The following is a 132269-nucleotide window of genomic DNA, read 5'->3' as shown; positions in this document are numbered from 1 at the left end:
TTTCACTTTGACAATATCTGAGGAAACAAAAAAGTATCACCTCAATGTCCATTTTCATTTACAACTGATGACTTCATATGTTAACACAGGAAGCACGTCACTGAAATTACTTTCCTGACTGTTGCTATCAGCACGTTAACCTACACCCCATAAAACAACTTCTATTAAAACATGAAGGGGCAAGATTGAGACTAGCGGTGATGGAAAACTATCAACAAGCTGGTTTAACAACACAGATGAATCACATTATTACAGTTATTACTACGACTGTTATAGATCTTTGATGGTGTGTGTAAGATTGTCCAATGGCCACTGTGTACTTAAAGCCAGGAGATACTGTACCATGCATCTGACAAGTATGATACTTGAAGCAGTGGATTCTGGATGGAAAAGAGACTGTGGCCCTACTCTGTCACTGAAGTGACAATACTTCCAGCAAAGCCACCACAACACTGATCCATCTCTATACAAACCTTCCTCTGTTACATCTGCCATTAAATGAGAAGCTTCATTGTGACAGAAAACCATCAGCACCCTGAATGTCTGTCCCACCAGAGGAAAACCCCACAAACTACATATGGCTTAACTTTGTTGCTCTGTTTTCTTACATGATTCTCAACATTGTCATTCTTCTGCCATTTATCTCAGCAAACTATTCCATTTTCCAAGTTTTGTTCACATCCTGTAAATGAACTGTAACTCAGCTTGGCAAGATCACCGCTACTGTTCAATTGACATCAAATGTATACAGGCCTGGACGAGTGAACGAAAGCCATTAGGACAGTGAAGCAACCGAAATGCGCGAGATGCGTTTGCCATCAGGCCACTCTACTCTTGAGCAGACAATCACAGTGTAGCAGCCTTTGCTACCTAATGAGACTATCAGGGAGGGAGAAACACTTGACTGGTATCTTGACTTACAAAATTGTGATCAGAAAAATAAATCCTTGGACCTGTGAAGAGTAAAACTGGTGTTAAACCCCCCCCCCCAAAAAAAAATCAAAATAAAAAGGTAATTCAGCTTAACATTCCTTTAGGCACATAAGTCTTAATGGATCCCACATGCGTGGTGGTCAGGAATGCTTTTCACACAATAACCAAAACAAAAAGGTGAGGATGCCTTGTATGCAAATTTGGAGGAATTAACCTATAGTGCTGTTTTTAAAATACTTGTGGTCGGTGGCTTCAGATGAAACAGTGAGAAATCCACACGACTCTGAACTGCATGCCTGACCAGGATGACGGGACAGAAGATTTCCCACGCACATCTTCAGACTCATCCACCCAAACTGTGACCTCCATTACTTACAAATCCAAATTTACTGATCAGTTTTCAACTGTTGGTCTAATTTTTTTTTTCTTTTGTTAAAAGTTTGTGTCAACACTAAATCACAATCTAGCCTTGAATATTGCTCAGCAGCTATTTACAGAGTTGCAAAACAAACAATCTGACTGATCTACACACAATATCTCACATTGTCCCGTGTTTATTTTTAGTGGTCCTCTTCAAAAATAAATGTTCTACAAAGTGTAAACCTGGGAAAAAGAAGATTCTGTATAATGTGACTCGTTTTGTCTTCCCACCATGCCATAGAACCTTATCTGCAAACTACAATAACCTTAATGAGTGTTTTTCTAATTCAGGGACCCATTATACGGCTCCAGTTTAGTGCAGATCTGCTGTGCAGTAATAGGACCTTTTTAACCATTTCAAGTAAAGCCCGTTAATGTCCTGTTTTTTTTTCTTCCATTCTGCGATCCTTTTTGTTCAAAAGAGAGCCGTCCTCCATCGGTCTGTCTTGTGGCCCTCTGCCTCAGCTTGCTCTTGTTGTTGGGTTTCTCAGCACGCAGGTGCAAACACTCTCACACACAACCAGCCCCTTCTTTGAGTGAGTACAATGTTAAACAAAGGCAAATGACATTAAAAGAAAAAAAAAAAAAAAAAACTTTTCACTCACATAGCCTTCCATGTTTGCAATCAACACTGAGATGTCAGGCCCCAACATTTAAGTTAAATTTCTTCATTTTTTGAACACACAGCAGAATAAACAATGTTTGGAAGCAAGGTCTCCTGGTGGCAAGTCAAATGTTCAGAGGTCTTTTCTTTTTTGTTGTTTGTTTGTATTTTTCTTGCCGTTCTCCACAGCTTAGTCCTGCTTTGCCAGGAGCTTCTGCTTCCAGGCCTCGTTCAAGTAAACCAGTCGCTTGTAGTTTAGAATAAAGAGAATGAAGTTCAGCACATATGTGGTGATGCAGATGATGCAGAAGTCCTTTAGGACAAAGTAGAGGATGTAGCCCAGGTAGAGCGAACCCACCACCGACAAGATGGATGTCGTCATGAGAATAAGGGCGGCCATTGCACTGACAGTCATTCCTATGGCAAGAAACAAAGACTAAGGCTTAGGCAAGTGACCGAGAGGGAAAAAAAACATAACCTTTTATCAAACATGCAACCTGATGAGTCTGCTCTTGTCACAAAGCTTTCCCCCTCACAGTTCTCTATTTATATGATGAGCCTCCTCGTGATGACATTCAGCTCAACCACTGAATAGACTGGTCAGTCTATTCAACTCTGTTGTCACATGAGGTGCAGTCATATTTCTAAAGCTGAGTCTCCTTGGAGTTTGTGCTTGTGATAGAAGCACAGATGAGGATTCTCTCTTGCTCCCACAATTATTTAAATTACCTACTCTTTAGACACGCATTATTGTGTTCTTGATTTAATACAAATCAATCTAATCAATGTTTACATATTGTCCATGTTGTTGATTATAAATGATAGATATTCAAATCCTGATGAATTGATGTGTGATCTACAACAAAATTAATCTGCAACTATTTTGATAATCAATTATTTAAAATATTCTTAACGAAAAGAAAAAAGTGAATACTTCCTGGTATCTTTGCTCCTCTCATAACGGTTAAGGAAATATATTTACTCTATGGAACAAACATAGATTTGAGGAGGCCATCTTGGCGTTCAGTAAACACATTTACCATTACTTGACATTTTATGGACCAAAAAGACCAATAGCTTAATCAAAAAAATAATCTACAGATTAATCAATAATGACAATAGCTGTTGGTTGCTTACCTACAAGACATACAATGGAGCAGGATCCAGAAGTGTAAAACAACTACTGAATAGTTTTTAAAACTGTAGTGTGGGACAATTAAAAATTAATGATTGTTACAGTTGAGCCCTCTCCAGATTAGTCCAAACAATGTTGATTTAGCCTGTCAGTGCCAGGTATATCTCTGTGTGGCGAACCATACTGCACCGTAAACTGCAATGATTGTTGCTGAAAAAAGGTGCAAAATTAGCAATGGAGATAGAGGAAGCAGTTTACAACTGAGGAAAGCAAAATTTGCCACTGATGTGTTGACTGCTTACAGAAGAGAGGGAACCGAGGTCAGGCCAAGTTGTCGCCCTATTTGGAATAAGCTAGGTAACATTTATATTTACTGTACCTGAATAATTATTGTATAGGAACTGTGAAGATTTCTCTGTATTCCAAAGTGTCCTCACTACCAGAGAAGGGAGACAAAGGCTTTGCAGTTTGCACTGCAGGTTTAAGTTAGATTTTTCAGCTAACTCGAAAAGTACAAGTTAACCGGATAATTATACTAAGGTAGAGGAAAAGATGTATTTACTTTGGTTACTTGTAATGTTGCAAATTCAGATTAAAACAAAGTACAATCCATTAACATCTAACAAATTACTACTAAATTAACTACCAAGCAGCATAAAGCATTGCGTTTACCAGCTACAGAATTTAAGTGATTACTTAATTCATCAATAATTATAATCAATTGTACTTTTGTCAAAAGCATTTTTATTTTTACTCAAGAGATTTTGAGTGCAGGGCTTTTAAAAGTAAACTTAAAAGATCTCCAACCACGAACGATATCAATTACTATAAATAGTGCTGTACTGCCTTTTAACATGAGAAATACCAAGAAAACTTTCTGACCATAGATCCCATAAAGAGAAACTAATTTATCCATTGTGACAGATGTTGATATCCTATTTATATTAATGAGTGTATTAGACCATTGTGGGTCTAATTCAATGCCTTATGGACCTATATTTGTATTTCTACAAATGTAATTTGATAGTGATTTAATTTGCTGGATTATCCAAAAAGACTATTGTTAGACGCAGCAAAGTCTTGGTAAAGGTCACAATTATAGCATTCATTTCACGTGAATGTGAAATGTAAATATTAGTTCTTAGCTGTACAATGGCACTGAACAGAACTTAAACTGTTGGTTATACAGATCTTTGAGTCGTGCCTACTTACAAATACTGGTAAATGCAAGGCTGTCAGAGTACTCCAAGATCTGAAACTGATTGGCCATGATTTTAATATTGAAATCTTGACACGCTGTAGCCGTTTGACTTAACTGGGCTGCTGTTGTCTGGCAAATGAGTGCTAACTACTGTGGCTAAAAGGACATCTTGTTCTTTGCCAGGGCCAGGTGGCCACACAAGTCTACAGACCCTTCAGCAGGCGGACATGTCAAACCAGCATGACTGAGTCAGCAATACCCCCATTGACGAGGGCAAATGGATGTAATCTAAGTGGGGAAACCCACAAATATTACATAAGCAGACAAATGTATCATGACTATTCACTGTCAGGACAAAATTTGACTGACACCAATAAATAATTATTAGAACCCCACAACTGCCATCACCTGACTCAATGTTACGGTTACTTCACTAATATGTTACAGTTGCAGTCTTAGGAGAAATTCAGTGAGTGTGCTTCAATGCATCAGCCTCTAACTTAAGCATTTCATGTATGTATACACGGCCACTTACAGCCATGTCAGTGTCATGTGGTTTGGGTTTAGTCAAATTAAGCCATGTCAGTGGAAGGCAAAGTACTGAGTCAGCATTAGATGCAATGCAACAGAACAGGACATTTTTTTCCCAAGTTAAATAAGAATGGCATGTTACCTAGTAGGAGCTGAAAGGCATAAAAGGCAAGCCCATAGACACTATTGGGTTGGTTCAGTGCACTGTCATTTCCAAAAATTGAGCCCAAGAGTCCAAATCCTCGACCCCACCTAAAAGAAGGAAAAGAAAGCAGTAAAGCTTTATTTTAGGAATTTAGAAGAAAACTTCAGCAATTTAGAAAGAATGGATGAGATTAGAGTACTATTAAAACCCAATGAGTCACACTTAATGGAAATAAGATTTACAAAAAGACAATGTACGAAAAAAGATTCCAGTGAAAGAAGTGATGAAATTCTTGCTATGAATACCCCCAAAAAATTCACTATTTCAGTCAGACTACAAGATCAGATATGTCTGAAACAGTCTCTGTCCTCTATAGTGCTCCAAGCTGAGTTTCATCACTTGCACAGCAACTATGTCTTGGATAAACGATCAATGAACAAGCTTCACAATAGTAGAAAATTGAAAATACACCATCTACTAGGCTAGGGTATATCACTTCTTATATACCAATTTTTTGCATATTATATACTTTTCTAATCTAATGCTTTTGTGAACACTGGAGTTAATTCAGCACGTTTCATTTGAGGCTGTAAAGCAGGGAAACAAAAGTAACTAAACTCATTTACCAAGAAAAAATGTCCAATTTTGTAACTTCACTAAGCACCACAGTAGACTTCTAAATGATATTCTGTCAAATGTGTGTGCAGAGGAATTTTTTAATCTTAATAAAAAAGATGCATGTAATAGTCTTATTGTACAATATAATTAGTAGTGTCATTTAATTATCACCTTGTTGGAAGCTTCCAATTCATTTCACTGGGGCGGGCATTAAGGTTTGTGTTTTTAGGCTTTATCTTACACTGATTACCATTTGAGGAGACATACACAACTAATACAATAAACTGTATAATCAAACAGATAGTATTACTTTTATCTAATCCTTGTAGTAACAGAGATTAGACTGCTGGAAACTAAGACTCTTTGGACTTAAAGGTCCAGTGCGTAAGATTTTGGTGAAAGGGATCCATTGGCAGAAATCTAATATAAAATAATCCTAGGAAATTATCACTTTCAATTCATGAAATACATGAAAAATTGAAACTGATGTAGTTTATTGTTGGTGTCAATGGTGAGACTGTCCCCAACTGTCAGACAGAGATTTTGCAAACTCACTTAACAAGAATGTAATGAGTCACAGACAGGTGACATTCCAGGTATGTTGTCGTTACGATTCCAAAGCCTGCACAGACTCTCATTCATTGAGATTAAAGATATTTCACTTGACTCATCAATGGTTGCATGTCCACGGTTAAGCCAGTGTGGCAACTAATCAGGATTGGTTTTGAGCATGTATCATCTTTACAATTTAAAGAGATGTTCATTTAAATCAGTGATTGCTTACTGAGTAAACTAACTTTGCAAACCATCAGACACAAACCAAAGCAATACTAAATCTGTGCAACTGTGGCTTGTTATCTAACAGCAATGAAACTTTTGGGTGGCCAACAATGCTACAGTTCCCCCTGGCCTTTAAAGCATCTACAGTATGTAAACTGTCCCTGGAGGTAGCCAAAGTTTAGTTTTAAACCCTGGTAGTGACATTAGCATGACAGCTAATGACAGCAGCACTACAGCTACCCTGAACATAGCCAGCAGGTTAGAAAGTTACGTTAGCCAAAGCTATCAACAGTAAGACGGCTAAAACCTGGGAACCATACATAGAGTTAGGTAGACTTGAATGAAAATGTCCCCCGGCAACAACACAGAAAGATCATCACGTTATTCAGAACAAGATATTGACATAATTTGTAATTAAGTGGGTTTTACATATGTATTATCCTTTCATACACAGGCGTGGCCCTGCGTGCTGTAAACAGTAGCAATTAGCCATTCATCAATTTATAATTAAATGATGCTGAGGGCTCTCTGCTGACAGCTAACTGGCTAGGAAGTATGACATGGGTTTCGTTAGCTAACGCTTTGCTAAAGTTAGCTTCGCCGGGCTAACTAGGTAGCAATTGATGTGCTTATTAAATGAAACAGTTCCCTTATTTCAGACACTAACATTCAGCCCGCAGCATGCTAGCAGGTAAGCTACGCTGCTAGCCCCAGTGTAAGCCGGGTGCATTTGACAGTTTGAACCGCAGAGCCCTTCCCCAGACTGTACAATAGCAGCCAGGCACCTCTATTGAGCGCCACTGTGTGTCGGCGCTCTTTGCTGAATTCAAATTACCTTGAGCTGAACACTTTGGAGCAGCTGATGGAGCTGCTGACATCGCACATCGCCGTGTAGCCCGGGTCCCGAGCCTTTTCCCTCTCGACGTGGAAGGCGTACAGAGACAGCAGAATGCCCAGCAGGCACACGAGGAGCCGGGCTATTCTCTCCCACCGAGGGGTGGACACTCTCAGGACGGGCGCCGCCATCACTCTCTGGCCTAGCTGGAGACACGCATACATACGCAGAGAGCTTGTCTGTGAAACGGAGCGGCGACGTGGAAAAGCGTCAGGACGCGCTACACCGTGAGGGGCGGGCCGCCGAGCAGCGGAGGACCGGGGAGGACTCGAGCCCTCTGCGGAAACACTGCAAACTAATCATGGAGGTTTATAGTGGGTGTGTGTCTGTGTGTGTGGGTGGGTGTACGTGCGTGCGTGTACTGTTCAAATCCACGCTGTCCCTTTATTAATCACCAATTTTCTTTAGGGGAAATGTGTATAAAATGTAGCGCTGAAAAGCTATTAAGATTGAGAAGATGAGACAATTTACTGTGGCAGCTTGCTCCTATCCAAGCTCAATATATAATATAGAGTGCATGTAATTAAACAAGTATTAAGGTTAAATGAATAAAGGGGAAATATAAATAAAAGTTTATTATAAGTCAAACATATAAAGTGTAGAGGGTGTAAATGCAGACACCAGTGTATATGACACCAGTGTCATAACACTATGATAATAAAATAAGTAAGTTATGTGAGACAGGTTTGTTCTGGCAAAATGTGGTCATGGAGACACCTACTGGACTGGGAACAACCTGCCTGTCTGCCTGCCTCTCTGTCTGCCTGTCTGTCTGACTGTCCGTCTGTCTGCCTGTCTGTCTGTCTGAAGCCTGACCTTTCTGTCTGACTGTCCGTCTGTCTGTTTGTCTGTTTGTCTGTCTGTCTTTCTGTTTGTCTGTCTGCCTGCCTGTCTGTCTGTCGGTCTGCCTGTCGGTCTGCCTGTAAGTTTTTTGCTAACACTATAAAACAATACAGGATTGATATTACTAACTATACATATGCCCACATGAATGTACTTTGCTTATCCTGTCATATAAGTCAGTCTGTCTGTCTGTCATGAGACTTTATAAGTGTATGTGTTTGAGATCTAAATGAAGGCTAAGTTTAAAGATGGGTGTGGACCGACCACAGTACTGGTGAGGGGCACTGTTGCAAAGAGCACATTGAGGAGGGATCACATGTTGAAGTTCACATCCATGAGCTCTCACAAGTTATATCTACATGATATGAGTGCTCAGTAGTCTTAACTAGTCATATCCTCAGTAATATTGCAGCATAACATGCAATGTCATATAAAAATGTCATAAATTAAATACACATAACAAGAGTGCGAATATTGACAACACATGAAATACTGAAAAGATGTAAAATGACATGGAACAAGCTTTGAATGAAAATGTCACAATAACATACACACTTTATTATTGAAGCATAAAGTTTATGTCGCCACTTCCGCAGTCTGTGGCACAGCCGCGGTCACGTGACTGTGTGTATATAAACACGGTGTGACATCATCTGTTTACAGTTTTCTGAGACTCCGCTGAGAAACTCCGCTGAGAAACTCCTCCGCTACCAAATGGCGACAGACATGGAAAGATTCGTCTCTTTCGAGGAGACGTATTACGATCAGTACGACTATTACAACATGATGGAATACTCCTGCCATGCCTGTGGCAAAGGCCGATCCAAGAGGGAGATCGAGCTGAACACAAACCGCCATTCCCCCTCAGGACACGAGAGGAAGATAGCGGAGAAATTTCACAACAGCGAGATTAAGCGCCGGATCACGAAGAGCCCGTCGTCTTGATGGCCTGATTATCGACGTTTACAGGTAACCCGGTCCCTCTGTGGTCTGAATGCGGTATTTCTTTGTTGTGGAATTTTCCAGTGTTTATTCAACCATAGGCCTCTGAGAGAAAAAATAGCATGAGCTGCTGTTGACATAAACGAGATCCAGCCTGCAAGGCACCTCCCATTACTGTGGAGTGAATAACAACTACTTTTTTGAGGCCCATTGTAGGATATGCTTTGCTCTATTTACTAGGACAATCCATTGGATCCGTTATTTCCTTTCAAAAAAATGTTTACCCACATATTGTTTGTATAATCATATAATCAATAGCTATGCTCCCTTTGTTTGGCAAGCCTGAATAACTGCAGATATAATTCCATCTTATACACCTTAAAATTTGTCTTAAAATTGGATAACATGACATGACATTTAATTTAGCTGACGCTTTTATACAAATAGACTTACAATAAGTGCATTCAACCATGAGGGTACAAACCCAGAACAACAAGAATCAAGAAAGTACAATTTCTTCATCTTTTGTGTATTAAAAATTTAAATGGGACTGTTGGACAGACAAAATAAACAGGTGCAACACATCAAAATGCGTTGTGAAACAGTGATGGATATATTTCACAATTTTCCCTTCACAGATCATTCACTTCATAGACCCATTCAAATAATCTGCAGAGAAATTGATGATGAAAATAACTTTAAGCTGCATTTTGTTTGTGCTTTTTAGTGATCATTTAATTCTGAATCCCCACAGATCCGGACTGAAATTGGATTTCTGATGTTGACCGTGACCAAGTGTCTGCCTCTCCTGTCCCAGTGAATGGAGCTCGATGACAATGGGAACCTTCCCAGTAATGAGTCACGAGACTGGCCTCCATTCCATACTGTACCCTGTAACATTACGTGCTACAGTCACGTTACAGCTTCGCGAGAATAGTTTGTGGTGAGCTATATAGGTCAGTGGTGTGTGTGCTTGATAAATGTATATGAATAGATATGGTCGCTTCTGTGGCTTCAGAGGTCATGTACTGTATTTTCAATCATTAATACAATAAAAGTGATGTTATCTAAACCAGCTTGAGTTGTTTTATTTCTGTTGCTCACACATGGTATCTATAGTTGATTTAATTCATCATGTGTAAATCTGTTATGTGCCACTCTTTTGCATTATTAGTGATGTGTTAAAGTAGTGTTGATCCCTCCACCCGTCTGTTTTTGTATCGCAAAGGTTAGGCATGCAGACCCAGACAGGCCAGGGCATAAAAATGCTTAAGGATATTTATTACATGTAGCCTAGAAAGATATATTTGTTTGTATTTCTGGTATCTATGCTCATGAATACTGATATGAGATATTTAGGTTGTCACTCTGATTGTCTGCACATGGGCAGTGTATCAACAGCAGGATGAGGCGGTGGACTAGTGGCAGAAACTTGGACTATTGGCAGAAAAGGTCTCTGCTTCGTCTCTGGTTCGACTCCACGGAGAGACAACAAAAGACTAACCTGGATTTATCTGTCCAAAAATCCAAGAGGATTCTCCCTGCCCTGTCTAGTGTCCCTGAGCAAGGCACCTTACTGCCCCAACATCTGCTCCCCAGTCGCCGTACATGGTCGCTCACTGCTCTGTGTGTCCTCCACCAGATGGGTCAAAAGCAGAGGTTAAATTTCCCTACCTGCATGAGTGTGCCTGTGCATGTCTGTGCATGTGTTTGGGACTTATAAATGCACCTTAATATTTAATCTTAATCTTAAAGCGACAAAGAATTCGAATTATATGTAACTGGAGGATATGGAAAACCATACTCACTAAAAAGTTAAAGAAAATATAGATTACTAAAATAGTTTCTTGTGGTCCAATTGAAACAGAGGCTCCCCAGTTCTTTTCAGAGTTTGGATGTTGTCATTGTTGCACGACTTCCTGTATGAGCCGAAGCTAGGTGAATTACCAGCTTTTATTTTGAAAAAGAGGCTAGCCTACCGGAACTGAAATCACTCATTTCCTGTTCTTAAAGTGAATTGACGTGTAGTTAGCGGTATCAAATCGACCGATTCTTTCGACATTTATTTTCATTTCATAGTTACCAGGATGCAGATATGCAGCGTGTGCAGCGAACAGACACCGAAATACAGATGTCCAGCCTGCAAAATAAGATAGTAAGTAACGTAAGCTTCCTGTCTGCAAGCTAGCGAATCTCCAGTTAAGATATTCGTATAACTGTTCTACACGTTCTATGTCAAAAGTTAAAACTGTCACTTTATTTAGAAAATTGTTCTGTTACTGAGATGAGTATATTAGCTTGTTGTAACTCTTGAAAAATACAAAACATCTGTAACAACGTAACAGTGCTCTAATGCTAGTTTGTAGCCTGTAGCATTGCGGTTCCCAGATAATCAAAACACGTGGATGTATCATATTAAGTTTTAGGAGAAGCTAGAGCGTCTCTTATTTTTTTGTCCTGGTTCGTAACAATTCCCTTAAAATCTCACATGAAAACAACATAGATGTCTCTACCGCATGTTACGGCATCGCTGACGGGACAAAAAGCTTCTCGTTCTCTCTCGAGTTCATGTTATTGTCACAGGCCTCTGACCCCTCTGTTGACTTAACAACATTGTCGGACCTTTTGATTGATCATTTATTTATATCTAAATTAACCCCGTTGTTTTCCCTCCTGCAGTTGCTCCCTTGGCTGTTATAAGCTACATAAAGGTAAAGGGCTTGATCACCGTCTTTTATTGTGTTGTTGACACCCTCATAGGATTTACTTAACATAATTAATCTGATTTATTTTCTCCATAGACACTTGCCTCCCTGTTACACAGCCTACACCCACTGATCCTGAAGTGAGGGACACTTTCACCTCAGGTATGGCGCAATAATCATTATCCCTGCCAATGTCCATGTCTACCAGCAAGGACACATATTATCAGATTAATGACATTTGTTGGCAACATGGGCATAACTAGAAACCTAATAGGAAACGTGCATGAAGTCGTATTCACATTAAATCGAGATAAACGTAACATTTCTGAATTTTTATAATCTAATTCTCTTTTCAATTTCAGTGAAATACCATATATAGTCAGGCGTTTGAATTTTGCGGCAAATTAACAAATATACTACTGTGGTGACTGGTGTAACTGAGTTAGACTTTTGTAGGGGTGAAAGTCTATTTGTTAAAGATCTGAGATATAAAATCCCAGTAAAGGGATTCAGCGAGTTTAATCTTCCTTGTAAAGCATCTTTGTCTTCACTGTCTGCACAGAGACTTGGACTGTTGATGATCTTCTGCACGAGGAGGACATCATTGATAAAGTGCCTCTCCAGAGACTCCAGGTGTTAGGTAGTATTTTAACATTACCTAATCCCGACCCTTTATTGTTTATCTTATATGTTCAGGTGGACAGCAGTGTTCCGATATTAACATGATTAAGACAATAGCCTGCACAAGACACTGTGTAAATAGCAGAATATGAACTAATCAAATTAAGTCATGGAGTATTCTGACCTCAGTCACATTGTGTAGACATGTGTCCAAATCACACATTAACATCATGTAGGACATCATATAGCAGTTATCAACAGTTTGACATCATTATCAGATAGTGCTCTGCAAAATGAATGGAATATTCTATTACAAACTATTTTGACAATCAAATTTTTATATTTAGAATAAGGTCAATAGCTGGAACATTGCATCAACGTCAATTCTTTTTTACACTTCTGTTGACCTCAAATAAAATAAAAAATAAGTCAGATGTTTTATTTGTTTCTAATTTCCTCAACAGGTGAGTCTAAAGAGCTGCGAGATCTCCTCTGCAACCCTCACCTGAGAGAGTTGCTACACTCTATTGACAGCGCAGACAGCAAAGACGACGCAATGAAGTCTGCGATGCAGGAGCCGCTGTTTGTTGAGTTTTCAGATCGATGTTTGCAAATTGTAGATAATGAAGACAAATGAACGTTAAATGAAGCTGGTGATTTCTGAAATTGTGTATGGACTACCTAGTGTCCATATTGTTCCCTTTTTTTGTATAAAATTCATGCCTTGTGATGCAACACTGTACACTATACAGCGTTTAACTAAATAAAAAAACTACTTTCCTGAGTCAACGCTTTGTGACATGAAATTTTGTAAGAATAGTACTTTATAACACTGATATTTATTTCATCAAAACATTAATTTAGATCAACAATTTAAGTTTTGTACATGGATCCCTGACAAACAGTTTGAACAGAACATAGTGACCCACATGTACATTTACATGGATCCACAGCAGGCCATTATTCAGAAAGCTTGTTTGAATCGAAAGAGCTGAACATGTGCGTGATGTGTTGGATCAAAAGTTCGAGGATGAACATCGTTAAGATTCTAGCGTCATGTCTAGTTGCATAGCAAAAAAGGTTTTCTATGATTAAACTGAATAATATAAAACGACCATGTTTGTTCCCACACAAACTTTAGTGTACAAAGACTGATAAATCATACAGTACGCTCATTGCTTTGGGATGCCGCTGATAAACAAATGATGTGCATATTATAAAGATTATTTATCAAACAGCAGCAATATGAATAAACCTGGGTTCATCCTTTCTCAGTCTCAGTTATGTTTTGCTTGTTCATGTTTTTCTTTGTCAGTATATGAGCATGTGTGTGGTTTAAATGTACAATATGTGCAAATTCCTGTGCAATACCACGGTATTTACCATCTACTTCAGCACCAGCTACTGTCAAACGAGTGCTGGAAGTCAACATCTGCGATCATCAATAGTGCAGCTGCATCACCACTGCTCTTAAACCATTACAAAATCTATAAAATCCCATAAATAATCACCTTTAAATAAATAGATATACTAACAGCACTTTAATCATTTGAGTGTAGATTTAGAAAAAAGGCACTTGTCCAAGGTTCAATACTTTGATCACTAATCAGATGTTCTAAAGATGCATAATAAGACTGCAGTCCCGTTCTTAAATGTGCTGCGATTGTGATCTTGAGACTTTACGAATATAAAAAATGTTTGTTTTCAATATGTGGGACACATGCCAACAGAGTTTAACATTATTTTAACCTGCCTCATCTCAAATGTAGCAGAGGGCAGTGTTCATCGACTGACTGAGATGTTTAACATTCAAGGGTCTAAAAGTGTCAATATTCATTATTCAAAAGGTGCTGATCTCTCCACCCTTGTATTCCACTAAGGAAGCTTTACTTTGGCAGTCTTCAAAGTCCTACCCTTTTCAGTTACAAAAACATGCAAAAGGCAGCATAAAATACCAGGTTTGATTCCACTGTGCCAGGTAATGCATGAAATCCGGCTTTAGTGTTCTGCAAAGAGGAAACTCTTATAACGTTTTCTCCAGCAGGATCTCGTTGAACCCTGTCACGTCACACTTCAGGTCTGGGGGCCTGTCAGCGTAGAGAAGTGGAGATCGACGAAAGTGCAGCTTTACAGATCCCTGTGTAGATAAGGGATATTCATCTCACGAGTACAATCTGAGAAATCTCGCAGGTGAGTAAACTTTATAAAAGATTTAGGCTACATCCATAATACTACCTTTGTGTTTGAAAACAGCGTTTTCAGACTAAATTGATCTCTGTCCACACAAGCGTTTTTGCTCTGCATCAGTTTTAATCTATGTCTATATTAGCACACTTAAAAAAAAGTATTACATGTAGGTTGTTTTCTTCCAGAAGGAGGTGCTGTGATGGGAGCCTGCTAATCAGTGAAGTCTTCGTCGGTACCGAAAATTATTTTTTAGTGGAGTGTCAACATCAGGATTTCTAAAAGTCTCCACTTCGGCTTGTCCAGACTAAAACATCGGCACACAGTTTTCAAGCTAAAATGGGGCCTGCAGCATATTCAAACTTTTAAGTTTCAGCTGCTATAAAAGTCTGGTAGTGTGGACACCAGGCATATCCATAGCAGAATTTATGCGTTTTCATATGAAAACATAGTATTGTGGATGAAGCCTTATAAGAAATTGTGTGGATGTTCCCTCACCTTGGGTTGAGCCCGTATGGAGGCAAGCCCCTGCGTGTACTGGTTGGTCTCCACTTTGTATTCCCCTCTTTTGGAGGGCAGGTTGAGAGAAGCGTATTCCCCTCTTTTGGAGGGCAGGTTGAGAGAAGCCATCAACGATATCATCTTCTGGAAGCCTGTGGCGGTCATAGATAAAGTGATGGATGGGGCTGAAGCCAGAGCCAGGCCCATGGGCCACCCTCGCACTATGACAGGCTCTTGGATGGTAGAAAGCTGCACTGAGCCCCTTTGGCTGATAACAGGGTTCAATGTTGGCACATCCTCTTCGACAAAGTCCTCAGCGTCATCAAGTTCTGCCTCAGCCAAGGCTGTTAACATATCCTGCCACAAGAGCCAAACACAGTCAATTATTATCAACAACTACACATGAAGAATGAGCTAAAAAAACATTACAACATACTATTTTATATAGTTTATTCTTTAAAAGCTCACCCTCCACTTCCTCCATGTGTTCTGGATGACTGCAGCTGCTCTGTTCCACCTCTGGACCTGCCTCCTGACCAGCCAGGACCGCACCGCTGAAGAAAATATAGTGAACATTCAATCATCCAACATCCTAATATTCTGCAAAGTATGTCTCACTGTGGAAGTGTTTACATACAACCATTCAGAGGGCCGAATCAAAAGAACATATGTCATTAACCTTCTGCAGCCTCTGAAAGGATAACGGAGTTGGCCTGTTAACACTGTATTGACTGCCAGCTGGTCAGGCACTCGAAGTGGCAGTAGGGCCAAGGTATTAAAGGAGTTTACCTGCTTGGATCAGAGTAGCAGACGTTCGACAGGCGTGGCGTCTGCGTCGCTGGTACCGCAGCCAGCAGCACTGAATGGAGAAGGCGCACAGAGACAGGATCTTCTTCCTCTGACCTTCTAGCCAATCTAGCTGTGAGACGGGCAGACAGGTCAGTACTCCCAAAAAAGAGCAGAACGCAAACCTGATTTACTGTCCATTAACTCAACATCTCAATCACCCAATAAGGACAAGATAACCAGGCGGAAATTCTTGTAATTAGGGCCCGAGCATCGAACGGTGGGAGGCCCTATTGAAATTGTAATTATTAAGTAAATTTGAATAGAATTTCCCATGCAAAGTTAAACATACCCCGTAGGTTGTTTGTGAGAATGCCTGTGAACAATAATTACTGACCATGTACTGGGTGAGAAAAACTTTAGTCCTTCCACAGTGCACCCATGAATAGGGTTTTTCGCTGTCAAAGCAGAGTGAGGGGTCTAAAGCCTGGAGCTGTGACACCACCCTGAGGAGCTTCTCCACCTCTTGATGAATCATGTCACTGTTGTCAGCGTCCAAATCTGAGACAGAAAAAAACACATATTAGACAGATGTAATGTCTGAGCAGTAGTCACTCTCAGATTTAGATTTCCCACATAGTTGAGTTCTTCACTGGTCCATATGAATATCTGCTTGAACCCGAAAAAAGACACAGAAATGTTCTAGCTGAAAGTATCATTTATCATGAGACCTGGACCCGTGGAGAATCAAGAAACAGACCCGAACCTGGCGGGAGGACACAAATCAGCACCCATTTCACAGCTAATTTCTTTAACAAGTCAAAGTTAATGCACAAGGTGTCTTAATGTACCATTAAACATAATGTAACGTTAGCAGCCTTTTCCTTTTTGCCTGACCGTGATGCATATGATCCATCCTCTAAGAAAGTTGGTAAAATAAATCTCTCACAGATTGAAATGGCAGCATGGCTAACTTAATCCCCTTAAATGAATTGTCACAGTGACATATGACAAACGCGACTGGTTTATAATCAGCTTTGAAGATTGGTTGCAGTATAAAAAAGATTGCTTGGCTTACTGGGTCTCCTCAGGGATACTCGGTTATTACACATTATGTTAATCCCCGAACCAGGATACGTGGTAATAGAAGGAGACCCAACCCAGACCCAACAGACTTTATAAAACGGGGATTCAAACCCGTACTGGTCCCGGATCGGGCCTTAGGACCCACGGTTCAGGTGGACCCATGAAGATCTCTACCATATAGCATTTGTTTAACATTGTATTAGTCAGTGAGGTATATAAAAAGTGTTAAGTGGATAAAGCTTGTGAGCACAAAGAAATACATGAGAATCAAAAGCACAGCTTCCATAGACACTGAAAATATTAATGTGGATATAATATATTTCACACCTGATAACTTGAGTTATCAGGTGAAGACAGAGAGAGGAGAGATGTGACGAGTTAACTGAGGTTTTAACAGCATTCAGATTTAGTTATTTAAAAATATTTGCACAAAAAAAAAACACAGAAGGTGCAGTGAGATGAGGCAAACAGGCCCGAATGACACTAAATAGCATTAAAGAACAAGCAGAGCAAGGTCAGATAGTCAGAGGCACATGCATTTACCTTCAGCGTTCTAAAGGAGATGTACATTTTGTTCAAAAGTCCTGTTTTTATAGACCAAACTGAAAAGTCCCAAGGAGAGTAGAGAACTGAGGGTCAAATTTACTAAAAGAGCTAGTGAAGGAAAAGGAGAATAACCCAGCAGCCCTAAAGAGAGGAAATTAAATCAATCTTCTGTCCGAGTCAACATGCCAACTTTAACCATAGAGGTAACCAGCAACCAACTCTACTCACCAATACAACAACTCTCTGAGGGGAACCTCGAATACTTTGCAATTAGCCCGTAACGCTGGATGAAGCTGTTGAAAGGAATTCTGCACAACAGAAACCACAAGTCAACCCAAATCCAAAAGAAACCAAGCAATGAGTAAAGATGATGAGCTGAACAAAGAAAAAAAATATTTGACCTTATTGGAAAGCCGGCAGCACTGATGTGTATGGTCTCCACAATCCCACAGGCTTCCAGCTGCATGACAACCTGACGGGAGACGAGGAAAAATTCATGAAGACCTTGAAGCACAGCATGTCACTGTTGTCATCCTGTTACTGCTGAAATATACTATAGCATCAAATGTTTGAAAAACATCAACCTCCTCCTTCTGGAAGGTCAGCGGCTTGCAGTCCGGGTTCGGTTTGATGCAGCGGGTGTAATGAGGAGTTGTGCTGTGGAGGATCTTCATTAAACTCTCCAGAGAATTCTACGATCACACATTAACAATAATTAGAGCTTCATCCACATCCGCTCAGCATAAATTCTGACAGGGCATAACAGGTAAACATGACCATGATAATAAAGACATAAGCACCCACCTTGAACTTGGAAACCACCGTTACATTACTGAGCCCCTTTTTCGTCAGGTTCTCAGTTTCGTCATCAGTGAACATTTGCTGAAGCAGGGAGTTACCAGACTTCTGAAGCAGGCCGACGAGCTCTGGTGGCACTGGGTCCTAAAACGAAATAATCCAGTAGGACACGAGAGGAATAGATCTGTTGGTTTCAACTTGTCCGGGGAGAGCGTGGCCTAGGGGATAGAGCGGGTGTTCTGCAACAAGAAGGTTGCCGATTCGAATCCCACTCTTTCCCATCTGCATGCCTAAGTGTCCTTGGCAAGCTAAATGACATGAAATGTAATGTAATGTAATGTCCGGAAGCAGTTTCTTACCTTGTTTTTATCCACCATGCCCTGGATCTGGTAGTCGACTTTGCCAGCGTAATGGGCCACAGTGAAGTGCGGCACCTCGCTGAACTTGTCCCAGCTGATGTTGACGTTATCAGAGAGCTCCTTCTCCAAACGAACCCTAAATGTCTTGGCGTCTGAGGTTCGATTAAGACGACTCGCCTAAGGAACAGGTATGTTAAAAAGCTGTATGACATCACTGACTACAGATACATTTATACTGTACATTAAATGATAAATGACTCAACATTTGCCAAGAAAAATAATTGCACTCTCTTGAATTTAAACTAAGTAAATTGTGCTTTTGTTCGTCGCTTTAAAAGACTTTACAACTTGCTTCAATGCAGAGAGACAAATCTTTACTTGAAGAATATTTTTTTTTAAAAACTACTTTTATATTGTCAATTTTTTCATTTAACAATGAAAATTATAGGAAAAGCAGCATGTTACCTCGTTCAGAAGAGAGAAAACACTGACTGGACTCCCCTCTATAAGGTCCAGGCAGCTCTGGTTGTCTTGGTATTTGACAAAGGACCACTGCAGCCCCTCTGACACATATTCCTCCTTTCATGTTTAAATACGAAAAAAAAAAAAATCACATTACACACAAGGGACAAAAAGTTTTGTCTTCAATAAAACTCCTTAGAAGACTGAAGAGGCCATCAGAGAATCTGCAGCCCTGCTCAGATCTCTCGACATGGAAACAGAAAAGTTAAACTATCTCTACCTGTTGAGCTCTGAGATAATGGGCCACAAAGTGCTGCTGCAGTTTCTCATTGGCGTAGTTGATGCACAGCTGCTCCAGGTTATTGACCTGGAAACACTCAAACCCATAGACATCTAGGACCCCTGTGGATTACAAACAGGAGAGGAAAGGACTGAGCGAAAGAAAAGAAACTGGAGGGATTAATTTGTTGTTGTCAAAAAATGTTCTCACCTATGAAGTTGCACCATGTGGATTTGTCCGCACATATGCTGTTGTTGATGAGTGTAACCAGCCACTCGAATAAACTGTTGGGGGAAAAAGTTTCACATTTAATCCTATCATATAAAAAGTTGATATAAGACGTATTCCTCACTGTTTATTATAAATAAAAAGGCTGATGATGATTTTACAAGTATTACATTTTACAAGTATTAAAATGACAACAGGGATTTCACAGGATGAAAACAAGCTTCTGCAGGACCAGATGTTACCACAGCACACCCCAGTCTGTCAAATTGCAGTGGGATTTAATGATCAAATGTTCATTCTTACTGGGCGTAGGTGACCTTGGCCAGGCAGTCTCTCCTCATGCTGCACTCTGCCTGGGAACAAGGCTTGAGCACACTCTGCTTCCCCGCCTTCAGAGTCCTCACTCTTAAACACATCTGAAGCTCCTCAGCAGGGACACACAGCAGCTCAGCAGCCCTCTGCAGGAAGTCTACAACACAAACAGGCGGGGGATAGGATGGTAACTATGTGTCCACTATCAAAATGTCTGTCAATAGTTAGAGACAGAAAGATGGGCGACGTCAAGGAATTTGTTCTTATTAATCAGCTCTTAGACACAAAAAGTACAACCTGACATAAATCTTTTAAAAAATAAAGGCCTGTTAAAAATATACTCTTTGGATTTTTATCAGCCTTAAATGTCTAAATTATAGAGATTTTAAGCATTCAGACATTGCACGTTTTGATGAGCATTGATTATATATAATATCCCAAACAAAATATAGCCAATACCTTGAGACTGCTCTTCTATGTCACAAGGTTGTGATTCATCGGTTGAAGATGAGAAATTCACATTCCCCAGCTGCAGAAGCCCTGCTAAAATCTGTAAACCATTATAATGAACACAAATTATTCATCCTGTGCTTACAGAGAGATAAATATAATTACAAACAATTACATTGAAAGTAGAGGATGAACATCTTACCCCGAATATTTGTCTCTGTCTTTCTTTATTAATGCCCAGGTGAACCATTGCCTCAACAGTCTCATTGAAACAATCCTCTATAAAACATTAAATAAAAGGCATTTATTTGTAAATATTGATTCAAATATGCGGGGGAAAAAACTGAAAAATCATGTAAGTTCACAAAATACTTTAAGACCAACCCTCAACAATTTTTTCAGCCTTTGGCAGCCACACAAATCTTTGGCCATCTGGCATCTTCCACTCCTTTCTCTGTTCATCTGTGGCCCCTTTCATCATCTGAAACAAGAACACATCACTGTATATGCACGGATCTGTACTAATTTATTGATGTCAATATAAAATACCATGTGAGTGTATGACCTGTAGTGCAGGTCATAATCACCTGGTAAAAGATGTGGAAGTTCCTCTCATTGGCCGGTTGACAGGCCACCCTGGTCTTCTCCAGCAAGTATGTTTGCACAGACGCCCCCACTAACAGCTGACACCTTCATATAAAATATGACATGTTGGACAGATGAAATAAACTGTCGAGATGACGTTGAGCAAATGAGATGATGCCATGTGGACAAAGATGAAAATACAGCATGTACCTGTCTAGCTGGAGCTGGATGTATTTCCCAAAGCGGCTGCTGTTGTTGTTCCGTAACGTGCAGGCATTGCCTAATAAAGAGCACTATGTTGATGACTGACAGTTGATAATAGTGATTTTCAGCATCCACAAGATCAGTGATCTATCTTCTCACCAAATGCTTCCATAATGGGGTTGGAGTCCAGCACCCTCCTCTCTATCCTCTCCACTGTGTTCTGACTCTTCACCACCGAGGAGGAGGCCGCCACAGTGGCATAGTATTTCATTAGGCAACGAGATGTCCACGTCTGTCAAGAAACAACTCATTCAGAGACCAGCAGACAAAACAAGTCATCAGTCAACTTAAGATTTGTTAAGCGACTTAAAATCCCAGCGCCCCCTGGTGGCAACAGGAAATGTCGTTTTTTTTCCCAACATCTTACACTTTGATGTACTCCTACTCATCCATTGACAACAACCATGTCAAACTTTGTCAGAAGGGCCTCAAGACATTGATGATATGGTCATATGTCACTGTGACACGAAATTACTGTTACTTCAGTGTACCTGGTTCAATCTACCTCAAACTACATGTGTTTAACAACAGTATCTCCCCCCTGAAGACATTCATATGGTTTTAGGAATGTGCCTGGCAATATAGCTGAATAGCGCCCCCTAAAGAGCAGCCCTAGCACCATTATTGACCCTAATCGTTAGTGACATGTGTTATTTCATTACGAACAAAAACCCCTCTTGGGTAGATATGAGTGTCATCTCAACTCTATCGAGATTTAAATTTACTTTAAAAAATTGGGTACGTCATACAGTGTGACCGTGGTGTGGCGTCAAAGTTTGATGATTACCAAAAATTATTTTTTGATTAACTGCTCCTGGCTGATTTACAATATACAACTCAAATGACACATGACAAGTCATAAGAATATGGTCAAAATTGTGACATTTCCTCAAACCATGTGAACATTTAGTTGCGGCGAAGGTTGATTGTTCCCCAATGGAAACGAAGTTGTCCTAACTCCACTGTGCACTCTCCAATCAGCACCAATATTCTGTCACATGATCCGTGTCCCGGCCTGAACAGATCCATATGTCAATATTAACACAGGCTCGTATTAGAATCTACTAATTTGTCATGAATCAGAAAGTATTTTTCAACTCCACTGTGCATTGTCCAATAAGAACCATAAATTCCCCAAAATGTGCATTTGTTTATAGAGTAAGAAAGGAAAAAGCTAAATGATGATTTGTGGTAATCAAAAACAAGATATCTAATTTACTTTGAATATTAAATGACAAATATGTATCAAAGAAACGTTTGTTTTCGCATCATGTTTTTATCTATTCCACCATCTGAGATCCACTATTACAGCACTTACAAATCAAATTGCTGCTCAGGCCAACTGCCTTCTTCATTGATTAACTACCTGATTAATAATAAGTCTTTAAATGTGAACAAAATGAGTAATTCCAAACAGATGCTACTGTATGCTGAAGTACTTTTTTTCTAAATTGACTACAGCACCTTTGAATAAGCAGTTATACGAGTTATTGTCCGAAGGTTAAACCGGCCAAGTTTTTGTTTATATAAAACAAACGTCGTTTGTATCGTTTAAAGACCTTAACAGCAGCACATCCCTCACTTTAAGTGGGTTTGAGTGGCAACACAAACAAACACCAAAACTGCCTAAAAGATCTAAGACAAAAATTAAAATTAGTAAAAATTATTTTCAAATTAGTCACAGGACATGAATCACACAAGGATTACAATTCTTATAACAAGCATCTTACAAAACTTGACTTCTATAAACTGGCCAATATCAAAACTTATTAATTTGATTCTGTGAGGCAGCAAGTTAATAACTTAATATTCCGAACTAACTGTTATGTTTATGTTTGGTATGACACAGTGAGCGCTGGTTTACCTTTCCAGCACCGCTCTCACCGCTGACCACCAAGGATTGGTTTACTGGCTCCAGCTGACCCTGAACGTTCCTGTAGGCTTCTTCTGCCACAATAAAAATGTGTGGTTTGAACTCCTGTTGACAAGAATATACAGACTTATTAAGATGCTTAAGATCCACAGGGGATTAGAGCTTAATGAGTTTGGTGTGGAAGCTGCTCAAAAAGAGGGAGACGAGGAAGTGCAATATTTGTGTTTTAAGTGGTGGTTTAAAGTCACCATGAAACAGGATTAGTGAACGACAGTTCATAAATTATCCAATTATTTTAAACAGCTCTTTGGTAAGAACGAGGGAAACCTTTCTTTTTATAATTGTTCCCAAATTTTGCTCACATGAAATGTGGGAACATAACATTTCTCACAACAGTCCAGAAATGCAAGAAGTAATTGATGGGATGTCTAAGATTGATGTGCATCATACCATATCATATCCTAGTGATTATTTCACACATAAACCCCCCACTCAGTTTTTTGAAGCCAGGACATCCAGCTCAATTTATAGAGCCAAATTCCCATCACTACACAAGGGGGTTGGAGTTTATTGCACTTATGCTATGCTGAAATGTCGGTTTTTGATACACTCATGGTACCTGTTTAGTAATTTTTTAAGGTCTGTATTGGTGTGTGATATAATTTAGGAAACATCTAGGGAATAACCCTGTTGAAAAACCCAGGCTCTGACCTTCACCACCCATATTTGCCTAACACAATTAAAATTCCTACAGAAGAAAACATACATATGAATAGCATCTAGAGACTTGTGTGATGTACATACCTGAGGCTGAGAAGCAGAATGATACTCCTTCATCACGTCCAGAGAGTAGAGGTCTGGGATTGGCTGGAAGGGATTCAGAGCCACCAATGTACAGCCAGCATTTGTGTAGAACACCTTCACTCTGTACCTGGCACGAAGGCATTTCAGCACTGGCAGGACAAATATTACATATTAGTAGATATAAACAGAAAAGCTAATATTTCACAGATGACAATCACCAGAGGTGGAAATAAGACAAATCCAGAGAGGAGAGCAACGTTAAGAAGTCAAGTATAAGTTTACTTATTGTACATTATTTAGCTATATAAAGTAACGTGATTCATATAACATGTGCTGCACAATTAGTGCAAGAGCCTTAAAAGTAAATATCCTACAGTAGTCCCCTGCTGTTAACATGACCTCTGCTGTTAATAAGCTGTTGTGTTTTCTTTATTGAGCTAGAATAAAACTACTTTGAAATATAAATCAAATGAATATGAATACATCTTTGCAGAGTTCCAATGACACATATTATATTTTCTTACTTAACCTTCTGACAGTGTACAAATAATTGAGATTTCATAAGACAAATATTTATAAATAGCCCTACATGTATAAGGAATTTCAGAGTCATTCCCTTGGTTCTGTCACTTAAGTGAATCTTGTTCATGCTACACCAATCACTCATGCATTATTATTTTTTTCCGTCATCTCTGCAGATTATATCTTGATGTGGGTAAATAATACTGGGTGAATGTTGCAGTCCAAGGTGACATGAGGTGGAAAGGACACATCATATCAAGTACTTTAGATACTATAGAGGAGACTTGTTTACGAGTTACTACCTGTTTTAGGGGTCACAGGATTGACTTTAGTGAGGTCGTCATAAGTGTGGAGTTGATCTTCATCAGTGAGGAAAGCCTGAATTTCTCCCTCAAGTGAATCATTTAGGGATGGATGCCGAGAACAGTCTTTGTGGACAAATCCTTTAACCTATGTGTAGAAGGCAGAATGTGACGTAAACACAGACAGAAGGAATAAGATACACAAAAAATAACATTTGTCATTACTACAAATCAGATCAAGCATATCTACAAGGACATTTAAAAATAACCAGGGTTGACCAAAGTGCTGTACAATAAAAAATACAAATAGAATAAGAGAAGTTAAAAAAAAGTAATAGAACAGTAAGTCCAATAAATAAGCTTTGAATGAGTGTACAAGTCAAACCATTTGGCATACAAATAGACTAAAACAAGTGCGTATATAAATAAGGAAATAAGATTATTCAAGGGCAGATAAAAACCTGAGAGAACTGGTGGGTCTTCAGTCTAGTTTTAAAAGTATCAACAGAGGTCTTTTGTCAAATTGAGAGGAGATCAGGGCTACAATACAGTAAAAATCCATTTTATCTTTGAATCAAAATGTCAAATCATCTGTGCACCCATTAAATCTGACCATCTTTTTCCGGGGTAATGAAGCTTTGTTAATAATTCACCTGACTGCAACTAAATGTGCAAGCATTCTTGGGAATCAAACCTTAATGTTTGTCTATAGTCCTACAGAGGTAATGGAGATATATATATATATGTATATATATATATACTTTTACAGAAGCACTTACTGGTCACTGTGACATGCTAAATCCTTCAGTATCCTAACCTGCAGCCTGCCTGAGGACAGTCAACAGACTGACGTACTAAATTTGTACAGACACATTTAATCCAATTACTAGCATTTAACCTACATTTCATCACTCTACGAGGTTAATGTAAATAGTCTCAACGAATGACATAAATTCAATAACTGACACTGTAGGGATACTTTGCAGACTACACTAGTAAACATGATGACATTCAGGGGTATGTTGTAGCAGTATGTTGTGGACCTTAAAGCTAACCTGTAGCCTCCTCCTTGACTGACTCAAAACCAAGCCCCAGGCAAAACTTTACCAATTCTGTGAACGTTGTCCTGTACGCAAGTAAACTGTCAAATACAACCAAATAAAAGGTATAATCTGTAGATTAAACGTCACACCACCGTGTGTTCGCCATGTCTTTATGCTGAAATACACTGAAAAGCTGTTTATGTGAGTAAAAACGAATTGACAGTGTTTCTTCACGTTCCTCTGTGTTTTCTCTGAAGTTTGGCGTCTCATACTTGGGACTATTTTATCCGGCGTTTTCAACGTTGGATTGAGTTATTGTCATTACAGATTATATAAGGGGATACTAGGGGTGACTTTAACATTGTCATTACATTGATATTGTTCAAATGAATTAAAAAGAACTCTAAAACGTGTTAATAGACGAGTTTCCTAACTCACCGCACCACCTCCATTTCTGTGTCCAGCTCCAGCGTTACGCCGCTCCTCCGCAGAACTCATTGAATTCTACCTTTGCCCTCGTGTCAGACCCGAAAACTTTGACGTGAACTAGACTCATGAACTAAGTCGAGCTGCGGTCATTTTCCTCTGTGTTGCTGAACCTCAACATTTTCCATGACTGTCAGAAATCCCTGAGCAACTTCCCGACCTCTCCTCCAGCTCCTCCTGCTGCGGTGTGAATGTGTCCGTCCTTACCGCTTCATTTCCCGCCCTCCTCCTCCTCCTCATGTTCCCCCGGCCCAGCTGTGTACAACACCACCGGTTGCGACCATATTATTCTGACTTTAAACTATTTTAGTTGCTTACTCTCTTTCATTCACCGCACGATTCAAAACACTGTATTATAATTACAAACATTTATAAATTACACAATAGATAGACACACTCGCAGTGATCACAAACGCATAAACAAAGGCAATACAAATGTCCATCTTATGACAGGGGAAAGACAACTGCAGACATAATAAATGAGCAAAGGCACGAAAACCATACACAAGGAGAAAGATTTAAAAGTTCACACGTATAAATACTTCGCTCCAAAACACTCTGACCTGACCTCCAAACAGGGGGACTTGAATAAAAGATACATCCTCATAATATATTGTAATGTAAGTACCACAGGGGAAGTACTAGTGCTATTTAATTTTTTCAGAATATTTATATTATGTCCCGGTTAGGTCAGAAGTTACCAAAATCCGACTTATCCTGAACGCGTCATGGGACTGAACCCGGAAGTAGTGAAATAGCTCACGCAGGCTACACACTGCGACAAACTGTAGACACTGCATCTCCTGTTAAACAGGTACTTTGTGAACCTGTATTTCCAACTTATAAGCGACAGAACCCTCAGTAAGTACACACACACACATACACAATTCTGATATCTATTCTTTTATGTCATTCAATCTGTAAATATAACAATATCCCTGTACATTTAACATGGGTTCTGTCATAGTGTCTTAGCCAGTGACAGATCTAGGATTTTTCTATTTCAGGGGCCATAAAGAGGCCAAAATTTACACAGAGGGACCAATTATATGTCCATGCACAGTTCCTAATTCAGTAAGGTGAACATTTAAGTCATTCTTATTTACTGCTAGCTCTATAGCTTGGAGAAAAGCCACACATCATCGAATATATTTTGAAAATCGTTCCTTTTTCAAGCACATTGTTTAAAAGAAAAAAGAAGCTTCTAAAAGAAAAAACAAACAAATTGTCATATTTTGTTATTATTTATGTGAGAAAGCAAATGGCAGAGTCAGAGGCTCCTGAATTTCACCGGAGTTCCTCCTGCCAGCCCCTTAGTGTCCTAGGTCCGAGTGACCTTGTGTGAGAATACAGCAGGAGCTTTTCTGAGGAATCACTGCGTTCGAGTTTGCTTGTTGATAATGTCTCTAATACACGACAGATGCGAAAACTGAAAATAAAAGAATACAATATGTCAGGATAAAAAAGTGGTGGCATACACGGAGAAGACAGCGACAAATATGTCAAGAGATAGATAAAACAAAGATGACAGAAGACAAGATACTGGAGCTTTCGGTGATAAGGGCCAATGTGAATGTGGCTGATCATAGAATCTCCTGCTGGGGTTTTCATGTGTGAAAGGCAAACTACGGAGTAAGTCTTGACCCGACTGTGGGGACATTCTGTTTAGTTCATCTCTGAAAGCAGCTTTGGTCAGAGATTAGTTTATTAAAAAAAGATGCCAGTGCCCCCTTGGACACGCCCCTGTATCCGCCCCTTCTATTAGCATATTCTGATTTACAGTTTCTAATATTGAAAATTGTGTTATTGTTTGCAGATCATGTCTCAGAGGGAACTGAAGGAGGCGTTTGTCAGTAATCTCAATGGGACCAGTCTGCAGGAGGTGTCTCTTGGCTCATTTCTCGCACCCTTGTGTCTCATCAACAGAGGTCTGATTCTGATCCTCTACCATCAGGCCAGAAGGACCCTCCCACTGCCACTGCCACTCTTCTCTCACCTGCTTCTAGACTTTTCTGTGCTAATTCTTCCCCTCGTCCTGTCATGCACCATCCTGAGCGACGTTCTTCACCTGGTCATCGGGGGCATTTTGTTTGTTTCAGTTTGTGTGCTTTGCTACATCTATTGCACCAAGAGTCACGCTTCCAATCGGCAACCGAAGACCACTGTCAGCACCTTCCTGCAGCGTCATGTTCAGTTCAACCAGGTTCCTTTTGTGACCATCTTTAGAGTGTTTGTAAATGCGAAAACAGCCATCAGCATTCTCGCTGTAGACTTTAGCGTCTTCCCAAGGCGCTATGCTAAAACAGAAACCTATGGGACAGGGGTTATGGACTTTGGTGTCGGAGCGTATGTCTTTGCAAATGCCCTCGTCTGTCCAGAGGCACGGGGAAAGACCATCTCTGGATCCAAGATCAATCATGTCACAAAGCAGCTCATATCCGTCTGGCCCCTGGTTGCTCTTGGTATGGGAAGGCTGGTAAGCTTGAAAATGAGCAGCTACCAAGAGCATGTGACAGAATACGGTGTCCACTGGAATTTCTTCTTCACACTTGCCATCGTCAGAGTTTTGGCTTCTATGATTTTGGCCGTTTTACCAGTCAGTCAGTCGTTTCTGTTTTCCCTTCTGATCAGCGGACTTTATCAGCTCATTCTGGAGACATCAGGGCTGAAAGCGTTCATTATCCACAACAATGACAGAGAGAAGGACTTTCTGTATGCCAACAAGGAGGGCATATTCTCTGTGGTGGGCTATGTAGCCATCTACATGGCAGGGGTTCAAGTTGGACGTTATGTGATGCAGCCGAGATCCCAAGTTAAAGAGTGGCTCAAAGCCCTTTTAAACCTCTCATTTGGTAGTGTTTTGCTGTACACTGCTTTGTACACATGTCAGTCACTCTTGGAGCCAGTGTCTCGTCGCATAGCTAATTTACCGTTTTATCTCTGGAGTGTTGCACAGTCTTTGTTCTTTATGTCCTGCCTCGGTTTTGCCGATCTGGTTTTGCTGTTTTCCAAAAGCATATCAGGCTGTCACTTTCTACCTTCATCATGGAATTTGCATAAAAAACAATCCGATTCAGCCTCTGACAAACACAGTGGTGAAATTGAAAGATTTTGCATTGTTCAAGCCATCAGCAGGAATCAGTTGCTATTTTTCTTGATTGCAAACATCATGACAGGACTGACCAACTCGCTAGTGGACACACTTACCTGTAGCAGTTCATTTTCAGTGTGTGTTTTGTTGATGTACATGTTCACGAATTGCTTTGTCATATATGTTTTACATCACCGTGGAATAACGGTGAAATTCTGGTAAAATCACATTTGCAAAATGAAATGGTTCATTTGTAAGTTTTGATGATATTATTTGCAACGCTGAAGATACTGTTGTGCATTATCTGTCTATCTATACAAATATGTTTTTGATCAAATCTGAATAAGTGATGATTTGAAACCAGTTCCAAAATGATTTGTTGATGTATAGTAAAAAGTTGAGTAATTGCTCCCTCAAATAAGAGCGATGGCTAAAATATATGAGATAATATACTGCAACTGAAAAGTGGGAAATGTTAAAGATTATGTATTAATTTCAAACAAACATATTTGCATTTAAAACTGAGATGTGACACATTACAGAAATGATTATGCCTATTCTGTTGTTACAACTGTTTGTCAGCTGGTCAAAAATGTAAATGTTGGCACAGCTTGTTTTGCTCTGCATGCTCTGCCATGGGTTGTCGTAGGGATCATGGTAGTGGACCTTGTAACCCAGGCCAGTGACCCAGCCCTTATCCTAACCCCCAGCTACTGTCCCAGATCCCCATTTTCCTTGATTCCTACTGATGTAGGCCGCACTGTCTTAAATCACAATTTTTTATGAAATTTGTGTATCATAAAATGTTATATTCATGGTGTAAACCATACTTGCCTATACAACAGTCTTTTTGTGTGTGCGTGCGCGTGTGCGTGCGTTTGTTTGAATATCATCCTGTGCTAATGAAGTACGTTTCTCTGCCAGTAATATTTCTCTCTGTGGTAAAAGGTTATTATTATGTACAGTCTCTACATCTTTATTGGATGTTATATATTTTTTCAATTGCCCTTTGATTCTCTTTTCTGTCTCAGTCTCACAATCTGTTGCAGTTAGCATGTGAATTTATCTTATCGTGTTTGTATCTTACTATTTGTCTCTGTCAAGGACGTCTCAAGAATAAAGCAAGATGTTGTTGAAACCAAAAAACTGTTGTCCTTGTATAAATGACTAAATGATAATTTCCTACACGCGCCCCCTGGCGGTTGCCTCTATGAAAACGTCAGCTAGTACGTCGGGGGGCAAAGGTCAAATCCGTCATGAATATTCCGCCACCGCAGCAGCTCCACTCACTGTCGCACTTGTTTATTTTCCAGGGGAACTTTTAGGAGCTGGTGAGTACGAACACTAGCGGGTAGGAGTAGGATGTCTGTGTACGTTGTCACGGTGACAGCTCGTGTTTTAAACTGCAGTTAGAGAAGCCGTTGAAAGCAGCTGTCGCTAAGTGGCCAGCCACCTACTTTAACTTTATATTAGCCGTATCCAAGCTCGCTAACGTTAGCTGTGTACGGTAGCTAAGCTAACTAGTAAGTTAGCCAAGTTGGCGTCAGGGCGTAGAATAACTTTATGAGCGTTGCAACGTGGTAGTTATTTGTAAAGGCGGAATAAACTCCTGTGAACAACGTAGGCTAATCGCTTTAGGATATACTGCTTCGAATACAGCGACCGGCTTCCTCTGTTCGTAAACCCGTGCTGCCATAGGAAATAAGCTAGCATGCTAACCTGAGTAGCCACTGGTCACTATTTTATCATATCGACCCCATCACTAGATGTTAGCGTAATTAAACTAGTCTTCATAACTTAAATAGTTTTAGAAGTGCATACAGGTTTTCCACACCCTCAGCCCTCCCCCGTGTTAGCTTTCGTTTCCCTTGTTGTTCAGCTAACTTAGCTGCTTAAATCTGGGTCAAGGAACATCGGAAAGATCGGCATCGGCTTTAGCGACGTTTAATGAAATGTTCTCGACCTCAACAACAACTTGATATGCTGCGACGTGTTTCAGTGGCACGTCGTTTGAACGGCATGTTCTACTGAGATAAGGTGATGTTATAGCTAGCCCTGCAATGACCTGCAGTCGTTAGCATTAGCTCGGTGTAGCTCTGTGCTGGTCTGAGCTGGTCAGTCATTATCCTGTGTGTCCCCTGCAGGCGAGCTGCACCACAACCCACGCTGGAAGAAGTCATGGCTCGTCTGGTGGCAGTGTGCAGGGAAGGAGAAGAGGACTACCCGTTCCTCGCCAGACAAATCCCCCTGTATATCGATGAGACTCTCACGGTAAGCCAGCTCTATCATATGTATGGCCACAAGGAGAATGGCTGCTAAGATCACAACTGGGATTTGGCAAACGCAGCCATCTCTCTTTTAGGGTCAGATGTATGCATCCCATATCCTTTCACAAACATTTGGTCTCACGAAGCAAAGGTGCAGTTGTTCCATGAAGAAGGCCAAGCCTGTTTGAAGGACAAACAATTTTTTTTTTTTTAACTTTGATGCACAAATAATCATACAAGCGTAACAATAAAATTAAAGGTGTAGTTAAGTAAGCACATTCTTATGGATGTGTAGGGATGATGGATGAGAAAATGTATAAGCTGCCAGAGGTTATTGAGCCACCTTGACCCTTTTAACATGTTGTGGAACAGGTGCAATATCGCTAATGACAAAGTAAAACCATATATCTTTAATATTACATGACATATATTACAGTCATACACCCAATGTATGTCTCAGAGGGTATTATCCTACTATTGTAGATTAAAAAAGAAAAGAAAACAATGACCAACTTCCAGCTACTAAAAGTCAAGAATTGGTTTTATTGTACAAACGTTAACAACCAAGGGAAGCTTGATTGGAGTTTTATCATTGGCATGTGATACTCTCACCAAAAACATGATATATTAGCAGTCTGTTCTGTGACACGATCCTGATGAGACATGATGTTTATTAACTATTGTGTTTCATCTCATGTTGCCAGATGGTGATGGAATTTTCTGATTGTATCGTGGATGTTGACAGCCACGAAATAAACATTTCTCAATGGAAACAATTTTCTGAGGTGAGTTGTTTAATTTTACACACAGTTACCTCACCTTAAATCAATGAGCGCTTATCAAGTCCTGTTTAAATGCACCCTACCATGGGTGTGGTGCCAAAAGCTTGACACCACGTCCTTGTGTTAATGAGTGTGTAGTTGGTCTTCATGTGACTTCTCAGCAAAGTGGTGAGAGTTGTTGTTGTTTCTTTGGTCTTACAGTATCACTCCAAGCTGAAGCAACAGGACTTGAATATCGCCATGATGGTGACATCCAGAGAGGTCTACAGTGCATTATCTCAGCTGGTGCCATGCGTGGGGTGCAGACGAAGTGTGGAGCGCCTCTTCTCACATCTGGTGGAATCAGGGAACCCGGCTCTGGAGCCTCTCACAGTGAAACCCACAGGCATGCTCTCTGTCACCAAGGCCTGTTTAGCAGATGTGAAGAAGCTTCACACCCTCTTCTATGTTCACGGGTAAGATATAGTGAAATGTGGGGGGGTTTTGTTTGTTTTTTTCCCCTGCATATTGAGTTGAACTGTGTTTCTTCATTCAACACAAACTTCATATCAATATGAAAACAGTTGTTGTTAGCATGAAATTAGTAAGTGAGGATATAATGCTGTACCCAATTATAACACTCCTATCCTCTTTAGTAGGCGTCAGGTGTACATTTTTGTTATTTATGTCAAGTCTTTTGACACTTGGATTTAAAGGGGGGGAATTAATGACTAAAAATAACAAAGAATGATGATGCTGTATTTATATTAACTCGAACCATATTGTTTTTTTTTTACTCAAATTTTTTCCTTCTTACAGGTCAAAGTTAAATGACATGATTGATGCAATTCCAAAAAGTAAAAAGAACAAGAGGTGCCAGTTACACTCCTTAGACACACACAAGCCTAAGCCCTTGGGGTGAGTAAAAGACTTGTTCCCGTCTATTTTTCTAGTTGTGCAAATTTATTCCTGAGAATGTATTGTTCAGAGGCTGCATTTGAGAAGTGGACTATTCACTCTTCCCAGCAGACAGGACCAGTGTGTTTAAGTTGTCCTCTAGCAAAGTGAGAGAGGGACAAAGAGTGGTAGGTTTTGTGAATTTCACTGGAAGATGACACAGTATGTGTCTTTGAGCAACTTGAGTCCATAAGTACGGGTAGGCACAAGTTAAAAAGAACAGTTTAGCTCTTTCTCTAGCCTAATTAAAAAAAAAATATTATCAGTATTATGAAAATAGTTCTGCAGCTCTAAATTAATCTTTATGATCATTTGGGTGTTTTCTGTTAAATTGGTGAAAATCTGCATTTTTTTGGTACCATTCTATGGAAATGATTGGGTTATATAAATACTAAAGCTCTTTCAGTAGATTACTGTTTTGTTGAACTTGAACAGTCAAGTTAATCCTCAACTGAAATGTATAGTTTAATTTAAACAAGGTCATTGATTACACATGTGCCATTTGTCACACCCACTGTAATTTTTTTTTTCTGCGGCTTCCAAGTGGCTTAATAATCAGCATTTTTACGTGATTATACATTATGATGGCATTGCTATAATAATGGGATGTTTGCTTACAGGGGGAGCTGGATGGATATATGGGAGCTTATGTCTCAGGAGTGCAGGGATGAGGTGGTCCTCATTGATAGTGCCTGTCTCCTAGAGACGCTGGAGACATACTTGCGTAAACACAGGTAATACACGGCTTTCATACTATAGCAGAATTTCCCAAATTCCTAACAATAATTTGATAATCGTTGAAAAAAAAAATGGATTAATGCAACTTTGTTCTGCACAGGTTCTGCACCGACTGTAAGAATAAGGTGCTGAGAGCGTACAACATCCTGGTGGGGGAGTTGGACTGCACTAAAGAGAAGGGCTACTGTGCTGCCTTGTATGAAGGACTATGCTGTTGTCCTCATGAGCGCCACATCCATGTGTGCTGCGAAACAGACTTCATCGCTCACCTGCTTGGCCGGGCAGAGCCCGAGTTTGCAGGCGGTTATGAGTAAGTCAAGGTTCATACAATGACGATCACCAGTGAAGAGGTCTGTTTCATTTGAGACAGTTTCTGTCATACCTTGTTTCTTTCAATATATTTATATATCATTTTGATTTTCCTTTTTAAAGACGCAGAGAGAGACATGCCAAGACCATTGATATTGCACAAGAGGAGGTCTTGACTTGTCTGGGCATACATCTCTATGAGCGTCTGCACAGGATCTGGCAGAAACTACGAGCTGAGGAGCAGACATGGCAGTTATTGTTCCATTTGGGAATTGATGCATTACGCAGAAGTTTTGAGGTGAGCAAAATCCAAGCCAGTGTGTGTATGATATGATTGTTATATACTTGTCAAATAATGGATTATAGCTGAGTGACATATCTATTATTGTGCCCCCCAGATGGCCGTGGAGAAGATGCAGGGGATCAGTCGGCTCGAGCAGTTCGTCGAGGAGCTGTCTGAAGAGGAGAGAGCCAAAGAGCTGAAGCAGGAGAAAAAGAGGCAAAAGAAAAAAAATCGCCGCAAAAACAAGTGTGGTGAACAGGAGTCAGAGGACAAGGACCAAAATCTGGATGAGGTAAACCCACTCATAAAGAGTCTGAGACACAAAGCAACTCATCTATACAACTGTATATAGTGTACAGTACACTACATGTACTGTAGAGCTACATGTTTGATCGCCTGTAATTCAGTCCACTCATTTGGTGTTTTGCAGGTTTCTATTGAGGCTGTGAAAGACAGTTGCAAAGTCTGTGGTAGCCACGGTGAGGAGGAGGTGACAACCAGGTGTGAAGAGGGCAAAGCTGCCAGTGGAAGTACTTCCTGTAGCTGCTCAGATGAAACCAAACAAGGTAAAGATGCCCTTTGAATGTTTGCCTTGATAATGCATTAACCTCTTAGACACCTGTAAAGCAAATGTTTTTCCACATTCCCCAGATTTGTCAACCCACAGCAATGCCAGTGACTGCGGCTACTCTTCAAGCATGGAGGGCAGTGATATAGGATCACGAGAAGGCTCAGACGTAGCCTGTTCCGAGGGGATGTGCAACCATCACGAAGCAGGTCAGGCCGAGTAGCTCTGAGCTGCTCAAGACTATGAACTCAACCATTTCATGGAAAAATACAAAAAATTGTAGTTTAGTCAACTTCCTCACAGTGTTTTTGTTTACCCTCTAAAGGAGAAGAGCCTACTGTCCATCACTGTGCTGAAGACAAGGAGGAGGATGGGATAGACAGTTGTCTGGAATGCTGGCAGCACTCTGAGGGAAACGCTCAATGCAAGAGTAAAAAAAAGAAAAGGAAAGGAAAGGGTTTATGCAATGATCAGGTGAGGAAATGCGTTTGAGAAGTCACATGCTGTTTACGGAATGTACCAAGCTGCATATTTTTTATGAAAGTATGCACCTTTCTACAGGGACTAAAATGTGAAGGCTGTGTGTCAGCTGGGAACACAACCGGCCACAGTCCACCATCATCTCACACTTTCCGAACCAAAGAAATCCTCTCCTCCTTATGTGGCAGTACATGTTCCAGCATTGCACTACGGTTACCATGGGCAGTACATCAAAAGAGCCTCAGCCCTCACACAAGTCTTGTGGAACTTCTGGTTAGTGAGAAGTTTTTAAATAAAATGTTTGTCACAGCTGACAATCTGCTGTCTAGTTCTGTTACTTAATTAATTTTCTCCTGTCGTGTTTTTTATTCAGGATGAGTCAGAGGTGAGTTCAAATGAAGAGAACTGTCTGACACAGGACGAGATCAAGGCATTTCTAGAAAGAAACCAATCCTTCTACAACAACCGCCACCAGTACCGTCAGCTTCTGAAAGAGAAATTCACCAACTACTGCCTCGTCACTGAGCGAAGTAAGCCAGTGTGTGGAAAGTGGTTTGCCACCACCACCAGTGTCACCTAACTGCACTACTGACATCTTCCCCTGGGAGAAACACGACCACTGCTGCAACACATTTAGAAAAGTTAAAATCTTGACTTATATTTGGTGTCTTGTTCACTCATTTTCCTTCAGAGTAAATGTAATTCTTACTTTCTGTTGGGCACCTCTCTCTTTTTTACACTTGTACACCAACACACCTTGCAGTTAATTTCTCGGCCGCTCTCATCTGTAATTGTTTTCACTTTGACCAAGCCTAGCTGTTTGTTGTTGGTCTCCTGTAGGGTTGTGGGGTAAGAGCTCAGTGGAATCTGTAATCATGCTTTGCAAGCTGTGAAATTGGGAATACGTTTTTTGGGAGTCTTGTGTTTTTTCTTTCTTTGTTTCTTTTTCTGTTTTCTATCATTTTTCTTTGGTGACACTTCAGTGTAGTGGTAAAGGTTGTACCATTTAATGTGTACAGAAATTCTAAATTTAAAGATTTTACAGAGAATAAACATCCGTTTGTAATAAGGAATTGGGTGTGATGTTAAGAGCGCAATGTTCAAAATTTACTAAATAAAGAATATTTATTAGTATGCATATAAACATTTTTTCGTTATTTACTTGACCTCACAAGTCCTTAACTCTGTTTTGATCTGAGATTGTTTGTCACTTTTTCGGTGAATCCTGGCCTTTAACATTTAAACACTATGCACACAGGACCAGTTTATCAGACGGGTTATAAGCCAGGTTTTTAAGTTGAAAAATGTATTCATTCAACATCTCTATTGAAGTTAATCACAATCAGGGAACTGGACATCTGGAGGAATATTCCAGTGTCAGCAAATCTAAAACAATACAAGTTAAACATGACTATTTTGCATATTCAGTATGAATTAAACCAAGTAGTATGTAGCTTTTTATCTTCTGCAAATACTGCAAGGCTTTCCTGCTAAACTGATAATATTTACCATTGATCATTTCTTTCCCACATTTCAGTTTTTATTTAAATGGATAGTTCACTGAAAATGTAAGTCAACCAAATTCATGAATGAATTCCTCACACAGTACCTGGAGCTGGGTTCAGTGAGTGCATGGTGATTTCACTGCATTTCCTTTTCAATAGGAAATTAGACTATTCTCAGTTAAGATGCAGCCAGAACGGTATTAAATATATCTCTACATTTATGAATTATCTGATACAGTTGTTTCTTTCCTAAATAGCCTTAAAGACTGATTTAATACCACTTGTTGACATTGCCATTGCTTTATGTCTTCAGTTGCCACATGCATATGTTCCATGACATTATCAGCTGTGTCACAGCAGGAGCATATATGTAGGGGGTTGATTTCTAGAAAAACTAAAATGGGATGGCTAATAACGTGATCTTGAGTGAAACAAAGGTGTCTAAAAGCTTTGATTACAGGAAAACGTGAAGGCAACAGTCATGGCTAGTTGAATCCACTAGATGGCGATAGATGACCACGCAATGAGCAAACTCGGGGCTCGTGGGCTGAAAAACGGAGTGGGAGGTGACGTGAACCAAACATTTGTGCACACTGCCTCTCTTCATATTTCATCCAGCGGAGCGCATGGATCCTGGCTTCAGGTCCACTGGCTGCCGCCGTCCTGGATGCTGCAGACTCAGGCAGGAGCTCGTAGCTGCCGCGTCCCCTCGTGTAACTATATCGCTTGTTTGAAACCACTGCGACAGTGATCTGAGCAGACGGGACATTACAGCAGTAGCGGTGCTTTGGTGCTCGGAGAGCCCGCTCAGGCAGGCAGGAGAGATGGAGCGCTGGAAAGGCAGAGTGGCCCTGGTGACCGGAGCCTCGGTGGGAATTGGAGCGGCCACAGCCCGGGCACTGGTCCAGCAAGGCATGCGGGTCGTCGGCTGTGCCAGGAACGTCGACAAAATAGAGGTGGGTGATTTAGTTTAGTGTCGTTGGCCGTTAAGTGTTTCCGACACGCACAGGGGAAGCTAGCTTTACGACATCAAAACTAGCCCCCTTACCTTAACCGCTAGCTTACGTTAGCTTCACAACTTCAGCTACGAAGCCCCAGTGGTGGACAGTAGCTAGTCAAGTAACCTATTTAATTCAAGAAGAGAAGCTTCATTCATCTGAATAGTGTTAATAATAAAACAAAGTGAACTTATGTTACATCAGTCAATAACTAAACCTTGTGTAAACAGTGGGATCACCAGAGGTGTAAACCAAAGCTAAATCACGTCAAGCTAGTGTTTACAACTTTACAGGGACGTAATTGTATCGTAGCTTGATGGTCCACTTAACTTATGTGATGTCTCACAGTGCCCCTGTACAATAAAGCACCACTGCGCTCCCTGCAGCTCCTATCACTACATATCCCACAAACCCTTGCTCTTCATGCATCTCTGTTTGCTGTTGGGGAGGGTAAAACATTTATCTTAAGGTTGACCTGCCCCAGAGAGGTCACAGGTCAGGAGACCAGCATCAGCAGAGCGTCTGTGTTAAATGACCCTTAAAACGAGCATGATACCTGCTAACAACTGACCATTGTGCAGGACAGACAAATAGTAGGTCATCATCTCAAATCCCTAATTCAACCACTCCCAGTCTTTAGTAATAAACTTGTTCTGGTAGTGTCAAGTTTCCTCACTACACTTTCTGGACAGTGGATGTATCAACCAATAACCTTAATAAAATAAATCGTCCTGCATACAGTTCCTCGTTGTGTATGGTATTTGTCTTCTAGAGATCAATTACCAATACCAACAATTACCAATACCAACAATCCAAGCTGTTTTATATGAACGCACCGTTCCACTGATAATCTCCTTTTTTTCCCATCTATATTTTGAGCAACACTATTTATCTCTGCTCGAGGTTTGGGATAAACATGATCCGATACATGTATCACATTTTGACGTGGTTGCTCTGTTGTCTTGTCACGAGAGCTTAAGACACGCCCTCTGTGATAAGGAAAGACAAGTCAGAACATTATTCAGGTCCCGCTCTCATCGTGACTCAGAGATTAAAAGGTTCCAGTAGCGATACGTTTTTAAGTGCGTGTAAATTTGTTATCTGTGTATTGAACTCAGTGAATTTTTAGGGGGTTTAACTAAAAACATGAATTGATTATGAAGGCGAACATGGGAGGCTGATTTTCAGAATAGTCACAGTTTTTTTTATTTAACTCCTGTGACCAAAGTTCAGCATGCCTTGCATTGTTCACATCACTGTCACATTTTAATATGTAGGTGTTGTACAGAGTGTCATCTACTGCGAGTCATATAACACATTGGCATTATACGGCAGCAGTCACATGAATTATCCCTCTGATGTAGTTAGATTTATGTAATTTAATTAAGTTTATTTAATTAATATGAATTGTAACTTGTTAAAGCTAATTTGAACTATCCTGGTAGAGATCTAGGCTAAAGAGATGAATAAGGTACTGTACATCTTACTGTTCTTCACCGTTGATGTGAAGAGATGCGGCGAAGGCAGCTCCTTCCAGTTCAGTCAGCTCTTAACCGGGGGCCATCAATGTGATATTGTGTTGCATATAAACACGATGACCTCTGATATTCCAGTGTCAAGCTCTTTACAAAAGACAGACACAAGCAAGGGACAGGATTTAGTTAGAATAGTTGGTCATCATGTGTCAATCTTTTCTCTCAATAGTGCATTGTTGCATTATTCTGTACTACAGTGAAAGCTAACTATTTTCATTATTAATTATTCAGACATTTATATAATGTCCAATATTAGTGAAAAATACCCCCCAAGCTTCCTAAAGCACAAGATATGACTTCAAATGTGTTGTAATCCTCATAATGAAATTATTTTTCTTTCTCTGACTTTTTTAATACAAAAACGTTTGAAACAGTTTCGCGATCATCATAGTTGTTACTGTGTTTTTTTTTTAATCTATCCACAAATCAATTTCCATTCTGCAACAAGGTAGCTGCAATACAGACACACAGGCACGTACTGCACTAAGTAAATTTTTTCCTCATGTTTCAATAATGTCTTGTTTTGGACATGCAAGCATTTTTCCCACCTTGGCTACACACACACACACATACACACACTCATGCCCATACACGCATACAGTGAGGGTGAATTGCGCAATAGAAAACCTCCCTCCATTCATACTCTGGTCACATGCTCCCTCCTGTCAATAGTTAACTGCCACAGCTTGTGTCAGCCCTCTTATATTACTTGTGCAAGACAACAACAAGGTCATAACATTTGAAATCTTTATGGTGCCTTTTTTTTTATGTCTGTCGGCAGCATTAACGTGACTGCAGCTCATCCAGAGCAGTCTCAGTTATTCTAAATATGGATACAACACATGAAACCAAGATTCCATAAACTGAATATTTGCCCGAAAGACCGGAAGATGTGAGTTTGTATAGACTGACAGATTTCTGCTCCCTCCACGAGAGTCTGTACAAGACTTTTAGAGAGATGTCTGTGTGAGTTGAGGGACAAAGCCAGTATTGTGCCCTCTCTGCTATGTAAACTGGGTTCTTGCTGTAGTCCTGCCAAACCTGGCATGCTGCTAGTGGGGGATGCAAGTGTCTATCACCAAGTAATTGTTCTTGACTTCCATATTGGTGTTTATTTCTTTACTTGAGGAGATTAAACGTTTTTACAGCAGTATTTTCCCCTCAGAGTAGACCAGATAAAATGATGGCCAGATGTATTTAAATGTAATAGGTTTTTGTTTTTGTCTGTAAACAAACCATGGTTAGAGGGGAGTGGAGAGTTGTGGCAGCAGTATTGTTTTGCTGTCTCTGTGAGACTATGCACTAGGCAGTGGGGGAGCAGCGAGCTGGAGGGCGACGTGTGGTCACCATGGACTCTGAGCAGGAATGGAAGCAACAGTACGCATCCAAGTAGCAGCAACACAGCTTCTCATTAATGCTTGTGAAACTGACCAACGTCCAGCGGAAGAACTGCAGCATCTGCTTTGAGTGTTGAGGAGCAACACCATAAAAGTGGAGGAGTGTCCAAAGACTATATGCATGTTTTTGAGACTGCTGCCATATTAGAAGGTGTATCTGAGCTCACAGCTGACTCAGAGGAAGAAGAGGACAGCTAGTTACTGACTGAATAGACCGCTAAGGCCCTCCAGCCCACATAGCCCATATCTGTGGTTTGGATGTACCTGCTTACCAAGCACAATGTGATGCAGTAGTAAATACACAGTTATGGGAGAATGAACTCTTGTTGCTAATTCCCACAAATCAAACTAGAAAGGCACCCAGTAGGGCTTAATCCTCCACCTCATTCAGATAATCCTGAATATTGGATTCTTTTACATCAAGATCCTAACATAATTTACTGAGAAGTACTGAAAAAAGGGCCTTATTTTGCCATGTTAAGTAAAACAACTTTAAATATCACTTTTCTTCCCAATAAAATCAAAGAAGATGTTTAATTATAAACAGGTGAACAGGTTTAAAATATGAAAATAAAAGAATTTATAAAAAACGAATCAGTGGAGAAAGTAAAAAGCAATAAAACCTCAAACATAATTCATATTTGAGAATAAGAATATTGCGCAATAGCAGATGAAATCAAGGTATCAAACTCAACATGGAAAGAAAAATAGTGAGAGGAGGCGAGTCTTAAGCAGTGACATAAATGTGACTCGGGTCTAAACCGGTTAAGATGTTCCAGAGATTAGAGGCAGCCTCTGGATCTGGATCTGCACAAAAATGTCAACGGCTCTTCACCTGCACTTTCCAAGTTTGATATAAGTTGCTTCAGTACTTTTGTTTAATCCTGCTGTCGATTAAACAAACCTCATGCCTACAGTCTCTAATGTAAGATAAGCCTGTTGCAATCGTTTTCTGCAGAGGCAAAGGGTGGGATGGGGAGGGGTTTGTCACATATTCGATGATTCAAATGATTGATTGTGCATCTAGAAATTATAGTTTGTGTTCCTGTTTCTGCAAAATAAATCCAAACCCGATTCATCACACTCGTTAGAAACAAGTCACAATTAAATGAACATGGATTTTTATCAGGGCCTGAATGACGGCCCACAAAACCAGAGAAATTGTTGCTTTACTGCTTAATGAATTTATTTATCAGCCGTTATGTTATGTACGGATTTTTCTATAGTCACACTTGTTACTCTGACTGAATACAGAAATGGAATCGCCATCTAGATAACAAATCTGTTGGTACTGCCAGTCCATTTAAAACTGGTACGGTGAAACTGACATCACGTTTCTGATGCGTTGAGGCTTCGCACTGTACAGAAATCTGTCAAAATGTAAAAGCCTTGACTGCTACAATTTTAGATCAGATAAAATAGGCAAACAGAATAATTTTTTCGTGCTCAACCTTTTGTGGTTGGCCTACAATGAGCTTGTGTTAGTATTCCTACTGCTTTTTTTCAATGCTGAATACAAGGAGTATAAAATTGCTTTCAGACATGCACTGACCGCCGGATAATCAACAATGTGAGAATGCAGACATCTCAGTCAGTTGCTGCAGAGTTTCTCCTTCCAGACACATAGTCGAACTTCAGCATAATGCCAGAGTGAGTGTCCAGGCCCTTTCCTCTGCCTAAAACCGCGACTTTTGGAAAGGCCTCATTTTTGTTTGCAAAACTTCAGGGATGCATTTATCTGCATTCACTTCCTTATGGCTCTTATCAAGTCACGACTCAGCTATCTGGGGTGAAGGCACAACGTGTAAACTCTTTGTCAGTAGCGGTTCTCCCTCCAAGAGAAGAAATCCTTGTTCTTACATTTCACAAATGCTGTTGCCAGTTCAAAGTATTTTCTCTAACCAAGGGATAAAATGGACAATTTGCTTCCTGCTTTATGGGCAAAAAATAGCACATCTGTACAGCTTTTATTTTGTATTTAGTATAAACTTTAAGTAGCATGGATATAGTCTCTCTCTGCCTGTTTAAAGACTTTGAGACAATTGACCAACATGTTATTCACTGGGCTAATAGGCCCAATCTAACAGGCTCCTGATTGGCTGCCTGTGTATGCAGCTCTGGATAAAGTAGAATCCTCTGGACTTCTTAGCCAGCCTAAGCATTTATTCTTTGAGCGAGTAAATCCTAAATTAAAACTCAAAGCCCTCTGCAGGTAAGCCAGGAGGTCAATTTCAGACCACGGTTGACCAGCTTTGATTTGGTGCCCATTCTGAAGGAGCCAAGAAATGCTCAGTCATGCTTCAAAAGCTGAGGTGACACAACAAAAGTCAATCAGTGTCCTGCTGTCTCCACTACCTCCTCTGGGTTGTTTCTGTACACGTTGAAACACAGTGATTCGATTTCACCCGAGAACGGGTTGGAAGTGGGCCAGGTCAGAACGATTAACTCTCTTTGTCTCATTCCCTCTTCATCACTTTGTGCCCTGATTCTTCTTTTTATATTTTGTCTATTCCCTATTAATCATTAAAATATATTGATAGGTGTGATGTGTAAATGCACAGTTGGATCGTTGTTTAAACATATCCCTAAAACGTCTTTGGGTATTAAATATAGTCTCTATGAATAGTTCAATCCCTAGGTTTTAAGATTGTTCCTTTTGGTGTATCAGCTTTGCTGTCTAGTCCTGTGCAGTTATTTGACTTCCCATGACATTTCTCTCCTGAACCCAGAGAGTTGCCTCATGGCCTCTACAGCTCTCAAAATTCGGTCTAACCCATGCAGAAAGCTTTCCCACTGAGCTGTGAGCTGACAGAGGCTCTAACTGATAATCCATCATGTGTCCATGGATTCTGCTCCCGAGAGAAGAAACATTCACACCACAACACATAACATTTCCTCATGTATGAACCCTCCCAAAGCAGCAGTTCAGAATGTGAGGTTATTAATGACATACAGTTATGTAGACGAAGGGCTGGGCAATGAGACGATATCTATAAATGAATCACAAAAAAGAAAATACCATGATTTGAAAAGGATAACCCGCTGAAAACATTTCAATAAATGTCTTCTTGTTTTAGATCAACCCTCACAACCACTTTTATCACTTTTCACTATTAGGCGACAGCAGTAGGCTTACGAATCTGACAAGAGTAAACAAAAAAGTAAAACATGAAAATGTGAAAGCAGAGGCAAATGGCTGACGATGAAATTCAGTAAAAGAGAGGTCACACCGCATCAGTGATATGGAAGTGGTTCAGATTTCTTAAGCTGGAGAGAAATATCCGATGCAGGTTATGCGGGCGACCCGTGCTGACAAAGAGTGGATATGCAATGAACTTTTTTGACCACCCAGGAGCCGTCCCCTCGAGGTTCACTGAAAACACTCAAATTGCTTTCACTGTCAACCAGGCTCTATTACCAGCTCCCCCAGGACTAGTGGCTGAGTCTGCGTTTCAGTCATTTTCCCACATGACAAGAGCCCTGAAGTATGGATTAATTTAGGAATACGTGTCAGAAAAAGGTTATTTGATCAAAGTTATTGATTAAAAATAATTAACAGTTTACAACTATAACAAAACTCAACTGATTCAAACTGAATGTAGCTCTTGAGCCTCAAATTAAATGGTGTCCTGTGGAGGGCCCTTGTTAAAAAAGGCTATATTTACATTCACTGCCCCTCGAAAAAAATCACACTGTACGTCTGACAGACATGTTGAGTGCATTCTTTATTAATGTATTAAATATATGTTGTGTGAGTTATTGATATGATTTAAAAATGTATAGCAGATTTATGATTCAAGAGTAGGTGATGCTATTGTTGATGAGAAGCCAGTTTATTTTACCATCACAGTCCCACAAGACCAGCCTCAACAGTAAATTTCCAATTTAAATGTTCATCTTTACCATAATGTCAGGCTTTTTACTTTAGTATACCTGAATGAGTAAGAACCATAGTTCAGACTAATGGATTAATACGCCCTGTAAGAGTCTATGAAATCGGATATTAAGATTTTGTGTTTGTAGTCTCAACTCAAAATCTGGTGAGATACTCTTCTCTGAAACTCAATCCTTTTTGTAAATGTGTATCTTTGCAGCAATTCACTGTTACCAGTACTGCGTATAAATGAAATAAATACAATCTTTACATCTGTTACATTTTTCAAGTATTTTAATCACCCATTATGCTGGTTCAACTGGTCTTAATACAATTACCTGATTTGACTAGACAGCTCCGTGACTCCTATGAGCCACTCTCCCTACACCACAACAGTGCTGATCTCTCTGTGCCTATCTTTAACATTTACTGGCATTGACATCCACTCTCTGGGCCTCCTGCTCTGATAGGTAGGGTGTTTCCTGTCCTATTCTGTCACACACTTGCTGAAAAGCTCCTCTCTGTGTGTATTTTGTCTGTGTGTATTTGAGGGAGGCCTATTGTACAATGGAAGAACATGTCATGGAACTGCTATGTGCAACTGTTGCAGCAGGCTGGTACTTGGAACGTGCTTATTCGTGCAATAGGCATGCAATTACCATATGTGGCAGCGGTGTAGTGCGTACAGTCATGCAGATACAGCTCAGGAGCTCCAGTTAATGTTCACATCAAACATCAGAAGACCTGCAACTGTTTTCAGAGAAAAGCAACAACCCTACCCAGTATTACTTTGGTGTTCCTCAGTGGGTGAATGTTGTAGCAGCGACAGCAGAGTGAGAAAGAAAGGATTGTATGAGTATACAGCACAAAGACAACTTGAGTTCACCAAGTTCTATATTACCATTCAGCATTGGGGGGGCTTGACAGAGAAAATGCTAATTTTATAGTTTTTGGCTTTGACATAAGCCAAATTGGATTTGTTGCCGGGTGTTTGTTTGATATTGGAAACATTTTATGGCCACTCTGAGCTCACACTCTGTAGGCCCAACCCAGGCTGGCCCGGATTGAAAGGGTTTCATTTTTGGACTGTGTCAGATCACCACTGTCTCCATGCCTCTCTCCCATGTCTGTTTTTGTTGCCTGCTCAGGGTTTAAGTTATCACAAACGCAGCATGCATTACAATGCGGTATCAGAGTCGGGCGTAGGCTTTTGCAGTGAGAGCAAAAGTTGTTGTAACGATCGCCAGCATCAGGGGCAGAAAAAAAAAGGTCTTGCATGAGAGAGAGGAGGCACATGATTCGTCAAGAGGGAAACTTCATCCCACAGCATGTTTCAACTACAAACAACCGAAATTTAGTAATTTTTGTAATCATCTGACGGCCATGTGAATCCAGGAATAAAGGCGGCACTCTGTAGAAATGTCATCCTTTGACAGTTTCTTCTCTTATTTAGAAGAAATATCAGCCTCTTCCTGAATTATATATCTTTGGTTGGAGGACAATAATCCGACTGCACTGTTTACACCGGTCTGTTACACAGCACCTGGCTGCCTGCTCTCTGTCTCCCCTGACAGGGTTATAAAAGCCTTCTCATTTGATCCAGATACTCATACCAAACATATGCTGTCGTTGACTCATCACCCAGCAGCACTGTGTTAGGACTTAAACTTATTCCCGCCTGCACAGTCGCTGATCCTTGTGACCTTATTTCAGAGTGCTGATACAGGTTTTCCAAACTGACCCATGTTCATGCAATGCCTGGCACTCTCCGGAAAAGCCTAAGTCTGTCAATGAGTGTAGTTTCTAACAAAGAGTGTAATAAATGTTCTTATCGCCCTGACTTGATAAGATAACCCTAAGGGAGGTGGTGTAAAACCGCCCCGTTCAACCTTTAGACCTCTTATAGTGGCCGTCTTTCATTGTGCGAAGACAAGATAATTGCAAAACCATCCTTTCCACCCTGCTGCAATCAGCCTGATGTCTCCTTTGACCCCCACACTCAGCATGACTGATCAAAAACTTGGAAAGTGTTTATTTGTATTGTCACACAGCAGCAGTATAGCTGGATAAGGAGTGGAATAAATAAACTAGATGTGTTCCTCAGACACCAAATGGAAGGTTTGTTTAATTAAATACTGGCACTAAATTAGTCACATGCGATGCGAGCTCATGTAATTAGTGGATATTTCCATGAAGCTCTACTTGTAAGATCGTCCTACAAAAATCCTACTGAAATCTGAATGATCCAGTTTAATGCCGTATGTATCTTCATCTTTTATTTTCTCTCTCCCTCCTTTTCACGACTTTGTCTGCCAACCCCTCCCCATCCTCCTCCATTTCCTCCCTCCTTTTCCACACTTTGTGTGATCACTGGACAACAGTCTCGTTAATGAGGATGAAAATCCATAATGACACGAAAAACAGTTTTGTGTGTCACAGGTACTTAAGAGACAGGACAGGAAGGATGAAGAGGGGAGGGGTTAGTGGCTGATTTACATCTTTTTTAATTTTTTTAATAACCCACCATCAGTCTTTTCAGAGAATAAGAGGAGATGCAGCTTCCCTTAAACATAAGCCCACTTTTGTGTTGAAGAACTAGACAGTCAACATGAGACAAATATAATTTCCCTGCTAATAGCTCTTGCCTTGTGCTATCGATCGTCTCCTCTCATGAAGCTTATCTGCCCTCAGCACTTTGGCATCTTTTATTTTTATCTCCTGCCCCCTCTCCTGTGAGTTGTTTTGCTGTTGCATTTACACCAGTCCCAAGTGAGTGGGTGAATGATTGAACATGGCGCGGGACAGTGATGCCCAATGCAGTGTAGACCAATGATTCTCAAATGGGGGTACGCGTACCCCTGGGGGTACTTGAAGGTACTCCAGGGGGTACTTGAGATTTTTTTTTAATATATTTAAAATTAGCATCCATTCAAAAATCTTTGAAAAATTGTTATTTAACAAATATTCAATAAAATATAAGTGTAAGTTCATGAACTAAATTGTATATTCAGTAGGCTCTGGGACTCTGGGTTTTTTAATTATCCTAAAAAAACAGAGTCTCCCCCATACCGATGGTTTGACCCAACCTGGCACACACCACTTGTCATCGCCTGTCATCAGTAATCACCTGCCTTGAAAACTTCAACAATGGAGTCGAGTTGAAGTGCAGCAGCAATGCTGCTGAAACACGGAGGGACAAGTACCAAAGAAGGCGAAACCAGAGCAGAGAGCCTTCCCTAAACAACACCGTGAGAGCTTGTGCCTCTTCGGAGGGGCGCTAAAACGTAAAAGTTTTCCGTTGTGAAGTTAATGATTCAGAACAAGAAGTCTGCGACTCTACCGGTACCCTTTCAAAATAAAAGCATGTAATACAAAAGCGGAAACGAAATTGTATGACCTTAAAGCGAGCAAATATTTCACAATAAAATAACAGCTGGACACTTCAATAATATTAACAATAACATAGATTGGGTTATTTACACTTTTTGTTTTTTCTGTGGGGAGAGATTAGCCAACAGTGGCATTAAGCCACCACATCTTCAGCGGTATCTCCAGACAAAACATGAAATTCATGTTGGTAAGCCACCTGAGTTTTTTAAGAGGAAACTTTCTGAATTCAGGTCATCTCAAGACACAATGCGAAAAGCCTCCCTAAAGCAAACGGAAACAAGCTACCTGTCAGTATTCTTTTCGATCTTTAAAGAAGATATTTTAAGATGATAAATATTAAAAAAATATGTTTGGAGCTAATCTTTTATTTAAAACTAAGTTAATGATTTATTTTTTGTGAAGAAGTGTTTAGCTATAATTAAGTTCATGAGTTCAGTTTGAGAACATTTCTTTATTATGATCCCAAAAGAGGTCACTTTAAGTTGATAATTATTTTGAGGTGCACAAATCTTTATTTATATTGAGATAATAATTAAAGTCTTTAGTTATTTTTATATCTTTTTTATTTTGAAATAGTTCAAGAGAGACCACTACAACTGAGCAATGTTATGGACATTGATGGAGTTTTAAATTTGAATGTGTCTAGTTACAAGGACTAATAAATCACATTACATCTTTCTTTCAACCAAAAATGCTTTGCGCTGGTTAGGGGGTACTCGGCAGAATTTTTTCTTCGAAGGGGGTACGTCACTGAAAAAAGGTTGAGAACCACTGGTGTAGACCTTAACAGCCCCCCTGCAGGTGTTAATGTCAATTTGTAGGCATGTACACATATGACTAAGTGCTGTGGGGGTGTATGTATGTCCATTACTGTGACATGTACAGGCTTTATGACCTGTTGTAACACTATTTGTCTTCTGAGCTGTAAGAGTGTCTGCAATTTTTCATAAGCACACGATTCCAAACCATATAAATATACGTGATAATACAGATGATGTTCAAATAGGTTTGTGCATGTTTTTATGTTGTTTTTTTTTATGTGGACGAATGTAGAAATGTAGAAACAAGGTAGTTCAGAACATGAATGCTTTTAGAGGAAAATGGTTGCATAATGCTATTAGTTGCGTCTATTTTGGTTTATTGGATTCCGATGTTGCATTTGATTGATTTAGAAGTGCACCTTCAATTCACCCTGCCCGCAAACATAGCATCAGTTTATTTTGAAAGTCTGCTTAGCCACATTGCTGTGTCTGCCTTAGAAAAACGAGTATGGTTGTCAAACAGGTTTATTAATACTTTTAAAGGGTGTGAACATGCAAAACCTTTTCGATCTTTTGTTTTATTTTTGATGAGCTCTACGTAGAATCAATTCGTGAACAATGCAATTGCTCCATTTTTCGGAGTGGCTGTTTATCTGTGGGACTGCAGTGCCATGTCTGTAGGCACAGCCAGTCTGAAGGCTGGAACTGACCACAGCAGTCAAGCTGGTGCCAGAACACACACTCTCTCACACACATCTACACACATTCACAGGCTGCTACTTCCTGTAGTTGGAACAAGATCACAGCCAGTTTGCCCTGCTGCTCCCACTTAAGTGTAATTCTCTCCCAGGAACAAAAGATGGGCCTTACTTCCCCTTTACGTTAACCTCCTTTCTGAATAAAGACGAGCTTCTCCATTCATGGGCCAGAGATCTCCTTCCCGCCTGAAAGCCTTTCCCTCCAGACAACTGTGCATGCTAGAGCCACAGTCTAAAGACAGCTCAGATGCTTTGCATTGAGGCGTTACTGCAGCTGAACTGCACCAGGCTCAAAAGTTCACCTTTCTACAAGGTGGTCAAAAGAGTCAGTTTGAGTCTTCACAGATGAGACAAGTGTTTTCAGTGATGTTGTATTTTGACAGATTTGCTCGGGTTATGCTTCCCCTCTGGTAAATCCAAGTTAAATGGTTTAGAGGAAGAGCAGGGAAATCGACACACTCCTAAGTGTGAGATAGGGTGCATCAACTCTATTACGCCTTCTGTTAGAAAACAGCCAGAGTGATCCCTTCATCCAATTTCATCCTGATTATAAAAAGCAGGCCTCACAAGTATACTTAGTGTCTTCACGGAGCTGCAGTGGCTGCTGCGATCTGCGAGCAGCCATCTCCACCTGTCAGACAATTAACACAAAATCCCACAGCATTTATTCGCACGACAACATGTGTTGATGTCCAACTTTCTGCTTATGCTTTCTTAATTTACATTCTGGATGTAAGTGGCCTTGTAATTTCAGGTTCAGATCGTGCTGCCTCTACTCTGGCTTTATTTTTATGCCTGTCAGTGAGCGGTAAACATGGACTTTCTATCTTCACAATTTATATTTTATTTATATTTTAATGGTTTGAATCTGTAATAATAGAGAAGTGGTTTAAAAATCCAGTCTCTGATGCTCCCGGTAACACAGGTATAGATGCAAACATCACGAAAAGTGTAAATGTTCAAAATCAGTTGTGCAGTGTGCAGAGGCAGGATCTATCTTATAACTTCTGCTGCTGAGATCACGCGTATTTGTTTAGCAAAGGTTTCACATATAGTGGACCGCTTTTTTATTTTTGCATCAGTTGTGTGTTAGAAATCGCATCATCACGGCGACTCTATCATGAATCTCCCGCTGTGTTATCATCATGTGGGCTCATTCGGCCATTCTCTGGATTTTTTACAGGGGCGCTTACCAAAGAAACTCCAGAGAATGTCTAGAGCCTCTCACTCGGACATTGGTGCTCTCACATACTGCCCCTCTGGAGAGTTATGAAATGAAAGCTTTATATGCTTTAAAGCTGGATATATCTGAATGAAACTGCATGCTCATGTATTAAATAAAACCAAGATAACAAATATGCCTCCATTAGAAATGTAATCCTCTCGTCTCCACACCCGCATAGAGTGTTACAGTGCTGCACATCATCTCTGTCTGTCACCAGCCCCGCCCTTATTATCCATGCCCCTGCTGTCTGACTGGCACCCAGAGTGAGACATCAGGTGACCGGTGCAGCTGTGCCTAGCGAAGGATGGGGGTTGATGATGTGTGACAGTTAGTTTCAAACCTCACAGTTGTGGACAGCCAGCTGACCTGTTTGGAGCGTAGCCTGCCCGGCCCGCTGAAGGCTCAGGCGAGCTGTATCCTCGAGAAAGAAGCAGCAGCGCAAAGCTCCTCTTTCAGACATGATTTGGATTTTGGCCGACATTTAATTTAAATGCTTTATTATCGGGGAAAAAAACATAATAAGGCAGGTGTGGTTTTGTCCACACTTGTGTCAAATCTGCCCTCTTGATGTGGCGTTGATCTAATGGCTGCACGCTCTCTCTGCCTTAGAGTCGAAGTCGGTAGGGTGCAGGGTGGAACCCTTATCTTAGTTATGATTCTGCAGGTTAATTATTTCTAGCTGTTAACTAACCGTGTCTCAGTCCTGTAAATCAATATATGGCAATTTACAGTGGTTTTTTTTCACTCTGATACAGGGCTTAAATTTGGGTCTGACTTTGTGTTTTGCAGAAGCTGGCAGCAGAATGTCAAAGTGCTGGCTACAGTGGCACACTGATCCCCTACAAGTGTGACCTGTCCAACGAGGAGGAGATCCTGTCCATGTTTTCAGCGATAAAGACGCTGCACAAAGGCGTGGACGTGTGCATCAACAACGCTGGACTGGCCCACAGCGAGCCACTGCTCAGCGGAAAGACAGAGGGCTGGAGGAACATGATCGATGTGGGTTGATCACAGACACACAAATATTCATGCCTAGGCAGTAACAAGCTCAAATGAAAACTTTTAATTGTAAAGGGTATAGTTATGTGTGTGTTTTGCAAATGTTTGTTTACTCCGATGGAGTTAGGGGAACTCTTGTGTTTGTATAGTAAAGAGTAAACACATTCTTGTTTGTATATGTACACACACGCTAATCCTGATGTCCCCCCCACCCACCCACCAAGGCAGTTTCTGTGGAGGCAGAGCAGAGGCCCACTATTGAAAAGAGCCCAATTTATCTTGTTGGAACTTTACTTTCTGATTCATTGAGCTCTTGACCACCGAAAACCCCCCACTCTAAAGCCACTGTATCCAACGTCCTGCATTTGTAACGCTCGTCCATCTGTTGTCATGGCACCCTACATAAATCTGTACTAGAGTTTATTTTTAGCTGGAGTTTAATCTTTACCCTGACCTTGTTTAGTCACCTCCCTATCTTCCCACCACATTGGCTTTAAACATACCGTCTATGAGTATCACTACAATAGCAGATTAGAGGCCACAACCTGAAAAACATGAACAGCAAGTTCAGATCGAACACACTGACCCAGTGAGCAGCACTCAGCTACACTGCTAGTGTTATTACGTGACATTAAAAACATTTCATTTAACAATACAGTAGGATTCTGCAAATGACACATGAAGTTTCTGTCTTCGCCCCGTCTGCAGGTGAATGTCTTAGCCTTGTCTATCTGCACCCGGGAGGCATACAAATCAATGAAGGAAAGGAATGTGGACGATGGCCACATTATTAATATTAACAGGTAAGATATGAATCTTCCAATCTCACGAATGTAAAGATCGATATGAATATTCGTCTGCCAGTTTTTTCGAGGGGATTTTAATAAGTTAAAGTTTCAATGTGGAAGATTGAGGTGAAAGGGAACTATTGAACAGAAGATAATCCTAGTGATTTTTTCACTTGTGTGTAATCACCTACATTTTACGAGGCCTATATATTTAAATACTTAATATTTACATCAGGAGTGGGTCCTCTTGACAGAGGTCGCATGGCTTTTACAGTAGCCCAGAATGGACAAACCAAACACCTTTTGAGTCTTTATTACAATTGAATGCTTCGCCACTAGACTCAACCACTAGATGTCACTAAATTATACAAACTGAACCTTTATGTAAAGCCAACTGGGGACCCACCTGACCCCTGGTGGTGGAAGTCAGCTAATATTGACTTCTTTTGTTATTGAAATGCTAGTAAGACACTCTATTAATAATTAACCATAAAGAAGAGGAATTGAACATAACATGACCAGTAAATCAGACGCTATAGAGTTTAAAGATTCTTTCATTTAATTTGGACTTGACTCAAATGTTTCTAATTAGGTCATGTCCGTCTCTTCTGTCTTCTGTAGTATGAGTGGACACCGAGTGGTGCCAAGTGCTGAGGTGCATTTCTACAGTGCCACTAAATACGCTGTGACTGCTCTGACTGAGGGGATACGACAAGAGCTCAGAGAAGCAAATACACACATCAGAGCCACAGTAAGTTAGTTGTCACCCCCAGTGTTCAGATCCTTCTCTCCTCACTGGATCACTTAAATCACTGTACAGTTGGTTCACAACTCATGCATGTTCTCCCTCTACAGTGTATATCCCCTGGAATAGTGGAGACTGAGTTTGCCTTCCGGCACCATGACAGTGATCCAGAGAAAGCAGCTGCTGTGTACGAGAGTATCAAAGTAAGAGCCGACAGAGGTATTTCAATAAAGTGGGAAAAAAACAGGAGCGCTGCTGCATCAATAATACTCTTATCTCCATTACTCAGTGTTTGAAAGCAGAAGACATAGCCAGCGCGGTCACATTTGTCCTCGGTGCCCCTCCTCATGTCCAGGTATCTCCTTCTCTCTCTTTATCTTGCTTTTATATCATCAAGTACACAGTTCGGCTTCAATATTGATCTCCCTTGCTCTTTTCCTTGTCCTTAGATTGGAGACATTCAGATGAGGCCGGTCGAACAGGTGTCGTAGCAGTCAAACAGGAAGCTGCAGGAGGAGCACGGCGGCCATCGTGACCCATTAGCGACCTCTGCTGGGCAAGGGAGGGAGGGGGGGATAAAACAAATCAACTACAGCTGTTTTGGATCTGCTCGGATGTGGATGAGGAGATCTGGAGCCTAATGGAGGCTGTGCGAGGAAATGAGGGGCGTAGACTTTGCAAACCACTATGAAAATACTACTGAACGCAGCAACCTAGTGTTTTATGAATTGCGGAGCCCGGCCCTGAACCGGGCTGACTCCAGACTGCAGTAGGAACAAATGATAAGGGAGAGTGCTGCTGCTGTGCTACATGGTCATCTGCGTGACCATCACTTCAGAGGGAAGACTATGCCATTGATTGCACATTTTTTATTTTTTTTGTTTTTGTTTTTGTAGGTCATATGACATCTTTTTGAAATGAAAGAGTTTAAGTTTAAGTATAATTGCCATTAATAAGTTTTAGAAATATTTTAACTTTTGATCATAAATAGATGTGGTCTCATACTCACTAAATATAGACAATACAATGTCCTGTACTCCAGTAACTAACCATGAACTGACTTGCATCCTGCCACCTGTAGTCACCATAAGTGAAACACATTCAGTTACCTTTCTATACAGTTTTCCGCCCTGTACAAGGAATCGAGGACGACCAAGGCCATTGTCTTTTGAGTACATGAATTTCGAATCCACCTTTAATTTGCCTGTATAATTTCATTTCTTCTGCACTTTTGATTCATTTGTGGGGAGTTTTAACAAGTAAACACTGGCAACTTATGTAGGGGAGGAAGCTAACTCATTGCACAGTTATACCCTTGAGATGTGTACCTTCAATTTCTCATTAAAAAAAATGATTGCCCCGAAGGAAGTCGTGATGTGTTCAACAGACTGCAGGCGTCAGCTTGTCATTGCAGAAATGCAACGATCTTTGGACGTTGTGACATGTTTTTATTAGACATCATGACATGACATGAGAGCTCCATGACCCATGTAATCATCTGTTAAGCAGCAGCGTAATCTCTTATCCGCAGTGCTCTGTTGCATTTGACCTAATAAATGAGTCAGCCACAATTAATTCTACAGTGCAATATGATCAAAGGGAACTGGTTCTTACAGCTGAAGCTTGGTATTGAACTATGGATGTTAAATAGTTTAATGTTATTAGCTAAAAACTAGATACTGAACTATGGATGTTAAATAGTTTAATGTTATTAGCTAAAAACTAGATACTGAATTCAATAACGGCCCCTGATCACAGATTTGTCAAGATCTGCATTAATATATGCGGCCAAGAGATGGCACCCTCAGCAAAGTCAAGTCCACAAGAGACCAGTCTGGTTTGTGTATATGTCAAGTCTTGAGTTCCCTCCTTTGTCCTTTAGAGCTCTCACGCTAGAGGAAATGCAGGCCAGATGTTGAGGGTGCCTCAGCAATAACCGATTCTTAACACGTATCTGTCCACAAAATCATATAAACAAACAAAACAGTCACGGGACGTTCGACAAATCTCAAATTAAATTCACATGCTTAAAAAAATGTCCATTTAAAATAATCTACATGCAGCAACAAGTTTCCACAATCATGCAATAGTTTAAGTGGCATAAATATGCTTATTTCTTTCCCGGAAGCTTGTTCAAGATTTAAGACTAATACCAAAACACTTCCAGATGAATTTAAACCTGCAGATGATGGTGGCAATGTGAACATCATGAGGTATCAGAGGTTTGTCTGAATGTGAGATTTTTCAGTCACAAGAGAGTTGGAGCTGATTACAGCCATGACTGGATATGCATCGTTTCCTCCCCTCTCATCAAAGGCCTTTTTGGACTTCTCATCCAGGCTGTGCGGTTTGATCGAGAGCTTCAGTTTCTGTTGGATAAAATGAATCAGAGACATTAACCCACAGCTTGACGTGGTAACACACTCACATGAGTTTTTAATGCAGAGCCTTGAGCAGAGAACAGGTTCATAGTACACATAGCTCACCTGCATGAATGAGCCAGGCAGCACCCACAACGTGTGAACTGCGCCCAGGGGAATCCAGATGATGGAAGCCATGGCAATGACCCACCCGACGCCCTGAGCCCAGGGAGGGAAGACATAGTCCTCGTAGCGGGCTGGTTTGAATTGTATGATGGAGAAAATGAGGAGGACCTGCAGAGAGAAACACTCAAAGTTCAGTAGTGACACTTCAGGATTTATCTCTAACTTGCATTTTGGGGGAAACTAAGTCCTGGGGTTCCTGCCTACTTACAGCGATCAGTGTAGGAGCAACTATCAGCCAGCACAGTCTGAAGAAGATATTAGCTCTCTTCCCTGTCATCTCTTCCAAGTTGTCAGAAAGTCGCTTCACACCTGGGAATGGAAAACTACTTTAGTAAAATGTTCCGCTGTTATCAGTCTGTTTTATGTTGTTGCTGATAGACTTTGTGGCGTGGCAAGTCACATACAAAATTGAAGCTTAAAATTGATGAGATGCATCCATGTTTGGTTTAAAGTGTATCATCACATTAACTGGCCACTTAAATTTGAATTAGAGCCGAACATCTTTTTCTTACCATAGCACCAACAGATTGCTACAACCTCAAAGAATGCAAGAAACATGATGGACACGATCGCAGTGTAATGGTCCATCAGCTGAAAAACAAAGATTCCCACCTGGACACAGACACAAGCAGTGTTTAGGACAACAGGTGCGAGACTGAAGATCTTACAGTTTGGTTATAGCTCGGTGAAACATCAACCAGTGATGAAGTAGAGTTTGTACCTGCATGACACAAGGAATTCCTAAAATACTGGCTGCACCACAGACAGCGAGAACAAACAGCTCCTGCCTCTTAAAAAATCCTATCAGCTGCTGATAGTATTGATCCATCAGACTGGTCACCATCACTTCAACCATCGCAAACTGACAAAAAAAGAAATAAGATGAAATTATAAGAGGTTATACGGAATCTCACTAGGACAGATATAACGATGGCCTTTCCCTGACTTTACCTCACTGTCCAGTCCGAGGCAGAGCAGCATGAAGAAGAACAACACAGCCCAGAGCTGAGGCACAGGCATGTTGGCAAAGGCTTGTGGGTAAACGACAAAAACCAGTCCTGGGCCTGGATACACAAGAAATATATATATATGGCAACGCAGAGTAAAAACTCAATCATGAAGATACTTCTATGAACAAACTGTGACATGTGATAACAAAAAGCTATTAGGGGAATGATCAACATGAACAGAATGAATCTGTTCCCTATACACTCCTTCATGGAGACAATAAACACACACTTGAAGAGCTAAAATACTGTGTATTGTTCATAAAACTTTCACACTGCTACAGCAGTGTGTTATAATGAATGCAGATGATTAACATTTACACACATCATGTCAGTTCAAGCACTTGGATATTTCATGCACATCTTTAGTTAAAGAAATGTTTCTTGTCTCTTATTCTATCATTTTACAATTTATTCTTATTGAAGTTTTTTTATCCACCTTTTCTCTCGCAAGAAAACCATTCGCACCCACACACAGGTAAAATGCCTTCTTTTACTGTAAGTGAATTAATTTAAATTGTAAATAAAACACAAATATTATTCTCATAACCAGGTATAAAAATGGGTCAGAATTTATGAAAAAGTCTTATCAGAATTTAGAATTGTTATGATTTGATATGAGACTATGGTTTTGTTCTCTTACCGTCCACAGCCAGATCGCTGACAGGAATGCCCTGAAGATAAGACATGTATCCAAAGGCGGAGAAAATGACGAAGCCTGCCAGGATACTGGTAAGGGAGTTGATGATACTTATAGTCAGGGTGTCCCTGTTGGGAAGAGAAGATGTTCTTTATATCACTTTCTACTTCTGCTGAGGGAGAAAGAATAAGAAGATTTCTGTCTTATTACTTCATAATATTGTTGTTGAAGGAATTGTAGCTCGACATGGCCATGAGGGAGCCGAAACCAATCCCAATGGAGTTAAAGATCTGAGCTGCAGCGTTCACCCACACCTTCAACACAGAGGGGATGTTCATCCGTTACTATTGATTGTCACTGCCAAAACCTATCAACAATGCCTGTGTCAATGTTAACAAAATAAATAGTTGGCTGACTACCCTCCTGTGTCAGTCAGGTCATCCAGAACCATTTCTTTATTTATCTCCACCTCATGCAATCCTCTTGCTTTTTTCTTACCTCCACTGAGAGCAGCTTGTCCCATTTTGGCACAATGAAGAAGGTTATTCCATCTATTGCGCCAGGAAGCTGCACATTATTGATGAGCAGGGCAATCAGGATGACGTACGGGAACAGAGCCGTGAAGTACACCACCTACGCACAGAAACAAACAAGGTAAGCGATTCGCCATCAGTCCGTCAAACTCTCTCTTTGGCTCAGTCTATTCTCGCTCACTCCCTCACCTTGCCTGTTGATTTCACTCCCTTGAAGATACAAAGGTAAATGAGGATCCAAGCCAGAATGAGGATGAGGAGAAGCTCCCAGCGTATCTCTCCTGCCTCCTCTACTCCATTAGTCTGCTCAAGCATCTTAATTCTTCAAAAAAGAGAAGAGAGAAGTCTCCAAGATTAGTACATTCTGCAATAATCCGGACATTATGCCTTGTACCCTAGTATAGTATAACAAAACAATCAGTCCAATTATTTTGTGATAAAGTCATTTTACTCTGATGGTCATTGGGCAGGGAAGTATTTATATGAGGTGAATCAAAGGGTTCCATTTGGGGTCCGTTCATTTTTCTGCACTCTAATGGTTACGGTGTTGTTCTTATCTCTCAACCTTTGATCGCTGACCAATTTTTATCAACCAAACTATTATATTGTGCCCTGCAAGTGTCTCTCACTCAGTAAGCATCAACCATGGACATCGTCCCTAAAGGATGAATCTTCCAGACTTTGAATGTGAGCCTCTAACTTTTCCTCATCTGAGACCGACCCATTTATGGATTAGGGTGAAACATCATGCAACCTGGTGCAGATATCCCTGATCCATGCAGAGCAGCATGAAGAAGAACAACACAGCCCAGAGCTGAGGCAAAGGCATGTGGCAAAGGCTTATGGGTAAATTACCATTGTTTTGTGTTCAATTTTTTTAATTTGGGTCTCATGAAGCCCTTTGTAAATGTGATTTGAAATGAGCTTTGTAAATAAGGTTTACCACTCATCCACTAACAGCAATTTAACAATTTCATGAGTAAACCAATTTTAAAAAGACAGGTTTCACACCACTGACTCAACAGGACGCTGTTCGCAATAAACATTGTTGGTTCTTTCAAAAGATCTTCAACATGGGCTCACTGCATACTAGAAAATAATTCCCAACTTCATCGTTTGCACGATGATGTATTACCTTTTTACTTTCCTTTAGTTGTACCATTACACCTGTAAAGCACTTTAGTCAATGTGATATATGATTAAAATTGACATTGACATTGACATTTATCTAAGAAGCAGAGCGGGTTTCTCCCACACAGTAAGACGTACTTGAAGAACTCCTGGCTGGCTGTGGAGGAGTAGCTGCTGTTGGTGGCATGGTTGGTGCAGTTAGGTGTGTTCCAGGTGTTGTTGCAGCTCTGCCAGGGCAGCGGTGACTGGAAGGAGCTGAAGAGATAGTAAAGAGCCCAGGTGATGACAATGTTGTAGTAGGTGCACATTATGAAGGAGATTGCCACTGATGCCACACCCACGCCTGAGGACAGACAAAAATGACGTTAATATCATGTTTTCAAAGTCAGACAAATAGACGTGTTTTACCCATCAGTTACCTTTCAGCAGTGGGCAGACATTAATCAGAGCATGGACAGGCCCTCTCCTTGTGTACTGGCCCACAGTCAGCTCCATGTGGAGCAGAGGGATTCCCAACACCACCAGCATGAACAGGTATGGCACCAGAAAGGCACCTGGCAGTTAAATAATGGTCAAATATCACATCAGTCACATGTTCCTAGCAAAGGAGCTCCCACTGGTGCTATTTTTATGGCATCCTCTAATGTTTAACTATTGTAAAAGTGATCCTGCTCCTGCGTTTCCCTTTTACCTGTGTTGGTTCATTTTTACTGTTTTACAATTATAAACCAATGTTCTTGTAAGTGCAGAATTTCTCTATTTAGTTTAAGCTTTTAAACAGGAATCAGCCACAAAGTTCACTGCAACTATTTTCATGATCAAAATAATAGTTTGACATTTTTTTTAACATAATCATTACAAGCTAATGCAGGGCTCACTAACATAACATTATCTTAACCTGTGGAGAGGGCGGTCTTTTTAAAAAAGAATTCTCACCTCCTCCACTCCTGTAGCAGAGATAGGGGAACCTCCACACGTTGCCAAGCCCCACAGCAGCGCCAATGCCGGCCAGAGTGAACTCTATCTGCCTGCTCCATGTCGGTCGCGTGAGGTGTTGATCCATGTTCTGCTCCCTGTGTCACCACTGTCGCTCAAACTACAGGGATGGTTGGCTAGAATTCAAGTAGCCCTGCGTGATATAACCTTCCTTTTTATTATCTTTAATGATTAGCTTAGCAAGACAGCCTACAGCAGGCCGTGGCACTGCAGCTCATAAAGGGGGGGAGGTTTGTCTTACTTAACAGGTTTTCATAACAATTATACAATAGGTTGTTTTGAATATGAAATGTATTTTGAAAAGGTTTTCAACACAGTGATTCAGACAGGTGCAAAAGCTGAAATTTTATATTTTCAGAAGTATGTTTTTATCAGTTTCTATCAGTATCTATCTATCTATCTATCTATCTTAACCTGAAATGAAGAATCGTCCTGTTCAAACTCTTCATATCCACATTGAAGCAGGTTCTCATCCACAGAGATTTGCCCTGTTGCAGCGTCATGTTATCACAGAGGCCCAGGGGCCCTGTTCGAAGCTGGGTTTGTGCTTATCGGGGTAAACTGGTAACTTAGTTAGATGAACAGCTAACCTGCTCCACAGCAGGTTAAGTTGGAGATAAGAGATTAAGCTGTATAAAAGCTCCGTCCACAAAGACCTTGTTTAATACTCCTTCCCTATCTTTAAAAAGGTTTATCCTTCGAAGTTAAACATTTATTTGGAAGTGGGGGAAGATAGTTTACAGATTTACCTTACCCCTATCCCCCCCTCTCTCTCTCTGAGACATGGTGCAGAGAAATAGGTCCATATGTTTCTATTGACTAGTAATTGCAAACGTTTCCACCACAGTGTGTCCTCAGAGTCAGTACAGAGAGTGTGTGTTAAACTTCAGCCCACTATAGAGTCTACATCATGTGACTAAGTCAAATGTTTCATCTCTCATCCAAAAGGCTTTTTCAGTTCAGTTTCACAGGTCTTGTTAGTAAAGAGCAGATTCATATCTCGGGGCCCCAAGTTATTTATCTCTTTCCCACACGTGAAGTTCAGCTGGATCGCGAAAGAGATCCTGGTTATGTTGAACTCCCTCTGTAGTACAGACTCCAGGATGGACTAAAACACAATACTGGCATGAAAGAAGGCTGCACTGACCATTAGATTTCACTAAATCCTAAAAACTGGTACTTTGATGGTTCAAGTAGCTATAACTCTTGTCACTGGAGGTGAAAAGACAAATTTTTAACAATAATTGTTTAGTAAGTGGGGAGATTCAGAATTTTCCATTGACAATGCAAACAAATTAAAAAACGTCTACAACGTGTTGTGCATATACCACTATAGTTATATACATACATATATTTAATATATATCATATTACAATATATTTGTCAAATATTATCAAAGTATATATGGGTTAACAATACTTATCTATGGAGCTATAAAGCTCAAGTAAAGATAAACTTACTAAATCTAAACCTTTCTACATTTTTTTTTACAAAAATTGATATAATTCTTATAGACCTAATTGTAGACTTCACCTCTCTGCTCCTCTGTAACATATCCACCAAGTTCTTTAGAAAGCCGAGAATTCTAAATATCTTCACTGAAGACACAGGGAGACCGAGCTGTTTTTTTTAACACTTTAATGATCAGTTTGCAGCACAAGAATGTCCGGAAAGTTTACATGATTTGTTCTTATCCACAAGTTATGTAGTGCAGGTTTCAAGTGGAGTCATCTTGTTTAAACAGACCACATTCCTGTGGGGATAATCTTTACCATGCTTTTTAAATGCGTAACCTTTAAGAAAAGACAACAACAAAAAGCCACACAGCACCTTTTTATAGAGCATGAATAGCATGAATAGAGCACGTTGGATATTGGATATTTATTTATTTCCTGCATCGTCCCATATCATTCATAACAGAACATGTTTATCATTTATTCTCTTGGGGAATGGGGGGATAAACATTATTAGGTGAACGCCCTCAAAATAAACATTTCACAACTTGCAACTCACAACAGAAGGGGCTGCAGGCAGTCATTTATTCATGGGAAGTCATCTTTCTGGATATTAGATGTAAATTCTGATGACACCAGTATCAAACTGCCTCGCTGGACTTTACTAGGTAAGATGGGTGGGTATATTTACTGAAGGAAGCTGGAAAGAAACCAGTATGGGTCAAAGACGAAACACAGCCGACCATGAAAAGAGAAGGCTGCAGCAGTGGGGGAGACAGACACACCTCCAGTCTCCAGTACAGCACTGGGGCTGTGGGATGAGGCAGACATGAGACTGGAGCCTTGTCTCTGCATGGTGGAAATGTCATAATCCACTTCCTGTTATGATGAGTTTTAGCATGACAATTTTGCACCCAATTTATGTTGCAAAACAAACCTCAAACCATCGCCGTCAGCAGCAGATAAAGTGAACTGTTTCTGAGGAGCACCGTCGGTTATCAAACAGCTGCAGACCAGGTCCACTAAACCAACCAACCAGCCAGCCAGATAAAGATAGTGTGTTTTGCTATGTGCTCTACTGAATGCTACTCAAATTGTCTCTGCAAAGAGTAGGAGCCTTAGGGCCTTGTGGGGCGAGCCACCCCCACTCCAGGGTTTATCAGCTGGTTCACCATGCATAAAACATGCATATAGAGACAATTGCAATGCCAGTCTCTCAGGTTTTCGGTTTGGAGTCGCCTCCTACATCAGTGCTTCTTAACCTCTTGCACGTCAAGAATCCCTTAACCGACCGAAATTAAACAGCGTAACCCCAATTTGACAAGTTTTGGGGATTTAAGATGTTTTATTAAAGGACGTGTAGCAGTCGGACATAATGACACGTTATTAAATTATCCTTTTTTAGCCGGAGAGCCCCTGGAACACCTGTGGTGTGGGGATACATCACAGCAACCCATGCGCGTTTCATTGATAACATATGGGACTCATGTTACAGGAACATTACTACTGCTCTCAGGAATAGGGACTGCTTGCGTGAGTGGACATTTAAACAACCACGCCTTTATTTTTATTATGAAATGGTATCCTGCTCTGTGGAGGAGGGGGTCTGATCGGCTGGGTTAAGCGACGGAAAAAAATAGACGGAAGTTTTTTATAGTACCTTCAAAATAAAACACTAAAGGATATTTTAACCAACTGAAGTTTTATGTTGAAAGTGCTAAGCGGAAGCGGGCTGTTGGTTCATTGGTTAACTGGACAAATTCGTCGTACGACTCCATTTTGAAAAAAGAGAAACATCGATAGGGGCGTGGAGCGAGTGTGCTGGAAAAAAGCGTCCACGGTTTGATAAAAAACAGGAGAAATCGAGTTTATTTACTTGAATTGTTTTAGTGTGCGAGCAGTCGGTGTGAATACGAGCTATTTTTCTGTCGATAAAATGGGAAACTGTCATACCGTTGGACCAAACGAAGCCCTTGTAGTTTCAGGTAACGTTTTTTTTTTCTCTCTATACTACGTATTTTCGCTCCATGGGCCCCTGTCTATTACCGGGAACTGACGGGGGTGTAACGGAGAAACCCCAGAAGAATGGCGAAAACATAGTCCTAGCCTTTTATTTCAACAGTATCTCACGTACAAATGGGTTAAAACAGGCGGAATGTACGTGTAATACAACAACAACCCGCTTGTGGTTTGTGTTGAGTGTTGAACCCACCCCCACATGAGCAGGCACAGATTGCCATGTTAACAACTGATTTGTCTGTTAATAACAACGGAGAGACAAACCGCCATGTACACCGCTCCACTCACCTGGTTGTGGGATATGGTTATTCTAAAAAGCTAATCTACATTAATAAAATTAAGAGGGTTAAACTCGTGTTTTAGCACACACATCGCTACCCAGGAATTTTCTTAATCCCAGGGGCCCCTTGAATAAAGACTCGGGGGGCCTCCTCTTTTATGTCAAAGTTTCGCTCACGCAGACTGACACTGGATTTTCCTTCAATCAGAATTCTGTTTTTACATCTGAGGATCTAGTTATTGAGTCAGTCATTTCTGTGTTATCAGGTGACAATAGAAACTAAACTAAACGACATCTTGCTGCTTTCTCCATTGATTTATAATATGGAATGACTATTACGAATACCTGACCTTTAAACACTGTGGGAAAAAAGAAGTTGCGTGTCAGTTTATAAATGTGGTTTGGCACTCCATTGCACAAATGATTGCTAGCACAGCCCCCGTAACGGAATCTGTCACGGTGGTTTCCTGTCTATCCACTTTTGAGAAAACACAAAGCAGAAACCTCGTTGGGATTTTTCCATTGTGTGCAAATGTCAGTCACCACCTAGAGGAACATAGACTGTGACAAAGCATAATTTAGTGGTGAAATTGTGAAATATGTGAAAAAACACCACTTCACTAGTGGGTTGTGTCTATGTGACTTTTCAAGAACCAACACTGCAATCCCAAAAGTGATATGGAAGATGGGTTTTACTTTATCTGCTTGTAAAAAATGTCATTCATTTGCTTGGAGCCCCTCCCCCCACCGTGCACTGCATGCTGTCAGGAATCTCAGCAATGCCAATGGTAGACCAGAACAACTGAGACTAAAGTGGTGTGTAGCTCTGAGTCCATAGCACGTCTGCCTACAACTTTAGTTGGCAATGGCATTTGGCAGGAGCGATTTTAACTTTGATGGTAAAAGCCTGCCCCACCCTCAATCCGTCATTGAAATACCCATTTTAATCTCTGCATTAGATTATATCATAAGAGAATGTACCCAAAACATATCTTTTAATAGTATGCATCCTGCGCATGGTCAGTCCCTGGTCCAACTGTCAAGAAGGAGTCAAGAAGGCAGAGTTAAATCATTCATTTGAAATAATTTCTGTTCATGTTTAAATTTCACAATATTTTTATTTTCTGTCTGTTTTTGATAATATTCCTGTTGATGAGAAAGCTTCTGTGTGTCCTGCTGTAATGTTTGGTTATAGGGGTGTATGTGTTAGTAAAGCTAGCCCAGCTCCCCGCTCCTCCGTCCGTCCGTTTATTTGTGACAGCTGGGAATGTCACACTTAACACTCCTAATCAAGCTATCAGAGCAAGGCCACTGAACATGACTGATATATGTTGCTTAACCTAACATGCATCTCATCAGTAGATATTATCATCTATGAGGAAAAGCGATTGTTTGATTTCTTTCTACTTCAAAGTCGAGCAGAACGTTAAATCCGAGTGGGTCGAGACAGACCAAGCATTTACATTAAAAATAATGCACAAGGGTTACATGCTTCTAAACCTGCTTGGTTTGAGAAAACTAAATACTGTCTGCCTGCCAATGAATGGCAGAGAAGTACTATTATCAAGGATCAAAAGTGGCACCAGAAAGCAGAGATAAGTGACATGCTCCTAATGTGACACCACTGGAACAAACGCTGACTGCGTTAATAGACACCAATATTTCAATATTAACCCGATTGAGACATTACACTGGATAAAACACATCCCTGTAACCTTATTTTACAGTTACTCTAACCTGAGCAAGGTTATACCCGTAACCACCTTATGTACATGTGTGTGTTTTTATCCCATTATAACGTCTGTTGGACTGTTCACAACATTTTGGGAAATTTACACTTGCAGTTACAAATGCTTGACAACACATGACCTGGGAGTAAAGAAGATGGGAAAATAAAAAAAGATTAGTAGCTTTTGCGAAAACTATAAGAAAACACACAAAATGGTTTTAAATAACATTGCACATATAAGTAATTTAGGTGGGTTTTTAAAACTGAATGGCAGAACAACGTTGGATGTAATGGAGATGGGGGACGATATGATCTGAACCCTTGCAGAACCTGGAAAGTGGGTCAGGGTCTCAGTGTAGATGTTTCTTTTTACTCCTACACTACTATGAGCTTGAAATTTAACCTACTGGTCAATTACTGATCAATGTATTGATGTATTATTACAAAAGTATTCCTTCACATGCCCTGTGAATATGAATGCATCATGTGTGAATGTTTTAAATTGACTGCATGCTCAATGTTGTTTTTCAGCTGTTTAAAGTCTTTTATGATTGGCATTTATTTTATTCAAACTATTAAAAACTGAGACTTATCCTGTTGCCATGTGACATCTGTTTCCTCTGTTTTGTTTTAAAGGTGGCTGCTGTGGCTCAGATAATAAGACGTATGTCGTTGGAGGCTGGGCATGGGCCTGGTGGCTCATATCTGACATCCAGAGGTAAGACATGTCTGCTCTAGCTTCAAGTCATAGACATTGTTAGAGTGTCCCTTAGAGCTATGAAGTCTTAAATGGCACAGTGCGCACAATCTCAGTCAGGAAGAGGGTTTCTGCAGCTCTTAACCACAGATTTGAAATAACTAACCCATACCCTACTTTCCACCATTCAGTTACCATGCATTTCTCCGCAAACACTAGGCTAAAATGTAATTTGTGCCTTTGTTGAGAGAGTTAATGCTCTTCAACAGTGGTTGTATTTCCATTTTCTTTCTGAGTTTTTATAAGCATCAGCCTTAGGGCATGTGTCAACTAAACATCAGCACAAGATATTATATAATTTTATTATTTATAAAGGAGAAACATTTTTAAGATATGGGTGACTGGTGATCTTTTTTTTTCTTATTGTCAACAAATCCAATGAAAAGAGCACGCCCACAACAAATTCATCTCTAAAGTACCCGAAACCTGCTATGTGTGTTTCATAGCTCTAAGGGGTAGAGTGGTGGTTCTCCAACCAATAGGTTGGTGGTTCAATCCTGTTCCCCATCTGCATGCCGAAGTCTCCTTGGGCAAGATACTGAATGCCTAAATGTTCCCTCATAGATGTTGAATTCTCGAAATGTAAGTCGCTTTGGATAAGCATCATGACATGTAGTGTAATGTAATCAGGCATTCAGATTTACACTCTCCTGGTTCTGTAAATACACAGTTGTGCAGAAAATGTTTCCTAACAAATGCACTATTTAATTTTGTGACTCGATATTTGCTAAAAACAGAATGGCTTGATATTTCCGTGAGTAGAGGTAATCAATTATTCACTTGAGACCTATTTAAAAAAAAAAAAAAGAAAAGCTTTACTTTTTTTAAATTGGTGGCATAACAGGTTTGAGTGCTGCAGGCAAATGTGAAATTCACAAAACCATTGTAATGTTAATTTTCATTGATCTACATTTTATAAAAATGTGGATGTCCTAATTTTGATTTTATATGCATTTACCCTGTGTGTATTGAGAAGGATGGATGGTTGTTCTCTCGTTCTGGTCCTTATACAGTCAGTCCATTGAGGAATAACAAAGTTAAGGTGACTCAAGATAAACAACATCAATATTAAAAGCTAATGTTAAACAGATATGCAAACACAGCGGCTCCTCAGTGTCTTCTGGTTTTAAATGCAGAACCAACCGGCCAGCTACAGAGTTACCACTGGAAAAATAGGTAGATGATACATAACAGCAAGGTCAGGATTACCTTCTAGTATGTTGAACTACCATCTGATTTACAGACACAGCAAAAAGATAATCAAATGGTAAACAAACTGGAAAGAAGTTGCGTATTTTTCATTTGCCCAAAAAACCCCACCAAATTGAATGTATGTATCACTTTCTCAGAGCCTGTTACCAAAAAAGCAAACCTTTTTGTCTGATTTTTAATCAAGTCTAAATTACAAACAACAATAACACAGAAACTACAGCGGCTGCACTGACCCTTTTTGACTAGCTCTGTGTTTGACCTTTAAGCCTCAGTGAAGCATTAAACTACTTTCTCTAAAATTTGCTATCTTTGATTAGTGACCCAAGTTGCTGATTGAATTTCAGTGAAGCGGATTTTTACAGACTGTGGCCTGTCTTTGAACAGCTTGAAGTGAAATATTTTCATGTCTGACTAATTACACATTTAAACAAAAAGGGTCCAAATGATGTGGCATGGAACACGAGGGCTCTTAGAGCTAATCTCGGATTATTCTGATTTAACAAGCCAAAGATAATATTTGCCAGTAAATTTAGTACACATTTGGAGCCTCCACACAGCGTCATAGTTAAGTCAACATTACATTATAATTTTAACTTGCAAGTTTACTTAAAAACATTAACTGAGAGGCTATCCCGATATTTTTTTGGGGAGAGGTGAAGTGAAATATCAACACTTTCTATTTTAAGTGTAAATATTTTCCACACAAGCCATAATTGGCTGAGGGCTTTTTTTAAACCTAGCTTTTCTCACTAAACCAACTTGAACATTTATGAAAATGACCTAATCAGTGATGATAATCCTTGTCTCTGGCGTGGCTTTTTCTTATTTTTTTCACTGTACTTTTTGCCTGCCCCTTTGTTTCTTCTTTGCTAACCTGCTTAGCTCTGTCTGGTGTCAGTCTCACCTTTTCCTAGCTCTAGTGTGTCTCATTCAGGATACAGATTTCCCATTAAGCTAGTTTAGTTGCTAGGAAACGTAATGGTAGACCTTAACAACCAAATCAACTTGACGCCTGTTTAGATTCTAAAAAACCCATTCAGTGACAAGCTGACCCAAGAAGCCCCTCTTGCCTATTTTTATTTTGTTGATGTTTAGTTTGATCATTATTTCAGATGTTTTCCTGGATGATGAACAGAGAAGAGATGCTCTCGCTTCTCCTCAGAGCAGTAACCATTCAAGCTAAAAGGCCTGTGTGCATAAGCCAGTAGTAGCTGTGCGGCATCGTAAAGACAGGAGGAAGGAGCATAGCTTCCCGCTCATGCTGCAGTAATCATGTTAATGTCCAGGCCTCTGACTCATTGATCCAATTCTTGAGAAGGAAGGGGGAGGTGGAGCTTTTAACCAGAGAGCTTTCTCTCCAACTGTTGCTGCTGTCCCATATCTGTGACACTGACTGAGACAATTCATGTTTTATTATGAAGGGACAGCTCTGGCTGTTTTATCAGCTGTGAAACAGAACCTTACATAAACAATCCAGCCAGTCCAGTATTGAAGCTGGGGGTATGATAGTTTGTAAAGCACATTCCTCGGTAATCTCAATACAAATGTAATCTTGGAGAGTCTCTGGGATCAAGAATCCTGTCAACACTGATCTGAGTTTTTATCTGTGGATCTTGCCCTTTGTCCTAGTTTATTTAAACATCTTTTAACAAGAGGCAAGATTAGCTCAGCTGTACCTTTGACAGCTCTGGCTTTCTGAGACAGGTTGCCAGCAGCGCGTCCAAACATGAAACAACCTTCAAGGCCAAAAAAACAGCCAAAGCACAAGGCCAGGTTGTGTCCTTCACCCCCTCTCTCTTTCTTCTTCCTCTTGACCATGGTTACTGACATTCCTAACAGCTGTTGTTCAACTTACTGTTTTGCCTCTGCTATTCCTGCTGCCTGCCTGCCTACGTAGAATGTCTCTGGAGGTTATGACCATCCTCTGTCGCTGTGAGAATATCGAAACCTCGGAGGGTGTTCCCCTGGATGTGACAGGGGTGGCTCAGGTAATGCATTTCAAAAGACCCTGAAAAAAAACAAGTGGCTAGTGCTCAGGACCAAAGGACGACCCAGGAAAATGGTTCCACTAACAATCTAACGCTGTCTGTCTGTGTGTGTGTTTGTTTTTCTCATCACCATTGCTTTTTCTTCTGCAGTCAAAAGGAGACAATCAACTGTCACAATCTTGGTCTTCACCATAAAGCTGAACTCTTAGTCACCCATGGCAGCAGGGGCACTAAATGGATGCTATCTATATAAATGGCAGTAAAAAGGTTTAGGAAAACCAATGCAAAATGCAGGTTGCATTTTAGAAACAAAAATCTGACACAAACCTAAACTCTACAAGATTTGTCTTGTGGACAGCATCTCATTTTGCTCTCCGCTGTTAGTGATCTGGAGTCCTTGGGTGAATGGTTTCACTTTGTCCTGTTTTTTTCCTTATGTTCTGGCCCTTCCCTTCATTTGCTTTCCCTCCGAACATGTCAATTTTTATTTTATATTTTTCCACATTCTTCACAGGATAACGCTTGAGATTATGACCCTGCAGCCCAAGTGTGAGGATGTAGAGACAGCGGAGGGTGTAGCTATTACTGTCACTGGGGTGGCTCAGGTAAATCACCACTCTTTTCTGAGAATGCCAGTTCAGACTCCACTAACCCTATCACCCATTTCCTTTTTTCTGGCATCTCCCCTTGGCATCACAGCAGAGGTGGTTCTTCATACACGGGAGTCAATTTAAGATGTACACCTGCATTTTGATCTAGGGACATGTAGATTTACACACAGATTTCGAAACGGATTGTTTTCTGCATGATTAATTCTAACATCCCAGCAGAACAACACCTAATTAAACTTACCTGACCACGTTGCACTCAGACTGACATTAGCACTGTGTCAGAAAAACACACACAATCTTATTAATCATGTTATTTTCAGTGGTTCAGTGAACTTTGTCCCAATTTGACAGGAACGGGTTATTTCTAGAGCTGGAAAAATAAACTCTGTTCATTTGACAAATTGTAATGTTGAAGGGAAAATCCACGAGAGAATAAAATTCCTCATACAATTTATCTACTTCACATCTTACAAAGAGTGCTCAAACATTGAAGTTAGAAGCATAAATTAACCTACTTCCTCTGTCTCCGCTCTCTATCCCGGAGATTGAAAGATAGTAAACATCAATTAGACAAGGAGAACTTTTCTATCGTCACTCTATAACAATGTCAGAGAAAGAAAGTAAACACACTACAACTACTGTAATTACATCAGTTTTACATGTCATTGAGCAACATCAGTCATGGATACACAGTCTGGACTTGGATCTTAAGGAAATGTGCTCATGTCTGTAAGAGATTCTAAACTAGTGTAATGAAATGAAAAGAAAATTACCAATCTATGGTGGATTTTCTCTCTGATAACTTGTACGATAAAATACCACTATTTTTCAGCCTTTCCATTTCAAATGATATCCTGTTGTTATATATTTCCCTTTTTTGTCTGCATGTCAGTTTTTCGTTTCTGCGTTTCAAAGCCTGATGTCTCATTATCAGTTCTGTATTTTAGCCACAGTCATGCCGATGTTCCTTTCCTCTGTGTTCTCCTAAATGCATGCTGACAATGAGTCCCCTGTTTGGAGCCAAACAGCCCCTCACTCTCCCACAGTTCACTTCAAAGAGAGGCACATCATGCCTCTGTTCCATTGGTCCAACCTAAGCAACAGCCACTGTGGAGTGTGTCCAATGGCAACAGGGGTTTTGTATCCATCTTAGATTTAAAAGACACCAAAGGTTTAGGATCAGATGGAGGGATCCAGCAGCAAAATGTTAATTGAGGATATTGCTTTTACTTTATTTTGCCATTAAATCATATTCTTCCATGTAACTTTGAGAAGGATTATTTTTTTCTACCAATTTTCAGTAGAATCACATAAATTGAAGGAAAGTCTTCCACCATTAAATTTATTTTCTGGCCTTTGAGGAACAGCACAAAATGAGGAAAAGGTGGTCAAGATTTTCTCTTTCTTATTCAGTCACATTTGTTTTGATCAGTTTTGTTTCTTTAAGGAACTGTGAGATTGGCGGAGTCAGGGAGTAGAGTGGTGTCACGAGTTGGATGATTGGGGTTGTGGGGTAGAAGGTCAGGGAGTGAGGGGCAAGAAAAAACCATAACACAAATCCTAATTCCAGTCACAGCACGGCGCCCCCTGCTGTCTGTCTGAGCTGGCCTTTGATGGTTGTTTGGCTTAGTTGTAGCCTTTTCTCTTTACCAACATTGGAATGATGTTCACCCTCCCTGACATTGTGTTGCCCTCATCCCCGTTATGAGTGCATGTTCGAATTTAAACCATGTGCAGACCTCTCGCCTAAGGACCCAGCTCATTCTCTCTCTTCTTACAGCTCCAGTGGAGTACATCATCCAAGACCCTCTGTCTTAAACACACTTTTTGATTTCCTGATTGTTTAAGTGACCTCTGACTGACTCCCCTTATGTTTATCTTTTAAGCCTCCTGCCATTGCATTGATTTTTTTCCTCCTTTAATTCCTTCAAATTTAAAAGGTTCCTGACTTAATAACAGGACCGGCAGTAGATTTTGTTTTCTCACTGCATTGCCATGAATCCAGCTTTAATGTTGTATTTTCTTCAATGTAATTTTTACTCAGATGTAGATCTTAACCGGAACAATATATTTGCTTTGCTTAAATGCTTTGCTAATATCTTAAGAAAGAATAGGTTTGTCAGATTTATGTCTGCATCCACTGACATTGATCACCAATGTAAAGATTTATAAGAACAAAGATATTAAAAAAGCACTACCCAAAAATATCCTAAAATGAAGTCAAAATGTATTTGTAATTTATCTGGCCATGTAGACTGAGCTCCATGTATCGGCCACTCCTGTTTCTTGAGGCATACTGTCTATATCCAAGATAACAATTACAGTGATCACTGCTGCAGCCTTTCTTCTCCAATACCAGCCATGCAACAGCTGCTTTAATAATGTGTTTGGAGTCATGTTTTCTGGATAATAATTAAAGCAGTTTATCACAGTCTATGATTATATTTGGCATATCAATAGCAGTGATGCACGAAAATAAGTGTAAGGCATTTGCTCTTCAAAACAAACAAGGATTAATGCATTTTATCACTAGAGCATTGTAGACTAATGATCTATTTGTATGTTCTATTATGTTATATATACTTTCAGTTGTTTTCTGTATCTTACTGATGGTGTGTGATAAGTGCTAATGTTGTCATGTTATGTGTGCCACACCTATGCATGCCTGTATTTGTGCTTGTGTTGTGCCTGTGCCTGTGTTTGTGTGTATACAGCTGACGATCTCTGTCCATGTTGGCACTAGGTGAAGGTGATGACAGAGAACGAACTGCTGGGTTATGCCTGCGAACAGTTCCTGGGGAAGTCAGTCGTGGAGATCAAAAGTGTCATCCTGCAGACCCTTGAGGGTCACCTGCGCGCCATCCTGGGTGGGTATCCTCCATTAGCTGCATGGCCTTGCTTGTTTGTGTGGTTGTCTACTACTTGTCTACTAAATGTAGGGGAAGGATGCGTATTGGTCAGGGAAGAATTTATTTAATTTTGGTGCGTTCTCAGTCACTTACAAGTATATATGTTTTTTTTAATCAATTAGCTTTAGTAATCAGAATGAAAAACCTAGATTGAATAAAGTTTTCCTTTAAAACGGCATCAGTTTTACTTGTCCAGGTGAAGGGATACAGAATGGCACTTAAAATATATATATATATACATTTTTTAAATTACACATGTGTCCTGCTGCCGTTTAAGATAAACTTATTATGCAAACAAAATGTTCAACATCATCCACAGAGCAGCTTGGTAGTTAAGTTATTTGTAGAGAATAACAAAGTGATAATTTTCCATACATCCAGTTCAACCTGGTATGCACGTCCTGAGTGATTTGATCACAAGTGGACAGAGGTAACTACAGGTCTGATCACACCCAAATTCGTAAAGTCTTTCATCATAGCTGTGTGCATTGATTCAGTCAGTCTCGACTGACAGCACATGCTCAACACACACTGACATTAGAGCCGGTTAAAGTTAAAAAAACTAAAACAAAAAAAGAACAATGTAAGGAGATTACTATGACCAAATTACTTAAAGGAACATTTGTACACAAACGATTCTGTCCTACGCTTTTTGGTCTGATCAGGGCCTATATGACAATGTCATGGTTGTCATTTTTCTCTCATGACATACACAGGATCTTATCCAGTGTCCTCCCTTTGACTTAGATGAAAGTGATGGGAGAAGGAACAGTTGGGACTGGAAGGCACTAACAAATATTTCCGTCTTTTAGGTACCCTAACTGTTGAGCAGATTTACCAAGACAGAGACAGATTTGCCACCCTTGTGCGAGAGGTGGCATCACCTGATGTCGGCCGTATGGGCATCGAGATCCTCAGCTTCACCATCAAGGTATGAGAATTACAAAGATTAAGTTTGCTTCATTATATATTTATCACTGAAATATACCTGTTTCCAGTTTCCATGTAAATTATAAGAGTTTAAACTATACCATATCTCCACATGTAATCATCTCCCTGACAGGATGTGTATGATAAAGTGGAGTACCTGAGCTCCCTGGGTAAATCTCAGACAGCTGCAGTACAGAGGGATGCAGACATCGGAGTGGCAGAGGCTGAGAGAGACGCTGGCATCAGGGTAAGACAAGCTTTTAGAGGAAAGTCAAACTACAAACAGGAGCAATTAAAGAACATAATTTCTCTCTCTTGCAGAGATTTAATAGCTATCACATTAGCAAACCAACAAATTGCTCTGAATCTGTCGCCCTGTCATCACTGTGTGCACACTGTCTTTTACAGGAAGCTGAGTGCAAGAAGGAGATGATGGATGTTAAGTTCTTAGCTGACACAAAAATGGCCGACTCCAAAAGAGAGCTGGAAATGCAGAAAGCTTCCTTTAACCAGGAAGTGAACACAAAGGTAATAGATAGGTCTGAATATCCTCTAGCGTCCATCATCAAACATGACAGTAGCGTATTAGTAAAACCTCCTGCCTCTTCTAGAAAGCAGAGGCACAGCTGGCATATGAGCTGCAGGCAGCCAAAGAGCAGCAGAAGATCCGTTTGGAGGAGATAGAGATCGAGGTGGTGCAGAGGAAGAAGCTGATCACGATTGAGGAGAAGGAGATCGAAAGAACTGAGAAGGAACTCATCGGCACTGTAAAGAGACCAGCTGAGGCTGAAGCCTACAGGATGCAGACGATTGCAGAGGGACATAAGTGAGTGGAGATCCACACAGTTAGCCCTTCTCAGTACATTCCACAGAAAATCACCCATTATCCATTTACTCGCAATGTAAGATGAAGATGTCAAGAGAGTGACAATGGTGTCGGGATGCCGTCAACACTGTGATCTCTGCAGCAGAACTCATATTTCTTCCTGCCTCTTGTCCACTGCATCCGGCTGCTCCAACTCTCATCTGAATAATGCAGAGGATTTGTTGCTGTTGTGAACTCGTCTGTGCAGACAATCTCCTGCTGCGTTGTGCGTTATCTAGGTTGTCTAGCAATGAGCTACGACTCCGTTAACAGAACACACACCTTTCGACAGAAATGTGATAAGATAGATGCTTCTAGCCTCCATTGTCCTGACTGCCAAGACCACGGACGTGGCGGCTGGTTCAGTCATCTGGGACTAAATTGTGAGACATGCAGCAAGTCTTCTTAATGCTTTTAGTTTAAATAGAAACCTATGTGAAGTTTTTATGGTCAAAAATGTATACCAGACTAATGATAATTTGTTGACTAATATAACAAATTAGCACACACCACATATAACAGAATTCAACTGTCTGCTAACATAAGTAAAGAACAGTAATTCCTTATGACGCTTCTCTCATCCCCCTCCAGGATAAAGAAGGTGCTCACGGCGCAGGCTGAGGCTGAGAAGATCCGCTGCATCGGTGAGGCCGAGGCCGCCTCCATTGAAGCGATTGGAAAAGCAGAGGCTGAGAAGATGAGGTTGAAAGCTGAGGCTTATCTGCAGTATGGAGATGCTGCTAAAACTGCTCTGGTCCTGGAGGCTCTGCCCAAGGTCTGTGTTGTACATGTACATGTAGCCACCGCTGGCCCTAGAGCAAATATCCAATATGTGGGAAGTTTGGTTTATTATACATTGTCCTCCCCACCAGAGGATTGGCACCAAAGTAATCTATGAACAGCTTATTCTAAATTAAACAGAAAGTGTGATATCTTGTGTGAAAGTGTGAAATATTTTCTTAGACTAACATATCTTGTGAAAGTGTGAAACATTTCCTAATGTTTCCTTAACATGCTTGGCCGTGTATGTTTATCACTGTAGATAAACATACATGCTGTTACATATGCCTTATGTGCAAATTGTCTCACATTTATGTTCAGCCCTAACAATGTGTTTATGCAAACTAGTGCACCAGTTAAAATCCGTCAGAGATGTCTTCAGTACCAATATATGAGTCGCACTCAGTTATGGTCAATCCTCAGATGTACGGATGATGTGCGTTTTTTTACCATTGAATTAACAAACATAATTACTGTCATTTTTCTATCAGATTGCCAGTAAAGTGGCTGCACCTCTTGCTAGGACCAAAGAGATTGTCATCCTGAGTGGAGAGGGAAGCCGTGTGACGGGAGAGGTGAACCGTTTATTAGCTGAACTCCCTGTCTCCGTCAACGCCCTCACTGGAGTGGATCTCTCTAAGGTGAGACTGAAATTGATCTGCGCAGTTAGTTAATGTATATCATCAGAACCCTCGACCTTGAAATTGTTGTTATTAATCTTAACATAATTTTGGTTAATTAATCGTAACATTTAATTATGAGTTGCGGCTGCATCTGAATTTAGTCAACACATGGTGATTCTGCTGAAATGTGTTAATGCCCCGCCCTGGTTAGCTATTATTGACCATGAGAGGGCGCTTGCTCCTCAAAAATCCCTTGCAGTACTTTACTAGAGCTATGTAATGAAAGATGAGTTTAAAAATCATCATACTTTTTTTAACTTTGCAGAAATCACCTGCATTTTCTTCAGAAAAATTTAAATATTTCAGATTTCATTCCGAAATGGAGGAAGTACTGTGACAGATAATACACAGGGTTTCTGTACTCAAAAAAATGTCATGTAAAAAATATTATGTTCTAGGTCTGCTGTTAGTTCTCAATTATGTTAACGTTATTTTAATGCAACCTCCATTAAATTTAAAATTATGTCTTTAGGATAATTCTTTTAGTGGCATGTTTAGTTTGCAATGTCACCATGTGGTGTAGTTCTTTCTCAGTGACCCAGACGCTGTTATGAAACTACAATCAAAGACCAACATGGAACTGATAACTGACCCATATCAGATTTTATAATAGTAAACTGAACAAAGGCTTTAAATTTCATTCATTATGGTCTTAAAAAGTTTTTAAAAAGACTAAAGTTTAGCTTGTTGAAATTTGCTGGAACCCTGATTAAAATATATAGCTGTGGTTTATGAATATGTGACAGCACAGACTAGACTCGACAGACATCTTCATCAATCTCTGTTAAAACTAACGAATCCCTCTCTCCTCAGATCCCTTTGCTGCAGCAGATGATCAGCCAACAGTGCTAATCGGCCATCTGATGAATCAGGCCAGAGACTAATTTCTCTGAATCCTTCAACATATATCTGCCTCAAGCATGATAACTGATTTTCACGAGTTTGACCCCCTTATGCAACTGCCTTTGACCAGAACTTCTTGACACCAACCAAGACAGTTCATGCATTTTCGATTTTCTGAAGGAAATTAAGCTGGGGCCTTACTTCCAAAGGACCAGACCGGTCGGTTCTCCTGTTGTTTTTAAGTTCCTGTTTTTTAACACTATGATTTTTTTTTTTCACACTGCACTAGTTAGCCAGGATTATATGCTGCAGTTCTGTTCAGTACTACCAGTCATCCAAAGTAGAGTTGGTCCTTTTTAATCTGGTAGCATTCAATGTCATTTACAGTAGGTGCTGTAAAGAGTCTAAACTTAAGTCCACAGAGGCCAAACACCAGCTGTAACACCTGTCAACATGTTGACGTTCACACCCAATGAGTACGCATTAGTTTTAACTGTATTGTTAGATGATTAAGTACATCAACATCTGCCAAAGTGCTCAGAACAACCTCTGAAGTAGTTCTTGCAACAATACTCCAGGACCACAGTTTGCCATTATGGATGTTTGACTCCACTCCTGATTTCTCTCTCTAGTTCGCGTCAGTTATGACAATTTGGTTGTGTGCTCCAGAGTCTTCATCATACTGGGATTTATCTGATGCTCAGTTGATAAAGTTGTTTTCAGTTGACTGAGCACCGTGTGGAATCTGAACCTTTTACTTTTAAAACAGTTTCCTATAGTTTTATAGTTTACCTCTAACTCAGAGTGTTGGAAAACCAAACCGCTTTTACATACAAATTTATAGTAGATCAGATTATCAGATTTATTTGTAAGATAACCCTGACCTCGTGGTATATCATCATGTTTCCCGTCTTCTCGTTCTGATGTGCAGTGCCTGTTCATCACTCAAGTGCCCAAACCTTTAGGAAAGTGGTTTGGCTTTAGTTGGATTTTTTGTCCAAGTGTATCCACTGTGTCATACAGATAGGAGATGTTTAAGTGTCGCTCACAGTTCTCATATCATCTGCTTATACTAACAAGTGTTTACTTTTCACCTTTGTCGCGTTTGGACACAAAGGCAGATTTAGACGCTAACACAAAGCCATACTTAAAAAAAAGATTAGCCTTAATGGAGACCCTGGATGCCTGCCAGGCTTACTGAACATTTCCCTTTTACCTCGAGTAGCACATGGTGGATGCAGGGTCTTTGCTTTAACTCATTTGTTACTCCTCTCTCCTCCACCCGAAATTAATCGTCAGTCCTACTCACCTGTGGTTGTGTGTTTCTCAGATGTCATTTGAAATTTTACAGATTGTGTGCATATTTTGTAGCTATGAAGAGAAATGCCCACACTAAAATGTTCTATGGCAGAACAGTGATAGTGACCTCTGACCCCTGCAACCACATCCCATGTGTGACGTGAAAGCAGCTGGAGTCAGTGAGAAGATGAAAGAGGAAGCATGTGATCAGTTGGTAAACACTGTACATAGTGTTTGTTTGAGTGGACTAGCATAGATGGACGAATTGAGCAAATGGACGTTAGAGCAACACTGACCTCATTGTGTAAATTCAGGTGAAGACTGAACTTTTTATTTGGTGAGGAGTTCATTAAATCAGCCTCAATATTAAAATCTGATTTTAATGTTTTGACTTATCAATTTAAAGTTTCTCAATATCTGGTTAAAGATGACAGCAATTTTTTAGTGTCATGATAGCAAACTTCCGATCTTAACCCATTTTAACTGAATGAGCCTTTTTGTTGTTGCCTGTTACATACCTAAACTTCTTTTTTTTTCCTTGTTTTACCGCGCTACCTAACCCATGAACACAGTTGGGTACCGCCACCCCCCTTTTTTTTTTCACACTTTTTGTCTGTTAAATCACATTGTGAATGTCCATTAACCACTTGTTAGAGTCTGTGACCTGTACATATTTTTGTTTCAGTGACTATTATAAAGTTATTACCATAATCACATCATTCTCTTATTTCCCTGAAATAAACACATAACTTGTGGGTTCTCTGGTCTGTGCAAATTTCATCTCCTTGTTGAAGTTGAAACTAATTTTCTAACGTGGTTTCTGCTGCATCTATTTTCTATGCTCTAAATGTGAGTGAAACATTGCCTGGCTTTTTGAAAACTAATGAGATAAATCACCAAGTTTCCTCAGCATAACAAGAAACGGCCAGTATTTTTCAAAGATGTGATTATTAGAAAAGCTAATGTCAGTCATTATTCACTGTAACCTGACACTGCCCTGGTTCTTTTCCACTCTGTGATGGTTCGCCGCAGCCAGGCAGTCTCCAGTGTGTCACTTCACTGGTGCGGCTGTGGTTGAGAGAGACTCACACCAATGCTACTTTACAGTCAGCTGCACTGTAGATGATTGACAGATCTCCTCCTCGATGCGACACCAACATGAAACCTTCACACACCCGGTTGAACGGCAGCACCGCTTTCTAGTAGCTCACTACAGTGGCTCGTCCGGAATAAAAAACCTCAATGTTATATCTTGCAATGTTACTCGTGAGAAGCAGATACACAGTGCCTTTGTTGAATAGTATCACTGATACTTTAATGTGCAGTTTGCTAACTATCAATCAAACATGGGGGATGTTCTATCAGGAATTTACTGCAGGACATAGACTTACTTTTAGAATATGTGAAATTTATACATATATAGCTTTCAACTGTGAGTTGTTCTCTTCTATTTTTCTTTTCTTTAACATTCAGTACAAGGGAACATACACGCAGTACATATGCATATATACATATATATATATAGTTATATGATAAATCTAAATGTAGCAGAAAGTAGCTTTTGACAGCTGTCCCTGTACAACCTGTACATGTTGAACGATGACTTCTCGTTCATGATGCCTTTCTACTGTGTTCCGTTAAGATCCACTCTTTTTCATCTGCATTGTTTTTAACCAGGATCACGGCAACTTCTTGTTTCTCCAAGTTGCATTTGAGAAGCGAATGTGTGGTAAAGACCAAAACTTCCAGATCTCCACCACAACTCTGCATCTGTCCTGCTTTTTATCTTAGAAATAATATGTAGTCTCCATTAACCTATACTGTGTTTCTCTTGTAAAACTGACCCAGCATGGCTTGTGTTCATGTTTTTCTGTGTTGTGTGTAGCCCCGCAATAAAAAGCTATACCACCTGCTGTCTGCCTCACTGTCGTTGTTACACTACTCCATTAGGAAGGCTTGATTTGGCTTCTCAAACCTTGTCAACCATCTCATCCGCCTCCACGTGAGGAGTTACATTACAATATATATTTGACATGTCAAACCCTAATTATAGCAAATGGTTCTCATGCAAAACGAGTTTAAGAGGACAACATCACACACAGTGTAGCTGACTATATATTTGGAGGTTTAATCATATGAGGATAAGCACCACTTTGTGTGTTTGTGTGTGTGTTGGCAACATGACAGGGCTGCAGATGAAGGCAGAGACTCAGAAAAGCTGCAGACGTGTGTCCTCTGGTCGTTGACCTCCACTCGGCTGGAGACTCACTATGAGAGGTCAGAGGTCTGCATGCTGGTGAAGCAATTCTGGTGAAGCAGTGAAAACAATCTTCAAAATGTTCCTATGTTTAAATCACAGAAACTTCTATGACTTATATAATAGTTTCTATGTGAATAAATAAATATCTGAATTGATGCTGCATCCTCATCCCGTCACCATTGTGTTATTAGATATTAAGAAGATATCTTAGATCTTCCTCTCAGCTGTAGAAGCAGAACTGTTCCTAAATGCAACCATCATTTCTTACTTGTATCATGAGTTGTACAACCTGTACGTCTGTTGGTTTTCTGTGCACGAGCAGGATCTCAAAATGTTAGAAAGAAAACCCTGACATGTCTGGACAGTGAGACTTAAACACATGAAGTGTGTCGTCATCATCTGTCCTTCACCACATGGTCTCTCTTACAGGCCCCTCGTATGTTTCATCCGATGTCCATTCACTCTGTGTCACTTACATCCTTGTGATTTGTCATCACAGCTCACATGGTTAATGTGTTAACATCACTATTTTTCAAAGTTTCAAACTATTTCCAGTTGCATTTGATCAACTCTGCAGTTCTTGGTTGGTTCCATATTATTGGTGTCTGATTGCAACTTGTAAGTGAGAAATGCAAAATGTGCTTTGAATTTGAATAGTGGATGTTATTATTATATCATTTCAATAATCCTTTCTGGTCCACACTATTTATCTGTTGTATCTGATGACTGATTCCTAACCCATCTTACTGTGCTGTGCATGGGGGACATGACTGGACAGAAACTGACCCAGAGACAGTTCATGCTCAACCTGAAGAGGGCGTCACAGTCACCTCACAAAGACTGATACTCAGTGAACCATAAAACACTACTACTGATGTGTGGTGTCATGTCTGTTGGTGTTGGAGGTATTATTGTTCTCCGTCTGATAACTGCTGTGTTGCATATGATGAATTTCCAGAGCTATTATCTCTCTCTCTCTCTCTCTCTCTCTCTCTCTCTCTCTCTCTCTCTCTCTCTCTCTCTCTCTCTCTCTCTCTCTCTCTCTCTCCTCAGTCGTTTGTTTGATTGTTTGTTGGTTCATTGGTTAGTTTGTTAGCAGGAGTACACAAAAACTACTGAAATGATTTCCATGAAACTTGGTGAAAGGATGTGGTTTGGGTCAGGAAAGAACCAGCAACATTTTAAAGAAATAAATGTGAAATGAGGTTTTTTATTTAACATCCTGGTGCATACACGTACACAACCTTCAGAGACTTGGCAGCTGTTGTGCCAGTTAATACAAACTCATGTGCAGCCATGTTTGTAGTTCTCCCACAGGACACAATCTAAATTCTAATAAAAATAAATGATGTGGTTCAAATTACGCCCAGCCAGATGTTTCATACTTCTACAACCGTGGTATGAACACTCATTTAATGGCAGATGGATGAACAGTAAAAGGTTTGAATAGAAGAGGAAAGATGTCTCTTCCGACTGATGCTGCCTCAGAGGAAGAGCATTAGGTCTCTTAATTAGTCGGATTCTATAAAATATATTTATACATAGTTCTGTTGCTCTGTAAAACTTCTGTTGTATAAGAAGATTATAGGACAAGATGTTGAATATCCCTTGTACGTTTGAAGATGTTCTGCACACTTTAGGTTAACATCTACCAGTAGGTGTTGGCAGGTGTCAGTGGCGACCAACGGATGTTAGGGACATAACTTTGCACCCTAGCGTCATTAAGTGTTTTGGGCTTGTAATCAATGATACAGGCCGGACTTAAGAGATCACCGAGGCTAAAGGTAAATCCGACTACTGGCTTGTGTGGCAGTACTAAAGCCATGTGGCCGCTCAGTAGATCAGACATCATTACATCTTTGCCTTTTTTTTAACTAAACACTTCCCAAGATGGAGAATATCCCTTGTACCTTCCACACACTAATTAATGGCTACCACCAGTTGATGTTATAGGATGTTGGTGACGGCCAGCGGATGTTAGGGACTCATCTTGCTGCCTCTTCCTGACACCGGATTTCCAGGACTACCAATTTTTTCTGTGCTCTGAAGGAGTTGCTTTGTTCCACAGGGGTCTACTCTGACCTGGGCCTAAACCTCCTCTTCCCTGTTGAACGATGCCCACAATGTCAGAACGCTGGTAGTGCTGCTTTTTGCTTGTCTCTGGACTGAGAGGGTCATCTCCAGCCTTGTCTGGTGCATTTAAACTCCTCTACATGACTCGTGTAAAGCAGCTATAGGATGCCGTGTCCATACAGGCTTGTGTCGCTCAGACATCTTGGGACTCCTGACCACGTTCTCACATCGGAGCTGATCGTTCTCTCCGTGTTCTCAGCTTTTGCGATAGGAACGTCAACTATTGTAAGAGGCCACATCGGTCGCAGTAGCAGGCCAAACTGTAAGTCTGTACAAAACTTATCTTTGAACGCAAGTGGACATTTTTTGAAGAAGCTGAAGCGTTTGTTCTGCAGATAACAAGTTGGAGGGCAACCAAACCACCCAGATAGACCCACCTTCATCTTTATCTGTGTCTACAGGAGGACCTCTCTCACCCCAACCAGACCCCACCCCCTGACCAGGGAGAGGCTCACCATGGCAACTGCAGTGTCCCACCTCACCCCGGCCCTCCTGAAGATCATGTCACTGTTTTGCTTAACGACATCCATTCCTTAAGATAGATACTGTGTGAGGAAGGAAAATATTAAAATAGTGTTGTCAAAATTAAATTTCATATCTTTAGCCCTTCATGTATACATGTGTAAATATCATAAATTAGCAGTCAATATTGAGCGGAACTCTCTGCTATGCTTTTAAAGACATTTTCGGGTTTAAATTTAGGGAATCCAGTTCTTAAGGAAAAAAAAAAAAGGAATACATAAAAAATACAATGTAAGACTCTTCATAAAGTCTGTTCTTAATGGCTGTAGACAAACCATCAGGGATTAAAAAGATAAAACCACAGCCTCTAACCTGCTTTATCACAGCCCAGCTGCAATTTGACATGCATCGTTTCTGTATATGTGTGACACATATAATAAAACAGTAGATCCCTCCTCGGCATACCCTGGAATCTTTCTGGGCACATAAGAAATCCTCATAATGTAATATGTCAGATAACATGTCATCAGTTGACATATTGCAGTATTAAATTCCAATCCATGAAAGCATCGCGCATTAATCCAAGGGGATGTGACACTCAGAGGATGGCGAACCTTCGATTTATGATGACGGTGTGAGATAAAGCTCAGAGAGTTTTTTTTAATAGACAGGAGAGAAGACATGTTTTGGTTTACTGCTGAGTTCTTTTAAATACTGTGTAAAGGTCAAAACTCCCAACAGAAGTCTGTGAAGTGGCTTTGGACAGGAACAATTGGGCTAAATAAGAAACTGCTTACTCAACTTGAGTGGGAAAAGATACAAACCACTGTAAATGGAAAATGAGTGAACTTTTCCTATGAAATTCATTAATACTAATATTACTGATAAATAATACCATTAATAAAATGTTTCAAGAAAAAGCTGTGAGTCCATCTGGATGTTATATGGGCGTGGACCATCAGTGGACAGAGGCAGTCAGGTTTGGACCAGATAAGAGAAAAGGTTCAGCCTGTGAAGTCTGGTCCACCCCAGATGTCATCACGGTATGCTAATGAGCCAGGGGGCCTTTAAGTGCAGGGCCCCGGCCCCACAGGAGAACAGTTAGGAGTTTGTGAACCTGACGTGGACGAGACGCAGCTTTAAAACATGCGGAGAAAAGTGTCAGTGAGCAACAGAAGATGCAACAATAGGTGAGTACACAACAGAGAGGACGCTAAGGCCGTGTAATGATACACTTTAATTAAAACAGTGGTTTCCTTCAGTATATAAATACATGTCAAGTTCATTTAATAGCTTCTTTACCAGTATTTCGAACATATTATTTCCATCGATTGACGTTCTCCTCCTTCGTCTCACAGACTGCAACGATAACATGCTGCTAACGCCTCTGTCTTGTGCCCTGGACAGGATATCATCTTATACTGTAAGTTTGTTATAGAGACACTACAGTATAGATGATGTACTATCCAGGGTTTCATTCCCGCTCTGGATCCTATCAGCACGCACTCAGGCTCAACTGACTGCCGGCTGCACCGCCCTACAGAGGAGGGCCGTCAAACCGTTACCATTACTGAGTTTAAGTAATCGTAAGGGTTCCATGGCCCTCGCTCAATGACATCAGGACCAAGCAGGAGACGGCCGTGATGGACGTGTTATTAATGAGCTTCTGATGCCATTCTTAGACGTACTTGTGGATGCATGTGAAATAAAGATTATATGTCAACCTCTTTGTTTTGTTTAAGTCACATCGAAAGCAGGGTATCAGCATTCCAAACATCTTGCGTTTGCAGATTCGCTTTAATGTGCCAGCGAAATCAATCATGATGTTTTCCAGCAGCAGTTGGGTTGTCTAAGTGGCGATCTCTGCTGCGCAGCCGGCTTGTCTAATCACTGGGAAGCAGCCATTGCTGAAGGAGCTGGAGGGGTTGACACAGCTTCTGTGAGACATTCAAGGCCTCTCCCCCCCCTCCTCCCTTCGCCCTCGCTTTAGGCCACTGGCTGGTTATTCATCAAGATGCGCCGGATAGCGTTACTGTCGAGTTAACTCACAGGCAGCAGGAATGAATCTAATCACCATTATCTGACCCATTTTAGCATCAGGTTAGTGCTCCATTTTGCCATCCATTAGGGAGACAATTCAGCCCTCAGGGGGAGTGCTGGGCTTTATAAGAGCCCCCCAAAAAAAATCAGGCGGAGGGAGAGGGGGCAGGGAGAAAAAAAAGAAAGGAGAAGCAGAACAAAAAGTGATAGTCAGAGGGATGGATTGCCACACTTCAAAGCCAAGTGGAGAGGGCTAAAGTAATGTGGGAGTGCGGGGAACAGGGGTGGATGGTACATCAGGGACATCCGAGTGAACACCAACTGCGCAGGTCACACTTCAGTTTATCTACAGGCCGTGTTCGCACGTGGCGCCCGCACTGAGAGCCAAAGATAAACCATCAGCCTTTTCACACCTCGCCAAATCTGCTCGGTCGTAAAGGCACCGCCGAACTCGAGTCAAAACATCCGTCTGATGAGTCTTCGTTGTGTTTGTTACCTAAGATATATCAGCAATAAATAAATGTCTATAATTCATTACACTTTGTCGCTTTCATTAGCTGCTTTTCATTAACATGTTTTCTCCATTTCCCTGATGCATCACATGGCCTCAAGGTCCCTCAAATGGCCTTGTTTGGGGACATTTGTCACATGTCACCCCCATCTCTCTTTCCCTGTATCTTCGACTGTCATCTATCATGCAAAAACATAAAATAACCTCCAGAAAATATAAAAAATATTTTTAACAAAAGTTTATTTTACAACAATAAGGGTTTTATCACATTGTTTTAAGATTATTGGTTTAATCTTGAATAAATAGGATTTATACGACTGCCTGACAGAATGTTTCTGATGCAAACGGCAAACTGTTGTGTATAATTTATTTTCCTTAAAGACTCAAATTCAGTGGGAGCTCTGGGCTTTGGATACAGTTTTTGCTGTCCCATGACTCCACCTCAGACTCAAACAGGATTTTATCCTTCGCTTGAATCATAACTTCGGTCCTTTGTGGAGAAATCCAGCCTGATCCGTCCCCACCTCTTCATCTCTTTAGGATTTCACCACTTAAAGTCACTTCCATCCTCTTCACTTGCTCAGCTTGACTGAGAGCTTCAGCCTCACATCCCTCAGGTAGACCTGGCTCAGGTCCGCGCCCGCCTCTCGGGCGATCCGTGCTACCATCTGGCCAGCTGGGCCGATCACCATTGACTACAGACACAAGACATAGAGCACCAGTGAATGAACAGGGTCATTGGTTGTATTTTACTGCAGGAAGAACATTTGAAAAACATATTTTGGGATTTAAAAGGTTGGAAATGTTATAAATACAGTATACATATGTTTTACTAAATTCAAGCTTAAGATTATGTAATGCATCCATATTTAAGGATGATGTCAAGCACCATGTCACCACAAACTACATTATAAAAGCCGCAAAATATTAACTGTATTCATCCAAACTGCATTCAAAGACTAAAATCTCCATTTAAATGTTCCATCTCCTCAGAGAAAACCGAAGAAAAAAGTTTGTACAAGGAACTATTGATGAAGCAGATGAGATTTGATTCCTGTGGTCGGTCATCCCCCTGACTTCTAAAACTGTTTACACCTCTGGGGTTATTCCTCTGTTGAGTGGAAAAGCTGTAGAATGGTGCAGGCCTGACTCACTCACTCTCAGAGGTCGCTGGCCTTGAAACATTTCAGTGGCACAGATGTAGCTTCAAATATTCTTTGTCATCAAATATGGATGGTTAAGAAAAGCTGCTCAAATATTTACTAGTTTAAAACACAAAGACAGAAGAACCTCAAGGTATGTGAAAGGGGGGGGCAGCAAATAAATACCAGAAGCTTCACATGTCTTTTTCCAACTTCTCAGCCAACTTGAATTTCAACCAGCGAGGCTGTTTTCATTTGCAGATTTGCTGTCTGTTAACAAGATCACGCAAAAACGATCTGAATCCATTTTCTTTAATCTTTCTGGAAGGATGAGGTATAGGCTACAGTTGTTTATTTTGACACAGATCCGGACCAAGGGATGGATTCAGGATTGTTTTTACTTTCTTTAACATTGCGAGTTGAGTATTTTTTTTTACATTTTCAGTAATTTCCCATGAATCATTGATCTTGATGAAAGAATCAGGCACTTTTGTGAATTTTGAGGCAGCTTGATTGATTTAAGGGGATTTTGAGCCTTGACAGAGGTATGTGCTCTACTTGGTGCCATTCTGGTTTGTGCTGCATTCACAGTACATCTGATGTGAACAAAAGAACTTCTGAAGAAAGGAAATCATTTATTTGTTAGTTCTGACTTTGATAATAAGGGGCTTCATGTAAACTTTTGCAGGATCTCTTGTTTGACATGGGCACTAAGGCAAAACAGCGATGAAAACCTGAATTTGAATTTTAAACATAGATTTTTGAATGTGTGAACAATGTGTGTCTTTCTGTTGTTTCTTCCAATACGAAAAAATGCTAAATTGACCCACATTAAATATTAAATAGATGGATTAACCCCCGAGTAAAAGTGGAGTGTTTCAGCAGCCGAACCTCATAAAAAACTTAAATGACCACCCTGCAGTCGTACGCCTACGCCAACCAGGGCAGTTTCAGTTTACAAGAGTCAGATTTGAGATGACAAGAGGCCGAAACAATTTTTTGTGAGGCCACCGTGACCTTGACCACTCAAATCCAATCAGTTTATAGGGTGTAAGGAAACATTTGTGCCAAATTTGAAAGGATTCTCCCAAGGTCTTCTTAAGATAACCCATTCACTAGGCAAATAAGGTGGTTTGTTAGTTCACTGTGGCTTGGACCTTTGACCTCTAAACTCCAATCAATTAGTTTTCAATTCGCGATAAAACAAGAGTTAATGTACTTACCATGTGAGATTCTTTCTTGGCATAAAGTTTCACTGAAATTTCCAGTTCACCATTTTCACCATCGTACCAGAGCTCAATAGCCTGAAAACAAAAACAGCCCAATATTAGCAATGTATCCGTGTCTCGGGTGTCAAAAGGGCAGTGTGGGTCTTGGCCGAGATATGCGCTTTCATTCATTTGAATTTTTGTGTTTATTTGTCAGAAAACATTTTGTTCACTAATAACATCTACAACGGTCTGACTTGGTGGTGTGATGCAGGAGTGCAAGCAAGCAAAGGCAATAAATACACACCAACATGATAAGCAACATCATTGACAAAATGACCATAGTGCATATGAAAAGCAGGAGTGAAGCAGGTGGGTGTTGGGTTCAATAGCTGCATCAATGCTCATGTCAGCATGTAGAGTGAAAGTGAGTACTTTAAATAGGCCTCAGAATCCGAGCAGTGGGATGTAATAGGTGTTGTCACTTTGCGGTCAGCTCATTATCACATGTGCTGTGGAGAGTCCCTGCAGAATTACACACCTGTGTCATTGAATAAGGCACTTCCTGCGGCAGATACTCCAGAAGCTTCTCTCTGATGATGTTGGTGCAAACTTCCTCAGGACTCTGATCCGTCAGGACCTCACTGTGGTACTGCCACGACCCTGGCTTGGCGGCGACCATGAAGTAGCTCTAAAAGGATGAAATAAAAGCACGGCAGACGAAATGTCATTCTTCAATGTAAGAACGCAAATGTGAACAATTCTGCAGTTTAGGAACGCATCATGAATCTGACATGGTTTTCTTTGAAAAATTTCTCAAGAACAAATCGAAGAGAATTCTTACAAAGATATTGGTGAATTAGGCCCACTGCAAATGACCTAATGCTTAATTAAAGCTACTGTCCCTGTTTGTGCTTGTAAACTAAAAATGACAAACATGTACAAAGGTATTGTTTTGAAATCATGCAAGGGTAAAAAGTAAATTTGGTTTAATTGTGACATTTAAGTATTCAGTTTGTGTTCTTCTTGTCATTTTGAGATTTTTAACATTTATCTTGAATGTTTGCTATAGGTTTATATGCTTATATCCAATATAATCTAGTGCAGAGTTGACAAGGTTAATGTTGTGTTCACATCCATAACGGTGGAAATTTCACCTGAAACGCACCACATCACCATTGCATTGACTTTGTATGTAATCTTGAAGCACGGGAGAAATGTTCAGAGCTTTGCATTTCTTTTTAGGACAATTGACCACTGTGAGCACGAATCAGATTCTTGCAAAAAATAAATTCTGACTCTCCCAAACCTGAAACATCTTGCTGTGGGTAATATCACTTCCATTTGAGATCAGACACATAGCCAAAGAGAAGCAGTGCCAGCCAGCACAATAATCATGTATAATGGCTCTGAAGGATGTAATATAGGCTTCACATCTAATCCGTACCTTCAGTGTCTCCACGTCCTCTTTGTCCAAAGAAGACAGCATGAAGACATCTTTGAAGTGAGGCCAGCCCTGCTGGCTCCTCAGCGCCTTGAGCTGCTCTTTGTTCAGTGTAGACTTTGGCTCACTGCTACCCTCGAGCCCTGCGATGTCCTCGTCAAGCGACAACTCTGAATCCCTCTCTGGCCTCTTTTCAGCCAATGGAGGCTTGATCACCGGCCTGACCCGCATTCTGCGTCCATTCACCACTCCGCATGTCAACTCTACTGTGCTCTCAAGCAGCTTGTCCTTCAATTTCACCAGGTCCACCTGAGAGAGAGAAGAGCATTAGTGAAGACACCTCAGATAGTGTGTCTCAATAGTTATTATAGTTAATAATTTTGAGACACAGACTTATACATTGTTTGGGGTCTTTTCATGGAATTTGTTGACAATCACTAAATATACTGAATATTAATATCTTGTCCTTTAACTTCAGTTCTAATACAACATTTTGATCCTTTTAATAATAATAATAATAATAATAATAATACATATAAAAAGCAGATGAAAGTTTGTAGATGTGAGAGCTTCCTATGACAGTGTGAGGCCAGCATACCTTATTGAGGACCAGGACTGCTGGGATGTCTGGGTGCTGGGCCAGACATTTGAGCACCTCAAAGTCAAGTGTCCTGCTCATCCATCTGTCTGCCACATCCACCACCACGACCACTGGAAGAGTTCCCATTATAAAAGTTTGAAACCAAGCACTATGTTCCACTTAAACGTTTAATCCATGACACAAAAGTAGAAATGGCTGAGCATAAGAAAATGAAATACTCAGGTCAGCTTCTTTGACTGTGTTCCAGGGATCCACAAGCAAAGACTTCTCGAGCTGATGTCTGTGGAAACAGAGGGTTCATTCAAACATTACACTGTATGATTATAGACTATGGAGACTACAGCTTTTAAATAATGGTGACAATCTACTAATCACCTTTTAACCTTTGAAGGAGTGGTGAGACCAGGAGTGTCCAGTAAAATCTATAAAAAGATAACATATGTATGTTTTGACTGAAGCATTTGGCCTAAATGACATTACAGGCATCAGAAGAGAGGTAGGAAAAGCTCTTACTATCTGTGTATCATCCTCTGTTAGGACGCCCAAAGCACGTGCCCGTGTCGTGTGTACTTTTTTGGACACAGCAAACACCTTGAAGAAATGAACACTGCATTTAACAAATGCCAGTAAGACAGATACATTAGAAAGTGGGTTATTAACACAGAGACAGTTAAGACAGCTACCTTTGTGCGAAGGAGCTGGTTTGTCAATGTAGACTTCCCAGCATTCGGGGCACCTAATATCGCCACTTTCAAAACCTTTGAGTTGTCAGGCTGATCTGGAGGCCTCAGCAGCAAAGACAGTTGTTCACCTGGAAAAAAAACAAAAGGGCAATCAGCCATTAGACGGGCAGTAAAAGTGAATGTGACTGCAGTAAAAACAGGAATGAGAACATGAGAGTGGTGGGAGGATGACGCCAGCACTATTTGGGCCAGAATGATTAGATGAGCTGATGGATGTAAATCTCTGAGGCAGTGGTCTGGTTACCGCTGTCCGGCGGAACTGATGCTGGGAGGCGATAAAAGCTGCCATCTGCTTCTGCTGCTTTGCCTTTCATCAGTCTATTGAGAAACGCCTCTGATGTAATAAAACAGGCAGGCGTGAAGATAAATCCATTCCTCCCTCCTCTGCTGCAGGCACTACTTCCTGTAAAGACATCGACATATCCATCACTTCACTGCCAGCAGGGCTGCCAGGTAACTGACTGATTGTGTTTACCTGAATGTTAAACTGACACAGTATTATTATGCATTCATAAGCTCTCTGCCAAAAGTGTATATCATGCCATACAATTTATCACAGAAACACCTCCTTGCAACTAAGTATTTTGGTGTTTGTGCAAACTGAGGAGCCTTTAGAAGTCACATAAAATGTGCTATAAATATTGCACAATTTTAATAGCACCCCTTAAAGTTACAGTGCAGAGTTTTAGTCCAATGGTTGGGCTACAGCAATGTTTTCACAAGTGGGCCCCTGTTTTGTTAGTATCGTGAAAGACAATGTGGCAGTATAATTTCCTTCTCTCCAACTGTTTTTACACTTTCCTGCTGGTGAATTGTAAGTTGTGGTAACATGTCTGACGGAGACCGTAAACAAGACGACTGAAAACATGGATGTAAACAACTCATAACTTTCATTTGTCAAATCAGCTTTGCAAATGATTTATGAGGAGTTGATTTGTTTGACCTTCAGGATTCAGCCATTGCATTTTGGTGGGAGATGCTGAATGTAAAAACGTTTGTATGATCCCCATGTTGCTTTACAGAAAATAGCCAATAATATTGATTAGTCATTTACTAAGAAGAAATGTCAAACTTTTGCTAGATCGATTTTTCAAATGTAAGTACTTGCTTGTTGTCTCTAAATGATAAATTAACCTAAATAACACTTTCAAATAAATCTACATATCATTGAGGTTTGGACTGTTGGATGTAGCATAGGAGATTTAATTAAATTTTAATGACAACCTCCAAAAATATTTTAAGACATAATAGTAATGACAAAATCTACCCCTCCACTAAAAAATAGAGATTATATAAATATTTAAACATTATTCATGTAACAGCAGGTTAATGAGCTGTCGCCTACTTAACTCATTCCCAGTGTACGTGACCTGGAGGCTTCAGCGCATTAAAGTAAAACAGTCCTGTGAAGGACAAAGTCTGCAAATATTTTACTTAGGTAAAAGAACAACGATGTACTCAAGTAAAAGTACTACATTCACTTTTCTATTTGAATAAGAGTAAGCACTTGCTTAATACACACTTTAAGTATGAAAAGCAACAGTACAACATCATTATGGCAGAGTCTCGACATTTTAAGTGTTAATGTTGCCTTTACGCTCTGATTGGGCCAATGGGTCAATTTCACTCATTAATTTCTTTAAAAAAAAAAATTAAAAGTAATGAACTTCGTTATGTGTCAGAACTGTACTTAGGTAAAAGTAATACAGAGTTCTGAGCCGTGGGGGGACTTAATCGCTTCAAAAAGTTTTCATTAAATCTTGTGTTTTAATTATGTGTATTGAATGATGCCTTTAAAGAAAATAGGTTACTAGTGTTCACATTTGTTTGTGTTGCCTTGTCATTCAAAGAAGTCACTGGTGTAAATGTACCATTGACCAATAGAAAGCTGCTATTTTCCCCGACTAGCGTTGTAATTTGTTATGTTTATAACATAACAATTTCTCCTTACACAGTCAGAGTGAACACAGGCTTTAATGGGTAATATTAAAAGCATCATATCAGAATCATATAGGAGCAGACCGGTGCTTCTCTCAGAGCTTCATCCCTTCCAACCTCACTGTGTTTCCCCCCTTCAGTAACCACGCCACGCTTTACTGGAGACCCACTCTGTTTCCTTGGTGAAATGAACCAATATAGCAGATATGAATGAGGAGGAGAAACCCCGTCACTTTGTCACTGACCCGCTGTGAGGAACCATGACGCACTTCCCTGTCGCGGAGAAACGAGGGGTCGTGTGCACCGGACCCCGGCGTCTCTGACAACCCGAGAAATCGCTCTCAGATACATGGGCTTTATTGGATCCTGCCGAGTTCTCCCGCCGGTGTGTTTGTGTTTATCCTGTCTGAGCTGAGACTCCCTGTTTACGTTCACATTGCCCACAGGGTGACACCATGTTGTTTTGATCAACGACAAACGACTTCCGCAACCGCAACTAGGAGTGTCCTCACTGAAGTGTGTGTGAAGTCTCCACCGCCCCCTCGCGCCCGGAGGAACCCAGTTTGAAATGTAACTTCTCTGACATGACTTGATTTAGGTCTATTTACATTTACGTTGTTAGTGTTAGAAATGACAGCTCGGGTCTAAGGGACCACAAAGTGATTGCATAAGAGCAAAGATGGAAAGATATATAAGAAGAGAGCTTAAGAAAGAGTTAGATCATTCAATTTATAAAGAAACTAGCAAGGAGACGAGGTTATTAAAGAGGAAACGGCTTCAGATTTAGAAACCACTATGTAAATTATAATAATAAACAAATGTTATTAAATTTGGTTTCACTGTACCCAAGGACGTCTTCCAATATATCATAGTCAAACACATGAATAATTGAAGTCAAATAAAACTTTCAAGTCAAATTAAAAGATACAAAGACCTATCAATAACACGATTATTTTACATTTACATGTGTATTCATTTGTTTAAAATAACGATAATAAAATGACCAGCATGCATCATTTTGCAGCCAATGCTCTGTTTTCCTCTCAAGACTCCATGGAAACCAGTTTGGGAACCACCTGTCTACAGCAATAAAGATATTCAGTGGCTAAAATCATCTTATTCCCATTAGCTCATTACAACGCACAGATACCTTTGCCCCATGTGAGCAACTCAGTTCAAAATGGAGGAAAGTGCTCCAAAGGAGGTTTTGGCTGGGTTGATTTTCTTCCGATTACTTTGTGAGGGATGGCGAGTTTACAACCAGATTGCACTGTGCAGGCTTTTTTCCCCTCTCGTCCCTTGAGCACACACAGCAGAAATTATTCCTGAGGGGGCTTGAAACTCTGTTGTGACAATGCTGTTCAGGATGTATCGAGCAAGCAGATTATTCTCTCATGGTCACACCCTATGATTATTCAGCACTGATTTACAATGACGAGCTCATATGACTTGAAAAGCATTAAGTCTGTGAGGTTAATCATCAGTGCAACAGGACACAGTTTGCATATTGATTGATTACTGTTACATGTTGTTTTCATTCTGTACGGCAAAGACAGGCAGAGCAGATGTCTCCCCACAGTCCATCAAACATGCCGGCTGTTTGTTAGTCCTCGAGGACTTGCCTGGGGCGGAACAAACACCTCCACTGGGGAGGATGATGAAGGATATCAGGTAGCTCACAATCTGTCATCATCTAGCTCTAAAAGCTCTGTAGCCATGGAAGGGCAACAAAAATGGAGCTTTTAGCAGACACTTACTGCCGAATTCCAATTGAACCAGAAACAAAAAGGATATTTTAGGATCAGTAATGTTTGAACTTTCTCTCTATCTGCCTCCCTCCCACTCGCTCCCTCTCAAATTCATTCAAGGCCTTTTCTCCCTTCGGGCTTTCCTCACATGGCCATTTCACGTGGGAGTGTATCAGAGTTCTTTCTATGACTGCATTAACTTTGGCCTTCAGAAAGAGCTCTCTCTACAAAAAAAGACAAAAAGGCTTCGCCTGCAGACCATTTAATCATAAGCTGTAGCCCACTTTGCCATTTGAAGTGCACTTGCCAGTGAGATTCAACATGGTGTTATAGAAGACCTTTCTGTGTGTGCTGCAGTTCAGTGCCCTAATCAATCTTGTTTGGTAAAATTCAAACAGAACACTATGTATTGATAGAGAATAGATCAAATCACCCTGAATATGCAGATTTCTTCTTCTCTGCAGGTGATGTCAGAGTGCTTCCTCTCTTGTTGATTTGCTAATAGTTGGAATTAGAAATGCAGGAAACTGGCAGCTTCTCCACTAATAAGAAGAATTGCTGCTCACAAGGAATAACAAAGTCCATGGAATAAGAAGCACGAGCCATGGGGCATGTCAACGGGGAGCAGAGGTGGGGGGAAAAACAACAATCTGTCAGTGTGTCAGAGCATCCATCACTCCATCACTGCTGATTGCTGTGAGAGGCGTGATGCTGCACAGCTGGCTGACTGTCTATAAAACAGCCGAAACTTATTTCATGCTGAGCAGTCCCAACACAGATATGTTATTTGTGAAGTACCCCACTGATTAATGAATGGAAGGATGAAATGTTAACATCTGGCAAATGAGAAAGTGGTGAGATTTTAACTGTTGCGTGATGCCCTGAAGGTCCCCCAAGGTCCCTAAATCCAGCAATCACTTCTCTATATGTTCTTGTTCAGGCTGTTTTTTTTAAGAGGTGATTTAGCTCCAAAACGACCCATGTAGGTCACACTGATGCACTGATTGTACAATCTCTCTCTCAGTGGGGGAGATGAAGGGTGAAAAAAACTTTTATTCATTCTCGACTTGCAATCGATGGGACTTGTCTGTGAAGTGGATCAATAATGCCTCCCTTTGAAATCATCAATCACGTCAGTGGTGAATTTAAAAAGCGTAATGAGGAACAGCGTTCTTAAACATCCTCTATTGACACCTTCTTTGGTATGGAGAAAGACACCATTCTGCATCATTAACTTTGTATTATTGCCTGATGGTGCCTGCTGCTGCTACTTCCCCACCTGCTGAACTCAGAGCGTTGTGTGTGATTGGGCTTTCAGACCAAATTCTCCTCTCTTTCACTCGCTGATAGGGGAGGTGAAGCTTGCAGGCCTAAATTGGCTTGAGTATTTTAATAGGCCCAGTCCAAACTGGAACCCAGGCTATGGAGTTATCCTTCACCGTGATGTATTTCAGAAATGTTTGCAGAACATTACTGACATGTGTATTCTTCTACCTAATCAATTTTTTCGATTGCTTTTGTGCCGGTTCTGACATGACATTACATGTCCATGGGCACACATTTGCAAGCCTTCCCGTAACTAGCCACAGTCTTCTGTGTTGTTCCTCTGTCTCTCTCTGGTAATAAAACGGTATCAATACTGTGGAGAGGGCAGGTGGGCGATTGTAATTGAGTAATTTATTTCAGTTGTCACAGATATATAAGTCTTTGATTAGGGAGCCATACACATCAGGCTCCACAAATAGAACCTTTCATCAAATCACAAAGCATGTGACATTATTGACCCTGAAGTCTTCTCCCCGGGTTTAACCTTCCCCCGCAAGATGCATAATACAGCTTGTTAAGGGCACAATGACACAAAATCCTAGCACAACGCAACTCCAGGCAAATAGTGTGCCAGTGTACCTAATGACTATTAAATCTGGACCAGTGAGAAGCACAAACAAGCTGTTATTTTAAAGGCAAATGGAAAAATATTGATTATCAATATAAAATGACAAACTGGCGGTGTAAGACCTTTGTGATCATGGCTGGTGGCTTGAAAACCTTAGTTTTCTGTTCACCCATATTAGTCTAATATATATATATCAGTGTGGTACCATATTATTTGATGGTACCACACTGATAAGATCTTTTTATTTGCTTAGGATCCAAAACCATGGCCAACAGTGCAGTACAATGAAAATGAATTCAGTGTTGTTTGTGGTATCACACCTTCCTGACAACACAGTGAATTAATTGACTTAGGCTCCATGTTGTGTTTTATATAGGATGTTTGCAAATATTTTGTAGGTACATTTTTTATTTCTGTAGCAACTAGAGCTGAACACACAGTATTATCCTTTGAACTATAGTTAAATTCCAATTTGCATTAAGTAAATACATTATTTTAGGTTCTTGGGTTAGCTTTCACTAGTGTTCACATTTCATGCAAACTCAGTTGAGCCATCCTCCCCATATTAAACATTATTGTCATTTCACATATTAAATTTTACAAGCTTTTCCCACAGAGCTTGTCAACCGACCTTGAAAAACATGTATTTTACACATTACTACTACTACTAATACTACTACTACAACTAATACTATTTTATTGAATTTAAGTCAACTTACATATTGAGGTTGAAACTTTAGAAACTGTACAGAAACACTTCCCACAATGAGTAAGCACTTTTGCGACTAAGTGGAGAAAAACTTCCTCATTAAGATTAAGATACATTTATTTGTCCCAAACACATGCACAGACATGCTGAGGCACACTCATGCAGGTAGGGAAATTTAACCTCTGATTTTAACCCATCTGGTGAAGACCACACAGAGCAGCCATGTACGGTGCACGGGTGCAGATGTTGGGGGAGTAAGGTCACTTTATTGTTTCATCATTTATTGTTTCTTTATATTGCACCCAAAACAAAGGTACAGATTTCCTCATAGTTTGACACTAAACAAAATTCACTGTGATTTTATATAAATATCTGTCTTGATTAATTTATCTTTTTTCTCCTCCGTCTCTCACAAATTTTTAGGCTACCAATCAGATCTCTGGCTGACGGTCCCTTTAAATCCCTTGCCAGCCCCAGCGCAGTCTGGAACCGTCCCAGTCAATGCGCATGCGCGGAAAGTTGCTGCCGCAGACAGCAGCAGTGATTCGGCAGCGCAGGGCAACGGGAGAAAACCAGTCCGTTTTTAAACCATGGCGACGCACTAAACGATGCCTTCCGCTGAGGTGAACGGAGAGTAAGTAGACGCATGTTAATAACTCGCCCGCCGCCCGGTGCTGTGTGACCTCCTCTCAAACGGCGCCATTAATGTCGGGAAAGGTTGAGAAGGCAACAATGGGACTGTGTATGTTTCAGTCTGGCTAGGTTAGCTAGCCGGGAGCCTGGGCAGTCAGCTGGCACACTGGCAACATGCAGGTTCACAGCCAACACACTGCTCCTCTGTACTGTCTCCGTCCGTGCCTGGCTCCTATGAGTCAACATTATTTTCTGCAGGCGCTAAATCAGCCATACTCGTGTTTAAACCTCATGTCAACTGAATGAAACTGGTCTTGTGTTGCTGAGATGGTTGGCTTGTAGTTTATTTGCAATATGACAACAAGCAGTGAGGCTTATGTGTGGCTCCGTTTCCCTGCCAAATCATCCTCATGATTATAAATCCTCATCAGGGTCATTATCGCTAACGTGATGCAGAGGAATCAGGGCATCCTCTCCTGGCTGTGGCTTGAAGTTGTTAGTGTGGTTTATCTCTTCGCTATTCCTGGCTTTTAAAGTCTAGTGTAGCTGTCACTAAGTTGTCTCCCACTGCTCGTGTCGGGACCTTGCGTGCATCGGTCCACATTTGGTGTCAGTCGTCTCCACAGCCCTGATCCAGATGTTGTGGCCGCCTCTGCAAATAGCGCCCCTTCCCGCGGGGGGAATTGTTTCGCACCTGCAGAGGCGAAGTGTTAAAGGTGATAACAAAAGGTTGACGTCACCGGGCTCGTCCTGATCCTGCCGCACAACCTCGACCACTGAGGAGCAGCAGGAGGAGGGAAGCCATATTTTCTTTTAACCATAACGTCTAATGGTCCGTGTCTGGAAGGAAAAGGTCTATCTCTGATCAAATTTCGGGTGTCCTAAGGGCGCACTTAACTAATGGGATCCTATCGATGCCCCCCCCCCCCCCCCCCCGCTCCTCCTAGCCTGATCTTGACACGGCGGAATGTTAATGTTCCCCGAGCCTGTCCGTGTTGTGTTTGGCCGGTCCCGAGTCTGGCTTTATCACTGTAGTCGCTCTGTAATGACATGGAGCCTGACGGATATGATTAAAAAGAGGTCGGCTATTAAGCAACACCTCTGTGACTGACTGTGACTTGACTATGGATGTGAACAGCTGTGATCTGCATATGGTAAGATGATTTTCACTGGATTTCACTTTCACTGGTAATGTATGTCCACATCTGAATGACAATTTTGATGTTTCAAAAAGATTTCTCTAAATGTAAAAAAAAAAAAGCCATTAAAGTCTCTTTACAATAATATCTATGTTTAGTTTATGTGAGCAGGTGAAATGTGCCAACTGATATCCTGATCTCACTCAAGCAGCAGCCTGACGTGACTTGCCAAAAAAGTGCAGCTTTGCAACGCAGCTTTCCTCCCCTACATTTTTTCCGAGGAGCAGATAATTAAATTTCAGACCATGTTGTCTGGGAAACTCGGGCCCTCGACTCTCTGCAATTATCGTATAGTAGAAGGAATCCTTTTTGCATGGAGGTGCTATGTTTCCCAGCAAAATGAAGATTAATTAGGTCTTAGGAGCAAATGACTGTAAGGCTTCTCCCATCTGTAAAATGCAGTTAGTCTCTAATGACAGGAATCAGACTGACACCTAGATGAATGAAAGTGAAATGCTTCACAGACACTGGGAGATAGTGTGATGCAAAGGTTATTAGCTTATGACAGTGCATGTTGTCTTTTATATTTTGTGCAGCTAAAGCTTAGTGCTAAAGGTAAAAGTTTGGATTAAGTACAAAGTGTATGTCTGTGTGTGGAAAAGAAGATGTGTGTGGTTGCTGTTACATAAAGACAGCCGAATAATCCCCAAATGCCAGAAGCACCTTTTGTCATGTCGGTCAGCATTGTGGAAAATTACAGGGTTTCACCAAATGGAAATACCACTTGAATGTATGTGTAAATTAGATCCCTGCTCAGCGTTTCAAAGTGTCTGAGCTCCTCTGTCCATGAGTCATGTGCTGACTCTTTGACCTGTCACCACAAACCAAGAGTCTTTGCCGAGCTGAACTGACAGGAAAGCAAGTTTGTCTTGGATTTTTCGGTCAGCCACTGACAAATATATGGGATCTAATATTGATTTACATTGCAGGCAGAGGAGAGTAATTTCCTTTTTAATACTTGTGGAGCATCTCTGCTGCTTTAAACTCCCAGTCTGCAGTCACAAGTGAATGAGGTTATTTTCTGTTGTAGAAAATACATATTGTAGACCACATACGTACGGTGAGTGGAAACTTTGAACTAGGGTGAGTGGAGTAGGGTGTGACTGTATGCACACTCACATAGTTTTCTAGAGGCCAATCTTACTCGAAATCTTACTTGCAGTGATTACAGGTTTCACCGAGTAAAATCGATAACCGTGAGCTCCTCACTCTAAAGCCCAGATGTTTAGTGTTTCAGTAGGACAGCCAAACGGTCTGATTCCAAACATTAGCCTTGTTTCAGACAGAGACGGAAGAGGATAACATCAAAGCTCTGCTTTATTTCTTTGAGACTTCAGAGCAGACTATGAATAACAGATCACTAGGTACAAAGAGTGAACCAGAGAACTTGAGCAGCTTTTATGTTTCAGCTGTTGTTGGGATTCACAGGGAGCTCATTAAAACACATTGATTAGTAACAGTCCTGATTCTGTGATTGTTGACTGTGAAATGGCTCGGCTAACCAGAATATTTTTGATGCAATGATTCTCTGCGCTACAATGAGCCACTTGGCTGATGTTGATTTTAGTTTATTCAGAAGCCAGTCATTTGATGTAGCATTTTACACACAATACTCAAATTGGAAATGCTTAATGGCGCATTCTCCCCAGTGTGATACTTTTGTTCCTTTCATATTCCAGCGGGAGCCCTGTGTATGTTAAATTTCATGCAGGTGTTGTCTGTGAAGTTTATGTGCAGAGCGGATTTGTCTTTTCCTCTCACTGGTTGTTTTGCATGAAACGATCAATTTGCTGCACAAGGCTGGGTGGGTACACTTGCCCCTTTCCCTAGCTGGACAGCAGATCAAAGATTTCCCAAGTACTAACGATCTGCCAACCGGCTCCACCTTCCAGTCCTCCAGTCACCAGTGCAGTTGTCACTCCACACACACCCACTCAGCCACCCACCATTTGGAGAGACTGTCTATGAGGCCACCCAGTGCCTTCTCTGCTGTATGAGTGTGGTTCCAGACAGGGAGCAGATGTTTGGTAGCCTTTGTGTGAGTGGGCAAAGTCAGGAGACACAGTGTGAGGGTTAAACGTAGGTCAGAGCTGCGGCCACATGATACATCCAGATCAGGTGTTTAGGACACCATGAGCAACTTCTGGATACCTCTGAAAACAAGGGACTGACCTGCAGGGCTTATGCTGTGGGTCAGCTGTTACATGGTATTTAGTTCGGTTCACATGGTTTGTTTTATGTCGTGCCAAATAACTACAGGCAATGGGGTTGATTTGATGATACATATTGTGTCTTTGTTTGCTACATTTCATTGTTCTTCATGGCTTTTTCTTGTATGGATTTGCATGTTAGCCGAAAGGTCCAATTAGGGTAAAAAGACCCACTCTTGCTCGGTAGTTTGCGTAATCAGAAAATCAAAGCCTTAAGCCAGGTAGTGCTGCAAACTGATGTTACAAATACTAGGACCAAAGGGCCTTTTGAAATTGTTGTTTTTGAGTTTGAGTGCAATCAGGGAAAGATCTGAACCTCCTGGTGACATTCATGACATGAGCAGCAGTCACAGCAACAGAAGAAACAGGGCTTAGTTTAGGACCGCATCTATCTGATCAGGCTTGTTGGAGGCATCGGAGACAACAGGGTTGTTTATCAACCTTCATCTCACAGGAACAGCAGAAGAGCAAAGTAGATACTGTTATCTGTTTACGACACAAGATAAGGCTGTCTCAATCGGATCACTGACCCTCCACACAAAATATCCACCCCAATACCAAGCCTTCAGCAGTAAGAGCCTGCCAGACAAGTCCCATATCACTCTTAGGTCATCCTAATAGATGCCATTAGCATGTCCGCGGTTATTGCCACAGTTTTCCAATGTCCATGCCAACTGAACATATCTGGGCATCATTAGCCACCAACAGAAAAGCTCAGAGTCTGACCCGGGCAATGGGGTCAGAGAGAATGCCACAACAAAGCACCAGTAAAGCTGTGGGGAATATCGAGTGGAGGCGATAGAGGGAGAGTGAACTGGAAGTGTCATAGTTGGCGCAGACATAAGATAGGACTAAGCTACCAGAGGATTAGAGAGGGAGGAGATGTAAAGTGCTGTGGGCTAATTGGGCTTTATTTTTAATATTTCCGAGGGTTCATTAGAGACTAAATTGTTGAAGGATTTCAGTGCTGGCTGAAGTCCGAGAGCCTTTTCGGCACAAACCTCACAACCTAAATAATGGCAGATCATTTTTAATAGCAGAGCAGTCTTGTCATTGACACAGGGTACAATGTCTGTCATGACACAATATTATCTCTTAGAATTTCAGTCATGTTACATTGTTGCATTTTCCCATTCTTGCTTATAAGCACAGTTGTCTGAGCTTCTGTCCGGCAATAAGAATATAATGGCATTCATGTGCTTTGGATATTTAAAGTCCCGTTTTTTTTTTTATTATTCTTGCCAAAAGAGTAGCTGTGTGAAATTGGTAGAAAAGCTCTACTTTTTGTTCTTTGTAAACTTAAACAGGACATAGTAGCCCAGATGATGGACTTTATGATATCATACACTTACTCTTTCCCATACGATAAAGCAGCCAGTGTCCTCGAAACTCTGGGTGCTAAGAGCTGTGCTGGGGAGGGATGGAGGCTGAGCTGAGAGAGCTGCTGAGGGGAGCGGTCAGCGCAAGGCACTTTGTCATGACCCTCCTCAGTTTATCATCAGTTGCAGCACTTCTCTAGGCCTCAGTGTGTGGGTGTGTTCTTTTCTGTGTGCATCCAGTTTCCCGGAGAGCGAGTGGGGCTCTTTATAACCTTCTAACCCTCTGGTCCTGTTTGCAGCCATTGTTGGCCAGAGTGAATGGTATCTCCGTGTTTTGAAAAGTAACCAGATGACATTCTTCCTGTTGTTCAAAAGGGCCCAGGGTTATGTTGTGAAAAGCGTCTGAAAGGATGGGCTAAGACTGTGACCTTCGGAGGCTAATCTCTGGCATGTCATTCACTGCCTGTTTAAAGCAAATGCAGACCTTTCTCTCTGATAGCAGTGTTCAAAGTCTAACAAGGTGAAATGCTCTTAGATTTTTTTAAAGTTAAACACTCCAAAAAAAGTCAGTTAGTTTTTTAATCAAACCTCATGCCATCCAGGACCTACAGGGTTTCTCATAGATGCTTTACTGAATGTAATTCCAGATGGGCAGTGTGTCTGACACCTACATTGTCCAAACAATTTTTCCAGCCTGTGACTGAGCCCTCTGTCCACAGACATGTGGCATCAGCAGCCCCTCTGTGCTGCATGCTGAAATACATCACTGCTGTGAAGGCAGAGGGGATGAATTAATGAGAGGGTAAACACCGGTACAGATCTCAAACTGGCTTATGTTGTTTATATCTCCTCCTCTCTGTTGTATTTGCTGTCTTCAGCTGGCTGCGTTTCCTGGAATGTGCAGAGATGCAGTTGTCGCTCTGCGGGGGGATGTTGGCTGTAATCACAGTTCATAGTTCAGCTCTGTCGTCAGACTCGTCCGATCAACAATCGGACATTATTCGCCTGAACTAGGTGACCGCTCTTGACATCACTGTCTTTGTGCATTGAGATAATCTTAACATTTTTACCATTAAGATTGTTGACTTGCATCTTAAATTTTTAAAACCACAACTGTTACATCCCTGCTCAACCTTTACATCATTATACAATGCAGTAGGATAGTTACTCTACAAATGACTCTGAAAACCCCCTTCACCAGATGCTTTAGTTTATGAGAACAAGTCTTTACCATTAGTGTGTTCAAGGGTATTTGCTTTTCTGCACTTTAGAATATACTTAACTGGCATTGAGCTGTTTTTGTGCCTGTCTGAATGATCTTTAAGCGCTGTGTCCTGTGAATAGGACTCCGGCTTCCTGTGTTAGCTCTGTGCCACCTGTATGGCGTTAAAAATGAGGTCAGACCTCTTGCTGGAGTCTGTTGTTCTAGGCGCCCATTTTTTGGAGCCAGTTGTGCTTGGAAAAAGAGAACCTGTCATGTTTTTAAAGCCTCTTTTGTCAAACATCTCTCAACAGTTAATGATTGGCATATCTCCTGACATTTCCCCCTTTTGTTTCGCAGCCATTGAGTTTGAGAGCAAATCGAGAAATTGACCATTACGCGTGATGTGTTCGAAGCCTGTGTGTATGTGTGCGTGTGCATGCATAAAAAGGCGAGGTTGTTTACAAAGGAAGCATTGACTTAGAAAAGGAAAATGTCAACTTTTATCATCTTACTGCACAACCATTTTGCATTAGTCAGAAAATATCCCCTGAAGTGGTGTAACATCCGCAGAATGAGATTGAGATAGAGACGGGGTGGGGGCAGAGGAAGAAGGGTGGGCCAAGATTTGAAAGGCAAACTTGAAAGTATTCGTGTGTAAAGAGTCCTGAGGCAGGTCATGTTGCCGTGTGACAGAGAAGCATTCGTCTTGCCGCGTATCTGACAACCCAGGGTCTCATTGCGAGGGTTTGCCTGCTCTGCGTGTCGGCTTTCTGTAATTAATAGCCGGTAGCCCCCTCTCCCCCATCAAGGGACCAGGTGCTGCTTAGATCTGCCCTGGCATGGAGAGACACGCTGCTGGTGCGTTCCACTGTTATTGGGGCAAAACCCACAGATGTCAGCAACATCTCTCTCACTTAAAACACCTCAGCTGAGTGTGTACATATCAACACACAGTCCTAGACCCAAAACAAAGGAAGGTATAATCATTACTCTGAATTGTAATGGTCCACTGCTGATGGATAGCTTGTTGGTAAAAGATGTGGTTCATTTAGTCTACTTTGTGTCAAGCACCATTGTGCTCATGTCCTGTGCTGTTTAGCAGGGCTTGCGGCCCTGACAGATTGCTGTCCCGATGGGGAGATTTACCCAGCCAGCACCGCCTATGGCACTGACACCATCATTAGGCTTTGATCAGCTGCAGTCTGCAAGGAGAAGAAGAGAGAGTAATATTCTTGATCTAATTACTAGGAGACATTTCAGGCGGTGTAATGTGTGATTTAACCTCTTGTCAGAGGCTATAAAAGGAAGCTGGGTTAATCTTCCTGGCAACCTCTTTTCCACGCAGGGGAGAGTGCCTTAAAATTTCCATTTCCCATGAACTGGTAAAAAAGCCAGTGACATGCTACTGAAGACTTGAAACCTCTGTCAATGCAGGAGTTTATAGACCTCTAAATGTTAGAAACAGCTTCTTTATAGGAACTTGGGTGCGCTGTCCATTTGGAGAGTTGCAAGTAAAGAACGCTGTACATTGGATTTCTTAATGCTCTCTGTTTCCCTCATTCTTTCTCTTGTTCTCTCTTTCTTTTCTTTCTCACAGTCACCCTCCAAACACTCTAATATGATGACTACAGGAGACCTAAATGAACAAATAGATTTGAACTGCAATTGAGGGGTTTGGGTTAATCAGTCATACATAGTTAAACAATTCTTTGGACATAAGGGATTAGTCTTGCCTATATTTAGTTCATAAGAGCCCTTTCTCCCCCGCGCTGGGCTAGGGGTTTAAGGCCAAGGGCCATGGCCTCCCTGACTCCTTGGAGCACCACACACGCACCCCTCAGCATGCTCTGTTGCCGCTGAATGACCCACCACTCTCCTCTCCCTTTGTTACCAAGCACAATTGGAATGATGGATTAGAAAATTAAATGCAGACCCTTCTATTCATGGCCACCAAGGCGCAAAGCCTCATTTACTAGATCTCTGAAGAAAAAACTTCCTTGAAAATGGTTTCCAGGTTCACTCTACTTCTTCTCACTCCTCCAGAATGTGTATTTCATCTTAAAAACATTTGAGAAGAAAACAGCTCAGTGAATCTTTGTGAATGTAAAGGGCTCTCTGTATCTTATTTTTACAGGATGACTTCCTGAGGATTTCCCTCCCTCTTTTATTACTGAGTGCTGATCACACTGATAGGAATTGGCCCTGAGATGATGATTCGTAGTGTTGGTAAGCTCGGTACTCAGCTAGAACCAGCCTGAACCTGCTGTACGCTACCTGTGTCCCCTCCATGTTCCTGAGAGCAGAGCATTTACCCTGTTGACCCACAGATTAAACTTGTTGACCAATTTTCCCATTTAAATACCATCCTGTCTTTTCACAGATTTGATTTATTAGATAATAGGTTTTCAGTCACTAATATGGTAGTAGATACTATAAAGTGTGGTTTTACATTTTTTACGTTATTTATATTTATGTAGCACTCGTTTAAACCTGTAGTTGTAATAGTTGTTGTTTTAGTGATGGTATGTAATTCCTCATGTCAGGGCAGCAAACCAAGGTTAACATTTTTCACAGTATGTCTTCCATTTCTTATTTAGTAGACCTTAAACGATTAGTTGATTAGTCCATTAGTTGATCAATAGAATTTTTTATTTTGATAATTGAGTATTTACACAGGTGATCTGTCCAGGTTGTACGCACCACTTGCTCAGTGTCCACTTGGATTGGTTCAAGCTCCCCCCTACAACCCTCAAAGTATAAGTGGTATAGGTTAATAGATGGCTGGATAATTGATTATTTGTTAAAATACTTCCTGAAATTAAATGCCAAAAATTAGGTTTAGCAGTTTCTGAGATGAAGGGATCGTCTATTATTTGATGTTAAATTTAAAATCTTTGGATTGTTTCCTATTGTTCAGATAAATCAAGTCATCTGCCATCATCACCTGGAGCTTTAGGCACTGCAACATAACATCAATGATTGATTCATTTATTATTTTAAATGAAATTAATACTTTGTCACAGCTTTGTAATATGGTATTTAATATATTGATGATTTATCTTCTAATATCTATAATTTGAATCATATAGTGATACTTTCTTAATATTATGTCTACATTAATAATGACTCCACAGAGAAATCTAAAAAACTAATACTTTCAAGTGTCGGCACTTTGACATGTTACTTTCCCAAGTTATGGAGAGTTTGTGATGTATTTCCAAATCATAACATTGTTTCTGGGTGCTTTTCAGCTTCCCTGTTATAGAGGACTCATTTATCTAGTTTTTTTCCTTTTTCAGTGCAGTGCAACTTTAATTCTGTATTTCAAAGTTCAGTTTTTAAACCCAGGTCTCACTTTTTCCCACACTAAGCAGTTAACACAGGCCCCTGCTATCTCTCGCCCCCTCTGCCCCACAGTCCCTCCTACAGTGCAGTGTGGAGGGGGAGTTGCCGTGCTCTGTAGAGACCCCAATTAGCCAGACTAGCCGGCCCGCTGAAGGTCACTCCCCAAGCTTTGGTGTGAAATAAAAAGAAGGAGGGCTGGGCCGGTCAGAGGCTGCTCAGAGACTGATGGGGCTGCGACTCTCAGTAGGGCCCAGGAGTTCTCACACAATAACCACAGTTTCTTAACAGCAACAGCAGTTAGCATAGTCCACATTTTTGCATTGCACAGTGTTGGCAAAAAAGTTGCTCAGGATTTTGTTTAAAGGTCAAGTGTTCTCGGCAGACTGTCATAGTATATTGTGACCATATCAGAGGGATCCATTTGTCATTAGCTCCAAAGTCCCCTACTTCATCAGCCTGTGTCTGGTGACGGCTATCTTGGCCTGATTGATAGCTCTGTCCTTCTTGAATGAACGGGGGTCGATTGCAAAAAATTTGCTGCTGGATGCATTAATGCTGCGTTCAATGGCATAGACCTTTGAGCATGCCTCATCAGTCTTGAATCATTGGACAGCCGCAGGAGATCTGTATGAGCGGGCATGATGCAAGAAAGTGAGGCAGAGAGAGAGAGAGGGCGATAGGGAAAGGGTTTTTATCAGTTGGGCTAACTCTATTGCTCATATGAGTATCTCACTGCGACAGACAAGACGAATAGATTGAATATTTTGATTTAAGCTTTATGTATTCAGCACTATCCACTCCACACACACACACACACACACTCGGCTACTATGAATATTTTGATAAAGATTAATTTTCTGTGTCACCTTATAAGTTCAGATCTGCAGAATCCAGTGCAGAATTCAATCAGGCCTAAACCTGTTATGTTTGTATATTATAGATGTTATAAAAGATATACATCCACATTGTATAAACATGAATAAATGAAATACATTTTCTATGCAACGTTGCTACTATGATTGTTCAATCCAGTTATTTGCACTGAGACAAAACTTTGAGGTAATATGAGTACAATCATTATTTAATTAGTTACTAGCATGAATCTTTTGTTTAAATTTGGAAGAATAAGATGAAGTCACAATTGGATGCTACTTTTTGGTACTCTTTTTTTTGATACCAAAGGTATAGATGTTTGTTGGAGTGAAATTCTGAACAGATTTAAAAACCATCTAAACTGGCTTTTAAAACTGGCACCAGAGGCCTTTAGCTTGTTGGTGTACAACTGCATTGAAATCTCTAAATACCAGAGCCCTTTTATTAATAATGCAAACTAAACTGCTGATTTTGTAATGTGATAATCACAAGATAGTTTTGTGACATTTGGCCTTTTTGCTTTGGTATAGGTGCTGTTGTGATCGCTTTTGTTTATTGAACCAGTACCTGTGTAGGCGTAACAAAATTCTGGTGCCATGACAACACCAGTGCACACCAACAGTGTGTGTAGGCTGACAGTCAGACAGGCGGACAGACGGAGGGCCCTGCGAGCCTGGCAGGGCCAGATGTTCCCATGCAGGCACGGACGTGAGATGTTTGCTACGCCAGGGCCTGTGTTTGCCTGCCTCTCCACAGAGTCAAAGGCTGGCTGCTGGGGGAAAGAGCCGGGGGTGGAGACTTAATCACATATACACAGGAGATGAAGAAGAGACAGCAAATGTCTTGCCAAGTGTCGCCAGAAGCCAAAGGAACAAAACTCACACAGGCCTGTCCAGTGAAGAAAGATTTATTTTATTCCTTGGCTGGTCTGTAGGTGCGAAGGAGACTCGTTTGGTCTTGCTGGAGGACAGGCTGAATGTCAGAGTTGCCACGAAGGCGGCTGACCTTACCAACCTTCCATGGCCCGGGATGGAGTCAGATCAGCTTTTATTGAGCACATTCACAGCAGGGTTTGGAGACAGTATGAAGGGTTTGTTTTGGGCTTGTGTGGCTGCTGCAGGTCTCTATGTAAGTTCTGTGCATCACATCCAGACATGTATCATAATACAATCTTAATAACTGAACCAACTTAGTTAAGTTGAATCTCGGTGAGACTTTTTTCTCTAACGGGCATGTCACCGGACCTTTTTATTAACGAACATAAGAAATAATAAGGTAATACAAATAAGGAAGATACTGTGTTTCATGAAAGTAATTTTGGCTGCCATTGTTCCCTTCCTAATGGCACAAAACATGTCATTGTGTCTAAACCAGCACTATGCAACATAAAATAAGAAGACTAACAGTTAATAAAGTAGTGTCTTTAGTACAGAATAATAAAAGGTTGAAATGTTTGAGTTCTCCTGCAGAGTTGGACCAGGCATGAGTCTAATTAAGCCTTTTTCTTTATGTGTGTGGGAATGTATTGGTGTATATAATACAGCTCGTATGGAAGAGAGGGCAGTTAGTATAATGGCACAGTGGATAAATCTCTCACAGCAGGCCAATACTGTGCAACACTGGAAGCTGGTTTTTGTACGTTAAGCCCTTTTAGGATGATTTGCGAGAGTCAGCGGTTGCACAGTTCTGCCGAGCAGAGCATCCACTCACCCCACACCCACCCCTCCCTTTTAACCAGGACAGCCACATGCACAAACAGGCCAGGTTAATGCTAGGTCACTGATATGAGTCTGGGTGGGACAAATATACGGAGAGACAAATCTTTTTTTTCTTCTTCTTTGTTTAACACAGAATATATGTCAATAAGATGGTAATGGAGTGGAATTTTTACTGCAAGGCATTATAACTGGTTTCTGTAGCTTGTGTAGATTCCTATGCATATATATGAGTATAAATATATATGTGAGTGTGTGCGAGAGAGGGAGAGGTGGGGAAACAGCTGCATTGATTTGATTTTGTTTGCTGAGTACTCAGAGCAGAAATGTAAGCTGTGGGAACACCTGGAGAGAGGGGAAAATGGGAGAAGAAGTGGTGGTGGTGTCATCTCTGCTATTGGCTCTGTACCAAACACACACACACACACACACACACACACACACACACACACACCCTTCTGTGTGTGAGGGTAGCCTGGGATCCCAATCAGTAGCACTTAACAAAGCTTTCCTCTTTCTCCCTTTAATCGCAGGCTCAATTTGTCACTGGGGTGTCCAATTTCTGATAAGCGCTTTGACTGAGAGAGGCGAGGTGGGTGTGGGGGAAGAACACAAAATGGATGCACCTGCTAACAAATGAAATCAAACCACTCCATCTTCATTTCCCCTTTTTATGCCAGCTGGAACAATGCTGCTGCGCTTTAGCTCTCAGCACATTGAGTTATTTCCCGTTAACCAGGCAGACAGCCTGGCTGACTTACAGTCAAATGATAAGAGAGAGCTCAGAAATCTATTTTTTAAAGTTTTAAGGCTTAAAGGCACAGTTCACCGGAAAAATGTCAATTGACGCATTATCTACTCACCACTTTGCCGATGGAGGGGTGGGTAAAGCTTTGAAGTCTCAAGGTAACCACTTAATCGGATGTAATGAAACTGCAGAAAGAAACCAAACATGCCTCCATACTGCTCATGTGGTGTCATCCAGGTGTCCGTAGGCCCCGACATTCATACTGCATTTCACATCAATTAGCTATATAATTGCATTTCGCGGAATGTGAAGATGGAATAAAATTTGCACGGATGTTCAGAATAAATTGTCAGGACATATATCTTTGTATGTTGAATATCTTTGCACCAGATCAGATCAATATAAGCTCATCTGTTAGTTCAGGTTTCACCAAACCTTTTTGTGATTTTAATAACCGAGCTTTCACACAGCCAGCTGCCTTGAATCCGATGGAGTGTTTTATGCACATTCAGGCACACACATAGTTTGCAGTATTAGTTTAGTATCTGTCTGTGTATCTGTGTTGGTGTAGTGCCATTCTAGTCCTGTATCAAACCCCAGAGTCTGGTATTTGACACAGCATTATGTGACTCAACACATTGTTGTCTGGTGTGATATGGGGGATATGTGACGATAACACAGAGGTGGTGGCACCATTGAGGAGATGAAAGCAGCAGCTTTGCTCTCATATGTATGAGTGCCGTTTCTGTGGTGGCTCGAGTTTCTCCAGAAGATAAAGAGTCTTTTCTCTGGTGCCTACCTGCATTCCTGTGCTTCTCAAGAGTTTATCTGCTGTTGTCATCAAAAGCACCGGGCTTATGTAGTGTGGGTATAGAGGGTTGGCAATGTTGATCCTCTGGTCCAAACTGGTGGGTTGACTAATGGTTAGCCACCTGAGTCCAGGCTGAAATATCTCTACCAGTTTGTGCAGATATTCATGGTCCCCACTGGTTGGAAATTAATTTGAAAGGTTTCTTAAGTTATCCAGTAAATATTTCAAAATGTTATGGATATGGGCACAGTATTGATGGCACCTATTTTATGTATTCAGATTATTTGTGTGATCCCAAGACTTTTTATGTAGCATGAGGTTTACATTGTCAGTTTGATGGATTGCCATAAAAAAGTTAAAAAATTGTTTACCTCAGGATGATCTGTAACAACTTTGTTGATCCCTTAGTGGATCCCTGCAAATGGTAGCATTCTAACACTGAACACAGTGAGATTAAGTGGTGAGCCCCGTGATCTGCATGTTGGCTTGCTGATGTCAGTGTTTATTTGTGCTATAGCGTCACTAGTAGGGCTGTGTCCTCTTGACATTTGCTTCTACTTTCAGCCTTTTTATACCTGCAGTGTTAAGTAAGAACAGGACCAGCCTCCAATCAATTTCATGGATGATTTCATGTGCTAATGGTTAATTGTTTGAGATTGTGAGTAAATCCAATCCAGTCTCTAGAGCTCCTCAGTGGGATCTTTGCTCTTTCCTTTCACTTCATGTCAGATCTTTTTTCTGTCTCTGTCAAGTGGTTCAAGAGTGTCACATATGAGATGAGGCAGTTTTTTTCTTCAGTGAGGCATGCCCAGCGTCTGGCTGCACTCTGGATGCATTTTCAACAGATAAATAAATAACTGCGCTGGCGCCCCTCACTTTGGATCCTCTCTGTTTTGGCAGGCCATCCACCCTGCATTTTCTATCAGGTGTAAACATGTCTGTCAAACGGCACAGCCAGGGACCCCGGCATTTTGTTATTCATGTGGACATGCCGTGTGGTGCTGCCAGCACTTTCTGTCTGCTCGCCTGACCTTGGCCAGTCTTTACATGACTGAGCACACTTAGTTCTACCTTACACATTTGTAGGGCTCTTTGGGAGGCCTAGTGGGCTTAAGTGGCTGTTAGTGAAACTGACCCAGAGTTGAAGAATGGCCCTTGGCTCGCTGTCCTCAAAGCGCTGATGTGGTGAACGGGTAATGAGCATAACAAAGCTCTGGCAGAGATAGCCAGGCCTGGCCAGGACACTCACTTCCTGATATCTTCTCATCCTCTCATCTCGCCACCATTACTGTCATCTTCTCCACTGTGAGCAGCCATGGACTTCATCCAAGAGGGCAGGCCACTGGCCTCCAAACTGCTGATGTGAAGACAAGAGAGGGGAAATGAGGTCAGTCTGATAAGAAGAGGCCTCATACCTTCAAAGGGAGCTTCCTTCTCTTGGTTTAATGGTACACATCTGCTCTAAGAGCCTGTGTTCTCACTGTTTAGGGAACATTCTGAATCTTTGCAAAGATTTATCCAACCCAGCTGTGGACTATGCATTATTCTTGGGGCCATCTCTCTTCACTCTATATCCACCATGTGACCTGAGGGAACTGTCTCTTCTTTATCTGTTAGTTACTGAGTGTTCATACAGCCTCACAGTTCTTTAGCAAACCGCTCTCTCCCTCAAAGGTAGAGTAGTTTCAAGTAGCTGTCTCCCTCTCTCCCACATTTCTGCTGCAGGTTCCTTGTTTGACAGTTTTATCCCTGACACACTCTGTTTCGCAACTTGGAAACCACTATTTTACAGACTTATCATGGCCATCTCCCCCTCTATCGCCTTTTCTCTTCATGTGTAAGATAACACTCCGGGCTGACGATCTCTGCTGACTGGAAAAGCAAATGGCCTGTCCCAAACGCCTCGGGATGTGCTGGAATCATCAGGATTCATTGTGTGAGCCTGTAAACCAGCCTGTCATAGCGTAACGTGCTTGTGTCCCTCTGCTCGCAGCAGAAAATCCTTTTCTACCTCCGCTGTTGGTAAAGCCTGATGGACTAATGAAAGCCATACCAAAGTGTTATTTCTTTCTAACATGCTCAAGAGCCAAGGCTTTTTCCCCTTTCTTTTGACAGAATGCCTTGGCTTGGTATTCAAGAGTAAAAAGCTGTTCTCTTCTTCCTGCTCCTTTTCTTTCTTTACCTCCTATTCAGAGACTGTGCTTGCAAAGAAAAGTAATTTCACTCTCTATGTCCCTGAGAGAATCAACAGAGTGAAGTTGCATTGAATTTTCACTGCAACATTTTTTCTTGGCTCTATTTCAGACCCATAACCTGGGGGTAAACATGCAATTAAAATAACAGCAGCCTGCTTTCTCCTCTCCTCTCTCCTCTTCTTCAGCCGTTAGCACAAGCCATGTACAGCATGGTGACTTGGTTCTCCTAATTGCTTTTGCTTTTAATTGGTATAGAAAAGCTCAATATTCAGACATGCAAAACATACTTTCTTACCTTTTTTTTTTTTTTTCCTTTATAGGTTGTCTCATCTAATATCGTTTTACCCGTGTCCTTTTAATGAGCTTATTTTTAGTTCACAATTCTTGCTTTTCTACATGTATTACCGCCGCTGGATATTTTAATAGATGATTTCCTATGCAGTCAGCCTGATGCTATTCCCAAATTTCTAACAAATGCAGATCATAGCTGACGAAGTAAACATGGAACAAAAGCTGCTGCACAGTCAGCTGGTCTAATTTCCTAAATAGCTTCTATCGATCTCCTTCCTTCTTCTCTTTTTCTGCACAAATTCAGATGGCTATTTCTCTCCTTCATCACAATGAACATAAATATAGGTCGTCTGTTATGGGAGCAATTTGACACAAGACACAAGCCATGTGCATCACTTCCTCTAGTCCTGCTTTGTCCGCCTGCCTTTATTTGTCTATAATGAAAGCCCACACAGTTATTCGCACACTTTTATTGCGGCTCTATCGGTAGCTGGTGGAGACTTGCCGAGTCACGGGGCCCCCTAATACTCTGAGAACCCCGTGGTGTCTGTCTGCATGGGGCTGATAGTGTGAGACGCCTGGCTAAACTCCACCAGGCCAATCCCTGCTTCACAAGCCTGCCCAGCTGGCTCGGCTGGTGTGCCATAGACTCAACTTTGTTTCCACTCAGGACAGGAGGGGCTGTGTCTCCATAACACAAAGGCTACTAAGCCACTGGGACTAGACACCTACATTGAAGGATGGGGGGTCAATCCCATGTCCAGACCAGGCTAAACCCCCTGCCCAGTGGTCAGAGGGTTATAGAACTGGGCAAAAGCCAGTAGCTATAGTGTGCACAGTTTCTGTCAGGGCCGGTACACTCTGTCAGGTGTAATCCTCCTGTGCCTGATACAAATAGTGTAATGTGTTGCAAAAAATGTTGTGTGGGGGTGTTTGCCTTTGTAGAAAGTGCCAGTGTTTGGCGTGTGATGTGTATTTGAAGTTGCTGTGGCAGTGGTGCTGATGAGCAAGTCAGTAGAAGTCAGGCCTCTGTCTGTCGGGCTTCATCTCCTCCTGCTCACCGCTGTAAAGCAGAGTTTCATCTGGGGCATTACCATAGGCTGACCTTTGCCGCTGCACTCCCCACTGCACAGTTTTCTGACATTCAGGGGCGCTGTCGGGGAGGCAGGAAGGGGGTGGGCTGATGTCCTGTTGGCTGGTTTTTGCCTGTAGTGTGGTGATGTGTGTGTTCTTATAACAAATGAACTGACAGTTTATGCTGGTGTTTTTTTTTTTTTTTAATTTCACCATCATTTCATTCTCCTAACTCTGTTTTTCTTTTGAAATCCATAGCAAAGACCCTGTTGTATTTGATATTTAACTTTCCTCCATCCCAAACCTGCTTGTTGTCAAAGAGATTGCTGTTATCTTTGTGCAAAATCCTGGAAACCTGATAAATGAGATAGTGCTGGAAATCTTGCCTGCTGACATCAAGGCGCTATGTACCTAAAATCCTTCCAAGGCCGAGGGAAAAGAATAACATATCAGGCCAATTAAAGTTAATGCATGGTGACAAGCTGAATCGAGGGCAGGGATTGCTGCCATATGGCGGTCCAGGCTGTAAATCAGAAAGCAGGGGAGAGGGAGAAGGATGAGAGGAGTGGGAGGCTGGGCAACAGGAAAGGGTGATGCAGCATCAACAGCACTAAACACCCCCCAAAATCTTCAGATCTGTCTCAAGAATGCAGCTCCACCACCCACCTGCCTCACCCTCTTTCTCTCTAGCCCTTTCTTCCTTCATTCCTCCTGCTGCCATGCCCCTGAAGTGCCCCAAGGTGCAACCCCCTACAGGTATCTGTATAGAACTGGCAGCTTCATTAAGGCGTGTGTTTCCCCCCCTCTCACTGGGAGGATTTAAATGAGCTGTCATCCTGACCTTTTTGAGCTCCTGCTTTTTAAAGCAGGTTCAGGCACCCCACCACCCCAAACCTGCCATCCGTCTCTCTTTCTTTCCACCTTTCTCTCTCTCTTTGTCACTCTTTCCTCCACTTTTCTCCTCTCCCTGCAGGGGGGAAGACACTTTTAAGCCATCACCCTGCAGCAGACAGGCATGCCAAGGTTGTTTTGTAGGTAATTGCCTCTCTCATAGACACTGTCTGTGCGCACTTGCCGCCCTCTTCTGATGCCACACAGCAAAAGGGGAGGGTGCGGACTCTGTAGACTTAATTTGCTTCCTGACTGTTCTTCAGTGCTGATTAAGCAAGCATCTGTGGTGTTTTGAATACAGCAGTAAGCCAAGTGGAGCATGGCTAACGTTTTCTCCCTCTCTATTACATCAGGTTATTGCACAGTAGTGGCAGGCATTTATTGGAGCTGTAAGCCTTTTATTCATTTCTTTTTTCCACATCCTGAGCCAGATCCATTGTGTTATGTCCCCAAAATAAAGGCCTCTTTGAGGCCTAGAGGACTGCAGTATCGATCAGAGCCCCACCAACTTGTCAGCTCCAGGCATCTTGAGTGTGTTCTTTTCAAGTGTACAGGAGTCATTAATTTCCTCCGCCTTGGTCTGGTAGAGACGGAGAGGTAAAGTGCAGGTAGCAGGGCCCAGCTAGCTGACTAACATGCGGGGAAAGTAATCGGAAGGACTGAGTCGATTTGAAGCTGTGGGTCCCTGAGGCCCAGTCTGCCCGTTTTACTTCAGCTGTTTGATGTTTAATTGAAGTTGTTATTGGCATCAAATGTCACCTTACCTGATGCTCCAGGTGTGAATCAGTTTCTAATTGAAAGGTAACTGTGTCTCCCTCAGCCCTGCGCCTCAGGAGATCGGCCTCAGAGTTCTATTAGTCTGGACCAGGCCGCTGTATCGCTACACACCATGTGCTGCCTCACAGTGATGTCTGACTACTGAAACCCCCCATCTCTCTCCCTTTATTTCTCTCTCTGCAGTGTGAGGAGAAGTGTATGTCCCATGTTGCATTAGTGTCCGTGTGAAATGCTGGCCTGTCTGCCGGTGCCAGGTGATCTCCCCCTCCAGCTTCTCCCCCACACGCAGATGAACACTGGACTTCAGAAATGTAAGTACTGATCTTGACACAAACACACAACGCATAGTCTTTTAACTAATACCTACATCCCACACAATAAACCAAGCTGTTACAATCCTGCTGCCGCCCCACGTCATATCCCAATGCCAACCCTGGCCCGGTCCTCCTCTACACTTATGTGTTAAAACCAGAAAGGGAGAAAGAACATTTTCATGCTCCAGGACCGTATATCTGTCTTCAAGGAAAATTAGGATAAATTGCACCATTAATTTGCTGATGAAGAGCGAACTAGCTTCCTCCCTCCCTTATCGCCCTTAAAGATCTGTCTGCCACAAGAGTGTGGTCCTGTGTGCCTGCTACAACAGTATCACAGCACTCAAGTGTCAGATCTGAGCTTCTCAGTTACTTTTCACCATCAGGAAGAGTCAGACTTGCAGACAGATTGCGGCTGAGTGGTTTTGCCCTGATGATCTTGTAATGTGAGTGAGTTTTAAGATGCAATCTGCTGCCCTGGTTTAACAGTCAGCGCTGGCCCAGTTAATTCAATGTGTTTTTATATTTTACAACTCAGCTCCTGAGAAACTCTTTAAGGGGAAAAGGGCCAGAAGGACAAGTGGAGAGTTAGAGTCAGCAATCAATAGTGAGAGCTAAGACTAATTGGCTTTGGAGGACATTAATGAATGACAAGTTGCTAGTTTTGCTGCATTTGTGTTCTACGTGTTAAGCCTATACACATTTAAACTGACATTTCATTGTTTTTACTGTGAAAATTATAATTTATTCCTTTTTAATTATATTCAAAAATAAATTCATGTAAATTAATGCATTCCTAAATTTTTGTAATGATGGGCTCGTATGTATCCATTGATACCTGCTCAAAAATATACTTTTATATTGTACCACCAAGCTTTCTACTCTCCAGACATCAATTATGGCTCATCCAAATGCTCATCTTCATAGGTTCTATCATAAAAGATATCTTGGCATATCTTATTTTCCTCCTGCTTCTTTCTCTCTGAGCAGAAACTCAACTTTTTTTGTAAACTGCTCCAGCTCATCAAGACTGTAATTTCAGAATCAAAGTAATCAGCCAACCCCCAGGAGATCAGTGAGTGTGAGGGAGTCTGTTAAGTGCCAGCGTCTGTTGCTTCACTCAGGCAGGCTTGTGACATGGTGCAGCCATCAGACTGGATCTCTGCTCTTCCTTTATGTTACACACTAAGAAGACACATCAGACCACAAAGTGCAACTGGAGCTCAATTTGTTGTTCTGCCCCGCTCTTTAATCTATTTTGGTGATGGAGTGTGTGCTTCCCAGTGCACGGCTGTTCCTAGAAGTGTAATTTCAATCTGTCTTTTTTTTTTTCCTCATTATTCTTTCATAATGCTTTCCCTTTTCATCTGCTCTTCAAAGTACTATATACCAGACACGATGTTCCATCAAAAGACACATATCTGTGTTTTATTTAGATTAAATCATGTTCATTCAGACTAAATCATTTTGATCAGAGCATCTCAGTACAGACTCTCAGGTTGCTGCCCCTGCTGCCTTGCTATCCAGCCCCAGTAGATCAACTCTGCATGTCTGCAGGTTGTGCAGCTGTCATGTTTTGAGGCATTAGTTCCCTCTGCGCCGCCACGCATCCAGAACCAGGCTTCAACCCTTGAGTAAAACTGTCATATAGCTGCTAGCTGTTCACGGGACTCATTGACTCTCCAGCACCTCGTCATTTACCCATCATGGGAAAAAATAATCCCACTGTTTAAATCCATAAGGGATGTGCTTGACTGCATTTAGGGGACATTTCTAGACTAGTTGTCACAGGAAATCTTCAGTCAAAGCTCTCTACACCCTAGTTATGCTGGAGAGTTTACATAATTGGCTTCGATTTGTATTCCCATTCACTTATCCTTGACCTCTATCCTTTCCTGCGGGTGAGCCTTTGCATAGCACGGTCATTTAAAGTTACGGGCTCGCAGGTTGCTGTCAGAGGCAAGGCCGGAGCAGCTGCTCTATTTATCATCAGGGAGTGACTGCGAACAGATGTGGCTGTGAAATGGAAAGGCCGTAAGAGGAGCTGAGCAGGTATGCTGAAAGAGGCATTGGGTCAGGAAGAAAGCGGCTCATCCTCCAGGCAGGATGACTCGGGTACCAGGAAGTGGCCCTCAGTCCTCAGATCTTAGATGCAGAACAAACAGTGAGTACAGCTGGACCACTTGGCTGGTTTTCACATCTCAGTCCCCACTGAGATCAAAAGAAAAATCATTTTTTCTCTCTCACCTCATATATTTTCAAAGGTCTTGCTACGCTGGGCCGCTCTGTTCAAAAGTCTGCCAAAAAAAAAAGGAGAAAGTGAGGAGGTTTGTTCATGAAAGAAACCAAAATTCACATGTCTAATTTGACACTGAAGCTTCAGACCTAATTTCCTGCTCTTATGTGAAAATTGCAGTTTACAGCAGCATGAGCCCGTGGCCCCCCGCTGCTTAAACATTGTCCAATGAAAGCAGTAGTTTGAATAAAAGAAACGCAAATTAGTGCCTGCTGACGTGCACTTGTGTTCTAGCTAACTAGCTAGCAGCGGGGTAATTAACACATGGCCAGGCTAACCTCTTTCCCCCCATTCCCCGCCCTGGGAACGTTCTTAGCTGTGAGATCTGAGTGATGAGATGCTTGTAGCCACCAGCAGCCACCTACAAACTTCACTCATATCCTCATTAACCCTCCCCTGATGTGTTAAGCTCTTCAATTAATCTGGGTTTCAGGTTAAGGTGGAAATGCTAATAAGCTACACTCGCTTACCAGAACATGTAACAGCTGTCAGGAGCCACGAACAGATGTAAACAGCAAGAGGTTGATTTTTATCCACTCTTAGGGAGAAACTACTCTGTTTACCAATTTCATTACACAATTTACAGCAGCTCTGTTCTTTCTGATTTGCTTTTTCAGCCCTGAAAAAAATGTCAGCTTTGTTAACAGTGTATAATCCCTTTTCCAATTTAATGGCTTGGTCAGTTTCCAGACGTAGACATAGCTTCAGTAGCTATTCGCTTGAATCTCACAACTTCAGTATAAAATTCATTATAGAAACGCCAGTGGCAGAGAAATAACACTGTTTCTAGTTGCATGCCTGCTGCTGTTTTTCATGCTTTCTTTAAGTGAAAGCTATTCTCTCTAACTTAAAAATGGCATACAGAGTGTGTTTCTCTAAATGACAGCATAGGGCTAAACACACACCTATGCAGCAGCAAATGTTCTAACGAAAACAAGACAGAGAGCCCACATCACTCCAATTTCAAAATGTCTGCTTTGGTTGGCCTGTCCCTCTCAGAATTAATTTAGAAATTCCTTAAGGTTTTAAATCACAGAATGGCTTTGCCCTGTTTGGTTAAATATGTGCCTGATTAGTCTCTCTGACTCAAAACTTATGATCGTTCCTAAAATAAAAGACGCGGAGAAGCTGCCTTTTTTAATTACACCACAAAACTTCTATTGACTGTTTCAAAGGACACATCTTTTAAAATAGCCCTCTCCTGACGGAGAAATGGTTGTTTCCTTTGTCATAGTAGTACAGCTTTATTAAATATTTTTGCTCATGTCTGTTTTATCCTTTCCAAATTTAGCTTTACATATTATTTAGATTCAATTTGAATGTTCTTGTTATTACATTATCATATTGCTTTCATGGAAAACTGTTCATGTTGCATTTTATGCATCAATTGTGCTATGCAAATAAAGTTTACTTTTATTTATATTCATTTGTTATTCACTTCACATGTTATATTAAAGGTGAAAATCTCAGCCCTATCTCATCCTGTCTACATATTATACTAAACAAAGTTTACTTAATTATGAGGGTATTTTCAGGCATACTGAGGTAAATATATCATGTGAACAGTTTGTGAAGATATGAAATTATTCAATTCTGACCCCAAATTAGAAACCTTTCCAGAAATGACAAGTTACACTTCTTTGTTACTATATGTTGCTGTTTGATACATTATTTTGCATGGATGTATTAATTAATCTAATGTACCCTTTCCTAACAGTATGTAGACTGATGTCTCCAACTAGCTCATCTGACTCAAAGTAAAGCCTGACAGATGATGTTACGTATAAAGTGAATGTGTTCTTTAACATTCATTCATGCTCTTCAGCCTGGTTTCATCTAGAAGATCTCAATCCGATGAAACGATAAAAGATGTTTTATTCATTGCAACAGCTGATATTACTCTCATCCCACCTACTCAGATCCTTTTCTTGAGCTACACTGACATGAGGTTTTGACAGCAGCCACAGAGCCTCTGCCAGAATCTTACAAGCTCTAAATATACGCATCTTGAATACTCATGGCAAACAAGCTGAATTTATGAAAGTGAAGTTTCATTGCCAATATGGGATGTTTTGTGTAGTAAGTTGGCCTGCTGATGCCCTGAAAAGTAGCTTTGTATTTATTTTTGTCTGTGTCGCTGTGTGGAGCATCATTTCCAACAAGGTCATTAATCATCACCTGTGTCTGACAGGTGAAGTCCATCCTCAGCACGTCTGGGTGCTTGTGTCTAACTGTTCATTTATCTGTATCTGCTTACCCTGGCATTTATTCAGCGACAGACATTAGGCCCCTGTGATGGCGGGCGTCAAGCTCCAACCCCTTGGCCCAGACCCCAGCATTAATGAGGCTGCCATCATCGGGCTGAACTTAGTCACAGCAGCCCTGTGTGCCGCCCCATACCGGCCCAGCACATCGCTGCTTATTGTTTCCTGTTCACAAATTAAGCAGGAATTAATTAGCCAGTTGGCACAACTCTCTGTGCCACTGTGTCAGTGCTCACAGCTCCGTCCCTCATCCCCCAAGCCTCCCCCTTCTGTGAGACTGGGCATTACGGCCATGGCCGCATGAAACGGGCGCCCTTTGCCAGCAATTCAAATATTTCAAGTTGCTGCTCACTCAACAACAAAGAGAAGTAGTTGTAATGTAGACAATCCATTTTACTTTTTTAAACAAAAAGTTCCTCTCCTCAAAACAAAATTAAATGTAACTCAATAACAAGTGATCGCTTGTGTCTGTCAAAGCTGTGGTAAAAGTAGGTCAGATTAGAAGTGCGAAGGTGATCAGGACAGTGAGATGAAGCAAAGCAGGGAGACAAGCCTGTCATTCTGGGGTGGCTGTGGCAAAGAGGGTAAGCGGGTCAGCCACTAGCCAGAGGGCCATTAGCTCGATCCCAGTCTCCCCAATTCCGTGTGCCAGTGCCCTTGGGCAATATACTGACCCCCAACTTGAGTGATGTGTGATATAGGATGTGATATAGATGCACTGAATGAAAATGAGGGTGAATGGATGAATATCAAAAATTCTACTATTAATCACTTTGAGTGGAAAGACTAGAAAAGTTCTTAACAAATACACTATTTACTGATATTCATTGTGCTACTGACAAAACTGCCCTCACACATGCACAAACACATAATCATGTTCGCATTGTCAGGTTGACATGGTTAAATTTAACCACGGTGCTTAGTAGGTATAACAAATGTCTGTGAGCTGAGACCTGGGAGGTGTTCCCGCAAATAATAGACGTTGCTGCTGTGTCTGATTACCTGTCTGCTGTCATGGAGCTCTGCTCTCCACGTCTATCTCTTTCTTTTCTTCTCCCCAAAGCAGCCACAGGGGACTATCAGTGCCTCACGCGCTCAATGTTTATTTTGTGAGTCAGTAGCAAGCAGCACAGCACCCTCTACACCGGTATACTTATTGTTTGCCCGGATGCTGCATCAATTAAGCCCACTAAGAGCTCCTGACCTCAGAGTCACAGACACTAACACAAAATTGGATTTTTGGACGTGTTGGTCTTAGAAGTTCAGTGGAGAATGGGAGGGGGAATCTCTCTCCCTCATGAGATGAGAGCTGTTAGGGTTTTTTAGAGAAAAGCAATGAGGTATGGAATATCAGAGTGCTTTCCAAATCAAGTTCCCCTCAGCTGCTCAGATTACAACTGATGTGCTCTTTTGTGCCATATACACTGGATTGTTCTCTCTTTCTCTCATTGTGCCTTTCTCTCCATTCTCTTCATCTCTCTTAATTTCTGACTCTTCTTGCTTTCTGACCTATCCTGTCCTCCTCCACAGGGGACACCACACAAAGGATGAGATCCACTCCGTTTCCAACCCCTGCAGAATTGGATGCATATGCTAAGAAGGTTGCCAACCACCCCCTCACCATCAAAATATTCCCTAACAGCGTCAAGGTCCCCCAGCGAAACCACGTGCGGCGCACAGTGAACGGGCTGGATACGTCAGGCCAGCGCTACAGCCCTTACCCTTCGTCTCAGGTCATTGCCAAGACAGGCCTCCTTGCAATCATCAAGGGGCCTACAGTCAAAGGCGTCCTAAAAGATTTTGACGGCAGCCGGGCACGCTTACACGCTGAAGTCATGAACCATCCCACTGGACCCTACCAAGTGGCTTCGACCAGCACTTTAAATCACCACCCACCTCTGCCGAACCTTCACGTGACTCAGCATAACTTAACCCTTCGACAACAGGACCCACCTCAGGCTCTACAGATGCCCCTTCCTCAGCACCAGGGTCACACCCAGAGCCTCAGACACCCTCCCCATATGGCCCAGCACCCTCAGGGCCCACCTAGACTTCAGACTATGTCTCAGCACCCAGCTCTTGGCCATCCCCAGGGGCCCCCTACTGTCATGCTTCAGCAGCAGCACCTTCAGCAGCAGCAGCAGCAGCCGCCACTTTGTCTGCAGGGGGGCAGAAAGCCACCAGATGGCGATGCACCTCCTAATGTTACAGTCTCTACCTCAACCATTCCACTCTCAATGGCTACTGGGCTGCACCCGGGCCGCCAGGCCGACCTGAGCACCATTGTGCATCAGATCAACCAGTTCTGCCAAACTCGAGCCCAAGGTGCAGGAGCAACCTCCATGTGCGAGGGCCAGATCGCCAACCCCAGCCCTATTAGTAGGAACCTGCTTATCAGCGCCTGCTCCAGGGTCTCGATGCACAGCCACCCTGGCACCCCTGGCTTCCCCCCACCCAACTGCATTATTTGCCCTCAAGAGAAAGCCACAACCCCAATGGGAGCTCATCTTCCACCCGGCATGACTGCTATGAACCACTTGCCTTCCAGCCACACTGATCTCAAGCAGCAGCACCAACTGCAGCATCATCTGCATCAACAACAGAATCAGCAGCAACAACAGATACAACATAACACACAGCAGCAGAAGATGCTCTCTTGGAATCCGCACCAGATGGCTCATGTACCCCACATTCAAAATGGTGGGACCCACATCTGCAAGCAGCCTTCAAGGGACCCCACCTTCCATTTTAAGGGCATGAGCTACCCCGCAGAAGTGTGTGTAGGTCAGCCTTACACACTGAAGCCTCCTGTAGAGAGGCCCACCCCCTCTCCCCCAGTCAATAACAACTGCATGCCTGGTCCCATGGCTCACTACACTAATGGTCATTACTTCCAGTCTCACATTTGGAACAGCAGCATCCTTCCCACACCCAACAGTGACAGCTCCGGGTCTCAGGACATAGCCATGCCATTCCATGGTGCAGGCCCAGGGGGTTGCACCACACTAGACTGTGGGCCCCCTGGGGCCACCCATTATAGGCTAGGAGCGAGCTCCTCCTCCACCTCTTCCTCTGCCCAGACTACTCTGATACAAACAGCAGATTACTTGGGTGGGGACTTCCAGACGCCCTATTTCTGCGATCAGAATCTAGGGTTGATGGGCAAGATGCACAGGCCTTCTCTGAGCAGGGTAGGTCCAGAGGTTGGGGATGGCAGAACCGCTCTCATCCAGCACCCAGGGTACAGATAAGCTATGGCCTTGTCTACACAACAGTTTTCAAACCCCTTTGTTTAGTCTTAAGAAAGGAAACACAAGAAGAAAATTTAGTTGATAACTTAAGCAAATTACTGCTTATGTTAAAGAGGGTAAATTAATATATTAAATGAAGAACAGTATTTTTTTGTTCTTTTGTTCTTTTTTTAAAATACATCTTGCAAGTGATCAATTGCTACTTTTATTTTTGTTGAGTGCATTTATCGAGCACTTTAGGGAACTTTTTCATGTACGTGTGTGTACATGTCTGTACTATGTGTGTGTCATTCCCTTCTTCCTCCTCTTCTATCATACTTGCCTATTTGTGTGCCTGGATCTACAGATCCTGTGTTATTTCAACTTAAGATCTACCGATAATATTTTCTTATGCATGATAAAAGAAGAAGAAAAACAAATAGATGGCCCATTAAAAAACTCTGATGGATGTTTTTACAGGGTCTTGTCAGGATTATTTTGTTTTAGACAAGTGACTAATTCAAATTTTGGTGTCAATGCTCAAATTTCGTAGTAGCTTGATTGAACACAATCATTAGAGAGTAATGATCTCGTTTCAATGCAAAGCGATCAGACACTGGAGATAGTAGTACAGCTTGCGTTATGCACACGTACACAGTGGTTTTATTCTTTTTAAATATAACTATTTATTTGTATAATGGGACTATTCAACATTGATTCCTTTCTATTGGTTAAGGCTACATGTAATCAAGTTGCATGTACATAGTTGTGATCCAGCAGGGAGCAAATATGTTAAATAGGTGATGCTCTGTTCTGCTTACAATGCTGCAATGAATTCAGGTGTTTAAAAAAAACTTGTTAATGCCAGGAAGGTTTGGCAACAACATTGTGAAGTACGCTCATACCTTCAAACGGCCAAAGTCAGGTTCACAAAGACACACTGTTATGAAGATGCCATTTTATTTTGTTTCCTTTTCAGATCATTTTTTGTAACCATGACAAATGTAATACTTGAATGTTGAGATTATTGAAGGGGATTGGTTAGTTTTGAGGACAGAACTCTGGACTATAGGAAGGTATGGTGTTACAAAATGTCCCACAGAATCGAACTACCAGTCGAGCCAGAGTTTTGATCCAGACAGCAGGAACTTAAGTGGATTAAGTTATGTGCAGTTGCTACTGATTTTGTTGTGAAGTCTGTCTGGAAAGACCAAATTGATCACTTGCAAGATCACTTGGAGGTAAACAAAACTGACCTTTTGAGTTTAAAGTGAAACAGCAAATGCATTGTTTATTTTATTGTACACTGGCTTACCTACTAGACTACTGTAACTTAAAAAATGTAATGATTGTGTGTGAATGTTGCCTGCTGATGTGGGTAGACTTCAGGGTGTGTATGTGTGTAGGAGAGAGATTGAGAAAGAGTGGTTGTGTGTGTGTATAGAAACACAATGATGCCCATGTTTTATTCACCTAACTCCCTAACAGCCCTTAAAAAGCCTTAAGTGTTTGGTCCTTGGACTTTCCTTTGCAAATGAGCATGGTTTTGACGAAAACCCCAAACAATAAGGTGAAGGAAGACAGTAAGGATACACAGAAATAGCATTTCTTTTCTTTCTGATCTTTTTATTTTGATGTTTTGTTGAATAGACAGACAATTCCTTAGAAATTCTTTATTACGGAAAGCGATAAAAGGAGTAATATTTTGTAATTATATATTTTAGCAATGTGTAGTTACAGGGCTGTAACTTTTTTTTTTTTTTTTCAAGTTTCAAAGCTTCAGTTTGCAGTTGTGACTATTTATAATACTTGATTTGCCTGTTATTTAAATTTTATTTTCTCCTTTGTTTCTTGTACTATTGCTGTGAAAAGGAAGAAGGTCCACAAGCCTTTTTTTGTCATTCTGTACTAGAGGTAAGAGGTGAGTGCGTGAGAGTTGTGCTACTCTTTTTGTAATATTGTAATAATAAAATAAAGTTCTAATTTATGCTTTGATATGAGTCTGAGCCGTCAATTTGGATTATCTGGAACATTTTTATGTACGTTGGAACTAACAAAAGATGATTTAACTGCATGTTTTCTATTGCTCTTTTCATTCTGCAGCTTAGTAACTTTTAACTATTACATGTGCAGGTAGGTCAGTTATTCACACACTTGTCTAACATGAAACTGAATGGTCCAAAGGGTCGATCTACACCAACAGCTGGTGCTATAGGCAGTCATAGCTGCACCTATTGCTGTGCTTTCACGCTATTTATCTGAGCCCGGCTCTGCCAAATAGAAACAGGAAGAAGAGTAGACAGAGCAAGCTGTGAAATCTGCAGGACTGTGTGGCTGCAGTAGATTTAGCTTGTCTGGCTGTGATGAAAATGGGACCCGTTTAAAGGGCACACAGCAGGAGGGCAGGATCAGCAACTTCGTCCTCCATCTTGCCCCTTGAGGGATTTTGAGCCGTGCCTTTGGATGCTGTCTTTTTTTGCAGACAGAGGACATGCATCCTGTTTAGGTGGAGCCATAGGCATCTAAAAACGGATTAAATAGTTGATGGGTTTCTTTGGTATATAAGAAGCACTTGTTACAGCATTCAGCATTTATAATTCTCTTTAACAGTCAATTAGATGAAAGTCAACAATCTCTTTCTCGTCACGGTCCCTATCTGAGATATTGCCTCAAAGATTCCATTTAAAGTCAAGCTGACAGTGGAGTAGCAGTCATTTAGGAAGGTAGAGCTGAGAGTGAATACTGTCTTTGGGCTTGAATGCCTCGTCGCTCAGGTCAGTCAGGCTGAGTGAAGCCCTGAGCTGGGTCTTTTCAGACGGGTTGGCTGCTAAGAGGACTCATCTCTGTGGACTGATGTGTCTGCAATTGCCTACTGTTGTCCCCGAATAAGCCTCTCCAGCTCCTCCCTGTGGAAAAAGGAGGAAACGTCACCAGGGGCGGATCACTTTCCTGCCACAGAGGATTACTAGATTAGAAAAAGGCTTTTTTCTAATCAAGAACCGTGTCTGCACCTCTGTTTGGTCTGTGCTGCGGCGTGTCTGGTGTGGGCTGGTGTAAACGATCCCAGCAGCCGGGATCCTCATTGATTTTGCCCAGGTTGATGTTCCATTTGTTCCAGTTGACTTCCTCCACTCTGAGACGACAAGAAGAGACACATGCTCCAATTACTGTCCGCTGTGTGACACATCAATCAGACGTCAGAGAAGGCAAATTAGTGAAGAACAGTGTGCTGCACTTAAATCGATCCCGCTCACACAGTAGCATCATTTGTTAAATCTTAAAGCACAAACCTTTGCTTTTACTTTCACATTTCCCTGCTGTCTTTTATTCCTCTGTTATAAATCCGAGGGGTAACTTGTAAAAAAGATTACATTTTGAAAAACATAGGAGACAATGTCTAAAATGCCATATAGCAGCCAAACTTTAAGATCATGTGATGAAATTACTATGTCAACACGTCTCACTGTCACGCAAAACACCAGGTCCCAAAAGTATGGACACACATGAGGATGATGTGTCTCATCCAGCACAACTAGACCCAAAATATGAGTACTACTGAGTGGGGCAACTAATATTCTCTGACTCTGGCCTGTTGCTTTCTTACCGAGCATGTACAATGAATGCACACTTCAGCCCCCAGCCCCCAAAAACCAACCAGTAATCACATGCTGAAATAAAAGTCTTCCCCTCGTTTACTTTGCAGTCAGACTAAATGAATAGGATCTTGCTAAATGTATAGCTTTATATCAACTGAAGTAATGAAGATATCAGAGATTTGCAGTCTCTACCAGACAGGACGTCAATATTGTGTGTGACGAGACTGCAGCTGTGTTCGACTGCACTTAGGCACAGTGGTGCTTTGAGCTAAATGCTTCTCTCCTCACGCTGACATGCCCACAATGACAACGCTAACACGCTGATATTTAGCAGGTGGGATCTTTCCTCCATTCTGCATGTTGGCGCGGACACATTTGCAAACTAGCAGCAACCAGAAGCAGGAGCAGCTGGGGCCCATGAGTTTTGCATGTATTTGCATTTAAACCAACGTATTGGACAAGAAATCGTTTGGCTTAATGATGGGGCTAGATGAACTGGGGATCACCTAAAGGGGATTCTGTTTTGAATTCAACAGGATTTGTCGTCTCAACTAGTCGTTAAAACATCAAAATCCCAAAGGTCAACATCATGGTTGTGTTAAAGGAGACTCCTAGCATCATCGAGCTGGGGATGGCAATGAGACAAATAAACATTGCCATCCTTAGAGCCAGATCCTTAACATGGTCACAGTGCAGTTTACATGTGCTGGAGTTTTTGTTACCTCCACCAACTTTGTTTGTTTGTTAGCAAGATTAGGCCAAATCTGGACTGATTGCCACGACACTTGGTGGAAGGATGTGGTATGGGTAAGGAAAGAACACAGAAAACCTTTGTGTGGATCAAGGAACTTTTTTCACATTCTTTAATATGAGAGGGCATTTCTCAACATATTCGTATATTTCTCAGTAAGTAATTCATGGATATTGAATTAAAATATAATCAGATTATGTGACTGATACTAAATGTGTGTAATTTGATGTAAATCCAAATAAAAATCCAAATCTAGTGAATTTAAATGCGCTTTCATAAGGAGACTGTTCGGATATATGAACACTGAGTTTCATTCTTGTAAAATGTTAAACCATCCAACCTGATATAATTGATATTACTAACATATTGAATATTCTATCTATATTCTAGGGTCCAGTGCCATGGGGAACATACTCAGTCGATACTTTTATCTTTCTGCATTCATCTCCCTTTCTGGGGTTTTCCTCTCTCTCCTTTTCTATTCCTCCAATTAATTACTGAGTGAAGATGTCAGTGTCTCTGCTCCTCCAACTTCTCATGTCTCACACAACTGTTGTTACACAATTCTAGTGACATTCTAATCTTCATGTGTTTAATATTCATCTTTCCATGTGCTTCATTTACTCATGCATATAAATCAAACTAACAAATTTACACAAACTCCCTACAGCTGTTGAAATTTCTCTCTGGGGCCTTATTGTGATCTACTGTCACAATGTGACTGTCTGAACATTTTGGTAACTGACGTGTGAGCTGAGCAAAGCAGAATCTAACCTGAAACACCGGCGACGATCATCTCCAAGAGCCGTGCCCAGTTTCTTCTCCACCCCGCAGCGAAACCTCCTCCTCAGGAAACCAGGCAGCCTTTTCTCCATGTCCAGGATGGTGATGGACCTCTGAAACCAAATTCACAGCACCTCACTCAAACCACAGCCACCTAGATGAAGTCACTCAGACGACTAGTGGAAACCAATGGATGCTTCACTCACCTGCAGCTTCCAGATGCTGCTGCTCTGCATTTGGATCCTCTCTACGGTGCGGTTCATGAGGGCGATGAGCATGTTGAACAGCAGGATGTAGGTGAGAATGATGTAGGAGATGAGGAGCATGTAGAAGACCTCCGTGTTTTGGGAGTCCTGCATGAACTCCATGTCGCCCATGCCGATGGTGAACTTGAAGAGCTGCAGTGTGGTGTAGGTGATGTTGGAGTAGCTGGGTTTCAGGCACTCCTCATCAGCATCGAGGGGACCAATGAAACGCCCTTTACCAATTGTTACAGTTTTGTTGATGTTTTTCACAGAAGGTTCTATGAGCAGGGAGACCACGGCTGAGACAGGAAACAGGAAGAGGAGGAAGTATTACATTTTATCTCAATGTGCTTTTGACTTGTTTGTGAAATGGATTTATTTTGAAAATGTAGGAGAGTGCTAGTTTTCAAATCAATGTAAGGTAATTACAACTAGGATGATATTCATTTGTGCATTCTATTTGCAAGTCAGAAAGTATTGTGAGGTGGTATTGAATGCCTCTTGTCATTCATAGAGCTAAACGTCAAATACCTGCAGAAAATCCAAAGAGGAAGACGACATAGACAAAAAGAAATCGCAGGATGTCACTGAGGATCATCTACAAAAAGAGAGGAAACAAGAGGCATCAGGGATGAGAGTGGTCACTGAGGGGTTCACCGTGACACAGCCGAGGCCGCGTGGACTGTACCTTCTGTATCATGACACTGTAGATGCCCATGTGTCTGTCTCCCCTGGAATAGTAGAGCAGGTTCACCCAGCTCAGGGCCAGACACAGCACCATGAAGCCCAGGTACGCCTGCTGCCCGCACACGTACAGCCCGGCTGAGGTTATGAAGAGGAAGCCCTGCAAGAAACTGGCAAACAGTAGAGTGGTCACAACTTTGATTTAAAATGAGAACTCAGTGCAGCAGTCCCCTTATGAAACCACATTTAAATTCATTAGATCTGGAGTTTTAAATAGCAGTCCCTTAAACTAGTCTGATTTTTTTTTCATCAAGGGTAATGGATTCTTCTCTTCTTCTGAGAAATTATGAAAAGCTCTCTATCTCACAATGTTAAAAAATGGCAAATGATTCCTGGAACTTCCCCTTTGATCTGAATCTGCACCAAAATGTGATGTGTGAATCTGTCTATTCGTTTTTGCACAATCCTTCCAATTATGAAACAAACAATCAAATTTACTCCTTGGTGAGTATAACCATACAAATCTATATTATCAAACATAAAACAGTGAGGTTGGTATGTTTTTACTTTGTAAAATAACATATTGAAGACACTTTAAAAGATCATATGAGGCTGTTTATATGTCATTGGACTGTGCGCTGTTTCATTAATCCCCTGTGTTATTCACTGTTTGTCCTTTATGGTGAGTTGTTCTTTTAGTAGTAGTACTTAAAATTGAACAGTGATTGTAAACTAATCAAAGATGTTTAATGTCAAACTGAAACCAGTTTTATAAAAAGGGATTTAGACCGATCAAATAATCAAACAAGTATATTTATAGATGAATCCAACACAAGCTCTAAATAATTTAAACCATTAATAACGGCTCCCTTCCATTAAGCTGCTTCTGCTTCAGGGTTCTTGTGTTGTTCATGTCGGCTCCTGTTCACACTTTCATGACTTACACTTAAATAGGACTGGAATTGTTGTTGTTTTTTCCGCTGTGACTTTCCAATGATGACAAGTCAAAATGTCTGACTGATCTGTAAAGTCAGTTGACGACTGTAAGTGGGATCTCCTGTATGTAGTCAAGGCATTTACTTGTCAGTGATTGAAGGGATGAT

The 132269-nt window shown here is 41.2% G+C and overlaps 11 protein-coding genes and 1 long non-coding RNA gene across 18 annotated transcripts in view; 7 read left to right on the top strand and 5 right to left on the bottom strand.

Annotated features, from left to right (window-relative positions):
- Positions 1-1471: 1471 nt before the first annotated feature.
- On the bottom strand, positions 1472-7560 carry vkorc1l1 (vitamin K epoxide reductase complex, subunit 1-like 1). The gene is made up of 3 exons (XM_062406215.1): positions 7203-7560; positions 4967-5076; positions 1472-2374 (listed from the first exon to the last, which is right to left on the bottom strand). Exons 1-3 carry the CDS (start codon positions 7424-7426, stop codon positions 2148-2150), a joined length of 561 nt encoding a protein of 186 aa, XP_062262199.1. The 5' UTR covers positions 7427-7560; the 3' UTR covers positions 1472-2147.
- A 3464-nt stretch (positions 7561-11024) lies between these two features.
- znhit3 (zinc finger, HIT-type containing 3) lies at positions 11025-13162 on the top strand. Its single transcript, XM_062405834.1, has 5 exons — positions 11025-11202; positions 11727-11758; positions 11849-11914; positions 12315-12392; positions 12838-13162. The coding sequence occupies exons 1-5, from the start codon at positions 11135-11137 to the stop codon at positions 13008-13010; spliced, it is 417 nt and encodes a 138-aa protein (XP_062261818.1). The 5' UTR covers positions 11025-11134; the 3' UTR covers positions 13011-13162.
- A 31-nt stretch (positions 13163-13193) lies between these two features.
- On the bottom strand, positions 13194-26434 carry LOC133969391 (unconventional myosin-XIX). Of its 2 annotated transcripts, XM_062405833.1 has the most exons (25): positions 26197-26434; positions 24716-24863; positions 23892-24040; positions 23079-23192; positions 21314-21446; positions 21161-21230; positions 20953-21055; positions 20750-20846; positions 20568-20644; positions 20375-20465; positions 19907-20072; positions 19586-19659; positions 19376-19497; positions 19099-19212; positions 18634-18810; positions 18281-18418; positions 18061-18168; positions 17878-17948; positions 17705-17784; positions 16242-16405; positions 15848-15977; positions 15527-15612; positions 15173-15415; positions 15056-15136; positions 13194-14510 (listed from the first exon to the last, which is right to left on the bottom strand). In XM_062405833.1, the coding sequence occupies exons 1-25, from the start codon at positions 26254-26256 to the stop codon at positions 14397-14399; spliced, it is 2910 nt and encodes a 969-aa protein (XP_062261817.1). In that variant the 5' UTR covers positions 26257-26434; the 3' UTR covers positions 13194-14396. The 2 variants fall into 2 exon arrangements, with proteins under 2 accessions (XP_062261817.1, XP_062261816.1); XM_062405832.1 differs by having other exon boundaries at positions 15056-15415.
- A 569-nt stretch (positions 26435-27003) lies between these two features.
- On the top strand, positions 27004-30475 carry pigw (phosphatidylinositol glycan anchor biosynthesis, class W). Its single transcript, XM_062406982.1, has 2 exons — positions 27004-27105; positions 28061-30475. The coding sequence occupies exon 2, from the start codon at positions 28064-28066 to the stop codon at positions 29555-29557; it is 1494 nt and encodes a 497-aa protein (XP_062262966.1). The 5' UTR covers positions 27004-27105; positions 28061-28063; the 3' UTR covers positions 29558-30475.
- A 98-nt stretch (positions 30476-30573) lies between these two features.
- On the top strand, positions 30574-36842 carry ggnbp2 (gametogenetin binding protein 2). Of its 2 annotated transcripts, none has more exons than XM_062406464.1 (14): positions 30574-30666; positions 31480-31606; positions 32307-32387; positions 32586-32839; positions 33183-33281; positions 33941-34054; positions 34159-34368; positions 34491-34665; positions 34766-34942; positions 35081-35216; positions 35302-35427; positions 35544-35692; positions 35780-35971; positions 36072-36842. In XM_062406464.1, the coding sequence occupies exons 2-14, from the start codon at positions 31514-31516 to the stop codon at positions 36276-36278; spliced, it is 2013 nt and encodes a 670-aa protein (XP_062262448.1). In that variant the 5' UTR covers positions 30574-30666; positions 31480-31513; the 3' UTR covers positions 36279-36842. The 2 variants fall into 2 exon arrangements, with proteins under 2 accessions (XP_062262448.1, XP_062262447.1); XM_062406463.1 differs by lacking the exon at positions 30574-30666 and adding an exon at positions 30859-31372.
- Positions 36843-37791: 949 nt separating this feature from the next.
- dhrs11a (dehydrogenase/reductase 11a) lies at positions 37792-55037 on the top strand. The gene is made up of 7 exons (XM_062406737.1): positions 37792-38159; positions 51931-52140; positions 52849-52943; positions 53550-53679; positions 53784-53876; positions 53963-54028; positions 54123-55037. The coding sequence occupies exons 1-7, from the start codon at positions 38028-38030 to the stop codon at positions 54162-54164; spliced, it is 768 nt and encodes a 255-aa protein (XP_062262721.1). The 5' UTR covers positions 37792-38027; the 3' UTR covers positions 54165-55037.
- Positions 55038-55402: 365 nt separating this feature from the next.
- On the bottom strand, positions 55403-60621 carry si:ch211-283g2.1 (sodium- and chloride-dependent GABA transporter ine). Of its 2 annotated transcripts, XM_062406734.1 has the most exons (14): positions 60467-60621; positions 59950-60084; positions 59669-59873; positions 58589-58721; positions 58365-58499; positions 58077-58180; positions 57870-57994; positions 57171-57283; positions 56941-57081; positions 56732-56831; positions 56428-56528; positions 56160-56327; positions 55853-56042; positions 55403-55627 (listed from the first exon to the last, which is right to left on the bottom strand). In XM_062406734.1, the coding sequence occupies exons 1-13, from the start codon at positions 60591-60593 to the stop codon at positions 55890-55892; spliced, it is 1740 nt and encodes a 579-aa protein (XP_062262718.1). In that variant the 5' UTR covers positions 60594-60621; the 3' UTR covers positions 55403-55627; positions 55853-55889. The 2 variants fall into 2 exon arrangements, with proteins under 2 accessions (XP_062262718.1, XP_062262717.1); XM_062406733.1 differs by lacking the exon at positions 55403-55627 and having other exon boundaries at positions 55629-56042.
- Positions 60622-63773: 3152 nt separating this feature from the next.
- Positions 63774-80798, top strand: LOC133969974 (flotillin-2a). Of its 2 annotated transcripts, none has more exons than XM_062406735.1 (11): positions 63774-63965; positions 66645-66726; positions 70480-70570; positions 73320-73443; positions 74298-74416; positions 74549-74662; positions 74824-74943; positions 75027-75241; positions 75872-76055; positions 76552-76701; positions 77557-80798. In XM_062406735.1, exons 1-11 carry the CDS (start codon positions 63917-63919, stop codon positions 77593-77595), a joined length of 1287 nt encoding a protein of 428 aa, XP_062262719.1. In that variant the 5' UTR covers positions 63774-63916; the 3' UTR covers positions 77596-80798. The 2 variants fall into 2 exon arrangements, with proteins under 2 accessions (XP_062262719.1, XP_062262720.1); XM_062406736.1 differs by lacking the exon at positions 70480-70570 and adding an exon at positions 69875-69965.
- A 4030-nt stretch (positions 80799-84828) lies between these two features.
- Positions 84829-85463, top strand: LOC133969897 (uncharacterized). The gene is made up of 2 exons (XR_009924250.1): positions 84829-84930; positions 85099-85463. It is a non-coding gene; the product is annotated as an uncharacterized LOC133969897 (long non-coding RNA).
- Positions 85464-86514: 1051 nt separating this feature from the next.
- eral1 (Era-like 12S mitochondrial rRNA chaperone 1) lies at positions 86515-93843 on the bottom strand. The gene is made up of 11 exons (XM_062406605.1): positions 93613-93843; positions 91674-91832; positions 91370-91497; positions 91200-91277; positions 91062-91108; positions 90905-90966; positions 90684-90796; positions 90089-90394; positions 89183-89332; positions 88657-88737; positions 86515-86986 (listed from the first exon to the last, which is right to left on the bottom strand). The coding sequence occupies exons 1-11, from the start codon at positions 93716-93718 to the stop codon at positions 86864-86866; spliced, it is 1353 nt and encodes a 450-aa protein (XP_062262589.1). The 5' UTR covers positions 93719-93843; the 3' UTR covers positions 86515-86863.
- Positions 93844-98261: 4418 nt separating this feature from the next.
- Positions 98262-127102, top strand: fam222ba (family with sequence similarity 222 member Ba). Its single transcript, XM_062405858.1, has 3 exons — positions 98262-98352; positions 117187-117314; positions 123408-127102. The coding sequence occupies exons 2-3, from the start codon at positions 117233-117235 to the stop codon at positions 125126-125128; spliced, it is 1803 nt and encodes a 600-aa protein (XP_062261842.1). The 5' UTR covers positions 98262-98352; positions 117187-117232; the 3' UTR covers positions 125129-127102.
- The window catches only part of trpv1 (transient receptor potential cation channel, subfamily V, member 1), a 13091-nt gene continuing 7663 nt past the window's right edge, over positions 126842-132269 (bottom strand). For all 3 annotated transcript variants that reach the window (XM_062405855.1, XM_062405856.1, XM_062405857.1), the window contains 6 exons: positions 131171-131336; positions 131014-131080; positions 130444-130781; positions 130229-130350; positions 128119-128240; positions 126842-128013 (listed from right to left, as the gene is read on the bottom strand). In XM_062405855.1, the coding sequence (XP_062261839.1) occupies positions 127919-128013; positions 128119-128240; positions 130229-130350; positions 130444-130781; positions 131014-131080; positions 131171-131336 (910 nt within the window). In that variant the 3' untranslated portion in view covers positions 126842-127918. The remainder of the gene's footprint in view (positions 128014-128118; positions 128241-130228; positions 130351-130443; positions 130782-131013; positions 131081-131170; positions 131337-132269) is intronic.

The sequence above is a fragment of the Platichthys flesus genome, chromosome 15 (genome assembly GCF_949316205.1).
Source record: "Platichthys flesus chromosome 15, fPlaFle2.1, whole genome shotgun sequence".
NCBI lineage: Eukaryota > Metazoa > Chordata > Actinopteri > Pleuronectiformes > Pleuronectidae > Platichthys > Platichthys flesus.
This window is presented reverse-complemented; position numbering and strand designations above follow the sequence as displayed.

What these genes read in the sequence shown, in the direction of transcription:
- vkorc1l1 (XM_062406215.1), bottom strand. Translation starts at nt 7,426, where the DNA reads ATGTATGCGTGTCTCCAGCTAGGCCAGAGAGTGATGGCGGCGCCCGTC. An exon ending in TCCAAAGTGTTCAGCTCAAG is followed by an intron (nt 5,077 to 7,202) that starts GTAATTTGAATT and finishes TCCTTCTTTTAG; the next exon opens with GTGGGGTCGAGGATTTGGAC. An exon ending in TGCCTTTCAGCTCCTACTAG is followed by an intron (nt 2,375 to 4,966) that starts GTAACATGCCAT and finishes TTCTTGCCATAG; the next exon opens with GAATGACTGTCAGTGCAATG.
- znhit3 (XM_062405834.1), top strand. Translation starts at nt 11,135, where the DNA reads ATGCAGATATGCAGCGTGTGCAGCGAACAGACACCGAAATACAGATGT. An exon ending in CCAGCCTGCAAAATAAGATA is followed by an intron (nt 11,203 to 11,726) that starts GTAAGTAACGTA and finishes TCCCTCCTGCAG; the next exon opens with TTGCTCCCTTGGCTGTTATA. An exon ending in GAGGGACACTTTCACCTCAG is followed by an intron (nt 11,915 to 12,314) that starts GTATGGCGCAAT and finishes CTGTCTGCACAG; the next exon opens with AGACTTGGACTGTTGATGAT.
- LOC133969391 (XM_062405832.1), bottom strand. Translation starts at nt 26,256, where the DNA reads ATGAGTTCTGCGGAGGAGCGGCGTAACGCTGGAGCTGGACACAGAAAT. An exon ending in ACTTCCACATCTTTTACCAG is followed by an intron (nt 20,847 to 20,952) that starts GTGATTATGACC and finishes TTCTTGTTTCAG; the next exon opens with ATGATGAAAGGGGCCACAGA. An exon ending in GCCAAGGTCACCTACGCCCA is followed by an intron (nt 19,660 to 19,906) that starts GTAAGAATGAAC and finishes TTCCCCCAACAG; the next exon opens with TTTATTCGAGTGGCTGGTTA.
- pigw (XM_062406982.1), top strand. Translation starts at nt 28,064, where the DNA reads ATGTCTCAGAGGGAACTGAAGGAGGCGTTTGTCAGTAATCTCAATGGG.
- ggnbp2 (XM_062406464.1), top strand. Translation starts at nt 31,514, where the DNA reads ATGGCTCGTCTGGTGGCAGTGTGCAGGGAAGGAGAAGAGGACTACCCG. An exon ending in ATATCGATGAGACTCTCACG is followed by an intron (nt 31,607 to 32,306) that starts GTAAGCCAGCTC and finishes TCATGTTGCCAG; the next exon opens with ATGGTGATGGAATTTTCTGA. An exon ending in AGGGTTTATGCAATGATCAG is followed by an intron (nt 35,693 to 35,779) that starts GTGAGGAAATGC and finishes ACCTTTCTACAG; the next exon opens with GGACTAAAATGTGAAGGCTG.
- dhrs11a (XM_062406737.1), top strand. Translation starts at nt 38,028, where the DNA reads ATGGAGCGCTGGAAAGGCAGAGTGGCCCTGGTGACCGGAGCCTCGGTG. An exon ending in ATACACACATCAGAGCCACA is followed by an intron (nt 53,680 to 53,783) that starts GTAAGTTAGTTG and finishes CTCCCTCTACAG; the next exon opens with TGTATATCCCCTGGAATAGT. An exon ending in GTGCCCCTCCTCATGTCCAG is followed by an intron (nt 54,029 to 54,122) that starts GTATCTCCTTCT and finishes CCTTGTCCTTAG; the next exon opens with ATTGGAGACATTCAGATGAG.
- si:ch211-283g2.1 (XM_062406734.1), bottom strand. Translation starts at nt 60,593, where the DNA reads ATGGATCAACACCTCACGCGACCGACATGGAGCAGGCAGATAGAGTTC. An exon ending in CTGCTACAGGAGTGGAGGAG is followed by an intron (nt 60,085 to 60,466) that starts GTGAGAATTCTT and finishes TTTAACTGCCAG; the next exon opens with GTGCCTTTCTGGTGCCATAC. An exon ending in TGCCTGGCTCATTCATGCAG is followed by an intron (nt 56,043 to 56,159) that starts GTGAGCTATGTG and finishes TTTATCCAACAG; the next exon opens with AAACTGAAGCTCTCGATCAA.
- LOC133969974 (XM_062406735.1), top strand. Translation starts at nt 63,917, where the DNA reads ATGGGAAACTGTCATACCGTTGGACCAAACGAAGCCCTTGTAGTTTCA. An exon ending in ACCAGGAAGTGAACACAAAG is followed by an intron (nt 74,944 to 75,026) that starts GTAATAGATAGG and finishes TGCCTCTTCTAG; the next exon opens with AAAGCAGAGGCACAGCTGGC. An exon ending in TCCTGGAGGCTCTGCCCAAG is followed by an intron (nt 76,056 to 76,551) that starts GTCTGTGTTGTA and finishes TTTTTCTATCAG; the next exon opens with ATTGCCAGTAAAGTGGCTGC.
- eral1 (XM_062406605.1), bottom strand. Translation starts at nt 93,718, where the DNA reads ATGTATCTGAGAGCGATTTCTCGGGTTGTCAGAGACGCCGGGGTCCGG. An exon ending in CAGAGGATGATACACAGATA is followed by an intron (nt 91,109 to 91,199) that starts GTAAGAGCTTTT and finishes ATCTTTTTATAG; the next exon opens with ATTTTACTGGACACTCCTGG. An exon ending in CCAAGAAAGAATCTCACATG is followed by an intron (nt 86,987 to 88,656) that starts GTAAGTACATTA and finishes TTGTGTCTGTAG; the next exon opens with TCAATGGTGATCGGCCCAGC.
- fam222ba (XM_062405858.1), top strand. Translation starts at nt 117,233, where the DNA reads ATGCTGGCCTGTCTGCCGGTGCCAGGTGATCTCCCCCTCCAGCTTCTC. An exon ending in GAACACTGGACTTCAGAAAT is followed by an intron (nt 117,315 to 123,407) that starts GTAAGTACTGAT and finishes CCTCCTCCACAG; the next exon opens with GGGACACCACACAAAGGATG.